This window comes from Salvelinus namaycush, chromosome 4, assembly GCF_016432855.1.
Source record: "Salvelinus namaycush isolate Seneca chromosome 4, SaNama_1.0, whole genome shotgun sequence".
NCBI lineage: Eukaryota > Metazoa > Chordata > Actinopteri > Salmoniformes > Salmonidae > Salvelinus > Salvelinus namaycush.
Window position 1 is genome coordinate 34,008,292 of NC_052310.1, and position 144,179 is coordinate 34,152,470.

Below are 144,179 nucleotides of genomic sequence, written 5' to 3' on the forward strand. Positions count from 1 at the left end.
GCCAATAGTGTGCAAAGCTGTCATCAATTCAAAGGGTGGCTACTTTGAAGAATCTAAAATATATTTTGATTTGTTTAACACTTTTTTGCTTACTACATGATCCATATGTGTTTTTTCATAGTTTTGATGTCTTCACTATTATTCTATAAAAATAGTCAAAATAATGAAAAACCCTTGAATGAGTAGGTGTTCTAAAACTTTTGACCGGTAGTGTGTGTGTGTGTGTATATATATACGGTCAAAAGTTTGGGGTCACTTAGAAATGTCCTTGTTTTCCACCTCAAACTTATATTTGTCTGTTCATAACACTTGTTTCCAATCTTCCTCTGTCCAGTGCCTATGTTATTTTGCCCATATTAATATTTTATTTTTATTGACCAGTCTGAGATATGGCTTTTTCTTTGCAACTCTGCCTAGAAGACCAGCATCCCGGAGTCACCTCTTCGTTGTTGACGTTGAGACTGGTGTTATGCGGGTAATATTTAATGAAGCTGCCAGTTGAGGACTTGTGAGGCGTCTGTTTCTCAAACTAGACACTCTAATGTACTTATCTTCTTGCTCAGTTGTGCACCAGGGCGAGTTCCAGGAGAAATTTCTTTGTTTCTGGCCACTTTGAGCCTGTAATCAAACCCACAAATGCTGATGCTCCAGATACTCAACTAGTCTAAAGAAGGCCAGTTTAATTGCTTCTCTAATTAGAACAACAGTTTTCAGCTGTGCTAACATAATTGCAAAAGGGTTTTCTAATGATCAATTAGCCTTTTAAAATGATAAACTTGGATTAGCTAACACAACGTCCCATTGGAACACAGGAGTGATGGTTGCTGATAATGGGCCTCTGTACTCTGATCAATTTTATGTTATTTTAATGGGCAATATTTTTTTGCTTTTCTTTAAAAAAAAAGGACATTTGTAAGTGACCACAAATTGGCTCCAATTAAGCGCCGTCCACAGGGTATGGCATGGCGTTGCAAAATGGAGTGATAGACTTCCTTCTTCAAGATCCCTTTTACCTTGTACAAATCTCCCACTTTACCACATCCAAAGCACCCCCAGACCATCACATTGCTTCCACCATGCTTGACAGATGGCGTCAAGCACTCCTCCAGCATCTTTTTATTTTTTCTTGGTCTCACTAATGTTCTTCTTTGTGATCCGAACACCTCAAACTTAGATTAATTGTCAATTACACTTTTTCCAATCTTCCTCTGTCCAGTGTCTGTGTTATTTTGCCCACCTTAAGCTTTTCTTTTCATTGGCCAGTCTGAGATATGGCTTTTTCTTCTTTGCCTTAGACCACTGCGCCACACGGGAAGCCCGCAAATTAATTTTTAACAAGGCACACTTGTTAATTGAAATATATTCCAGGTGACTACCTCTGGAAACTGGTTGAGAGAATGCTAAGAGTGTGCAAAGCTGTCATCAAGGCAAAGGGTGGCTACTTTGAAGAATCTCAAATCAAAAATATATTTTGATTCGTTTAACACTTTTTTTGGTTAATACATGATTCCATGTGTTATTTCATAGTTTTCATGTCTTTACGATTATTCTACAATGTAGAAAATAGTAAGAGTAAAGAAAAACCCTTGAATGAGTAGGTGTTCTAAAACGTTTGACCGGTAGTGTATATATAGTCAATTATAACGTTACTTTATCAACATTGACCGACGATACATTTGTAACTGTAGCCACCATCTGAGCTGAATACATTATAGCCACGACGTATGAAGGATACATATGTAACAGTATAACTTTAAACCGTCCCCTCGCCGCTAACTAGCTAGCCATTTCACATCCGTTACACATACAAACAGAACTTTGAGGTTCCTGACTGAAATGACAGTCGCCTCACTGTCAGGCTGGAACCCTTTGAATCTTGAGACACACTGGCAACTTTTACGCAACATTGACCGTGCTATTTATTTCGAGAAACTTCCAGCCCCATCTCCCACACGTCACCGTGCGGAATCTTTAAAGGGTCCGTTGACTGAATAAAATGGCAAGGTATAAAGGATCAAGGAGTTTGAGCAGCATGAACACACAGTCACCAATGGTAGATATGGTCAATAATAACGATCCTCTACCGCCAGGATGGGAAATAAAAATTGACCCACAGACAGGATGGCATTTTTTTGTGGATCACATTAATCGCACAACAAGCTGGAATGACCCAAGACACGATTTCAAAAAGGTAGGCTCATGGATGTGTAGTAACATGATGTGTACCGTGGGAGGGCTCGTGTGATATATATTCAAAGTTGGAGTGAAATGTCATGTCTGCTTGACAGCATGGCAGACACAACACATAATCTCTCTAATATATGGCACGGTCCTCGATCAAGCACTTCAGTGGTTAATAATGATGGTCACCGCTTCTGATAGATGGTCACCGCTTCTGATACGCACTGGCTTCTATTATAGGGGAGATAGAGTGGGCATATTCTATTTATAGTAGGCTATGCTTCTATATATTTTTATTTACTTTAAAAACATGGGCTACAAATTGCCTCTGCTAAAACTTAATATACGCCAACGCAATGGAATGTTGTCTATTGTAGGCTCCAGCGCTCTCCCACATGCATTATAACGTAACTAACAATAGCAATAGCTGTTATAAACGGCTATGTTCTTGTGTTATGGTCTAAGCTGAGCAACGGCTGTTATAAAAGGCTATGATCTTGTGTTATGATCTAAGCTGGCAGGTTTGTTGATGACGCACTGCAGTCATATGTAAAGCTATGCCTTTGAGTGTTTGACCATTTCCATTATGTTTATTTAAAGCCTATTAGGCCAAGCAGACTCCAGACTGCATTTGTTCATATTTCTTACACTCTTAGAAAATAGGAGTTCCAAAAGTGTTATTTGTCTGTCCCCACATAGGATAACCCTTTTTGGTTCCAGGTAGAATTATTTTGGGTTCCATGTAGAAAAGGGTTGTGTGTAGGTGTTCAACATTGAACTCAAATGGGATCTACCTGGAATCAAAAGGGGTTCTTCAAAGGGTTCTTCTACCAGGACAGCCAAAGAACCCATTTAGGTTTTAAGATAGCACCTTTTTTTACTAAAACTTTTCCTTACAAGGGATTTGAAGATGTTCATCACCCACCCATATATAACAGCTCCAAGGAACCTACAATAGCCTACATTAAATTAACAAATCACTGAATTTGTTGATATGGTTTTATACCATTGAACTGTGCAGAAGTACTATGTGTCAACTTTAAATGTGGAAGGGTTGGAGGAGCAGACCCTAGGCTGCCAGTTGGCGTCTTGCCTTAGGAAGATCAACACTTTCTGCTGTCCGAAGTTAGTGTCACTTAGAATCTGCTGGAAAGACACAGCTGTCAGAGGATAAAATTGGTGCAATGCTGGCAGTGTACAGGGACCCTGCCAAAATGGCAGAGGGCAAAGGGTCGTTCAGAGCTATTGGCTGTGTCATAACTACTGTTGTTGTATCAAAAAAGTAAAGGAATGATGTAAAGAAAAGGTGGAATATACCCCACAGTACTCTTAAGTCATACTTAATTGTAATTCAATATTACCATGCAATATACAGCAATTTTGTTAATACATAGTCATGGCAGCTTGAGACTGTTCCAATACAGTGAGTCCAATGGGCCGACATAGTCTTGTGGACAAACTTTTGTCTTTGTCGTATCAAACTGTGTGGACGTATACTGAACAAATATATAAACGCAAGATGTAGTGTTGGTCCCATCTTTCATGAGCTGAAATAAAAGATCCCAGAAATGTTTCATACGCACGAAAATCTTATTTCTCTCAGATTTTGTGCACAAGTTTGTTTACATGCCTGTTAGTGAGCATTTCTCCTTTGCCAAGATAATCCATCCACCTGACAGCAGTGGCGTATCAAGAAGCGAATTAAACAGCATGATCATTACAAAGGTGCACCTTGTGCTGGGGACAATAAAAGACCATTCTAAAATGTGCAGTTTTGTCACACAACATAATGCCACAGATATCTCCAAGTTTTGAGCGTGCAATTGGCATGCCTCCAATGTCGTTTTTGAGAATTTGGCAGTACGTCCAACCGGCCTCACAAACGCAGACCACGTGTAACCAGCCCAGGACCTCCACCTCCGGCTTCTTCACCTGCGGGATCGTCTGAGACTAACCACCCAGACAGCTGATGAAACTGTGGGTTTGCACAACTGAAGAATTTCTGAACAAACTGTCAGAAACCGTCTTAGGGAAGCTCATCTGCGGGCTCGTCATACTCACCAGGGTGTTGACCTGACTGCAGTTTGGCATCGTAACCGACGTCAGCAGGCAAATGCTCACCTTCGATGACCACTGGCAAGCTGGAGAAGTGTTCTCTTCTAGGATTAATCACAGTTTCAACTGTACCGGGTAGATGGCAGATAGCGTGGATGGCGTCATGTGGCCGAGTGGTTTGCTGATGTCAACGTTGTGAACAGAGTGCCCCATGGTGGCAGTGGGGTTATGGTATGGGCAGGCATAAGCTACGGATAACGAACACAATTGCATTTTATCAATGGCAATTTGAATGCACAGCGATATCGTGACGAGATCCAGAGGCCCATTGTCGTGCCATTCATCTGCTGCCATCACCTTATGTTTCAGCATGATAATGCACGGCCCCATATCGCAAGGATTTGTACACAATTCCTGGAAATTGAAAATGTCCCAGTTCTTCCATGGCCTGCATACTCACCAGACATGTCACCACCCATTGAGTATGTTTGGGATGCTCTGGATTGACGTGTACGTCAGTGTGTTCCAGTTCCCGCCAATATCCAGCAACTTCGCACAGCCATTGAAGAGGAGTGGGACAACATTCCACAAGACACAATCAACAGCCTGATCAACCCTATGCGAAGGAGATGTGTCGCGCTGCATGAGGAAAATGATGGTCACACCAGATACTGACTGGTTTTCTGATCCACTCCCCTACTTTTTTTTAAAGGTATCTGTGACCAAATCCATAGATTAGGGCCTAATGAATTTATTTCAATTTGACTGATTTCCTTATATGAACTGTAAACTCTTTGAAATTGTTGCATGTTGCGTTCATATTTGTGTTCAGTGTACAGTATATAGACCTTTGCTCAGTGTGTTGCTCCCACTTGTCTAAGCCTAGGCTATTTGGCCCCGTCTACCAGTTGACTCTGGTGCTTTGTCATGCACTCCCCACACATACAGTTTGCTGTTTCAGCTCTGTCTGTAGAACATGTTTCAGTTTGGACAGTTTGTTTTTAGTTTGAGCCACACCTTGTAGAAGTATGCAAGCGAGCATAAGATAACAGCATAAGCATAAAAGACAACAGCATTAAGGTTGTAATTGTCTCAGCTTAATCAGTTAGATTTTGACCACTGTTCACAAAAATGTAGTTGATGAGCATTGTTTGTGGGCCTTACTGAATCTGGTATTGTTGGAATGTGGTATGCTCTCCTGAGGTATTTGGCTTGTGCTCTTGTGCTCTCCAGTTCTCAAGGCAACTTAAGTTACATTGTGACAATACACGTGTATAGCCTGAAGGCAATCAAATATTGGAGTATTCTTATATCACTCACAATATACTGTATTGTTAATTATATTCGCATGGTAAAACAAAACTGGTCATGTAGTGATACCACAGAGATACTGTTCCCTGTTGTCACAGTCAGGTGTCTCACTCTGACAGTTGACTGCTTAATTGGTTGGGTTGTCCTGGTGATCACCAAGACAGCATCATGGAGTTTTTTGTCTCCACTGTGAATTATTATCAACATGCATGTGAGGACATGAGACAACTATGATTTGTAATGTTTTATGATAGTAAACACTGCCTAGCAAACCAACCAATGCAGAGCCTACATACCCACATGTAGTGATGGCTTGCTTCTTCTGACAGGCACATACTTGGATAAGAACTATACTATAAGAAAAAAAGGTTCCAAAAGGGTTCTTTGGCTGTCCCCATAACATAACCCTTTTTGGTTCCAGGTAGAACCCATTTGGGTTTCATTTAGAAGAGAACCCTCTGTGGAAAGTGTTCTACATGGAATCCAAAATGGTTCTTCCTGGAACCAAAAATAGTTATTCAAAGGGTTTTCCTATGGGCACAGCCGAAGAACCCTTTTTGGTTCTAAATAGTACCTTTTTTTCCCCTAAGAGTGTAGTTTCCTCTTCCAAGTGGTCAGAGAAGTGATACTTTTGACATCTCCCAGGGATATTTCACAATGTACCGAATGCTTTTTGCCTATAGATACCAGAGCAGATTCCAGAGCAGACATATTTGTTTCAGCCTCTAGCAAATGGCTCTTTTCAATCAATCTCAATTTAATCTTAATAGCCTAATGGTCTTAGTTTGGAAAAAATAGCAAATCTTTCCGGGATGTTGGACATCATTACCTCTCATAGCAAACACATTTTATGATGGATTGGCAGTAATTGCTTGCCTCTGGGGCTAGGGTTTCACTCACATACTTATTTGCATGTCTTAGATGTGTATTAATTCAGACTTTTTTTCTTCTTCAGGTCAGCCAGCTGTCTCAAAATGGCCCCAGTGTGCCCCCAGAGCCGAGTCCTCAGGAGATGCAGAAGGCCTTCGTGAGAGACATGAAGCACCCCACCCTCCGTCATGGTTACATCCCAATCCCAGTCTGCCATGAAGGCGGAGACATCCGTCAGCAACAGCAACACCAATGTTTCCCGTACATCCAGCCGACTGCTCTGCAAAATGTACGAGCAGACGGACGGACACCCTCCCCCACCCCGACGCTCCACTGCAGGCCTAGATCTCCTTTGCAGGGTCCCTCCGAGAGCACTACCCCTGAGCCCTACATGTCCTGTTCGCCTAGTTCACAAGAACCTGAGGTGAGATTGATTTAGCTAATGAGATTACTACGCATTAACTCTTACCATTTGCTTTAATCATAGATTGATGTCATTGGAGGATTTTCAGAGAAAGTTGTAGTTACATGCAGGTGTTTGATGTCGGAATCAAACTAAACCTCTAGCTACTTCTAGAGCTACTTGTAATATTAAATATGCAATTGTACTTCCTCTGATTCATGCTAGACTTTCATTCCTTAGGGCCACCCCTTCCACCAGCCCCCACGACCCAGCAGCACAGGCCTCCAGGCAGGTTACATCCCCATCCCAGTGATCCACGAGAGGGCCGGAGGTCACCCACAACAGGCCCCTGTCAACTCCGCTCTCTACACCCAGCGCTTTCCGGCTTACTCAGAGCACCAGCCCTCCTTCCACCACCTACAACCAGAGGACTGGAGCGGTCATCATGGGCCCACGCCTTCTTCCCGGGACCGTGCCTCCCCCTCCCCGAGCGTGCTTCCCCAGCACCGTGAGACTGCCGCCATCCATATCCCTCCGCATATGAGGAGCCAGTCTCCCCTCAGTGCCCAGGTCATTACAGAGAGACCACAGGTACCGTTTTTCCATCATCGCTTCACCTATTGCCAGTCCAATAACAGTAGGATTCCTCTATATAAAAAGTATAATATACGTACATAGCCATAAATGCCAGAATAGCAAATTTGACATTATTCCTGATGAATAATTAGCAGGTTGACATTTATTGTCATGAATCTTGCCCAAGAGGTAGAACTGAGTGATTTCCGCAAGATAGGCCAGCTGCAACGTCAAAATTGTCTGTGTCGTAAACATTTAAGGTTAGGGTTAGCAGTGTGGTTAAGGTTAGGTATAAAATCAGTTGATATAACTTTGTAGCTGTGCTAGTTAGTGACCACTCTGCAGAGCTGCCTCCAGGTCAAGATTCATGACAATAAATGGCAACATGCAAATAATTCCTTCTTCCTTCCCCAGGTCCAGGTCCGCCATCACCATGTCCCACAGAGAGAATCACCCCACAGAATGGAGCAGGAGCAGGAGATCTCTCAGTATCCCCAAACAGTGCAGAGAGAGGCTGACACACATCAGCTTCAACAGCCACAGATGTCACAACAACCACAACAACAGCCACAGCAGCCACAACAATACCAACAACCACAACAATACCAACAACCACAACATCAACCACAACAGTACCAAAAGCCACAACAACCACAACAATACCAACAATCTGAACAGTACCAACAACCACAACAGCCACAACAGTATCAAAAGCCAGAAAAATACCAACAACCTGAACAGTACCAACAACAACCACAACCTCCACAACAACCACAGCCACAACCGCAGCCGAAACAGACAGCAAACATCACAGTCCAGATACCCCCGAAACCAGAAGCCCAGGAGCCAGTGGATGCTCCTGCTCCACAGGAGGTCCCGCCCACAAAAGCAGAAAACGAGTCCACCGCTCAGTGTCACCCAGGCTTGGCTAAAGTACAAAAGATAGTGAAGAGAGTGGCGAAACTGGAGCAAGAGGTGAAATGCTTTGATGGGAAGAAGAACGATAAGAGGTACTTGCTGCTGGAGGAGCTGTTGACCAAAGAGCTTTTGGCATTGGACTCAGTGGACCCAGAGGGGCGTGTGGATGTGCGACAGGCGCGACGTGACGGAGTCCGGAGGGTCCAGACCATACTGGATGCACTGGAGATGCTGGATGAGCGGCCATCGGAGCCAGCTAGTGAGTCCTCGATGGAGGGCGAGAGCCCGCCACAGAAAGGAGAGCAGCCAGGTACGATCAGCCAAGCGAATGTGGAGATGGCCAGGGAGATCTCATAATGACTGCTTTATTAGAGTGAAGAGATGAGAAACGTCATCAAATATGACGTGGAAATAGGCTGCTCCCAATGCTCCCTATACCCCCCTTTCTACGGCAGATATCACATATGAACTATAAGATGCATGATTGCTTAATTTCCAGTGTTGGTATTGTCTGGTATTCACCACATATGTGATGGTGGTATCTGAGTGCAACATGTATTCAATTATGTTTAGCCACTGTTGTTGCCTTTTGCCGTGCCAATGTCTTTTTGCAAGACCATTGTCGTGTTCAGTGTGTTAAAGACACATGCAGACTGGAGATGATCTAAGAGGCCTTTATCCATTTATATTGGAAAATACTATGAAAATAGCTTCTTTAAAAAATATTTTTTACATCTATGTTGTTGCCTTCGGACCATGTGACGTGGTTGTTGTAAAGTTGTTCAATACGTATTCAATAAGAGAACACTGGTTGGTATGTATAGAGTAGGCTACATCTCTCTATCTAAGTGGCTTCAGTGACTATTGTTAGAGATGTCTAATATTTCCCTCTTAGTTCTAATCCACTACTTCGAGAAACAATATTTACCTCAGATTCCATATGAAGAAATGGGATAAATGTTAGTGATTGTTAATGACTCAGTCAGAGAAAAGTATTTATTTTTGGGCCTCAGGTGACAAAGAGCCACTTGAGGGCAGAATCTTCCTTTTCTTCCTCTCAATTATTTTCCCCAAAATATGAGTTATTTAACACACACCCAACAAATTATATGGTTGATAGAGTTACTTTGGGTTTCATTAGTTTCAGCCTGTAGGTGCATTGCCTATTTTGGGGTCTTGGCACTTATTTCACCATTATAATATGTTTATATTTCATTTAGAATTATTAGGGAACTTGATATGTTACATTCAACAATTACATCCAGTCACCTTTGATTCAAGTAAGATTTTAAATTGGTAGAATGTTTTACAACATTTTTACATTTGTAATTTCACTTGTAATGTTATTTAAAGAAAGGAATTATTGATGAATTTAAGAATGCATTTAGAAATGTTGGATGTGAGCTGCATAACCTCATGAGATGTGAGACTATCACCATCAGCTGCTAATCAAGAATAACAATTCAAAGGGTCAATGTAAAAGTAGGCTTTGTTTATCACAGTTTGTGCATTGCAGGTTGTTGCAGTGTTGACAGCTTGGAGTCACGTTGGCATGGTTGCAAATAAAATGATTTATTTTGACGTTGTCTATAATTGAGTGATTTTACAGTAGGTTACATTATTGTGATATGTTGCCATCCTTGCTATCAAGTGGTTCTATATGGTTTACATAAATCTAAACCTCACCTTGTATCCTCACCATCACTTCACACCTTGACTCCATCATCTCTTATTTGAGACAAGCAAATGGTTTTCCTGGTAGATCCAGGAAAAAATTACACATTTTAGGAGAATGCACAGTCTTGATTAAGCACTCTTATTAACTTGGCATGGGGTGTTTATTTTTAGGTTTAATATATTCCATTCAATAATACATTCCATTCACCACCAAACTTGTGTTTTTTCACTAAGGGAGCATATAACTCTGCTGTAAGTGCCACCTGAAATAAATATCATAATGAACAGTGCTTAACTAGTACAATTTCAACATACAAACATAAGGGGGAAGTGAAAGTTTGATATGATCGACCTTTAACATTCATAACGAGCCTATCAACGTTGATAATAACTGGTAGCCTAAATGTGTAATTACCCAAATACCAGTATATCAATAAAACATTATTTGAATTGAATGTCAAATTTTGATGAGAGATGTGTCACACATTCAGACTCAATCAGCTCAAACAGCTGAGCATTTGAATACCTTCAATTTACTGTACGTTGGATTTTTCTCTAGCCTAGACGGAGCTCATATTGATTGAACAGTCCCAGAAAAGAGACGTCCACCAATCGGTGCACTGGGCAAGGTAAATCGAGTGCACCTGGTGGAGCTCGATATAGAATGAAGAGTAAGGTCACGTGTGATTGTTTTGTTTTGGAGCGTGAAATCCTGTGGAGGTGGTTGAGCAACACTGACTGGGCTGTGACTGGGGCAGAGATGGATGGAAAGGCAGGGGGTGAGGTGTTGAGGAGGACGAGATGGAGTGTAGTGGTGGAGTGGAAAAAGGTGGAGGTAGTGAGATTAAAGGTTAAGAAAAAGAGGAAGCCTGAGGCACATTTGCAGGTCTTGTCGGGAAGGGAGTAGTGATGAGGGAGGTTCGGTTTTCTGTGTTGTACTGTATGCATAATATGGAGAGTAAAGTAAGAGAGGTTGTGTCTGCTAAAGTTCTTTGTGATGGAAGTATCAATGCTAAACAATGCGCTCAAACTCAAGCAGATATGTAAACGTGTGGTTGATAGTATGTCGTCCCTAGTAGCGGTGCGTCCCATGTTTTTTCTCTCTCACAATACTCGATTTGAGTGGGTTGAGTCACTGATGTGATCTTCCTGTCCGATTTTGCGCCCCCTTGGGCTCGTGTGGTGGTGGAGGAGATCTTCGTGGGCTATACTCAGCCTTGTCTCAGGGAAGTGTGGTCTGTTGATATCCTCTAGTGCTGTTGATACTTTGAACGTCTTGAAGAACGTTCTGGCCTTAATGGCCATGTACTCTGATAATCTCCACCTGGGACAGCCAGAAGAGTACAGGCCACCCCTCAGAGCCTGGTTACTCTCTAGGTTTCTCTGCCTTTCTATGGAGTTTTTCCTAGCCACCGTGCTTCTACATCTGCATTGCTTGCTGTTTGGGGTTTTAGGCTGGGTTTCTGTGTAAGCACTTTGTGACATATACTGATGTAAAAAGGGCTATATAAATACATTTGGTTTGATTAGTAGCATGCTGGCTCAAACTGGACGTAGTGGGTGAAGGGAGTTATTACAGGGGTTCCAGAAATGGTTAACATGAAAGAAATAAAGGTCAACATGAAGGGAGGCTCTCTTATTGAGGCACAGCGCCTCCAGATGGGTAGAAGGTGAATAGGCTGTCAGTGCTACTAAACTTTGAGGATCTGGTACTGACAGAAAAAGTTAGGATTGGGTATATGAGTTACTATGTATGAGCTTATGTTCCAAAACCATTGCGTTGCTCTAACTGTAAAAGGTTTAGGCATGTGGCGGCGGTGCGTAAAGGCAAAAGGAGATGTGCGAAGTGTGGGGGAGAACATGCATATGGGGAATGTGGAGACGGGGTCCAGTTAGTGCTGTTACTCTGGGGGCGCCTATAGTGTGCCATATGGGGGTTGTGCATTGATGAAAAGACAGGTGGAAGTGCAGCAGGTGTGGAGTGGGCGTAAAATCTTGTATGCAGAAGCAGTGAAGGTAGTTCACGCAGAAACAAACGGGGCACCCAGTAGAGCAAGTATTCCAGGGCAGGTCGGGATGCAGGTTGGGCGTGATGTAGGAAGCAGAATGGGGGCGAATACAAGACTGGTAGTAGATATGAGGAAGGTTGTTACATTTGTGACCGCAGCAATCAATTGCACAGAAAAATTACAATCTAAGACTAAGAAGATACAGATCATAGTGGATCAGGCAGTGAAGTGTCTTGGGATCACAGGACTGACATGGGAAAATGTACAGAATGACCTCAATAAGATTGAGAATCAGTCCAGCCAGGAATCATGTATTGGTTAATTTTCATAATGGTGTTAATCATTCAATGGAATGTCTCAGCCTCCAGTATTTATGCTGCAGTAGTTTGTGTCGGGGGGCTAGGGTCAGTCTGTTATATCTGGAGTATTTCTCCTGTCTTATCCGGTGTCCTGTGTGAATTTAAGTATGCTCTCTCTAATTCTCTCTCTCTTTCTCTCTTTCTTTCTTTCTCTCGGAGGACCTGAGCCCTAGGACCATGTGTCACGGTTCATGAATCCACTGCCTCCCTCTCTCTCTCTCTTTCTCTTTCTCTTTCTCTTTTTCTCTCTCTCTCTCTCTCTCTCTCTCTCCCGTGTTTGTGTGGGCGTGGTTCCCAATCTCGGCCTGATTGTCTGCGCCAGCTGGAATCACTTATCTTCCCTTTATATGTTCTGTAACCAGTGTTTCTTGTTGTCAGATCATTGTTACTTCCCTGAGGTTGTGTCGTGTGTCTGGGCTCTTTCTCTCGGCGCCCTTGTGTGGATTATCTTCTGGGCTCCTTCCTACCCATCCGGACACATTCCCCTGGATTTCTCAGCACGCTATCATCGGTATATGCGCCCTAGTCCCTGGGTCGGATTCCGTCTGAGTACAGTCTGTCTGTCCTGTTGCTGCTGTAAACTGTATTTCATTAAACCATCGTTGCTTGCATCTTGCATCCGCCTCTGTGTTGTCACAGAATGATCTGACCTTACCATGGATGCAGCGAGTTCAACGAGTCTGACCGAATTCATTTCCCGCAGTATCACGAGAATGGATCAACAAGAGGAGAACATCTCCAGCACAGGTCGGGCAGTACAAGCCCTTGCGACGCAGGTATCCCAGCTGACCCAACAATTACAACATCTGAGGGGTCTCGCTGCGCCACCTACACCGGCAGTTCAACCCGCCCCGCCAGAGCCGGATTCCCAGCTAGAGCCACGGCTACCGACACCAGAGGGTTATTCAGGTGATCCTGACTATTGCAGAGCTTTTCTTACGAGATGTTCCATGCATTTCTCGTTGCAGCCACGGACCTTCAACCGTGAACAGTCTAAGGTAGCATTCGTACTCACACTGCTATCAGGCAAAGCGGCTCTTTGGGGAACGGCGGTGTGGGCGAACCAGGACCCATGCTGCACCTCTTTCCAGACACTCTCCGAGGAGATGAGAAGGGTCTTCGATCGGGCCGTGGCGGGTAGGGAGGCGGCCAGACTACTCGCTGACCTTCGCCAAGGAGACCGTTCAGTATCGGAATACTCCATCCAATTCCGCACTCTGGCCGCAGAGTGTCAGTGGAACGAGGAGGCGCAGTGGGACATGTTTCTGCATGGGCTGGAGGACCGGATCCAGAAGGAGATCTATGTTCTGGACCTTCCCAGGAGTTTAAATGGACTAGTGGAACTAGCCTTGAGGGTCGACGCTCGTCTGAGTCGTATTGGCCGCCGAGCATGCCCTAACAGACCGTATAACGACACGGAGGGCTGGCATGCCAGCGGCGGGAACACGGCCAGTTCAGCCTCCGCTCACGAACCCATGCAGCTGGGGAGAGCTCGCCTCTCCCGGGAAGAGAGGGAGAGGCGGAGATCCCAAGGACTCTGTCTCTACTGTGGTAGAGCGGGCCACTTTATCCACTTCTGCCCGGTAAAAGATCAGGCCCGGTAGTAAGTATGAGGCTACTATCGGGTGGTGTCACCACAGAGAAGACCTCATCATCTACTCTCCTCCCGGTAAGACTAAGATGGGCCACCCACACGCACGACACCCAAGCCTTACTGGACTCAGGAGCAGAGGGTAATTTTATGGACTTCAAGCTCGCTCACAAACTCCAGATTCCTATCACCTCACTCACGCACAAGATATCCGTCAACGCTCTCAATGGTCAAGAACTCCCCAACATTTCTCACACCACTGAACCTATCACACTCATCACTTCTGGCAATCACACTGAGACACTATCATTTCTACTCATGGACTCACCCCTTGCACCATTAGTTCTCGGCCACCCTTGGCTCACCCAACACAACCCCAGAGTTGACTGGGGTCATAACTCTATATCCATGTGGAGTAACAAGTGTCTTGAGTCCTGTTTAGTGTCTGCTTGTTCATCTGTGTCTGATTCTGTGTTTCTAGAGGAGGCAGTGGATTTGTCTAACGTGCCCGTTGAATACCTCGACCTGAAGGAGGTGTTCAGCAAGTCCCGTGCTGCTTCTCTTCCTCCGCATCGTCCCTATGACTGTGCAATAGAATTATTGCCAGGTGAGTCTCCGCCTAAAGGCAAGTTATATTCACTCTCTGTTCCTGAGAGGGAGGCTATGGAGAGATACATCTCTGATTCCCTGGCCTCTGGATTCATTCGTCCTTCCTCTTCTCCAGCGGGGGCGGGGTTCTTCTTTGTGGGGAAGAAGGACGAATCTCTGCGTCCTTGCATTGATTACCGTGGGTTGAATAACATCACAGTGAAGAATACCTATCCCTTACCGTTGATGTCCTCAGCCTTTGAAAGGTTACAGGGAGCATCCGTGTTCACTAAGTTGGATTTATGTAATGCATATCATTTGGTTCGCATAAGGAGGGGGGATGAATGGAAGACCGCGTTTAACACCCCCAGAGGGCACTTCGAATATTTGGTCATGCCTTTTGGGCTATCCAACTCCCCAGCGGTTTTCCAGGCACTCGTCAATGACGTGCTGAGAGATATGATTGATCAGTTCATATATGTTTACCTGGATGACATACTGATTTTTTCTTCTTCTCTCCAGGAACACGTTCAGCACGTCAGACGAGTGCTTCAGAGGTTGTTGGAGAATGGACTTTTTGTCAAGGCGGAGAAATGCATTTTTCATGCACAATCCGTTCCATTCCTAGGTTACATCGTCTCGACTGAAGGTATTCACATGGATCCTGACAAGGTTAAGGCTGTGGTGGATTGGCCAAGCCCAGATTCCCGTAAGGCCTTACAGAGGTTTCTGGGATTCGCCAATTTCTACCGGCGTTTCGTTCGCAACTTTAGCCAGATAGTCGCTTCTCTTACCGCCTTAACCTCCCCCAGAGTGACGTTCAGGTGGTCCGATACAGCCGAGGCTGCATTCGCCAAACTCAAGAGCCGCTTTGTTTCGGCCCCCATCCTCATAGCTCCCGATCCCTCGCGTCAGTTCGTGGTGGAGGTGGACGCTTCAGAGGTGGGGGTAGGTGCGGTACTTTCCCAACGTTCCTCTTCTGACGACAAGATGCACCCTTGCGCGTTCCTGTCCCATCGGTTATCACCTGCGGAACGCAACTACGACATTGGCAACAGAGAGTTGTTGGCAGTGAAGTTAGCACTGGAGGAGTGGCGCCATTGGTTAGAGGGTTCGGGGGTACCTTTTATAGTTTGGACCGATCACAAGAATTTGGAATATATCAGAACCGCCAAGCGACTCAACTCCAGGCAGGCGCGGTGGGCACTCTTTTTCGGACGTTTTGACTTCTCTCTCTCGTATCGCCCGGGTTCCAAGAATGTCAAACCCGATTCCCTTTCTCGCATTTTTGACCATTCCGAACGCCCATCCACTCCCGAGTGCATCCTACCCGGGACCCTAGTGGTTTCCACACTCACATGGGAGGTTGAATCGAGGGTCAAAACGGCCTTAGAAGGGGTTAAGCCTCCGCCCGGTTGCCCGCCTAATCGGTTGTTTGTGCCGGAGGGGTGTCGGTCCGATGTTATTCGGTGGGGGCATTGCTCCAACGTAGCGTGTCATCCAGGAGTCAGCCGCACTAGCTTTTTGGTTAAGCAACGCTTTTGGTGGCCACTGATGGCTCGTGACATTCACAGTTTTGTCTTGGCTTGCTCGGTTTGTGCCACTGGGAAGACTTCTAATCGACCTCCAGATGGGTTACTCCAACCGCTGTCGGTCCCTTCGAGACCCTGGTCCCACATCGCGCTAGATTTTGTTACCGCCCTCCCGCCCTCCCAGGGCAAGACGGTTGTTTTGACCGTGGTGGACCGGTTCTCGAAGGCGGCTCATTTTATTCCCTTGCCTAAATTACCATCTGCCAAGGAGACAGCGGTAACTGTCGTGGATCACGTCTTTCGCTTACATGGCCTGCCGATGGACGTAGTTTCTGACAGGGGGCCCCAATTTGTGTCCAAGTTTTGGCAAGAGTTTTGTAGGTTACTGGGAGCGAGTGTCAGTCTGTCTTCAGGGTTTCATCCCCAGAGCAACGGTCAAACGGAGAGGGCCAACCAAGATTTGGAGAGAGTGTTGCGATGTTTGGTTTCTAAGAATCCCTCTTCCTGGAGTCAACAACTCTCTATGGTTGAGTACGCTCACAATTCGTTGCCAGTGGCAGCCACGGGTCTCTCTCCGTTTGAGTGTAGTTTAGGTTACCAGCCACCTATCTTTCCCAGTACGGAGTCCGAGGTCACTGTTCCCTCCGCTCACGCTTTCATCCAGAGGTGCCGTCACGCATGGAGCAGAGCCCGTGAGACTCTTCTCCGGGTGGGGGCGCGCACCAAGGCTAAGGCCGATCGCCGCCGGTCGAAGCCTCCGGTATATGTCGTTGGCCAAGGAGTGTGGCTTTCTACTAAGAACATTCCACTCCGATCCGTTTCGAACAAGCTTGCCCCCAAATTTATCGGCCCGTTCAAAGTCACCAGGATCATTAGTCCGGTGGCGGTCCGGCTCAAGCTTCCTCCGGCGTATAGGAGAATTCATCCTACCTTTCATGTGTCTAAAATAAAACCTGTGTTTCAGGCACGCATTAACCCGCCGGTCCCGGTTCCCCCGCCGCCACGACTTGTTGATGGGGAACCCACCTTTTCTGTCAATCGTATTTTGGACTCTAGAAGGAGGGGACGCGGAATCCAGTACCTGGTGGACTGGGAGGGTTACGGTCCGGAGGAGAGAAGTTGGGTACCTGCTAGGGACATTCTGGATCACTCCCTTATCGATGATTTCAATCGACAGGTAAATTCGCCTGGGAACGCCAAGAGGCGTTCCTAGGGGGGGGGGGTATTGTCACGGTTCATGAATCCACTGCCTCCCTCTCTCTTTCTCTTTCTCTTTCTCTTTTTCTCTCTCTCTCTCTCTCTCTCTCTCTCTCCCGTGTTTGTGTGGGCGTGGTTCCCAATCTCGGCCTGATTGTCTGCGCCAGCTGGAATCACTTATCTTCCCTTTATATGTTCTGTAACCAGTGTTTCTTGTTGTCAGATCATTGTTACTTCCCTGAGGTTGTGTCGTGTGTCTGGGCTCTTTCTCTCGGCGCCCTTGTGTGGATTATCTTCTGGGCTCCTTCCTACCCATCCGGACACATTCCCCTGGATTTCTCAGCACGCTATCATCGGTATATGCGCCCTAGTCCCTGGGTCGGATTCCGTCTGAGTACAGTCTGTCTGTCCTGTTGCTGCTGTAAACTGTATTTCATTAAACCATCGTTGCTTGCATCTTGCATCCGCCTCTGTGTTGTCACACCATGCCTCAGGACCACCTGGCATGATGACTCCTTGCTGTCCCCAGTCCACCTGGCCGTGCTGCTGCTCCAGTTTCAAATGTTCTGCCTGTGGCTATGGAACTCTGACCTGTTCACCGGACGTGCTACCTGTCCCAGACCTGCTTTTTTCAACTCTCTAGAGACAGCAGGAGCGGTAGAGATACTCTCAGTGATCGGCTATGAAAAGCCAACTGACATTTACTCCTGAGGTGCTGACTTGTTGGTTGGGAAGGGGAATATGGTAATAGTGAACATTTACAACCTGTGTAAGAGACTAGAGTTGATGGCCCTTGGGAATGTAGAAGGTCAAGATAAGAGACAGCTAATGTGGTGTGGGGTTTTTAATGCTCATAATACGCTCTGTGGAGGGTTACGGACTGATGTAAATGGACAAGTGTTGGAGGAACTACTTGATGAGAAAAGGCTTGTGAGACTTAATGATAGCCGGGGAACCAGGATTGACCCAGTAACTGGAAATGAATCTGCTCTGGATCTTACTCTGATATCATGTTCAATGGCAGGCAGATGTAGTTGGGAGGATTTGGAGGAATCCACAGTGGTTAGTAATCACTATTCTATCATGTGTACTGTAGGAATGAGGGTGGAATATTCAGTAGGAAATGGATTGAGGAGATATTTGAGAAAGCAGAGAGGGGTCAGTTTCAGGAGTTAGTGAACAAGAGCTGTCTCAGGTTGATCTCAATTCAGATATAGAAACAGTCAATGATGAAGTAAGAGGAGCAGGGCAGGATATTCCTATGGGTACAGGGGGGACAAAGAGCAAGGCAGGTGATTCCTATGGGTACAGGGGGGACAAAGAGCAAGGCAGGTGATTCCTATGGGTACAGGGGGGACAAAGAGTAACGCAGTCCCCTGGTTGAGTGTGGAGAAGCTGTGAAGAGTAGGAACAGGGCATTCAGAATGATGAAAAGGTCCCATAATTACCAGCACCTGATTCAGTATAAACAAGCACAATCAGTAGTAAGGAGGATCATTAGGACAGCTAAGAGGGAGTGTTGGCGCCGGTTCTGTGGAAACATAAAAAGGACCACTCCTGTGGGAGAGGTATGGTAGATGATTAAGATGATGAGTGGGGTCAGACGAGATTGGGTTCTCCCTGTGCTGGAAAGTGGGGAGATTGTTGCAGTGAGAGATATGGAGAAGGCAGAGATGTTAGCCCAGGCATTTGTGAAGGTGCACAGCTCAAATAATCTGACAGAAGATGGTCAGCGTGAGAGAGAAAGGGTCAGAGAACATCCAGGGGTCCTGGATCAGATAAATCCTACGCAATATTCTCGTCTCCCTAAGGAAACGATATACATAATTAAATACTACATCCCCAGAATATTTCCCAGCAGTTCACTTAATCTTGTCTCTTCAACCCAATTACTCCCATATTTCTGGCATTGAAAAAGAACGTGTTCCATCGTCTCCATCTCCTCCCGACAATGATCACACCTCCCAGTCGGATGCTTCCTCACCAATTTCAATGTACTATTGAGTCTTGTGTATCCCAGTCTCAGCCTTGCGATTACACTTTCTTCCCTTCTCTCTCGGCCTGATGACCCTGCCCCCACCTTTTCCTGAATCTTACACGGGTGTTTTCCAAATTTGTTTTTATCCACTGTTTTATTTATCAACCCCTTGGCTTCTGCTTTACTGATTGACAACACCATCTCAACATTAGGATGTTTAAGAGCCTGCTTGGCTAGAACTTCCATCTTCTCATTACCCTCTACTCCCACAAATACCCCAATCTGTCTCACTATATACATTCACTGCAAAACCTCATACAATACATCCTGTCTGCTCCGAGACACAAATTCATTTAAGCTCATCACTGCTGCACAGGAGTCAGAGCAGATGACTACCCTGTCTGGTTTCACCTCCTCCACCCACTCTGCAGCCAATAGTATGGCCACCAACTCCATTGTGTAAACATATAAAATGATCCGTTGCTCTTTTTGTCAAAGCCACCTTAAACTCAGGAACACTAAAAGCTGCACCTGTCCTCCCCTGATCTATTTGTGAATACATTCAAAACAGCATAGAATTGTGTCCTTAAATGTTCACTTACAACTGAATCTACTCCTTCCTCAACAGCTCTTACCCGCTCAGGCAACCCTAGATATATCACTGGCTGAGGGAGAAACCAAGGTGGGATAGCAGGAAGAACAACAGAGGGGCTAAACTCCCTCCACAAACAACCCCATCTATCTCGCCATGCCATTGCCTATCTACCCAAAACTTGTATTCAGATTTCGTTCGTGTTTCCAGCACTCTAGGAGTACCTTTTTTCGTAGGATGTGCAACCTTATGTCCTTTTAGATTTACCCAATATGTCATGGTTAGCTGTTGTTGTCTTGTTTTGCACACTTTGTACAAAATAATAAAATGCAGTACTACAGGATATTTCTTAACGTAGCTATTTATTAGCTAGCTATAACTGGCATGTTCACGTATCGCCAACCAGGATCAAACTGACCATGACCTAACCATTTGGGTGGTCTTAACCAATCATAGCACAGTATGATATGGCGGTAAAATGCATCCAATTGTAATTCAGTATGTTTACACATATGAATATGACAGTTGTCTTCTTAATGTTAACGGCATCTCTCCCAACTCTACCTGCATTGCTGCCACCGGGGAGCTCCTGAGTGCTCCACAACATATTCTTAGGGCTTGGGCATAGATTACATCTTGCTTTTTAAAATATGTCTGAGCTGCTGATCCATATGCTACACTTCCATTATCCAGTGATGACCTTAACATTTAACACCATTCTATCTGCCCCCCCACTCCATTCCTGACAGGAGACGCATCACATTCAATATTTTCTTTCCTTTGACAACTACTCTGTTAATATGCTCTGCCCATGTCATTCAAGTCTCATTCAAGCATTCAATGTATCCCCCACTATCTCTCTGATCCAGGACTCCATGTCTTTGGTCCACACTCCAATCCAATTGGTGGCGGTAATGCACATTAAAGTTGGTTGCCAACCACGATTAAACATCCACCGAAGAAGTCACGTGTGATTGTTTCTGCAGGAAATCGACAGTCAGTCGGTCGGTCTTTCAACTGGAAATGAATAACCAGCTACATTTTCACACATTGAATAGGTGTCTTATTATGTCTACTTTTTGAACTAAGAAAGAAGATTTAAAATAAGCAAAGCAAACGTTAGCTAACTTGCCAGGGCAACGCCCTGTCAGTAACATTAACGTTTAGATAGTCGTGCTAGCTATAGCTAGCTAACCGGTTTGGACCACAGACATATTTACATGGTTTGACATACTGTACACCGATAAAATGGAGCTGTTTCAAGCCAAAGACCATTATATTCTCCAGAGTGGCGATCATGCTCTTTGGTGTAGCCGAATAGATGGGACCATGAACGCCAGACCTGGTATGCAAAATACATTTGTCATTTTTAAATTCAGTTTCTCATAGCCATCAATTAGCTAGCTAACGTTACATCAGTAAGCTCGGACAACAAACCCATAACTAAATGGCTAGCTACAATGACGTCAAGCCCATGGCATGAGTATTTCCTGTTGTCTTAGCTATGTGTTCATTATCCAAGCAAGTATTGTTTTACACGTTGACAATGACAACTATATAGGACGCTGTGGATCCAACAGCGCACCTTACTAAAATTCGAGAGCCATTCCATTTTTGGTTGCAATAATATAATTTCTTCCCAACTATTTAGCTATCTAAACAAACATCCTAATGTTAACTGCCAAGCTATTAAATGTGTATTATTACCATACTTTCATGTCCAGTGTGGCACTGCCCAGTTGACCTGATAGTGATATTTGAAATAAACAGACTGCGATGCTCGAGGGGCACAGTACAAATTATGTAGCAGGGTTCCATTCTAGCAATGAGCCAGAAAACAGACGATGACATTGCTCCATATGTTTACATGTTTAATTGTCTTTAAATTGTTTTGTATTTAACAAAAGTTATTAGGGTTCATAATTCCTGCATCCTCCATCCATTTTTCTTCTTACATGAGCTTGCTTTATTGGATTCCTTTGGCTACATGGTTAACTGTTCATTTCCTGAAATGCCACTCAAGCATCTGTTGTGGTTCCTTATTTCCTTAAACTGAATTCCACATATTTACAGACTAGTTACCGGCTCTCTGCTACAACACACTACCTTGCTTGACTTGTTCTGCTTTTTGGGAAACAAGCATACTTAGGCCAGATTGAGACAGATGGGTCCACCCCAAAGTACCAAATGTCATAATGACACCTGTCTCGATGAATGAGAGAAGATTTTAAATAGACAAGATGGCGGCATACACATTGTTGGATTACTTAATGGAGAACAAATAATTATAATAACAGAGCATTTTCTAAATTCAAACGCACCGCACCTTGTAAGTCCCAGTAATGGATACCAAAAATCTTTGGTTAAATCAAATTATCTGGTGTAACAATCTGTAGCTACCTTAGGCTAGATCGTTAGCTCCTGTCTGACCTGCACCCCAGTGTCTTGCCAAAACACCTCCCCCTTCTCTGTGACAGGGTGGCGAGCTAAGCCGGGACAATTCACGGCAAAGCCAGCAGCTGAGCCGATGAACCTTGCCTTTCTGTAGTAACCAAAAAGCTGTTGAGAGGGAGCAGCCACTGTATGGATGTAAATGACTACACTGTGGGCTAGCTGAGGTCACATGAGTGTGCAACCAGCCTGAACAGGTTTGGGTTGCACTGCTCTTCCATTATTTAATTGGAAAAGGGTTTCCATTCCTCATTGGGCTTGTTGACACTAGCACTGACAGGAATTTCCACATTATTTCACATTTCTGAACAAATCTATGGTTGAGTTTGTATCATGGACAAACAGAGAGATGTGTGTGTATATAGAGGCAGCCTCTATTTTCCACCTCCCTGCCCGGGCTCCAGCGCTGAGGTCGGTACAGAGTTTTCCGGCTCCGTGGAACAGGAAGGGTTATTGTCTCAGCTACCTAGATGTACTCCAATCTCCACCCTCTTTGTCACTCATTCATGACTCAACTCTTCAACTGCTTGACATACCCTTGATGTCTAGTTTTCTGTTATACAAAAGTTGTTTTAGTTATCAGCATCCGTTAGCTAGTTGTGATGTAGTAATTTGGCAGTGATGTAGTCATGCCTCAGTCATGTTACTACACAATTTTTTAAGAATGAAAACTGACATTAGCTAGGTTTCCATTCACTTGTTGAATAAAAAAGTGTAATGATGTCACATCCTGAAAAAGTTCCATGTGTTTTTTTCTCATTCTAAACTCTATCGATGATGGTTTTGCCATAAAAAGTGTTGCCAGAAACATTGTTTTTTGTACCTCTGCTTCAGTCAAATAAATTGTCATCATGTATTCTTTACATCCCTCAAACTCAACTCTGGACCTCAAACCAGTTACACTGTGTTTTTTCATTGTTCCCCTCTAATCGGGGACTGATTTAGACATGGGACACCAGGCGGGTGCAATTAATTATCAAGTAGAAAAGAACCAGCAGGCTCCGGACCTCGTAGGGTAAGAGTTGAATACTTCAGCTCTACATGTATTCTACCCAAGTGATAACACTTGTCTATTTGAACTGTGAGAAGAATCTCTTGATGCGTTAAGCACTGGATGCATTAAATACTTCTGAACTTGGTTGCAGACAGTAGTATCTAGCTACTGAGTGCATCATGTAATGCTCCATGATGATCCCTAACAGTATAATCAGAAACCCTCAGTCCAAACCTTGCATGGAAAGTGCAGCAAATGGTCCACAATGTAAATATTATTGGGATGGCATACAATCCATCAATTTGGTGCTCTGTTTGGAAAATAGGCTTATATGCATGTGCTGTTTATCATGAAATAACTTAATTTCTATTTTCTTAAATGTTTTTACTTTGTGTCCACTCCACAAGTCTTATTTTCTCTGATTTGTCTCTTCTCTCTTTTTATTACAGCAACAGACCTTCTGTTAGCTTGGAACCCAGTGTGTTTGGGCCTGGTTGAGGGTCTCATCGGGAAAATACAACTTCATACAGGTAAGTGAAATGGTGTAGGCCTTGTGCTACAAGTACTGACTTATTGGCTGACTGGAGAGGTACCATCGATCTTCAAAACAGCTGCAGTCTTCCTTACTGAGAAACACAACCGTGACTTTCTATCCAACTACAAACTCATCTCCAACCTCTCCTATCAAAAGTACAGGGGGAAGTGTTTGCAACCAGCTTCAATCGCATCTATCATCTAATCAGTTGTAAAATGTTTTCCAGTCTGGGTTCTGGCCTTTGCACAGCACCAAATAGGGATGGGCATGAGTACTCAAACAGACGTCAAAGCTCGATCTTTAACCAGAGATTAAAAAAATTAAAATCTGTATTCGCCAGAATGTGCTTTGTGACAACATTAATTTGCTTTGACTCTAGTATTCCATTTGTACATATAATTTGCGGGTCACCACAAAAAATAAGCCAAGCATCACATCGTTTTTCTCCCTAAATTCCCTTTCCCCTCCTTGTCTCATTCACGCAGTTGCGTTGCGACCGCTCCCTCCACACACGCAGTGCGCACACAAGGCAAACAAAGTCATATTAAAAGGTATCTAAATGATTGGATACACAAGCTAAATGACGACAGTTTATCACAAATCCAAAATGGACTGGTTGATTGAAGTAGGAAAATAAGTGTTCTAACAACGATCTGCAGTTTCAGAATAATTGCGTCCCATCTATTTTCTGCCTAAGCTACTTTGCAAACTGCTAGTGCCATTTAGAATTGGTTACCCTAGGCCACGGGTCATGTTTAACGCTGGATTCTGCATTTTTCACACCGAAAAGAAAATAACTATCTTGCTGCGTTTTGTGAACGCAGATCTAAAATGCTTCTTATTGTAAATTCTGCTCAGCTTCAGTCAGTGTTTGCTCCAAATCATGAATGTAAAAGATTTGTTTGTTGCACTTTTCCACTCAGATGAAATATATTTGCTCAGGTCATTGAATCACCAGACAGCGCTCTGACTGATGCGTAGGCTACTTTTCCCCCGGTACTTTCCTCCGGTAGCAAGTTAAAAGGCAAGATTAACTTAAAACAAAACATTAAGGAATGTAGCTACATTCTTTCCATGATCTACGTATGAAACAATATGATGGCAATTCTTAATTTTTGCCAAAAAATACCTTGCTTTTTCATTGTAAGCTAATGTAGTTGTGTGGCTGCTAGCCAAATAGCTTTGCAAGTCTGTTCAACTATTTTCTGCCGGATGTATTGCACTTATGTACACTACAAGGTCAAAAGTATGTGGACACCTGCTCGTTGAACATCCCATTACAAAATCATGGGCATTAATATGGAGTTGGTCCCACCTTTGCTGCTATAACAGCCTCCACTATTCTGGGAAGGCTTTTCACTAGATGTTGGAACATTGCTGCGGGGACTTTCTTCCATTCAGCCACAAGAGCATTAGTGAGGTCAGGCACTGGCTCGCAGTCGTTGTTCCAATTCATCCCAAAGGTGTTCAATGGGGTTGAGGTCAGGACTCTGAAGGCCAGTCAAGTTCTTCCACACCGATCTCGACAAACCATTTCTGTATGGGCCTCGTTCTGTGCACGGGGGTATTGTCATGCTGAAACAGGAAACGGCCTTCCCCAAACTGTTGCTACAAAGTTGGAAGCACAGAATCGTCTAGAACATCATTGTATGCTGTAGTGTTAAGATTGTCCTTCACTGTGTTAGGTTCTGAACAAACAGAGTAAAAACTCTAATGGATGACTAGAAAAATCTCAAACCAAGTTTATTCCCCCCATGGGTCATACAGCTGCAAAGACAAGGTATGATTACACAAGGATATATATTTATAACCTCCTGCTAGGCGGGGTCAACTCCGTACACTTCTAGACAGCCAATACATCTGTCGTTATGCAGGAACTTCATTGGTTTCTCTCACTGATGTAGTCATGGCCCTGCCTGATGCTAGACCCTTCATAGGCATGGAAGTGTATGCATTTGAGATAAGACTAGTAGGAGGGTCGTTGGGGTGGGTCCCTCTGGCCCACCTCCCAGAGGTTTCGAGCCAAAATCCTCCCTCCCTAGTTCCGCAGCTGGCCTGCCTTATCAGGAACTGAAACTAGACTGTTGCCCTCCTCCCTCCTTTGGAACATTGATATTCAACAAAAACACGTTTGAACAGAATATGAACTTTCTGCACTTCACCTCGTCTCACTCAGTAACTTTTCATACTTCAAGTTCATATCCACCCTTCATTGACCCCAACATACTTTCCTTATACATGTAAAGTAATCACTAACTTCTAGTATGATAACATGAATAAGTATATTTCAAGCTAGAATCCAACTGAAACTAAGGGGCCCAGCCCGAACCTATAAAAAACCGCTCCAGACCATTATTCCTCCACCACCAAACTTTACAGTTGGCACAATGCATTCGGGCCAGTAGCGTTTCCACTGCTCCACAGTCCAATGTCGGTGCGCTTTAAACCACTCCAGCCGATGCTTAGCATTGTGCATGGTTATCTTAGGCTTGTGTGCAGCTGCTCGGCCATGGAAACCCATTTCATTAAACTCCTGACGAACAATTCTTGTGCTGATGTTGCTTCCAGAGGCAGTTTTGAACTTGGTAGTAAGTGTTGCAACCAACGACAGAAGACTTTTACGCACTTCAGCACTCAGCGCTCCTGTTCTATGAGCTTGTGTGGTCTACCACTTCGCGGCTGAGCTGTTGTTGCCAGTGTTTGGAGGATACATTGGCACGGGTGTTAGGCCTGAGACGAACCGTGCCAATATATCCTCCAAACACCGGCTTCAAGGGCATTATCACTTTCATATAGCGGGTTACCAACATTTTCAAATAATGATTTACCTATTTTCCACAATATTTACATCCTTCCACAATATATAGTCCCTACAAATCTAGGGTTGCTACCCAGGCTGGCTGGTCGTTCATTCTATCGGTTCGGTTGCCAGTCGTTCAGTCTTTTTGTTCTGTATCTATGGACGTGACCCAGTTGTTCATTCTAAATGTTCCATTGCCATACTGGCTGGCAACATTCTTATCCTTTGCTTGCTAGCTAGCCAACTACGGCTAGCTTACAGTCACGTCAAAAAGTGCAGCCAGAATAACCGCAAAATAGCTGCATTTGCGTTTAAGCTATTTTCTAGTTACATTTAATTTGGATACATCCATAACAATAAGCTAATGATGCACGATTTCGCCTGGTATAGAATATGTGCTCTTGTCAGGACACTGTTGTTCAGAGCAGCTAGCCAACAACACAACTAACACAATCACTTCAAGCTGAAGCTGGAAAGACGGTAGACTAGCTGCACTTCGTTTAATTTTACCTGTTTTCTATTGATAATTTTTATGGATATATACAAAACTATGCTGATTCATGATTTGGACTGGCTGAGAAAAGCTGCCGCCTGCCTGTCTGTCTTGTACCAACTCCTGACATGTTCATTACTATGGCACAGCTGGAGATCGAACTTGAATGTTGAAACAATGTTGCAAATGTTAGAGACAGAAGGCAAGGTTTATACAAATCTCCACTGTTAAACTAAATGTTAGTCTGATGATGGGCTGATGAGACAGTGGATTGCGCAGTCAGATGGAACAGAGTAAATAGGCATTTTTAACGTCATAGATTCCAGCCGGTGGTAACTTGTGGAATTAACACCGGCTGGAATGCGCTTTTAACCAATCAGCATTCAGGATTAGACCCAGCCGTTGCATAATTCACAATAACAGCACTTGCAGAAATTTTACGGAGTGACGTGTTGCAAAGGTGGCATCCTTTGACAGTGCCACATCAAAAGTCACTGAGCTCTTCAGTAAGGCCATTCTACTGCCAATGTTTGTCTATGGAGATTGCATGGCTGTGTGCTCGATTTATACACCTGTCAGCAATGGATGTGCCTGAAATAGCCGAATCCACAAATTTGAAGGGGTGTCCACATTGTGTGTGTGTGTATATATAGTATATATTGGCCAAATACCACAAACCTCCTAGATGCCTTATTGCTATTATAGACTGGTTACCAACGTAAAAATACATGTTTATTCATGCCTGTGGTATACGGTCTGACATACCACGGCTTTCAGCGAATCCGCATTAAGGGCTCGAACCACACAGTTTTATAAATATATTTATACTCTGGACTCCTACATTTCTCAACCTAATATTTCTTAATTTCTTAATTCCATTATTTAACTTTTTAGATGTGTCTATAGTTAGATATTCCTGCACTGTTGGAGCTAGGAACATGCGCATTTCCCTACACCCACAACAACATCGCTAAATATGTGTATGCGACAAATAAAATGTTATTTCATTTTGATTTGACCTACATGACATCAGAGGGCCAACCAACATTTTGGTAAAGAATGCCGTGATGAGTATTAAAACTGTCGCCCGTAATAAAGCACAGTGCATTGATGATGAACTGCATCGAACGTCTTTAATGAAGTGGCAGCTGCATTCATATCGCCATAGTCTAGGACTGATAGGAACCTCGACTGAATAATCTGCTATTTAGTGAGAGGCAGGACCTATTTCTATAGAAGAAGCCAGTTTTTTTTATTCTCAGCTTCTTAACTAACCCATCAATATGCTTTTTAAAAGATGCCCAGATATTTGTAAGCAGGGACACTATCAATATTGACACCATCCAAAGTACGTATGTTTAAATCATCAGAGTTATGTTTATGTGAGACCAACATACAAGGTTTTACCTGCATTCAATACCAATTTGAGGTCAATAAAGTTTTTCTGTAATACAATGAAGGCAGATTGTAGTTAAGATAGAGCCTGGTCAACCGTGGGTGCAATAGCATACACTACAGTATCATCGGCATACAAGTGCAGGACTTTTTTTTTTCACAGTCAGTATTGTTAATGTAAAAAGTACAGGACCTAGAATTGACCCCTGTAGAACCTGATTTGACACTATCTGTAGATACACATTGAATTATGATAAGTAATGTTTAAACCAGTTACATGCAGCCTTAAAGGACAGCCTCTGAATTAGCAGTGAGTGATCAACAGTATTAAAGGTCTTTGAAATATGGTATTATTTATTTCCAAAACTTTGGTTTACTTTAATGTAGCCGTAAGCTAGTTGTTGATAGCAACTGGCTAACTCATGTAGCACTAATGTAACGTTAACAGGCTAGTTGGCTAGCAACCTTGCAAGTTGATTTATAACAATCAATTCATAAAGTATTTACTTGTAAGTTGGCTGAAAATGCTATTGACACCAGTAGTCATGAGTGCAAATGATTTGGTTTAATTTGAAGTTATACATTTTAAGTTATTTCTGTTGTAAGCTACATGATAGGGAATAGGCTGGCCTCCATATTACATCACCCCATGGAAAAACATTTTCCAATTGACTTCAGTTTTATGTAATAACTCAAAAGATAGATAAGTGAGGTGTTACTTTGCATTGGGACTTTTGATGCGTATACTAAAGCAATTCCATATGTTACATGTGGTTCAGTTTATGCCACCTACCCTTTTTAAATACAATACAGGTGAACACAATTAACCAATGAAATGTCTTGGGGGAGGTGATGAGCAATTAGTCACACTTGTGAGGTGTGGCCAGAGGTATGGTTGTTTCCAGGAGCATGGGGTAATGGAGTCTGATACGTTGGGCTGCACCATCTCCTGTGCCTTTTGTTTCTGTTGTGTTATTTGGTATGTTTTATATTCACATGGTTTATTTATGTAATTGGGTCAAAACCATGACAGTACTGAAAATATGAACTGATGAAAACATGCTTTAATTGATTAAATGTTTTGAAACTTTGTGTTGGTCTCTAAAGCTATGTTCACACTGCAGGCCTTAACGCTCAAATCAGTTTTGGAATACTGACTGTCTAAACAGTAAGTTACAAGTGACCAAATTGGATTTGTGTGTGTTCAGAAAGCAGTCATTTGCTGATATGGCTATAGTAACGGCGGGTGTGTGCGCAGTGGTGTAGACTGATTTGTGGTGCTCATGCTTCCTATCACTCAAAGTTATGTAGCAAGCTAAGGTGACAATGCCTGCCATGGAAATGTTCCTGTTGCTTTGAATGTTCAAAATCATAGTGTAAGAACACTTTTTTTAAACTCTCAAAGGATAACATGATCCAACTTTCAAAACAAGTCCTTTTTGGCTAGCTACAGCAGTCAACTAGTTAGCTAGGTTGCTGTTTAGCTTTCTAGCACGTTCACTAATTTGTTTGTAAACAATTAACAAGCTAGTTACCTACCACGTCTTGTCCAACTGTCTTTACACATCTATATGCACATAGTCTGGGTAGCCATTTGATTAGATGTTCAGGAGTCTTATGGCTTGGGGTAGAAGCTGTTTAGAAGCCTCTTGGACCTAGACTTGGTGCTCCGGTACAGCTTGCCGTGTGTGTAGCAGAGAGAACAGTCTATGACTAGGGTGTCTGGAGTCTTTGACATTTTTTGGGCCTTCCTCTGACACCGCATGGTATAGAGGTCCTGGATGGCAGGAAGCTTGGCCCCAGTGATGTACTGGGCTGTACGCACTACCCTCGGTAGTGCCTTGCGGTCGGAGGCTGAGCAGTTGCCATACTAGGCAGTGATGCAACCCGTCAGGATGCTCTCGACGGTGCAGCTGTAAAAAGTTTTGAGGGTCTGAGGACCCATGCCAAATCTTTTCAGTCTCCTGAGGGTTAATAGGTTTTGTCGTGCCCTCTTCACGACTGTCTTGGTGTGCTTGGACCATGTTAGTTTGTTGGTGATGTGGATGCCAAGGAACTTGAAGCTCTCAACCTGCTCCACTGCAGCCCCGTTGATGAGAATGGGGGCGTGCTCGGTCCTCCTTTTCCTGTAGTCCACAATCATCTCCTTTGTCTTGATCATGTTGACGAAGAGGTTGTTGTCCTTGCACCACACGGTCAGGTCTCTGACCTCCTCCCTATAGGCTGTCTTATCGTTGTCGGTGATTAGGCCTACCACTGTTGTCGTATGCAAACTTAATGATGGTGTTGAAGTCGTGCCTGGCTGTGCAGTCATGAGTGAACAGGGAGTAAAGGATGGGACTGAGCACGCACCTCTGAGGGGCCCCCGTGTTGAGGATCAGTGTGGCGGATGTGTTGTTAGCTACCCTTACCACCTGGGGGCGGCCTGTCAGGAAGTCCTGGATCCAGTTGCAGAGGGAGGTGTTTAGTCCCAGGGTTCTTAGCTTAGTGATGAGCTTTGAGGTCACTATGGTGTTGAAAGCAGAGCTGTAGTCAATGAATAATACATTGGTTTTACAAGAGAATTTGAATGCGTGAAATTTCAGTTCGCTTAGCCAGATGCTGTGTTTCACCACAGACAGACAGTGAGAGAGAGAAAAGGTGATTAAGTCACTAGGCTTGGGCAGTTTATGTACCATATATGGCCGTTTGGAAATGGCCATGGGATGGTTTTTCCAATACCATGTTAATATTTGTAGCTGCATTAAGTAAATACCTTAAGTCAACTTGTGCAATATGTTAGGAGATGAAGCAGATCGCGTTCTTCATTTCACCTGTTCCATTATTTTACATTGTGAAGCTCACCGTAGTTCCCCAGAACAGTTGAGCCAGTCACATGTTTGTTTGTTTGTTTGTAAATCGCACAACGAGAGAAAGCGAGAGCAGGTTGAGTTCAGCTGTGTATTGACTGGGGTCACGTTTTATATTGAAGGTCAAGTGTTTTTCTTCTGAGTTTCAGTTGTTCTTCTGAGTGATCAGGGACGGGCACGTGCAACTATAGTTTTCCTTCACGGAAAATACATTTAGTGCAACACATTAGGCAGAAAATAGCATTAGATGACAACAGAAGTGCAAGCTATTTGATTGGCAGCCACACAAGTAAATGTGTGGTTTTTTGCAAAATAGATCAGCCTGGTCTCAGAGCATTTTGTATTATTCTGTACGTAAATCCGGGACACTCCATTCAGTATGATATGTTACAAGTAATAAGAAATTTGTGGAGTGGTTGAAAAACTAGCTTTAATGACTCCAACCTATGTGTATGTAAACTTTCGACTTCAACTGTATGTATTAATTTGTAGATGGCCATCACCCATTTCGTATGATATGAATTACAATTCGTATTGTATGTTATGAATTTGCAAAAATTACAATATGTTACGAATTTGCAAAACGTATAATATGTTAAATTCTAGCTAGGTGACTAACGTTAGCTAGCTCGTTAAATGTTAGCTAGGCAAGGAGTTATGTTAAGGGAATGGTTAGCTAACATACTAAGTAGTTGCAAAGTAGCTAAAAAGTAGTAAGTAGTTCAAAAGTTGCTAAAGTTGTCCGTGATGAGATTCAAACTCGCAACCTTTGGGCTGCTAGACGTTCACGTTACACGCCCATCCATCCATCTCGACTTTCGTTTTTGCCTTAACTAACCGTCTGTCTTATGTAACCATACGAGTGTCTCGGATTTACATACAGAATAATATGAAATGCTCTGAGACCAGGTTGAAACGATGCATGGCTGTCATATTTCTAATGTTTATCATAGAAAGAATGTAGCTCCATTTCCTAATTTTTTGGTTAAGGTTAATCTTTCATTTTACCGGAGAGAAGTAGGTTGGCTACACTGAGAAAAGCACAGGAGAAAAGTAGCTACACATTAGTCAGAGCACTGTCTGCTGATAGAATATTTGTGTTTTTATCTTTTTTTTGCTTGAAAAACACTGAATTCTGTGTTAATGCAACCCCTAAGTTTAACTTGCTAGTTAACTAAGTGGCTCAGTTAATGACGGGGCATCATATTGTGTTAGCTTTCTGCCATGTTTGAAAAGTCAAAGCCCTTTGGATGAGTTATCTGTACAGTTGCCACTGCTATCTTCATTTTCTTGTTTTTTTCTCCTCTCCATACTCTGCCTGTTTGCTACTCCCCCATGTTCTCTGAGCAGGCCCGTTGCCCTAGCGACTTCACACAGACACAGCCTGTACGTACATATGCTGCTACAGAGCCAGTACTGTTTTTTCTTCAGATAAGCATGCCTCAAAACGTAATTATTTTGCACAATGTCTCTCGTTCACATTCGCTTGTAAATGTCCAAACTCACCAAAATTGACAATAGGTAGCTCCTACCTATATATGTATAACTTTATGATTTGGATTGCCTGTCATTGCAATTTGTTTATTTTAGTTTACGCTCGTTAGCATATTTAGCTAGCAGCCTCCATGGAAATTCGCTATTACTTGTGCTAATTTTGTTAGCATTCTGGTAATAAACGCCCAGTGGGCTTTTTTTTTGGGGGGGGGGGGGGGGGTTGGCGCACCCTTGTGTACTAAACCGGTAATACCGTAAATCCCTGTGAGAGAAGGATGATATGACAATATGAAAGTCTGGATACCGCCCATCCCTAGAAGTCGCACCTTATGGAATGTGTGGAATTCTGTGCCTGTGATGATGCACCCCTTACCCCTTCTTGTTGGCAGATCTTCCTCTGGGTCTCATACTGATCCGCCAAAAAGCGCTGGTTGGCCAGATGCCAGGTGACCACAAAGTCTACAAGATCACCAAGATAGCTGTCATTCCTCTGTCTGAGGAAGAGCCACTGGATCTGGAGCTGGAGGTGAGAGATTGTCTGTCTGTGAGGCACTTTTTATCTTTGAGGTTAATGGAGCTCTGAGCACTCAAGTAGTACTGGGCCTTTAAGTGTGAAAATGCAGCTGTAATCACATTAAAGTAGCCACTGATGTGCTATTGTCTCCTTTTTTAAAGCTGCAATATGTAGCTTTTTTGGCGACCCGACCAAATTCATATCGAAATGTCTTATAGATCTGTCATTCTCATTGAAAGAAACGGTAGATATGTTCTATGTGCACTATTTCTATGCTTCCTGTTCTTAAGTTTTGTTTTTACATCTTTTACCTTTGGTTATGTACACCAGCTTCAAACAGCTGAAAATACAATAGATGGTACAATGCTTCTCTACACTATACTTGGTTGTTTTGTCACAAACTCAAATTAGGCAAACTTAGAATTTTAGCAACCAGGAAATGGTGTAGAGATTTCTGCATAATGCATCTTTCTTTAATCTAGGATGCATTCATGATGAGATGAACACCATAGCTTGCCGCTATCATCTAGGCTAGCCTTAGTGTTTTTCAATTTTATGATTTCATTTCAATGTTTCTAGTAAGTATCTCAATTGCCCTGTTTTGATTGACACCTTGATGAGTCGCCACCAATGAATCACATTGTAAGATGAACATCCAAGGTACACTACATTAGTGTTATTTTTCTGCATTGCCAATGTTAATCAGAATTGTTTAATTAGAAACCGAAATAATGTGATTTTGCCAAATGATCTCAGAGGAATCGGGATTTTGCTTAGATGCCAGTCTTACAGGTGAGCCATGATGATGATACAGATGATACTGATCATGAGAAAGTAAGTGAAACATTTCCAGTAAACGGGATGTGTTGGATAATCATGTCTCTGGTATGTTTCTAGAACCTAGCCCTACATACTTTCCATGCCACAGAATTATTATTCCATCCCGTCTAGGTTAGGAATTCAGTATCCCTGTGAAGTTGTTTTAGAGTTTTCTGAACCACTTGTTTTGGATGTTTTTGACTGTTGGTAGCGAGTAGCTTTGAATTGATGTAATTAGCTAGCAATCACATTGAGACTGAACCAATTAACCCAAAGACACCATAGTGATTAGCTGTCAATCATAGACATGTCCACCAGTATGATCCCAATTGTCTATCATTCCCTGTAAATATATTTGGAAAACTTTAATCATTAACTAAATTAGGAGGAAGTCTTATAGAGTTGGGGTCAATTCAGAATGCTTTGGTATACTCAATTAGCCTAAGTTGATCTGAATGAAGGGTCATTTTTTAATTTTTAATTTAAACTTTATTTAACTAGGCAAGTCAGTTAAGAACAATTTTATTCAAATTCTGCCTTCAGATGGCTTATAAAAGTGAGCGTATTTCTCAGAGTTCATTTTTAAATTCCTGTTACACATCACTACAGGGGATGATGACGCTGGTATGTTAACAATGTACAATTTTGATAGAATGTGGAATAGAAAGTCTGTCCTTTTTCTTTTAGCTTTGTAAGAAGCATCACTTTGGGATCGACAAACCAGAGAAGCTTGCACCGTCTCCAGATGAGTCGAAGTACCTGATGAAAACTCTGAGTCAGATCAAGTCCAATGTTGGGGCTCCCACTAAGAAAAAGGTTATAGAATTTGTAGTTCTGTGCTCAGATATCCCATGTATTATCATCTTACATGACTCTTGTACATTTTTTAAATTGGTACATTTGCTTTTATTAATTGTTTTTTTTTCATTTAGAGTTTATTTGTTAGTTATTTTTCTATATTATTTTGACAATTTAATACCATCCCTGTCCATGTCCACCACCTAGTATTCCCCTGCCTTTCAGGTCAAGGAAAACAAAGAGAAGGAACGTCTCGAGAGGCGGCTGCTCGACGAGCTGTACAAGATATTCATGGACTCCGATTCCTTCTACTACAGCATGACTTATGACCTCACCAACACTGTGCAGCGGCAGGGAGACACAGAAAAGTCCAACTTACCCCAATGGAAACAGGTAAGTGGTTATTACTACACTCAAAGCACAAAGGTCGCATTTACTAAATCAGATGAGATGCCTGGTTTAAGTACAGTAGTATTTTACCACACATTTCCTGTCTTTTAAGATAAGTTTAACCAAGCTTAAATAATTAAAATAAAGTAATTGTGTTTGACTGATAAGTTATTTTCCTCTTCAAGGTGGATGACAGATTCTTCTGGAACAAACACATGGTCCAGGAGCTAATTGATCTGCAGGTAACTGATGTATTTCAAGACTTGTTTGACAGGAATGGATAGACTAGATATTAATTTGTGAATTGTCAGATACAGTGCATTCGGAAAGTATTCATACCCCTTCCCTTTTTCCACATTTTGTTACATTACAGCCTTATTTAAAAAATAATAATAATCCTCAACACAGGACTAGCTTCGGGATAATAACCCATAATGACAAGGCAAAAACAGGTTTTTAGAAATGTTGGCAAATTTATATATTTTTTAAACAGAAATACCTTATTTACATAAGTATTCAGACCCTTTGCTATGAGACTTGAAATTGAGCTTAGGTGCATCCTGTTCCCATTAATCATCCTTGAGATGTTTCTACAACTTGATTGGAGTCCACCTGTGGTAAATTTCATTGATTGGACATGATTTGGAATGGCACACACCTGTCCACATAAGGTCCCACAGTTGACAGTGCACGTCAGAGCAAAAACCAAACCATGAGGTCGAAGGAATTGTCCATAGAGCTCCGAGACAGGATAGTTTCGAGGCACAGATCTGGGGAAGGGTACCAAAAAATGTCTGCAGCATTGAAGGCCCCCAAGAACACAGTGGCCTCCACCATTCTTAAATGGAAGAAGTTTGACTCTTCTTAGAGCTGTTCGCCCGGCCAAACCGCAATCGGGGGAAAAGGGCCTTGGTAAGGGAGATGACCAAGAACCCGATGGTCACCGTGACAGAGCTCCAGAGATACCCTGTGGAGATGGGAGACCCTTCCAGAAGGACAACCATCTCTGCAGCACTCCACAAATCAGGCCTTTATTGTAGAGTGGCCCAACGGAAACAACTCCTCAGTAAAAGGCACATGACAACCCGCTTGGAGTTTGCCAAAAGGCAACTTAAGGACACTCAGACCATAAGAAACAAGATGTTCTGGTCTGATGAAACCAAGATTGAACTCTTTGGCCTGAATGCCAAGAGGCACGTCTGGAGGAAACCAGGCACCGCTCATCACCTGGCCAATACCATCCCTACGGTGAAGCGTGGTGGCAGCATCATGCTGTGGGCATGTTTTTCAGCGGCAGGGACTTTGATACTAGTCAGGATCAAGGAAAAGATGAATGGAGAAAAGTACAGAGAGATCCTTGATGAAAACCTGCTCCAGAGTGCTCAGGACCTCAGACGAAGGTTCACCTTCCAACAGGACAATGACCCTAAGCACACAGCCAAGGCAATGCAGGAGTGGCTTCGGGACAAGTCTCTGAATGTCCTTGACTGGCCCGGCCAGAGCCTGGACTTGAACCCGATCGAACATCTCTAGCGAGACCTGAAAATAGCTGTGCCGCGACACTCCCCATCCAATCTGACAGAGCTTGAGAGGATCTGCAGAGAAGAATGGGAGAAACTCCCGAAATACAGGTGTGCCAAGCTTGTAGCGTCATACCCAAGAAGACTTGAGTCTGTAATCGCTGCTCAAGGTGCTTTAACAAAGTACTGAGTAAACAGTCTGAATACTTATGTAAATGTAATATTTCTGTTTTTTTATTTTTAATAAATTATCAAAACATTTTAAACCAACTTTTTTGCTTTGTTGTTATGAGATATTGTGTGTAGATTGATGAGGGGAATTTAAAAAAAAATCTATTTTAGAGTAAGGCTGTAACGTAACAAAATTCAGAAAAATTATATTTTCCGAATGCACTATATAAGAGTACAGACGGTCATGGTGCACTGGTGTGACACTGAACGCTTCTGCAGAACCCTATCTGAACAATATGGAAATGTTCTAGCAAGGAAACACTTAGTGGCAGGTATTATTGGAGTGATTTGAACGGATAGCAATCATACTCCTTTTAATCTATGTTAAATATACAGTACCAGCCAAAGCACCTACTTAAGGTTTTTCTTTATTTTTACTATTTTCTACATTGTAGAATAATAATGAAGACATCAAAACTATGAAATAACACATGGAATCATGTAGGAACCCAAAAAGTGTTAAACAAATAAAAATATATTTTAGATTCTTCAAAGTAGCCACCCTTTGCCTTGATTACAGCTTTGCACTCTTGGCATTCTCTCAACCAGCTTCATGAGGAATGATTTTCCAACAGTCTTGAATGAGTTTCCACATATGCTGAGCATTTGGCTGCTTTTCCTTTACTCTGCGGTCCAACTCAACCCAAACCATCTGTTGGGTTGACTTCGGATGATTGTGGAGGCCAGGTCATCTGATGCAGCACTCATCACTATCCTTGGTCAAATAGCACTTACACAGCCTGGAGGTGTGTTTTGGGTCATTGTCCTGTTGAAAAACAAATGATAGTTTAGTCCCACTAAGCGCAAACGAGATGGGATGGTGTATAGCTGCAGAATGCTGTGGTATCCATGCTGGTTAAGTGTGCCTTGAATTCTAAATAAATCCCAGACCGTGTTACCAGCAAAGCACGCCCACACCATCACTCCTTCTTCATGCGTCACGGTGTGAACCACACATGCGGAGATCCTCTGTTCACCTACTCTGCATCTCACAAAGACACAATGGTTGAAACCAAAAGTCTCAAATTTGGAATCATCAGACCAAAGGACAGAATTCTTGGCCCAAGCAAGTTTCTCTTTGCTTATTGGAGCTGATCTTGCCATTATATGGACTTTGTCTTTTACCAAATAGGGCTATCTTCTGTAAACCACCCCTACCTTGTCACAACACAACTGATTGGCTCAAACACATTAAGGAAAGAAATTCCACAAATTAACTTTTAACAAGGCACACCTGTTCATTGAAATGCATTCCATACCTCATGAAGCTGGTTGAGATAATGCCAAGAGTGTTCAAAGCTGTCATCAAGGCAAAGGGTGGCTACATTGAAGAATCTCAAATATAAAATATATTTAGATTTGTATATCACTTTTTTTTTGGTTACTACATGATTCCATATGTGTTATTTCATAGTTTTGATATCTTCACTATTATTCTACAATGTAGAAAATAGTAAAAATAAAGAAAAACCCTTGAATGAGTAGGTGTGTCAACTTTTGACTGGTACTGTATACTGAACTACTGCATTCCATCTTTATACATCTCAAGTTAGCATCACTGTATAGAGTTGGAACCTTTCTTGTTGTGTTGCAGGTTCCAGAGGTGGACTTCTGGGTGACACCCATCATTCAGGGCTTTGTGCAGGTGCAGGAGCTGGTAGTGAATTACAACGAGAGCCCAGAGGAGGAGAAGAGCAGCCCCGATACGCCGCTCCAGGAGCTCACCTGCGTGGACGACATCCACCCGCGCTTCACCGTGGCCCTCATCTCCCGCCGCAGTCGCCACCGCGCAGGTACAGTGCAGAGGTCAAAGGTCATGGACACCCAGGCCAAATTGCTAGGGTCTATTTGCAACACTTTGATTAAGTCATAGTTAAATTCTGATGATTATTGGAGGGTGAATTTAATGATCATAGTTTTCTTCTCCCCAAAGGGATGCGGTACAAACGCAGAGGGGTAGACACAGATGGACACGTGGCTAACTTTGTGGAGACAGAGCAGCTGATACACGTGCACAACCACTCACTGTCTTTTGTGCAGAGCCGCGGTTCGGTGCCTGTCTTCTGGAGCCAAGCAGGCTACCGCTACAACCCCAGGCCTCGGCTGGAGAAAGGTCAGTGGGATATTTACAATCCAAAATACTGCTTTGTGAATAATGGGTGCATTCTTTTAAGCATGTCCAGTGCGCCGAATGTATTTTTATGATTAATGCAATGGGCTTAAATATGCATACTCCACCCACCCAGGGCACTGGGCAAGCTAAAATGAATATGACCCAATCATATACTTTTTCCCGTTGTTATAATCATCTTTTCAGGAGAAAAGGAGACCATTCCTTACTTTGCTGCTCACTTTGACGAACAGCTCAACCTTTACAAAAAGCAGGTGAGAATCGTATGCCAGACAGCATTGGCATTACTTTGATATCACTACCAAAGATTGAGTTTTCGTTTAACTTAGACTTATCTAAGTAAAGACTTATCATTATAGTAAAGTTGATGCAATTTGCAACTATGTTTTGACAGGTCATCATAAACTTAGTGGACCAAAGTGGGCGTGAGAAGATTATTGGCGACGCATATCTCAAACAAGTCCTTCTGTACAACAATCCAAACCTTACATACGTCTCTTTTGACTTCCATGAGCACTGGTAAGAAAATTGATACACAGAAACAATCAGCTCTTGACTGCACAGATCATTTAATACTGAACAAAAATATAAACACAACATGTAAAGTGTTGATCCCATGTTTCATGAGCTGAAATAAAAGATCCCAGACATTTTTCCATATGCACAAAAAGCTTATTTCTCTCAAATTTTGTGCACGAATGTGTTTACATCCGTGTTAGTGAGCTTTTATTCTTTGCCAAGATAATCCATCCACCTGACAGGTGTGGCATATCAAGAAGATGATTAAACAGCCTGATCATTACACAGGTGCACCACAGGTGCTGGGGACAATAAAAGGCCACTCTAAAATGTGCAGTTTTGTCACACAACATAATGGCACAGATGTCTCAAGTTTTGAGGGAGCGTGCAATATGCATGCGGACAGCAGGAATGTCTACCAGAGCGCTTGCCAGAATGGAATATTCATTTCTCTACGATAAGCCACCTCCGATGCCATTTTAGAGGATTTGGCAGTACGTCCAACCAGTCTCACAACCACGTGTAACCCCGCCAGCCCAGGACCTCTACTTCTGGCTTCTTCACCCGCGGGATCATCTGAGACCAGCCACCCGGATAACTGATGAAACTGAGGAGTATTTCTGTCTGTAATAAAGACCTTTTATGGGGAAAAACTCATTCTGGCTGGCTGGGCCTGGCCCCCAATGGGTGGGCCTATGTCCTCCCAGGTCCACCTATTGCTGTGCCCCTGTCCATTCATGTAAAATTCATAGGGCCTTATTAATTTATTTCAATTGTCTGATTTCCTTGTTTGAACTGTAACTCACAAAAATCTTTGAAATTGTTGCATTTTATGTTTTTGTTCAGTATAATAAGTAACTCTAATAAGAAAATAATAACCTAAAGTACAATTATTGTATTTATTTATTCTAGTATGAACTTCCCCTGTATTTTAATTGGTCTTTTGTCTTCTCAGTCGAGGTATGAAGTTTGAGAATGTGCAAACGCTGACAGATGCCATCTCTGATATTATCGCAGACATGAGATGGGGCTGGTAAGTGTGTGTGTGTGTGTGTGGTGCGTGTGGGAGTGTGTCATCGCCAACCTCAACAGACTTTTTTTAGGGCCAGTAAAAATCTTGAATGAATCAGTAATTGATCGCACATGTTGATCAGAAGCTCCATATCTACATGCAATGCATCACATAGTGAATGTTCCTCTGTCAGGGTGGACCAGGCAGGAGTCATCTGCCATCAGGAGGGCATTTTCCGGGTCAACTGCATGGACTGTCTGGACAGGACCAATGTAGTCCAGGCTGCCATAGCTCGTGCAGTAATGGAGGCACAGGTGAGATTCCCCCACTTCGAACATGTCAACTTAAAGCTGATGATGCAATGGTAGACATAGTAATGTGGTAATGGTTGGCATATTACATATGAAAAGGTAAAGAACAAAACATCAAATTTAAACTTTTTCAGTGGAATTCCACTGTAAGTGTAGTTTTCTGGCAAACGTTCGATGGTGACTGATGCCTAACTTTGTCTCTGCCTCCCTCAGCTGAAGAAACTGGGTGTGATGCCCCCTGAGCAGCCTCTGCCGCTCAAGTGCTACAGGATCTACCAGGTCATGTGGGCCAACAACGGCGACACCATCAGCAGACAGTACGCCGGCACAGCCGCCCTCAAGGTAAAATCATTAGCATGTGTAAAGTTTTAAGCTAATATTAGGTTTGCTATATTTGATTTGCATCTGCCAACAGTATACTGTCCTGTTACCCCACAGTTAGTAGGCCTCCACTGCAAATTGATCAAGTAATGAAACTAGAAATGAGGGAGGCAGGTAGCCTAGTGGTTAAGAGCATTGGGCCAGTAGCCAACAGTTGAAGTCAGAAGTTTACATATACCTTAGCCAAATACATTTAAACTCAATTTTTCACAATTCCTGACATCTAATCCCAGTAAAAATTCCCTGTCTTAGGTCAGTTAGGATCTCAACTTTATTTTAAGAATGTGAAATGTTAGAATAATAGTAGAATGATTTATTTCAGCTTTTATTTCTTTCATCACATTCCCAGTGGGTCAGAAGTTTACATACACTCAATTAGTATTTGGTAGCATTGGCTTTAAATTGTTAAACTTGGGTCAAACATTTTGGGTAGCATTCCACAAGCTTCCCACAATAAGTTGGGTGAATTTTGGCCCATTCCTCCTGACAGAGCTGGTGTAACTGAGTCAGGTTTGTAGGCCTCCTTGCTCGCACACGCTTTTTCAGTTCTGCCCACAAATGTTCTATAGGCTTGAGGTCAGGGCTTAGTGATGGCCACTCCAATATCTTGACATTGTTGCCCTCAAGCCATTTTGTCACAACTTTGGAAGTATGCTTGGGGTCATTGTCCATTTGGAAGACCCATTTGCGACCAAGCTTTAACTTCCTGACGGATGTCTTGAGACTTTGCTTCAATATATCCACATAATTTTCCTGCCTCATGATGCCATCTATTTCTCAGAACAAGAATAGACTGACAAGTTTCAGAAGAAAGTTCTTTGTTTCTGGCCATTTTGAGCCTGTAATCGAACCCATAAATGCTGATGCTCCAGATACTCAACTATTCTAAAGAAGGCCAGTTTTATTGCTTCTCTAATCAGGTCAACAGTTTTCAGCTGTGCTAACATAATTGCAAAAGGGGTTTCTAATGATCAATTAGCCTTTTAAAATGATACACTTGGATTAGCTAACACAATGTGCCATTGGAACACAGGAGTGATGGTTGCTGATAATGGGCCTCTGTACGCCTAGGTAGATAGTCCATAAAAAATCAGCCGTTTCCATAATAGTCATTTACAACATTAACAATGTCTACACCTTGTTTCTGATCAATTTGATGTTATTTTAATGGACAAAAAATGTGCTTTTCTTTCAAAAACAAGGACATTTCTAAGTGACCCCAAAGTTTTGAACGGTAGTGTATATATTAGGAAGTTGTTCCTAATGTTTTGTACACTCGGTGTATGTCAACTTGGAAACATCCAGGAAGAAAAGTACACCAGGAGGATGGAGAAAATAAAGAAGAGTTCTACAACTTTTCCCCCCACTTTCTTTTAGATTAGTGCAGGCTGTATCACAACCTGCCGTGATTGAAAGTCCCATAGGGCGACGCACAATTGGTCCAGGTTTGGCTGGTGTAGGCCGTCATTGTAAATAAGAATTTGTTCTTAACTGACTTGCCTAGTTAAATAAAGGTTAGATCAAAATTTTAAAAAGCCTCAACCATGGCATTACATTTGACATTTTTTGTAATCTAGCAGACTCTTATCCTGAGCGACTTAATTAGTGCAGTCATCTAGGAGCTAGGTAAGACAACCACATATCACAGTCAATTGGTTACAGATTTTCATGTGAATAGTCAAAAATCTGCATAAAAATGATATGTGCATCTTCCCACCAGCGATGTTTCCATCAAATTGTCTTGTTGCGGATAAATAGCTTTTGCGGTTAAATTCCCATGTACAGAATAAAACATAAGTAAAATGTTTTTCCAACAGATTTTCAACTCTGCTGATGTTTTGTTACAAAAAATTGCATTGTATAGCGATTGTGCCCACTCTGGTATTGGCAAGTGCGCTCTAGCGAGCAGCTCACATATATAGTGCGGGTATAGCCTACATGATGAGATTATTATGGACAAAAGAGGAATATTCTTTTTATTTGTCAAACGGCAACCAAGCATCGATGATCATGTCACCAGAATAAGACCCTCGATATTTATTGGAAAGGAGCATCAAGCTCATCACCTTGCATTTTCACCAGCCTGTAAAATTCATCATAACTTATTTCATCTGTAGCCTATAAATGTTATGCTTTCCTGAGTCATACTGGGAGGACCACACAATATAATAGCCATCATTACTTCGATATCATGGCATAATTAATTTTACAGACACATAAATATCCCTCCTTTTTCTAGCGTATATTGCAGGGTTCCTCAACTGGCGGCCCACGGGCCGAGTTTGGACCCCGGGGTAGGTTTTAATTGGCCCCCAAGTTTTCTGAGCAGCATTTTGTTATATATTAATTTTATTTGGAATTTATTGTTGTACATATGACTAAAAATACCAGGAAATCAGCTCCAAGTGATTGTAATTTAGGAAATCTGTCCCAATTATTCCCACGCATAAGAGAGATGTGACCGAATATAAATAATAATTTAATAATAATTGACTGGATTTATATAACGCTTTTCTAGCAACTGAGGTACTCAGAGTGCTGCACATAGGTGGGGGAAATTCACCTCATCCACCATCAATGTGTTGCACCCACCTCTGTGATGCATGGCAACAAATTTTGTGCCAGAATGCTCACCACACATCAGCTATCATGTGGAGAGGTGAGGAGTGATATGCCAATTAGGAATGAGGGGGATGATTAGGTGACAATGATGGAATGTGGTCAGGTTGGGAATTTAGCCATGATACAGGGGTGAATACCCCTAATCTTACAATTAAGTTCCATGGGATTTTGAATGACCACAGAGAGTCAGGACTGTTTTAACGTCCCATCTGAAAGACGGCACCCTACGCAGGGCAATGTCCCCAAATGTAATCAAGGTTTGAAATGATTGTTTTAGTCAAATATTACATCTGTTTAGGCTTCTTGCGGCCCCCGACTATCCGCTCAAGAAAAAAATTGGCCCATGGCTGAATCTAGTTGACATTTGGAAAGTTTACCGATCAAATTAGCTGTTTCCATCAGGCCTGATGTTACATTTTATTCGGCATGTACTTTATTCACATCAAAATGTTGGATGGAAACCTGGTTAGAGTAAATAAAACTTTTCCTCAATAAAGCCAATAACAGCAAAGTGTTTACACTACAGAGCCCTAAGCCAAGAAGAGTATAAAACCCTTTTCCTGCCTACTACTTTTGTGGAACGGATCAGACATTGACTGTGCAATATCTTGCTTGTTTTTGACATCCTCTGTCTGTAATCCCATATACAGGGAGACTTCACCAGAACGGGGGAGAGAAAACTGGCCGGGGTGATGAAAGATGGCGTGAACTCAGCCAACCGCTACTATCTGAACCGCTTCAGGGACGCATACAGACAAGCAGTCATTGGTAAGAAGTGACCTGTAATACTTTACTTAAAGCCTGCAGGTATGATGCAGTTATAATTAATCCTAAAATGTGTAATGAGCATGCATGATCCCCTTATGTGTTATTAATCATATCATAATGATCCTGACTAAATATCAATAGCCATTGTGAGTCAGGAAAAAAATATATATACACTATCGTTCAAAAGTTTGGGGTCTAAATTCTAATTTAGACCCCTAATTTAGACCCCTAAATTCTAATTCTAAATAAAATGAGACATTACCTTTTTCAAGGGCAGTCTCGCAAAAAGACGCATTCTTGCATTCTAACTACCCGCTATTCAAAGCGCTCTGAACAAATTAAGGGAATCGTTCACAAACATTGGCACATTATAAAATCCGATGATAGTCTCGGTAATGTGTTTTCGGACCTTCCCTTGGTCGTATTCTCGCGGTATTCCAATTGGTCTCTGAGAAATCTCAGAGACCAATTGGTACACTCTGATTTACCACCCCAAGATATTCCTGAACAACGTCTATTTGCGCCCCTACTAGATGGAAATTACAAGTGTAATGGCTGTTCTCAATGCAATGGCACTTATAAATGCAGATCCTTCAAAACACCCACAAACAGGGAAATCGATCCCAATCAAAGATGTTATCACGCGCTCCACTAAGGCAGTTATTTATCTTATAACTTGTCCTTGTGGTAAAAATTATGTGGGTAAAACAAAGCGCGAATTAAAAGTACTTATCTCAGAGCATCGTAGCACCATTACGTGCAAAAACTTGAATTACCCAGTTGCGGCCCACTTTTTGGAGGCAGGCCTCTCGATTTCGTCTCTTCGTTATATTGGCATCGAACATGTCACCCTCCCTAGGAGAGGGGGTGACCTTGATAATTTATTGTTAAAACGAGAGGCTGGCTGGATCTTTAACTTAAAGACCCTTGCTCCCTTCGGTCTCAACGTAGACTTTGATCTGAAGCCATTCTTGTGACTTTGCCATTGTAATTGTTTGTAAGCTTGTGTAGTCTAAAATGAATCTATGATCGTCTGCTATCCATTTGTTTTTTGTATGCTGTTCTTTGTATGTCATTTTAATATTTGAGAATTAACCAATAATATTAGGCCACTCTTGGCCATGATTACAGACACCTGTGCATCTTTTGACACTATATAAACGAGTCATCCCGCAGTGTTTGTGATTATACCCTGATGAAGACAGCTTGGCTGTCGAAACGTTGGTAATTACATTTTTGCATCTGAGCTCCTAGAGTGTGCGGCTCTCCTTTATTTTCAAGTTTTCTACTCCGCTAGCCAGTTTTATTGCTTCTTTAAATCAGGACAACAGTTTTCAGCTGTGCTAACATAATTGCAAAAGGGTTTTCTAATGATCGACTTGGATTAGCTAACAGAATGTGCCATTGGAACACAGGAGTGATGGTTGCTGATAATGGGCCTCTGTAGATTTCCGTAAAAGAAAAATCAGCCGTTTCCATCTACAATAGTCATTTACAACATTAACAATGTCTACACTGTATTTCTGATCAATTTGATGTTATTTGAAATGGACAAAAAAAAAGATTTTCTTTCAAAAACAAGGACATTTCTAAGTGACCCCAAACTTTTGAATGGTAGTGTGTGTGTTTATGCTTATAACAAGTTAAATAGCATTATACCTGCAGGCTCTAAGTAAAGTGTTATAAAAATGGATTCCACCCTCATTTGTTTAGTCTTAAAACCGTGACTCAATCGTTCTTCCCTCCCACCTCTCTCTAGACCTGATGATGGGCCATCCTGTGACAGAGGACCTGTACTCCATTTTCAGTAAGGAGAAGGAGCATGAGGAGAAAGAGCAGGAGAGCCAGAGAGTAACCCAGGAGCAGGTCAGCCTCCTGCTACAGACTTACATGCAGCTACTGCTGCCCGACGACGAGAAGTTCCATGGTGGCTGGGCCCTCATCGACTGTGACATGAGGTTGGTGCTGGAACCATTCACAAATCACAACTCTAAACTTAAAGGGGTAGTGCAGTCAAAAACATGATTTTGCTGTGTTTGGTATATATTTCCACACAATGATAATGCACTTATAATGTAAGAGCTATTTGAAAAGACTGCCTGTAATTTCAGCTTGTTTGGTTGGGTGGGATTTTTAAGTTAATAGACATATAACAAAGAGAGTTTGCACTCCTCTCTGTCAATAACAGCTCATTTTCAGGTTACACATCCCTCCAATTAGCTCCCACTCCAGTCCTAGCAAAGTTCTTGCTTGACAAATTGCATTTTGCTATTTTTGTTTCATTGACTGAATCCTTTCATGAGTTGGCTCTCATAGTGTTTGTTCTCCCAACACTGTTAACGTGCATCAATTAAATGCAGCTTTATTTATTTCCTCAGGGGAAATTAAGACGCACTTCAAAATCAACATCTTGAAAGTGTTTGTTCCTCAACAAATTGTTCATGTAGAAAGCTCATTGTCACGTATTTTTCTACTCATCAGCCTTATTGATGCAACCAGCAAAGACGTGGATGTTCTCCTGCTGTTGTCCAACAGTGCATATTACATTGCATAGTAAGTGCCTACATTTATTACAGAAGAGTCAATTACATGTTTTAGCTGTTCATTATATCATCGTTTTTTTGCTTTTGTTTTTACAGCTATGATGAGGAAGCTGACAAAGTCAATCAGTACCAGCGCCTCAACTTGGAGGGTTTGGAAAAGATTGAAATAGGTAAGTGTTTCCCCTTAAGAGAAATATAGCTCCACAAAGTGTAGACAGGGTCTAAATCAGTCCTTCACAGCTTCAATATTTATTTTACACTGTAAAGCTACTAAGCACACACTTTGGCCACGGTTTTCATTCATTGTACACAAATTCTGAATGATGCAAATAATGCCTTTGATTTACCACAAACATTTAAGTAATGCATCAATAAAGCTCACATGTCCTGTGTGTCCTTTTTTAGGCCCAGAACCTACTCTGTTCGGGAAGCCCAAATTCTGCTGTATGCGTCTACACTACAAGAATGAGGAGACAAGTGGGTATTTTCACACACTGAGGGCTGTCACAAGGAATCCTGAGGATGACGGTAAAGGTATGGGAAGATTATTTATTTCATCAAATCTGGTAGACTGGAAGCACACTGCCCGTATAGCCACAAAATTACTTGAATTCCTTGTCCTGACCTCCCATTGTGGGAATGATTAATTATATTTCAGACACGTTACAGTGCATAGCTGAGATGCTTTGCATAACAAAGCAATCCATGGGACTTGACATGCAGGTGATTGAAAAGAAACTGGAGAGGTGAGTTGGAATTCATTATCACTCTTTCTATATTATTTTCTCATAGTTACTGTATTTTACAATTATACTAGCCTGCCTATACTAGTCCTTTTACGGTTCTAGAACAAAATCTCATTGACATGGATATGCACTATGAATAGAAGCCCTGGATAAAATACTAGACTGTATATCGTCAATCCATTTGTTTCAGAAGGCACAGTAAACCTCACGAGGACATCATGGGCAGACACCCTGACCAGGTCCTTGGCAGCTCTGGTCTGGCTCAGGGAAAGAGCTTCCTCCTCAACAAGTTCTCCTCTCTCAACCAGAGGGTGAAGAAGTCCAATGTCAACATGGGCTCCTTCAAGGGGAGGCTGGGCAACACCTTCTCCACTAAGCCCGACGTGAACTTCCTGAAGCCCACCATTGGGATCACCCTCTGGAAGTCTGACAGCAGCTTGGAGACCTCAGAGGGGGCAAACACCGGCCCGGCTCTGAAGGACCTCTGTGACAACCACTCGGAGATGTCATCCGACTCAGATTCGTACAACTCGGATGAACACCTGCGCTCCGGCTCCTTGGAGAATGTGGACTACGTGCTGCCCAGCTGCGGCATCGTGGCATCAGCTCCGCGGCTAGGCAGCGTGGAGCTTAACATCAGAGTCACTGGCTGTGACAGTAAGCAGGGGGCTCCAGCTCTAACCGGTCCTGAAGACCAGTCTCCCGATGCTACCTCAGAGGGTGAGGAGGCCATCCTGATAGACTTTGGAACGCCCATTGATGCCTATTGCCACCAATTCATCCAAGATGCGCAGACCAAACCTGTGGAGGTATTCGGGGAGCAGATGACTGGTGGCATCCCCACACAGAACCCACATGTCCCTTCACATGCTAAAGGTCCCCTGGCCCCAGACGAGCAGCCAGGTTCAGATCAGAAGGTGCAGGCGAAGGAGCTCCAGCTCCCTCCCAGGCCATCCCAGCTAGATGTTACCTCCAGACCCAATCTCCTGACTGCCCAGAAGCTCAGCTCGGCAGCTTCTGGCAGCTCCCAGAGGAGCCTGGGCTCTCACATGGATGGCAGCCTGGGCCCCTTGCCCGCCGACGGTAACGGCAGTCGAGTAGTCTCCCCCTTTGCCAAGATCAAGAGCTCCATGGTGCAGGTGGCCAGCCTGACCCAGGCCGGACTTACCCAAGGCATCAACTTTGCCGTGGCAAAGGTGCAGAAAAGCCCAGAGCCAGAAATGGCCGGTCTCAATGAGACACAAGAGAACGAGCTGAAGGCAATGTTTACACAGTGCCAGACGAGGATCATACAGATCTAGCACTTCTAAAGTTGTAGCCTCTAAGCAGGTTTTTGTACAGTTAGTAGTATAGTATGTGACTTCCAGTACAGTAGCTAGCAGTAGCATAAGCTTGCACAAGAAGGGACCCACACTGACTTGACTAAGAACCCTGCTCTTCAATTCCCCTTGTAGTTGACCTGACCATGTTTACAGCCAGTGTTGTGTAGTATATAATACCCCAGCTCAATACACGGCGTACTTAATCCTAATGCAATTCCTTTCCGAAGCACGACCGCAAAGCATTATATTCTGCCCATATGAACTAATTTATTTTAGTCCATAGCCTAAAGAAAATGATTTAATGAAAAGCAGCAAAAAGACATTGTTTCACATTCTTTAATAAGACTCAAACAGAAAAAGGCAATAGCTACACCTCGCTTCAGTTTCCCACCCAAATACAGGGAAACTCTACATATTTCAATGTGTTGAGTGCGCAAGTGGGTCTGTGCTCTGTACGCAGCGTAGTACCTTCGTTGACGTGTTTTGCTCGACAAAGACGGAAGCATTCCTTTCAATTGATTTTCCAGCTACATTTGCATGTCAGGCTATTGTTAATAACTTAATTAGATAAGGTAGGTAATATCCAGTGCATGTTGAGAGATGAGCTCTGAATTGATTACTTTTGTAATTCCATAGGTGCAGTGCACCTATTGGCATTTGTGATATAGGCCTAGTTCATAGCTCTGTTTCAAAAACATTGGTAGAAGTGTCCGACCAAATGTCCCTATTGATTTTCAAAGGGCAGCTCAATGTTAGATATTAGACCTACCCTAGGCTAGTAAGAAAACAAACATACAACTCCTAGATAAATGGGGATCAGTAGCTCGGTTTCCATCCAATTGGTGACAGATTTTCATGCGAATACTCAAAAATCTGCATAAAAACAATATTCTCATTTTCCCACCAAATTGACTTGTTGTGGATAAAAATCTGTGCATGATAACGTAGTGCACATAATAATTACTTTTGCGGTTAAATTCCTATGTTCTGAATTTTTTTTTTTACAAGTAAATAGGTTTCCATCGCATTAAACTCTGTTTTGTCACAAAACAAATTGTTATACAGTGGGGTCAGAAATGGTTGACAACTTTAATGAAGATGAGCAATGACTGTATGAAATAATTCAAATATTGAGCTATATTGTATGCTCAAATTTTTGGGGGAAATTATATTAATACAATTGCTCAGAAAATACATTGTTTAACAAGTAATCTAAAAAAATCTAAAGAAGGTGGGGTTCAAAATTGGCTCCACTAAAGATTCTTATAAATAACATTTACATTTAAGTCATTTAGCAGACGCTCTTATCCAGAGCGACTTACAAGTACATACATTCAAACTTTTTTTTTTTGTACTAATAAAAAATAAAGTAGTCAAGTTTAGTATTTGTTCCCATATTATTAATGGTAAATAATGTATAGTGTTATTTTGGAGTCACTTTTGTAATTAAGAACAGAATATGTTTCTAAACACCACTTCTTGATACCATGATTACAGATAATCCTGAGTGAGTGAGAAAGTTTGACCTTCTAAGATCATACCCCCCCAACAAGTTTGAGTCACAAGCTTGATATTGTCATTGCGTGCTAGGAATATGGGACCAAATACAACACTTTTGACTACTCTATCTTTACGGATGACAATTTTGACCCCTAATTTTGAGCTTTTTTTTAATGACTTGTTAAACAAAATCTCGTTCTCTGAGAAATTGTATTCATATAAAATAATGATTTTTTCCCCCCCATAAAAATATAAAATAATAATTGCATTCAATAATAGCTCAGTATTTGAATTATACAGTCATTATTGCTCATCTTTATTAAGGGTGTCAATTTCGGACCCCACTGTAACCTATGTGCCCACACTGGTCTTTGCACGTGCTCTCTAGCCAAAAGCTTGCAGAGTGCGGGTAGGCTGCCTACATGATGTATTTCCTATTATGGACAAAAGAGCAAGATTATTTTTACTTGTCAAACGGCAGCCAAGCATCGATCGTCATGTCACCAGAATAAGACTCGATAGTTATTGGAAAACAGCATCAAACTCATCACCGTGCACTTTCTCCACCCTCATAACTTATTCCATCTGTAGCATAATACACTCCATGCTTTTCCGAGTCGTAGTGGGTGGACCACACATGTCATTGTGTGACTCCAAGTTCGATATGATGGTTATTCTATCAATATTTGCGTTTAATTAATTTTACTGACGCAAAAAGATCCCACCTTTTCTAGCGGATTCTGTCGTGAATAATTTTATTTTTCTATCCCACATGTACTTTACTCGCATAAAAAAGTTAGATGGAAACCTGGTTACTGTTGTCGAGTTTATTCCCCATCAATATAGGACATTTACCAACGTACAAGAACTCCGGTAAGAGTATACTGTTTGATATGTAAGTATTGTACTGTGTGTATATCTGTTCCCTAAGTTATAACCATTTCATTGACCAACATATATTTATGGACATATAACTATATCTCCGTACACTTTGGCTTTTGATCATGTTGATGCTAGAGTTAGATGCACTGCTGCTGAACATTTCCGAAGGGGTTTGAGCATACCCAATAGTCACTATTAACTGACAGCTTACCAAAATCATTTGTGAGATTCCGTAAGCATTGGTGGATTGATAGGATTTCATTGAATTTTCATACAAATGGTTGTACCTAATGTCTGCATTAGGTCTATGTAGCCCTAAGTCCGTCACGTTTGACAAATACTGTACAGTGGCATATAGAATATATGCAATGTGGTCCGTCCATAGCTTATTAAAAACACACTTCAATGCTTTATGCACTCCTGAATCTAAAGTGTAAGCCTTAAAAGGACATGAAAGTGGGAGATTGTATCAGGTATTTATGGCAAATCTACCTTTAGAGTTAAGTTTATTCCATCATGATGTTGCATAATTTGTTTGATCTTGGTACTGTATATTAGATCATGTTCAGGGTAATGTCAGCTTTATCTTGGGATATTCCATCCTCTGGCCTATGTTTTTAAATGGTGTTCAATGCTCTGGACATGAGCTCCATTGGTATGCTTTCAACTTTGTGGCAACAGTTTGGGGAAGGTCCATACAGAAATGGTTTGTCGAGATTGGTGTGGAAGAACTTGACTGGCCTGCAGAGCCCTGACCTCAACTCCATCAAACACCTTTGGGATGATTTGGAACGCCGACTGTGAGCCAGGCTTAATCGCCCAACATCAATCCCGACCTCACTAATGCTCTTGTGGCTGAATGGAAGCAAGTCCCCGCAGCAATGTTCCAACATCTAATGGAAAGCCTTCCCAGAAGAGTGGAGGCTGTTATAGCAACTCCATATTAATGCCCATGATTTTGGAATGAGATGTTCAATGAGCAGGTATCCACATTGGCCACGTCGTGTATAAACGCAACATGCAATAATTTCAATGAGTTAGTTGTTATAAGGAAATCAGTCCAATTGAAATAAATTCATTAGGCCCTAATCTATGGATTTCACATGACTGGGAATACAGATATGGATCAGAAAACCAAGAAATGGTTCTCTGTCCTCGGAATTGTGGGTGCCGAATGATTTCCTAGTAGCCTGCTGATATTGTCTGGCACTGCCAAAGCTTTAATATGACAGCTGTAATGCAATAGGAATATAAGGCTTTAAGCAGGGCTAAGGGTTGTATTTGATATTGTATTTAGGAATGCATGCGCTGCACTGGAGCAGTTAAATCGGAGCAGAAACCGTTCTTACCTGAATTAGGTACCGATTTGTAAAAACATGATTCTTTTAGTGTTAACACTCCTTCCATATGGAGTTTTAATGTTAGGAGTGGGTATAATCCTTACATTTACCAGATGGGAGTTTTTTTATTTTTTTATTTTTTACACCAAGTGCTTTTGAAACCACCTTTCATTTGTCATCAATGGTTGACGTCACTTGCCAGATATGTACCAGTAAGGATCCTGCCCATAGACGAAGTACAGTTCTGTTTCGATATCTCACAATGGGCGTTGTCTTAGGCAGATTCTCTAATGGAAAAACCAATCACAGCAGAGCTATTGAGCCTGCTGCCGCTGCTACGCAAAACCCCCAGCTACGCAGCAGGCTGTGAACCCACATTTCGGCTTTCCCAGAGGCCGACAGTGGGGGAAGCGGTCCGTCGCTGCGACTGCATCGAGGTCCCGCCCACCTGGAGGGAAGGAGGGGCGTCTGACCTAGGGGTACGTGCCCGGCGGTAGAGGCAGCCAACAGATCACTATGGGGCAGAGGCACATCTGTACTCCTAAAACCCTACCACTCGTGCAGCGGTGCACTTCTATGCATCTGCTCACAGGGACCACCACTGGTGAGCAAGAGTCATCTGACTTGTGAGCAACTCGCTGCAGGAAACTGGCGAGCATGTGCAGTCAATGCCCGCCCCATTCTCAGAAATCTGTTGAGGATCCGTGGATCCAGAAAGTACATGTTCTGTATGCTTACGCTCAATGTGCGGTCTCGCTCTGTGGAGGCGACGGGTTCATTTCAGTCAACCTGCAAGGCGCTTTTGATTTTTTTTTAAGGAGGGCACTTCTTCATATGTTTATTGGGGATAGAGACCGTAAGACAAAGATTGGAGAGCTGTTTGTACCGGATTCAAACCCACGGCAGCGGCCCTAACTGCTAGGCTGTCACAGGATGCTTATTTTCACATAAGTATTCTGCCGACACATAGGAGTTCTCAGTTTCGCCTTTCAAGGCAAAGCTTCTGAATACCTCGCTGTTCTCTTCGGGCTAGCGTTGGCTCCCCGAACGTTCAAGTGTGTAGAGGTGGCTCTAGCACCCCCAGAGGGGTTAAAAGTATCCTCTTACATAGACAATTACCTGCTTTGCTCCCCTACACAGAAGCAAACGGTACTAGACACGGCTTCTCTTGTATACCACTTCACCGAGCTAGGGTTCAACATCAACCAGAAAAAGAGCTGTTTGGTGCCCGCTCAGAGAATAGAATACCTAGGCGTCAAGCTGGATTCCCTCTTATCGGGCTACACTATTGGACGGCCACGCTCAAAACATGTCTCAGAGTGCTTGGGTTGATGGCGTCCACCTCAGTAGTACCACTAGGACTACTGAGAATGACACTTCCAGCGTTGGGTAAAAACTGTCCACGTCGGCACCTCAATCGAAAGATGAAGGTTTCCACGGACTCTCTCAGCTCTCCGTCACTGAAAGATCCCCTCGATCTTCGTTTCAGGCACTCCCTTTAGGGGTAGTGTCAACAAGGAAGGAGGTGACGACAGATGCATCAGTCAAAGGATGGGGCGCAGTTCATGAGGGAAGAGCAATAAACAGACTGCGGTCTCCACAGCTCCGCCAAGCTCGTATAAATTACCTCAAACTGCTGAGTGTTTCATTTGAAATGGTCACATCCTGGTCAGAACAGACAATATTACTGGTGACATACATCAACCACCAGGATGGCACTTGCTCTCTGCGCTTACACAGACTGCCAAGAGTATTCTGTGGAGCAGTGCACATCTCTCATTACGTGTGATTGATGTACTGAATGTGGGAGCAGACTTGTTGTCCAGGGGGAATCCCAGATCTGGGAGATTTACCGTAGATCGCTTCGCAGAAAGACACACACCCTCCGTTGTCCCTTGGCCAAGAGTGTTGCACTATGCTTGATCCTCCCCTCTTTGAACAGAGTGAGGGAACAACGCTTATCCCTCATCATGATTGCCCCTCGACGGCCATGAAAGCTCTGGGTAGCAGAGCTCGCTTTACGACGAGCCCTGGCAGCTACCATTACGCAAGGGATCTACTGACCCAAGCGAACAGTGAGATTTTCCACCCTTACCCGGAAACCATGATCCTCACTGTATGGGAACAAGTGGTGCGTATTTGAGAAGTGGTGTGACCAGACAAACAGAATTCCTTACCAATGCTCTGTATCCAAGGTTTTATGCTTCTAGCAGGATTTTAGACAGAGGGAAGGCATTCTCCACTGAGGTTTATTTAGCCGTTATCTCTGCCTGTCATATAGGCTTCAAACAGTAGGGAAACGCCCTCTTATGTTTTATGAAGAGAGTGCGTCGTTTACGCCTTCTCCAAGCCTTTAACTCAGTCTTGGTACTTTTCTATTGTGCTTGAGGCAATTTCCCAGCAGCTGCTGGAAAGTGTGCAGATGAAATATCTGCCCTAGCATAGGGCAAAACGAGTGAGTGAGCTGCATGCACTGTCAGTTCAACATTCATGCCTACAGTTTGCCCGGGGGTTATCCAAGGTAACACTGTAACCCAACCCTGCTTTCATGCCTAAGGTCAGCGGCAATTACAATTGTCTAGTCTTGGAGTTTATGGTTTTCCACCCGCCGCCCTTCACTTCTATGGAAGAAGAGCATCTCCACCGTTTGTGTCCTGTACAAGCTTTGCACATCTATTCTGAACAAAAATACAAAACGCAACATGCAAACATTTTTGAGTTAAAGTTCATAAGGAAATCAGTCAATTTAAAGAAGTTAACTAGGCCCTAATCTATGGATTTTACATGACTGTGCAGGGGCGCAGCCATTGGTGGGCCTGGGAGGGCATAGACCTCATGCTGTTTAATCAGCTTCTTGATATGCCACACCTGTCAGGTGGATGGATTATCTTGGCTAAGGAGAAATGCTCACTAACCGGGATGTAAACAAATTTGTGTACAATTTTAAATGAATAAGCTTTTAGTGTGTATTGAATATTTCTGGGATCTTTTATTTCAGCTCATGAAACCAACACTTTATATGTTGCATTTATATTTTTGTTCAGAACGAGAGCATGGTAAGAGTGACCAACTCTCCATCTCCTAGGTGCCCCCCCTGCAAGAGGGCCCCGCTCTTGTCAACGGCTATCCCATTGGATAGTGGAGGCTATTATAGTAGTAAGGGTTTGCAGCCCCATGAGGGCTTGAAGGCTCATTCCACTAGCTCTTGGGCACTGTTTAAGGGCATTTATTTGCAATACTGCACGTTGGGCCACCCCTCATACGTTTGAGGTTTTAATAGCTGGATGTTTCTGCTCCTTCGTTGGTGCATACTGTCCTCCGTGTTGGTGCCTCAGGGGTGATATTGTTGGGACTAGTCTGGCTTCGGAGAGCAAGTGGGCGCTATGAGGGTATTCTATATCCCCATTGTGAGAAAGTGAAGTGATATATTTGAAATAGAACTTGGGGTTACTTGCATAACCCGGGTTCTATGATAATGAGTGAGATATCTCACTGCATTTCCCTGCTCACAAGGAAGAGCGGCAGGCGTGAGAATGACCAGAGACGGAGCGAGTGGCATCTTATGAAGAGAGAGGCTCTCCTCATTCGCCACTCGACCCGTCTGTCTCCAGCAGAGGCTGTGATTGGTTCTTTCGTTAGAGCAGGGTTTTACAAACTTGATCCTGGGGCATTCTCAGGGTGCACGTTTTGGTTTTGTCCTAGCTCTACACAACTGATTCAAATAGTCAAAGCTTGATGATGGGTTGGTCATTTGAATCAGCTGTGTAGTGCTAAGGCAAAAACCAAAACGTGCACCCAGGTGGGGCCCCAGGACCAAGCTTGGGGAAACCCTGCATTAGAGAATCTGCCTGTGCGAATACCAATTGTGAGACATCTCACTCATTATCATAGAACCGGGATTACGAAGTTACATTTACGTCATTGTGAGTGACTAGACTAAACACGATTGCACTGCATTTAAACACATTTTCCAGCGATAATCCCATGTCTGAATGTCTGTGGTTGTACTTCACCTCTCTTAAACAACTGACTTGTCATTTTTTTATGTTGTACTCAAATTTGATTGAATATTAAAATATATTTCTTATTTCTACCGTATAAATTATTTTTCCTGGGTCTATGAAAAATACTATCTACACACAAAGAATTTCCGTAAATTAAAGATGACAATTATTTTACATGTCCAACTGTTCATCTGTTTAATGAGTTGAAGCATGAACATTTTCACCCAGCTCTTTTAAATTATATTGGTTATATATTTGGGACCAAATCCATAGTGGCCCTTATCTCACCCCGCCTCTAGTCATTCTCATGCATGCCTCTCTTCTTTGGAAATATACCCTGAACAAAAATATAAACGCTACATGCAATAAATTAAGTAATTTAGTTCAGTTACCTTTGCTATCACCCCGTAGCACTCACTTGTCATCATGAATGCTTTGAGAGGCAAGTTAAGGATCATATCACCTCTAGCTTACCTGACACCCTAGACCCACTTCACATTTGCTTACCCCCCTAATAGAACCACAGACAATGCAATTGCCATCACTCTGTCCTACCCCATCTGGACAAGAGGAATACCTATGTAAGAATGCTGTTCATTAACTATAGCTCAGCATTCAACACCATAGTACCCTCCAAGCTCATCATTAAGCTCGGGGCCCTTGGTCTGAACCCCTTCCTGTGCAACTGGGTTCTGGACTCCTGACGGGCCGTCCCCAGGTAGTGAAGGTAGGAAACAACAGCTCCACTTCACTGATCCTCAACACAGGGGCCCCACAAACGTGCGTGCTCAGCCCCTTCCTGTTCACCCATGCAACTCACATATCAAGTTTGCAGACGACAACAGTAGTAGGCCTGATTACCATCAATGACGAGCCAGCCTACAGGGAGGGGGTGAGGGCCCTGGGAGAGTGGTGCCAGGTAAATAACCTCTCACTCAACGTCAACAAAACAAAGGAGCTTATCGTGAACTTCAGGAAACAGCAGAGGGAGCACACCCCTATCCACATCAACGGGAACGCAGAAAGCTTCAAGTTCCTCTGCATACACATCACTGACGATCTGAATTGGTCTACACAGACAGTGTGGTGAAGAGGTCAGGAGGCTGAAGAAATTTGGCTTGGCCCCTAAAACTGTTAGATGCTCAATTGATAGCATCCTGTATCATCGCTTGGTACGGCAACAGCACCGCCCGCAGGGCTCTCCAGAGGGTGGTGCGGTCTGCCCAACGCATCACCGGGGGCAAACTACTTGTCCTCCAGGACACCTACAGCACCCAATATCACAGGAAGGCCAAAAAGATCAAGGACAACAACCCTCTCCACAGCCTGTTCACCCCGCTATCATCCAGAAGGCGAGGTCAGTACAGGTGAATCAAAGCTGGGACCGAGAGACTGAAAAACAGCTTCTATCTCATGGCCATCAGACTTAAATAGACATCACTAGCCATCTTCCACCCGGTTACTCAACCCTGCACCTTAGAGGCTGCTACCCTATATACATAGACTTGGAATCACTGGCCACTTTAATGGAACACTAGTCACTTTAATAATGTTTAAATACTGCTTTAGTCATCTCATAAGTATACACTACATTTTAGTCAATGCCACTCTGACATTGCTCAATCTAATATTTATATATTTCTTAATTCCATTCTTTTACTTTTAGATTTGTGTGTATTGGGAATTGTTAGATACTACTGCACTGTTGGAGCTAGGAACACAAGCATTTCACTACACACACATACTTATCAGATGGTATTGCGGATGTGGCCAATAAAATTTGATTTGACGCCTTTGTCTGTCCTCACCGGCAGCAGGGATCTGCCCTCTGACGTGATGAGCACGTTAATATTGCAGGGGAATTCCATCTTGTGGTAGTTGAAGTCAATCAACCTTCTGCCAGGAGATCAGGTTCCCCAGAGCCGGGATGTTCCGCACACCTACAACAGGACACATTTCTATGAACATATTACGACAACACAAGGCTATTCAATGGATTAAATGACATTGCACTACTGCAATTGGTATACTAAATTAATGAATATACCATGGCTGTTGCACAAAAAGCTAGAGACACTTCTGTGGGTATCTTAAACTAGTTCCCAGTCCATACAGTACATCTTTCAGCATGCCCAGAAACAACCCTTCTCCCTACCCCCCACTTGGAGATATAAGCGAATAAGACAGCTATAAGCAATGTCTAGAATTCTACCCAGCCTATCAGAGAGCAAGGTGGAGCAATTACCCCAATGTGCACATCTATCAAATACTCTCTCTGATCTACACAAGTGTCTTAGGCTAGAGGTTGTTTCTGGGCAGGGCCTCGTCCCTGGGCCTAGTGGCTCAGGGTCAAACTCTGGCCCTAGTTGCTCCTCAATGTTCCCTGTGGTTCCCAGAACCCCCTCCTGTTACCTGAGGTGTCCAGTTGACCCTGCTCCACCTGCATCTCATCCAGGAAGAGGGCGGTGTTCCTGGCCAGCTGCAAGGCTCCACTCACCAGCTGGTTAGCCACGGAGTCCTGCTTGGGCACCAGATGCAGGCTGTTCAATGTGTGGAGGCTCATACTGAGATGGTAAGACTAGCAGAGAGAAGAAAAAAACAGTAACCAGTTACTTTAACATACTTTGATAAACTGTCTGTACAATTAAGTCTTGTGATGTATGTTGTGCAACACAATTAAACCGTCAAACTTCAAAGCCACTCCACTCAGATTTGGAACACCCAATGTTACTCTCAAGCCCATGAATCCCTAATCCATACGCACATAAAGCTTATTTCTCAAAGTTTTTGCACAAATTTGTTTACATCCCTGTTAGTGAGCATTTCAAGAAGCTGATTAAACACTTATCATTACACAGGTGCCCCTTGTGCTGAAGACAATAAAAGGCCACTTTAAAATGTGTTGTGTGACAAAACTACACAATGCAACAGATGTATCAAGTTTTGAGGGAGTGCATAATTTGCATGCTAACTGCAGGAATGTCTACCATAAGCTGCCTCCTTTTAGAGAATTTGGCAGTACATCCAACCGGCCTCACAACCACAGACCACGTGTAACCGCACCAGCCCAGGACATCCATATCCAGCTTCTTCAACAGCGGGATCGTTTGAGGGGTGTGCTGAGGAGTATTTCTGTCTGTAATAAAAGCCTTTTTTGGGGGAAAAACTCATTGACTGCACCCCTGCCCAATCACGTGAAATCCATAGATTAGGGCCTAATGAACTCATTTCAATTGACTGATTTCCTTACATGAACTCAGTAAAATCTTTCAAATTGTTGCGTTTATATTTTTGTTCAGCATAGATATCTACAAAGTATGCATTCTTTCAGTATTGTCAGAAACAAATCTAATACTGACCTTAAGTGGAGGGCAAAATGAATTTAGTCATGACAATGAAGAAACTGTACTGCAGGCCAGAGTTGCAAATGTGTTCTATTCAATTTATCTCAATTACTAAAGTGGCACCCACATATGCTGTTAACGCTCAATTCAAATATCAAATAAGTCAACTCAGTTTTGATTTGATATGGAGCATGATACAATATATTAAACACACACAAGGCACCAGCAGTTGGATGATCTGATAAGAGTCGCTCTGTGTATGAGTTGAGCAGACAGCCACTGAATTTACCCAGAGGTAGGACATCTGGTGTATGTATACCTGTGATGAGAGACCCACACAATCACTATCAGGAACCATCATTTTTTTCTAAATTGGGATTCTTTCGTTCGACTCGAGAGAGATCAGGTGCGCTGCACTCTTCTTTTTAAATGTTTTTATGGAGAGGAGCAGTGTGGCACGAAGAGAGAAAGTAGCTAAACCGACCAGTGTTTCCAACTAATTTTCAGGGTAAGTTGCTAGAGGCAGGTTGATTTGTTGCTAAATGACGTTGTCATGTCATTGCGTGATAACGTAAAACTGGGTCATTACGTAGAATTCACAATAACGTTACTCAAATTGACTGGCCATCTCGGTAAAAAATATGATTTGACATTTGTTCAGGTACAGACTCCCACTTTTTTCTGTACAATTTTGATTGATGTTGTAAGTTCTGTTCAAGATCAAATATTCGTGACCAACTATACTGCTCAAAAAAAATAAAGGGAACACTTAAACAACACAATGTAACTCCAAGTCAATCACACTTCTGTGAAATCAAACTGTCCACTTAGGAAGCAACACTGATTGACAATACATTTCACATGCTGTTGTGCAAATGGAATAGACAACAGGTAGAAATTATAGGCAATTAGCAAGACACCCCCAATAAAGGAGTGGTTCTGCAGGTGGTGACCACAGACCACTTCTCAGTTCCAATGCTTCCTGGCTGATGTTTTGGTCACTTTTGAATGCTGGCGGTGCTTTCACTCTAGTGGTAGCATGAGACGGAGTCTACAACCCACACAAGCGGCTCAGGTAGTGCAGCTCATCCAGGATGGCACATCAATGCGAGCTGTGGCAAGAAGGTTTGCTGTGTCTGTCAGCGTAGTGTCCAGAGCATGGAGGCGCTACCAGGAGACAGGCCAGTACATCAGGAGACGTGGAGGAGGCCGTAGGAGGGCAACAACCCAGCAGCAGGACCGCTTCCTCCACCTTTGTGCAAGGAGGAGTAGGAGGAGCACTGCCAGAGCCCTGCAAAATGACCCCCAGCAGGCCACAAATGTGCATGTGTCTGCTCAAACGGTCAGAAACAGACTCCATGAGGGTGGTATGAGGGCCCGACGTCCACAGGTGGGGGTTGTGCTTACAGCCCAACACCGTGCAGGACGTTTGGCATTTGCCAGAGAACACCAAGATTGGCAAATTCGCCACTGGCGCCCTGTGCTTTTCACATATGAAAGCAGGTTCACACTGAGCACATGTGACAGACGTGACAGAGTCTGGAGGCGCCATGGAGAACGTTCTGCTGCCTGCAACATCCTCCAGCATGACCGGTTTGGCGGTGGGTCAGTCATGGTGTGGGGTGGCATTTCTTTGGGGGGGGCGCACAGCCCTCCATGTGCTTGCCAGAGGTAGCCTGACTGCCATTAGGTACCGAGATGAGATCCTCAGACCCCTTGTGAGACCATATGCTGGTGCGGTTGGCCCTGGGTTCCTCCTAATGCAAGACAATGCTAGACCTCATGTGGCTGGAGTGTGTCAGCAGTTCCTGCAAGAGGAAGGCATTGATGCTATGGACTGGCCCGCCCGTTCCCCAGACCTGAATCCAATTGAGCACATCTGGGACATCATGTCTCGCTCCATCCACCAACGCCACGTTGCACCACAGACTGTCCAGGAGTTGGCGGATGCTTTAGTCCAGGTCTGGGAGATCCCTCAGGAGACCATCCGCCACCTCATCAGGAGCATGCCCAGGCGTTGTAGGGAGGTCATACAGGCACGTGGAGGCCACACACACTACTGAGCCTAATTTTGACTTGTTTTAAGGACATTACATCAAAGTTGGATCAGCCTGTAGTGTGGTTTTCCACTTTAATTTTGAGTGTGACTCCAAATCCAGACCTCCATGGGTTGATAAATTTGATTTCCATTGATAATTTGTGTGATTTTGTTGTCAGCACATTCAACTATGTAAAGAAAAAAGTATTTAATAAGAATATTTCATTCATTCAGATCTAGGATGTGTTATTATAGTGTTCCCTTTATTTTTTTGAGCAGTGTATATTCATTGGGTTTGGCTCGTCGAACCCGTACTACTGTAACTGCAGTCATTCAACAATGATTTGCAATTTACTGAAATTGCTGCTGGCCTGCTGGTGACGTCACTCACAATGCACTTTTGCCGTCAGGCACGTGTTGTGACAGTGTGTAACAGCAGCCCAGCCTCACATTCAATTCGCGCATATATGTACAAAATGTATTGCAGCAGATTTCGTGCGTTTTTTGTGCATTTTTGGGGTGGTTCAATTCGTTTGAAAATACACGAATTTCTGTGCTACTTAATTCGTGCGAAAATACACTAATTTCTGTGCTACTTAATTCGTGCGAAAAGACACGAATTTAACCAGTAGGCGACACACAAGCCGTTGCAACAACCATAGACGCGATCGCCTGTATTATTTATTTTACGTTATGAATATATAGATATTTTGTCTTTTTTTAACCATTTAACCATAAGAGGTTATATATATATATATATTGTCTTTATTTAATCCCTATTAAAACATTGTGGTTTTATGCCTATATGTACTGTTTTCGATTTTTCTGAACAGACTTTTCAGGATAGAATGAATGTAAGCAATGCATGATGGTTAATGGTGTTTTATTCGGTTGTAGTTCCATGTATTTCTTAAAAAATAAACGTGTAAACCATTTTTATTGAACAGAATGTAACTGAAAATACAATGGCAGCCTTGCCATTGTCCATCAATAACAAAACATTTTTTTTTCGTATAACATTTGGGGAAACGTATGCAGTCATTGTAGTCTTACATTTTGTTGGCCAACCAAAATTACCAAAACGTTAACCCGTAATAAGGCTAGGGTGGCTGAGTGTAAATACATGGCTCTGAGTGTAAGCACCTTTTCACTAGAAACGTTCTTGTGTTCAAATTACCGTCAGTGCGAAATAGCTAGAAAGCTTTCGTATTTCCACTTGGCTGCACCTACGGTTACGATAACGATAAATCAAGTGCAATACCTGCGTCGACCTGTGTCGAGCAGCAAAACACCGGAAAGCTTCTAGCCTACCGGAAAGTTACAAGAAGAACAAGAATAGTTACCTCATCCGGCCATGTGACACTCTGGATGCCCCCTAAAAGCAATTTCAACCGTTTTGAAAAATGACGCCTGGTAACCCCAAAAAAATACCAGGTGCATGAAAAGTTTGGACTTAGAATATTTTTTGAAAACCTCCATAAATCACTCAGGCCATTGACTCGAGAAGAAAAAACAGAATATTTTTTGAAAACCTCCATAAATCACTCAGGCCAGCACCCATTGATTTGGGGCGGTAGTATAGTGCTCCCAGAGCGGGTATGGAAGTCTGGATCCCCCCTAAAAGCATTTAAGGCTCTGTGTGTCTTTAAGCACCATACTTTTTCACTCCATCCTTGCTGTGTGTGTGTGTGTGTGTGTGTGTGTGTGTGTGTGTGTGTGTGTGTGTGTGTGTGTGAGAGAGAGAGCTTTTCTTTGACATCTGTTTAGCGAAATTACTGATTTACAGTTCATGAGGGTTGACCGATTCACACATTTAAAGTTTTGGAAAGATCTGACTTTTTTAAACCTTCGAAACAGCACCTATGACCCCATTTTAAGGCACTTCCGGTTGGCACAGGAAGCTATAAGTAAATACATATCCTGATCGGGGTATGCTTTTACAGAATCCTGAGTTTTAAGTCTATACATTAAGAACTGACTGATTTACACAGGGTTGAATGCACTATATATCACAAACTGCTGGTTGGGTATGGCAAAACACTTTTAGGGTGATTTTATCACTTCCGGTTGCTCCAGGAAGCTTAGAATCAACACAGGTAGACCTCATAGTGGCTTGATGGATTGTCATTGAAGACAGGTTCATAAGACATTCATAACCCACATAGGCTTCAGGTTGAATTTAGGGGTGCAGGCAATGTGTTCCTATGGGGTGAGATGTCATTGTAAACTGTTTGATGTAAACACCTTCTTTTAACTGTTAAGGGTTAATGCCACACGGTCAATGTTAGGCTTGCACAGAGACCTTAGGAACGTTCCTGAGGTCAAATTGTGCTTCTAAACCTTAACAGTTCTCTCTCTGTCTCCCAAAAGCAAAAGACTTGAAATGTAGGTCAAGGGTCATCTTCTTGTCACTGTCGCTGCGCTCAGACCGAGCAAGCTACGGTCAAGCGGGGCATCTCGTTGAACTCGGCACGGCTATGGTGATGTCATTTTTGGTGGTGATTTCAGAATGCTATTTTGGTGGTTTTTCACTGTTGAAACATATTGCAAATGCACAAAAGTCAACTAGCAAGTCAGTGTCCATCAGCCAATTAGATATTTTCAGACACCAAACTGATACCATCTGACTCCAAACTCACTTTTTCCAACTCGTTTAGAAGCCAACTATCACATATTTCAGAGCAGGCCCAAAATTCACAGCGCCTTCCATTTAAACCATAATAAAACAAATAATACTTAGTTATGTTCTAGCTGCGGGTCCAGTTTTCACATTATGTTTAGCCCTATGTGAGGCGACCTCGAATCCCAAGTTTCGGCTCGATAGGTCATTCGGTGCCCGAGCAAAACCTTAATTGGTGCTGAAATTCCACTTTTTTCCATGCCTTGCTACGGGGTCCTTGAATGAGCTATCGGACAGAAATGTCGGGGTCCGTCTCTATGGGCCGAGCCGGTTTCAATGCACCTAGTCTTGCAACTCTGGGACTTTTCTAAATGTCACCATTTTGTAATGCTCAAAATGAATTGAAGTCAATGCAAATGCACCGAGGCTTTTTATCGGTCCGAGAACCTTCTAGAGCCACATAACTCACCGTGCTTAATCGACCTGAGCTCTAGAACAGGTTTGTAAAGTTTCAGAACTCTAGGTCTGACGGTTCTTTAAAAGTTCAAACAAAAGTAACTATTGCAGGCACTGTCTGCCTCTAAGCCCCTCAGTGTGTCACTCCATCCTTTCTGTGTGGGTGTGTAAATTTTTCCTTGAAATCTGATGGGATGAATGACTGATTTACAGTTCATGAGGGTTGCCTATTCACATATATTAAGTTTTGGAAAGATTTGACTTTAACCCTTCGAAACAGCCCTTTTGACACCAATTATGGCACTTCCGGTTGGCACAGGAAGCTGAAAGTAAACACATATCCTCATTGGAGTGGGCTTTTACAGAATCCTGAGTTTTAAGTCTATAAGTTAAGAACTCACTGATTTACATAGGGTTGAATGCACTATTTCTCTCAAACTGCAGGTTGGGTATGGCAAACACTTTTAGGGTGATTTAACCACTTCCGGTTGCTCCAGGAAGCTTAGAATCGACACAGGTAGACCTCATAGTGGCCTGATGGATTGTCATCGAAGACAGGTTCATAAGGCATTATTAACCCACATAGGCTTCAGGTTGAATTTAAGGGAGCAGGCAATGTATTCCTATGGGGAGACATGTCATTGTAAACTGTTTGATGTAAACACCTTCTTTTAACTATTAAGGGTTAATGCCACACGGTCAATGTTAGGCTTGCACAGATCGGGAGGACCTTAGGAACGTTCCTGAGGTCAAATTGTGCTTCTAACCTTAACGGTTCTCTCTCTGTCTCCCAAAAGCAAAAAAATATGAAATTGAGGTCAAAGGGTCATTTGGGTCCTTCTTCTTGTCCCTGTCGCTGCACTCAGACCGAGCTAGCTACGGTCAAGCGGGGCATCTCGTTGAACTCGGCACGGCCTGGAGATAATGGCAATGCCATTGCAGGCTTTGTGTGTCTTTAAGTACCGTACTTTTTCACTCCATCCTTTTATCCCCTTTTCTTCGTGGTATCCAATCGCTAGTAATTACTATCTTGTCTCATCGCTACAACTCCCGTATGGGCTCAGGAGAGACGAAGGTCGAAAGCCACGCGTCCTCCGAAGCACAACCCAACCAACCCGCACTGCTTCTTAACACAGCGCGCCTCCAACCCGGAAGCCAGCCGCACCAATGTGTCGGAGGAAACACCGTGCACATGGCCCCCTTGGCTAGCGCGCACTGCCCCCGGCCCGCCACAGGAGTCGCTGGAGCGCGATGAGACAAGGATATCCCTACCGGCCAAACCCTCCCTAACCCGGACGACGCTAGGCCAACGGACCTCCCGGTCGCGGCCGGCTGCGGCAGAGCCTGGGCGCGAACCCAGAGACTCTGGTGGCGCAGCTAGCACTGCGATGCAGTGGCAGAGCTTCGAGACCCACTTAAAAAATGTTTGTCTGAACACACTGCAACTGGATCTGTAACTTTTTTTTTTTTTAACTCCTTTTTGTGAACATGACCAATTTGTCAATGTACGATTTCTCTTAAATTACGATAGATAAATGGCTGGTTCTTTTTTTCCTGACACCGTATGCTTATGTACTTTGACGTGAAGCGGTCAAATTAGCACCCTACTTTACGTTTTTGACCTTTAATCTCAGAAAAATGGCCATAACTCAAAAAGCGTTGAGGCCTCGACGCCATCTTGTTCGGGGCCAACTGTCCATTACGTCTTCGAAATATTTTCCGTTTAGGAGAAAAGGCCACATGCATTTGCAATGTGCTTGTGCATTTGCAATATTATTTATTTTCCCTCTGGTGGGAATTTCCTAGACTGCGGAAAAATGACCAAAATGTGTTATTTTTATAAAACGGAAACCGAACGTCCGAGAGATTTAGTTTGATGACTTCCTGAAAGATCTCTCCCCCGCTCACGGCCCGACGCCGTCCGCGAATTTTAGAAACGTTGCAGGACGTCTAGTAAGGGACCTTACATTTGCAATGTGGCGTTTCTCACTAACCATATGGCGAGTGCTAAAATGTTCCCTTAAGGTATGGAAAGGCCTTGGAAAGGCCATAAGTGTAAGCCAACATAATTCATTATTTTACATTAACATGTAATACATGCATTATGAAGAAAATGGTGTAATTTAGGCTCCACGAAATATGAAATGGGTTATGAAGAAAATCGTGTATGGTTGCCTACATGACAAAAAGGCGTTCTGATTACAAGTGCACCAGTATCCAAAGTATTAAGCGAAATCAAGCACAGAAAACAGCATTGGCATTAATAAAACAATATTTCCCACGAATTAAGTCGCAGGTAAATGTGCGTCTTTTCTCAAATTCTGTTCAGCAAGTCTAAAACAGTACATATAGGCATACAACGACACATTTTAAAACATGGTTAAACAAAGACAACATTTCTGTATATTCATGACGTTGAATTAGCCATTAAGAAGAACAAAAATGAAATATAAATTATCGCGTCTATATGGTTGTTGCAAAGGCTTGTGTCGCCTACTGGTTAAATTCGTGTCTTTTCGCACGAATTAAGTAGCACAGAAATTCGTGTATTTTCGCACGAATTAAGTAGCACAGAAATTCGTGTATTTTCGCACGAATTGAACCACCCCAAAAATGCACAAAAACGCACGAAATCTGCTGAAATACATTTTGTACATATATGCGCGAATTGAATGTGAGACTGTGTTGGTAACAGAGAAAATCGTTTTTGTGTCATTTAGAGGAAAAGTGCGTGCATTTTAGCGTTTGAGTCACTTTTCAAAAGTTGCTAAAAATTCCAAATACATTTTTAAAAGTAGCTAAATTTGTTGCTAGGTGCTGTTTCAAAAAAAAGTTGCCAGGGTAGTCTGAAAAATTGCTAAATTGGCATCACTGAATCCGACTCGCGCTAGACAAACTTTTTGCTACCATCGGTCATCTATAACCATGTTTCCATCCAGTTTTTATAAGTAAAGTCTGCTTGATGCTCCTTTCTAATATCGAGGGTCTTATTCTGGTGATATGATTGATGCTTAACAAATACAAATATTATCCATAATAATCTCAAATAGACTAGTCTACCCGCAGTTTACCAATAATGTATCTGCGAGCTGTTGGCTAGAGCACACTAGCCAAGACCAGAGTAGGCACATTTGCCCTTTAAATTAACCGTTTTTGTGACAAAACTAGTAGAGTTGAAATGCGATGGAAACACATTGAACTTTTATTCCTTACATGAAAACGTACACGAAAAAGTTAGCCTGCTAGCTGGAGTAGCCAGGCTAATTTGCTGCGCTCCCCGTCCTTGTCTACAACAACCCTGTTCATACGAAACACCGGTTGATCATTGTAGCCTACTACAAGTATTAGGCTACGGGTACGTATTTCTAGGGGCGAACTCATAACGGTCTAATGTAATGGTTTATCCTTGTCGGCTTTGTAGCAAAAAATATTTTATTTTCTCAAAAACGAACACTCTTGCAAGTAATTGAATACTAACTTCCATTCACATATTCAAATAACCATGCCCATCCCTAGTGGGGGTACTCACTATACGCTACAGATATGTGTAACCGATGTGAACTGGCTAGCTAGGTAGCGGTGGTGCGCGCTAGCAGCCTTTCAGTCGGTGACGTCACTTGCTCTGAGACTTGAAGTAGTTGTTCCCCTTGCTCTGCAAGGGCCGCGTCTTTTGTGGAGCGATGGGTAACGATTGTTGTGTGTGCAGAGGGTCCCTGGTTCGCGCCCAGGGCAAGGGGACGGACTAAAGTTAAACTGTTACATATGGAGTAATAAAGTGCATTCAGAAAGTTGTGGGCTCTGTTCCTCTGGAGTCGCCATACTCTGTGCGGTCTAGCAGCAACGACGGGAGCTTTGTGTGGGTTGATGGAGAGAATCCCAAAGACCTCCAGGGTGACGTTCAATGTGAAGCTGTCCAAGCCCTCATAGACCGGTCAACAGAGCAGTTGGTGAGTGCCAGAGTGGGATCTTTGGAATCACTTTAATATTCTGACACAGAAATAGGCTAGTCCTTTGATACAGTTTAGTTACAGAACACAGGCAAGGCAGCAAAATATATAATCCTTGGAAACAAACAAACACTTGACAGTATGGGCCTAAATTCACACAGGATTTTATTTATATATATATATATATATTTTTAGGGGGTAGATCAGCTTTAATATTGCGGATAGATTGTTGCTTCCATCAATGTAATTGTCAGCATAATTTCCAATCCCTCATATTTTGGGGGGAAAATATATTTATTTTTTGTGGGGGGGGGGATTGTGTGTGTATACACACACACACACACACACACACACACACACACACTCGGGGGGAATATATACATATTTTGGGGGGGGAATTCTCTCTTTAGGGGGGATACATATACACACACAAACTCAGCAAAAAAAAGAAACGGCCCTTTTTCAGAACCCTGTCTTTCAAAGATATTTGGATTTTTACAAATTAACTTCACAGATCTTCATTGTAAAGGGTTTAAACACTGTATCCCATGCTTGTTCAATGAACCATAAACAATTAATGAACATGCACCTGTGAAACGGTCGTTAAGACACTAACAGCTTACAGAGAAAATAAATTAAGGTCACAGTTCTGAAAACTTAGGACACTAAAGAGGCCTTTCTACTGACTCTGAAAAACACCAGAAGAAAGTTGCCCAGGGTCCCTGCTCATCTGCGTGAACGTGCCTTAGGCATGCTGCAAGGAGGCATGAGGACTGCAGATGTGGCCAGGACAATAAATTGCAATGTCCGTACTGTGAAACTCCTAACACAGAACCCAAACCGGCTGTGCTCGTGCGCCATCATGCATACATTTATTTTTGTCTCCCCACACCAAATGCAATCACGACACGCAGATTAAAATATCAAAACAAACTTAACCAATTATATTAATTTGGGGACAGGTCGAAAAGCATTAAACATTTATGGCAATTTAGCTTGCACTTGCTAGCCAATTTGTCCTATTTAGCTAGCTTGCTGTTGCTAGCTAATTTGTCCTGGGATATAAACATTGAGTTGTTATTTTACCTGAAATGCACAAGGTCCTCTACTCCGCCAATTAATCCACACATAAAAACGGCCAACCGAATCATTTCTAGTCATCTCTCTTCCTTCCAGGCTTTTTCTTCTCGACTTTATATTGTGATTGCCAACTTTCATAAATTAGGTGCATTACCGCCACTGACCTCGTTCGTCTTTCAGTCACCCACGTGGGTATAACCAATGAGGAGATGGCGCGTGGGTACCTGCTCCTATAAACCAATGAGAAGGTGGGAGAGGCAGGACTTGCAGCGCGATCTGCGTCAGAAATAGAACTGATTTCAATTTTAGCCCCTGATTTCAATTTTAGACCTCGCAGACGCTCGTGAGCAGTGTGGGTGCAATAATTGAACATATATTTCAAAATGTATTTTGCAACGCTCGCGTCGCGGTGTAGTCAGCCTGTAAGACAGCGTTACAGGGAGACAGGACGGACAGCTGATCGTCCTCGCAGTGGCAGACCACGTGTAACAACACTAGCACAAGATCGGTACATCCGAACATCACACCTGCGGGACAGGTACAGGATGGCAACAACAACTGCCCGAGTTACACCAGGAACGCACAATCCCTCCATCAGTGCTCAGACTGTCCGCAATAGGCTGAGAGAGGCTGGACTGAGGGCTTGTAGGCCTGTTGTAAGGCAGGTCCTCACCAGACATCATGGCAACAACGTCGCCTATGGGCACAAACCCACTGTCGCTGGACCAGACAGAACTGGCAAAAAGTGCCCTTCACTGACGAGTCGCGGTTTTGTCTCACCAGGGGTGATGGTCGGATTCGCTTTTATCGTCAAAGGAATGAGCGTTACACCGAGGCCTGTACTCTGGAGCGGGATCAATTTGGAGGTGGAGGGTACGTCATGGTCTGGGGCGGTGTGTCACAGCATCATCGGACTGAGCTTGTTGTCATTGCAGGCAATCTCAATGCTGTGCGTTACAGGGAAGACATCCTCCTCCCTCATGTGGTACCCTTCCTGCAGGCTCATCCTGACATGACCCCCCAGCATGACAATGCCACCAGCCATACTGCTTGTTCTGTGCTTGGTTTCCTGCAAGACAGGAATGTCAGTGTTCTGCCATGGCCAGCGAAGAGCCCGGATCTCAATCCCATTGAGCACGTCTGGGACCTGTTGAATAGGAGGGTGAGGGCTAGGGCCATTCTCCCCAGAAATGTCCGGGAACTTGCAGGTGCCTTGGTGGAAGAGTGGGGTAACATCTCACAGCAAGAACTGGCAAATCTGGTGCAGTCCATGAGGAGGAGATGCACTGCAGTACGTAATGCAGCTAGTGGCCACACCAGATACTGACTGTTACTTTTGATTTTGACTCCCCCTTTGTTCAGGGACACATTATTCCATTTCTGTTAGGTCACATGTCTGTGGAAATTGTTCAGTTTATGTCTCGGTTGTTGAATCCTGTTATGTTCATACAAATATTTACACATGTTAAGTTTGCTGAAAATAAACGCAGTTGACAGTGAGAGGACGTTTCTTTTTTTGCTGAGTTTACTTTCAACAATTACAGTAAATTGACTATGCACTTTCAACAAGTACATTGACAATGTACCATCTACAAAACAAGAACTAAAACTGATTATTTACACAGGGCTAGGTGAAATACATTTATTTTAAACGTAATTTCTCTGTCTCCTCAGAAGATGCCCACGCAGGCAAATGTCTACACAGATAACACAGACGGCAGGCTTCAGTGTAATATAGTGCATTCCACAGCTACTGTACCATTGGAATGGAAGAGTGAGAGGTCTTACATTGGCCTTGGGTGAGGGGTCAACAGTCTCATACACTCCCATGTAGAACTCTGGATCAAAAATGTCTTGGACCAAACAACGGAATTTCACAAGGCTGTGGTGCTTCAAGTAGTGTAGGGGAACATCATTTAACAAAGGAACCCGAAATTAAAACAAACACACAGAAAACATGTACAAAGGAAGGGTGTGCTGGACTCTATTTATTTAGGTGTTTAGTGTGCTGCTAGTTCACATTGACCAATGTTAATCAAATGAGAATAAATTGCATTCTTCAGTGACATTTCAACTGTCCATACCCAGCTATAAGCCACATTTTCTTTCAGCTGCTCTTTGAAGTATTCCAACACTTTTGCTTCCCATTCTGGGTTAGAGTTGCTCTGGGTTGCAGGACAGAGGGTCGGGTCAGAGAAACCACATCCTCATTATGCATGCTGATCAGGAGAAAGTCACATGGCTGTTATGGTTGTAAAGAGGAGATGTAAACAATGTGTATTGACCAATCATGAGCAACAACAGCAACTATCACAATACAGAGAATTACCACTAAATATGAATTAACTCTCAATTAACCAGTGTTTATTGAAACATGACTAAAGCAATTCCACGTAAGCAAACTCAGTAACTCATTCCAGTCTGATACGTTTGTTTACTCTGATAAGCCTTATTGGTCTGTTTACCTAGAAAATCAGCTTTTTTCAAACGCCTAGCTAGCTTAGCTAGCTTTGCACTCACTAGCTAGCCTCTGCGGGATCGTTGTTCCTCAACCTGGACGGTTGTTGCTAACGTGTGCTAATGAGACTAGAATGAAGTTGTATACAACAGCCAACTTTCCAGGATATATCTAATAGGACATGTCTAATATGGGCATAAAGCTTAAGTTCTTGTTTCTCTAACTGCAGTGTCCAATTAACAGTAGCTATTACAGTGAAAAAAATAGCATACTATTGTTTGAGGAGAGTGCACAACAACAAAAAAAATGGTTTGATACATTCACCTCTGAAGGTAAATAATGTACTTACATTCAGTAATCTTGCTCTGATTTGTCATCCTGAGGGTCCCAGAGATAAAAAAAAATGTAGCATAATTTTGTTTGATGAAATCCATTTGTATGTTCAAATGTAAGAACCGGGGTCTACAGTTTGACCCCACTGCGGTCTCTGGCTCCACACCCACCCCACCATCTAGATGTGTGAAAGTGAGTGTACAAGCTAATGATCCATCATGCATGTCATTCCTGGGAGTGTGTAAACTTTTTTTTAAATCACCATAGCATTTTTGTATGTTCTCTATAGTTACGTACTTGTATCAACTGACCAATTCGGCACATTTGGGCAAACTCCTGAGAGATTAGATACAAAATATTGTGCAGTAATTGTAATTCTAAATTACACCTAGACTCATATCTTAAAGTATGGCCTTTCTCTTGCATTTCAAAGATGGAACAACATTTTTTATAGAAAACGCATGTTTTTTTTTAGTTTGTTTTCTTTTACCAGATCTAATGTGTTATATTCTCCTACATTAATTTCACCTTTCCACAAACATCCAAGTGTTTCCTTTCAAATGGTATTGTGAGGATCTGTGTTTATTGCACTATAACCCAATTCTATATCACATGTGATATAATATTAGCAACTGTTGGCCTGGGTGTCTGTGTGTGTGTGCTGAAAGTAACATTTTGCCCCAGATTGTGTGCTGAGAAGCTGTGGTTAACCTTGAGCGAGAACAGTATGCTTTCTATGCAGGTGCAAATAGCTCAAACAATGTTACAGAACTGTCTGACCTCAGTCTCCAGGGTGTGGGAGCGTAATCTACACAGCAACAGCGCCGGACACCAAGGAGCGCCAAGAGGCTGGGACCAGCCTGAGCGCCGGCGATAGGCTGAGCAAGTTTAAACCACGCTCAGCCTCTACTGTGATAGCCCAACAGACGGGTTGGAACTGTCTATCACAGTATAAGAACAGCTGTTTACGTACATCCTGCCAGTTCCCTGTTCTACCCTGCGAGGTGTTACAGTGAACCCGTATATATGAAAATTGCATTTACCATTTATCGCTTGAGTTTAATAAAAATACTTAAAGTATATTCGGTGACTCTGAATCACATTTTGTCCTGATACCAGATTTGAATTGACGCAAATCCCTTATAGTATCAAGAATATACATATCCTTGCTTCAGGTTCAGAACTACAGGTAGTTAGATTTGGGTATGTCATTTTAGGCGAAATAAAAAAAAAAAAATTGTTTTAAAGGGTCCAATCCTTAGAAGCTAGCTAACATTAGTTAGCTGTTGAGGTGGCTAGCTAACTAGCTAAATTCCCGAACCAACATATTCTCGTTAGCACCACTCCACAGCATTTGTTTGCTTACCAAACATCCCTTTGACAACGCTCAAGGGGTTGTTTATCCAATCATGAGACGAAGGCATTGTTTACCAGTAAATCCTTTGGAGGGCTGATGAAACAAAGTACAGAAAATATAAATAATTATTCCTCAATAACTTTATCCCTCGACTCGCTCTCTCCTGGCCCTCTCCTGGCCCGGGTTATACCTCACTGGTTCACAGTGGCGGGAAAACTGCGTCACTAGATATTAGACCATTTTTGGGATATTTTCGAGAATATATTTAATATTATTGCATTTTAAATAAGTATTCTGTTAATAATGTTGGCTGTCGACTGGAGAGTAAAGTCAATCAGAAACATTGTGATAACCTTTAAAAAAAAATATATATATATACAGTACCTCAGCCACAGCAGTAGATGGCAGCACTGAATCTTACTCATATATTTATTCCCGTACCCGGTCCTTCAAGACGGCAAAGAACTTGCGGAGATTCAGCACCTACTTAACGAGGAACGCTTGACCACGTAGTTGTACTGTTTTTGGCTTGAGTTTATCACTTGTATAACAGATCAGGGAATTTGTGCAAACGCCAGCACTGAGAACTACGTCTGACATCCGGGTTGTGAAATGATGCTGCTCCGGCAGTAAAATAAGCTTTGCTACGTGTAATTTGGGGTGAAAATGGCTGATAGGAAAACCAATAATGTGCCGAAATCCAGCGCAAATTTACTGTTTTCTGCGGCACCGGAGTTCAACTTCAATTTACCTGTCATACCTGTCAGTCAGGCCAGTGGTCCAGCGGTGTTATCAGGAGGTAAGATAACGCCAAACCAGGCACAGCAGGGCCCCTAGGAATGCAATGACTAACATGACAGCTAGCTAGCCAACTAACTATTAGTTAGTTAGCTGTCAACTAGCCCTTGATCATGCGTGACTCTCAGTTACATTACTCATAAGCGTCATTGGACAAAGGCGTCTTTTGAAGGAATGGTTTAAGATCCCCGACGCTCGGTCTGAACATGCATCGCTGGCGGTACAGTTTTGGAACCTTATCTTTCAAATAAGCGACAAATAATTTAAAAAACCAAAAGGGTAAATTGATACACACCTTGATATGGTTAGTGTTCCCACACGGCCATATCTCCATGTTTACACCGCTTGTTTACGGAAAAAGAGGAGACCACCTGTGCTAATTAGCTATTTAGCATGTTCTGAACACCTGTGTGTAACCTTAACCCTGGTGTAGCGTAAGTGTCGTTTCGTTGGATGGAGGCGCCCATAGCAGTATTGATCTGTGCAAAACTGGTACAGTAAGTGTATATTTTTTATTTTAAGGATTCTTTCTCGCTGATTATTGACGTTTCGAAACGTTCAAATACAGCGTGGGGATTGTAGTTCACATGACGTGAGACAAAGGAATCTGTAACATTGGGGAAAGTAGTGGTTAATTGTAGGGGTGCCCATGGGGCTGGGGATCAGACATGCCCTGTGCGAGAGAGGCAGGTTGAGGTTTCCAGGGTTAGAGTAGTGCAGAAGTTGTCATATGCTGAAGCAGTGAAGAAAGTAGATGGGTCAAGGGGGAGGGATCCTGAGAGGAGTGGTGTGAATAGTAGATATGTACCACTACAGAGGGATAGGCCAACAAGTGATGTTTCAGTTTCAGTTTCAGATTTTTTGCATTTATAGCAATGATTATCAACTGTACTTGCAGAGATGGTACCTAAGTTGTAGAAAATAGAGGATGTGGTGGCAGCTTCAGAGAGGTATTTCGGTGTGTGAGACTTGACATCAGAAGACTTACAGGGTGTGTTAAGTGGTGGTGTTCCATCCTTTCAGGTTGTAGACCTGAGGTAGGACTAAATAGATGTAAATAGTGGTTATTTTATTATTATATAAATGAGTGTAGTGTTAGATGGTAGGGTATTTGCTTGAGAGAAAAAAAAGTACAAGGGAGTTGTACTCCAGTCTAGTAGGTGGCGGTAATGCAACATTTATTGGATGCCAACTGCCGTTAAACCTCATCGAAGAAGTAGTAGTTCACATGAGGCAGTAGTGGGCTGCGAAGCTGGCTGAGAACTGTTGGTAGAATGCCGCCTAGAGTTTGAGAGCTAGCTGTCCACAAGCCCATAACATATTTTAAACTTGTGAATAAATCTCTGCAATGTATTAGATATCAGGACATTTCTTTGGGAATTGTTTTAATAGCTTGGTAAATAAGTAGAATATAACAGTTGCTACAGCTTAGCTGAGGATCGTTTAGCTCTCAAAGGAGAGATTGTTTTCATCTCTACATGTATTTGTGAAATGTATTGACATGTTGAATGATAATAATTTATTACATTTCTATAGCACTTTTTGTAGAATCTCAAAGTGCTTCAAGAGCAAAAAAAACTAAAAAGCAATATGTCATGACGGGTCAACCAGTAGTGGCCAAATCTTTGAAAGCTGCATCCTTCGAAGATGGAGAGGGTCTGTTCATGGCTTGAACTGAGGCATAGAGAGGCAGCCTTTAGGTACTATGCCCCCAGCATCTGGAATAGCCTACCAGAAAAACCTGAAGGGAGCTGAAACTGGACTTATTTAAAAGAGATCTTAAAACACACCTTTTTAGCTTTCTTTCCATAGGTTGCTTTTTAGTCATTCAGTTTATTGTTATTCTTTAGTTTTGTATCCTCTAATGCTTGTTGTGTAGTAAATGTTCATAGTTTTTTTTCCTAGTTTTTTTTTCTTCTGTGAAGCGCATTGCATTCCATGTCTGAAATGTGATGTAGAAATAAAGCTTGATTTTAGTGGAGAGAGCTGGACAGAGGATGGTAGATGATGATGGAGTCTGCTGATGATCTTGTAGAGGGGAAGTCTGGGAACCAGCCTAAGTCTTACATTTACTGGACTTCTCTTCCACTCTGTGTAGCACCACTTGGGTGATGCCTCAGCAGCTCTGGGCGCCAGAAAGGTCACCACACAAAGTTCAGAATAATAGTCAGTCGTCCTCTCTACAAGTCCTCTCACTCAGCAACGCTGTATTCCTCTATCTCCCATTCTCACGCTTTATGCCACTACTCAAATTATGTTCTCAAAAGATCAGGTGAAACAAAAAAGATGGTACTGTGTCCAGATAAATTTTTCAAACAAAAGCTAGCTAGCCAAGCCAAAAAGTATTAACCTGTCAGTCAATCTGCAGATCCGTGGCTCAAAAACGCCAGATATATGCAATAAAAACAAAACGTTATCAAAAAAACAAAAAATATACACATTTACAGGAGCTCTGTGCACCGAGCTGTTTGTTTAAACTACTAGCACACAGCTCAGACACTCATGCATACCACACAAGACATGCAACCAGTGGTATCTTCACAGTTCCCAAGTCCAGAAAAGACAATGGGAGGCGCACAGTACTACATGAAACTCTATTCCACATCAAGTAACTAACTCATGCAAGTCGCAAAATCAGATTTAAAAAACATATAAAGGTACACCTTATGGAACAGTGGTGACTGTGAAGACCCTTACAAAAATGTACCATGGTAGTACAAAGATTATTTTTTGGTGTCACTACCATGGCAGGAAAATACCATGGTATTTACACCAGTACCATGGTATTTACCTGCTAAAAAAATCATGCCACTTAAAAAAAAATGTACTAGCTACCATGGTACCCAAATTAACCATGGTAGTACAAAGAAAAAAATACCATGGTTTTGTATTAGCAGCATGTAGTAAAACATGTAAGCATGGTAGTTGTTTACATTGTATGATGAGGGCCTGTGTCCCACTGTTTTTCGGGTAAAGTGACCAAAAGCATAGTAATTTATGGTACTCAATAATGCAACGTTGACTACTTGCTCTGCAATGTTAAAGTATAGGCCTAGTACCCTCTTAAACCCCTTTAGTTCAAACTGAAAAACCACAACACACATGATGTAGTGCACCCTCTTAAACCTTGGGACCTGGATAGGGTAGGGTGAGAAGAATGGAGTCTGAAACATTGAAGATTTAAAATTAGTTGGTTTATCTGGTGCATCTTTCTTCAATACAGTTTTCAGTTGTCTCTCTCTCTCATTCAACTGACTTGGCAAATCTTCTACAATTTCTAAATAGCCAACATACAAAAAAAAAACTTTGTAAACGATCTTCCACCAAATTTCACAGTGGGTGCGAGACACTGTGGCTTGTAGGCCTCTCCAGGTCTCGCACCCACTGTGAAATTTGGCGGAGGATCGGTGATGATCTGGGGGTGCTTCAGCAAGGGCGGGAATCGGGCAGATTTGTCTTTGTGAAGGACGCATGAATCAAGCCACGTACAAGGTTGTCCTGGAAGAAATCTTGCTTCCTTCTGCTCTGACAATGTTCCCCAACTCTGAGGATTGTTTTTTCCACCAGGACAATGCTCCATGCCACACAGCCAGGTCAATCAAGGTGTGGATGGAGGACCACCAGATCAAGACAAGCCATCAAACAAAGCTGAGCTGATTGAATTTCTGCGCCAGGAGTGGCATAGTCACCCAACATCAATGGAAAAGACTGGCATGCCAAGACACATGAAAGCTGTGATTGAAAATCAGGGTTATTCCACCAAATATTGATTTCTGAACTCTTCCTAAGTTAAAACATCAGTATTGTGTTGTTTAAAAATGAATATGAACTTATTTTCTTTGCATTTTTCGAGGTCTGACAACACTATCTTTTTTGTTATTTTGACCAGTTGTCATTTTCTGCAAATAAATGCTCTAAATTACAATATTTTTATTTGGTAGAAATGTTGGCAGTAGTTTTATAGAATAAAACAGAAATATTAATTTTACCCTAACACATACCTATAAATAGTAAAACCAGAGAAACTGATAATTTTGCAGTGGTCTCTTAATTTTTCCAGAGCTGTGTGTATATATAAGTATTGAGTTATGGTGACTCAATGTTGGTGCTAGCAAATCGTGAGACCAGTTATCAAAACGCCTCGATAGAAGATAATTTAGTTCAGCGTTCCTCAGCTATCTACAGCAGTGTCAGGTCAACATAACTGTCGTATCAACAGAACCCTTGTTTGTATGTAGTTAGTTAGTCAGTTGAGTTTCTCAAAGGGTGGATTCACATTGGATTGTTGACATTGCGCACATTTAGAATGAATGTACTGCTCAAATCTACTGCAGTAACTCAGTTGCTCAAATTTTCTGATTTTCCAAGATGATACTGCAGATGTCGGAGAAGAAGACAGCTTTCTTGGCCAGGCCTCTGGAAATGCCCCAGCACCATCCACGTTTAGCTACTTCTCCAGTCCCGTGAACAGTGGTGACCCATTTGCCTCCATCGGTCATCAGCCGGCATGTCCACCACCAGCGTCACTCTCAGTATCCCTCGCGACATCGGGACCAACTTCTGTTCCCGGTGTTGCTAGCATGGCCCCAACACCCCCTGTCCCACTAATCAACTCCAACCCTGCTGTGCCACAGCCATTTGGCACTGGTGTTCATCTGAAACCCATGGGAAGCTACACTCCTCCCCCTAGCACAGTGACCCCACCCCCTCCACAAGCCCCCGATCAGAGTTATAATCCGTACCGTCACACACCCCTCAGCAGCAGAACCAAACCCTATATGCCAGCTCCAGAGGTCCAGTCGCTATTCCATCCACCGCCACAGCAAAATCCGTACACTGTGGGCTCTCCAGCTCCAACATTCCAATCGGCACCCTCCACATTCACAAAGGTAAACAACAACTCCACTTTGATAGAGTGTTAGCATTCACTGTTTTATCTTGCTATTTATTGCCTGACAATCAGGCTAATATATATATATGTCTTTACTCTCCCTTCAGCCCTCCCCCACACAGATTCAGGGGCCTCCCCCTATGGCCCAACACTCCGCCACGGCTGGAGCACTGGTCCCAGCCAATCAAATGATGCAATACAACGTGTACGAGGCTGTTCAGCCTCACTGGTTCTTCTGCAAACAAGTGGAGTCCAAGAGCGCCTGGCTTCCCTTCAGTATCCTGGACTCCATTCAGCTGGAGGAGATCTATAATTCAGGTGAGATGAAGGATCTGATTTCTACTACATTAGAGCCATTCATAGTATAGTTATCCAAGTTGACTCTGCATTGCTCTCTTGTTTATTTAGGCCTAGCAATTTGTTAAAGCTGTCTGGTTAAACAGTGCAGCGAGCATTTCAAAATGTTTTGAAACATTATCCGTTGCATGCACTTATAAACACGACCCTAATTTATGTACACTCACAGAAACCTGATCATCTCGTGAGTCTTATTTTTTGTTTTTCATAAAATTGTATGTTGTCAAGCATATGTCTTTTTACTGTTGTTTTATTTCTTTACTTACCTATTGTTCACCTAACACCTTTTTTGCACTATTGGTTAGAGCCTGTAAGTAAGCATTTCACTGTTGTATTCGGCGCACGTGACAAATAAACTTTGATTTGAACTCTTTTTGTCGTGAATCTTTTCCTGTCGCACTGCATTTTCTGGTACGTAAAGCAAATATCTGTGAGAAAAAGACAAAGACTAAAAAAAAATATTCTCCTCTAGTGCAACCGGACCCTGAGAACGTGATTGTGTGCACAGACGGAGGGCGCTACGATGTGCAGCTCTATGACCGCATACGAACAGCTATATTCTGGGAGGAGGAACCTACAGAGGTGCGGCGCTGCACCTGGTTCTACAAGGGAGACTCAGACAGCCGCTTCATCCCCTACTCAGAGGAGTTCAGCGAGAAGCTAGAGGTTTGTCGCATCGTAAAAAAAAAACAGGACCTTGTATTGACCAGGGTCATGTTCATTATGAAGGAAAATGGTCATAAAAAGGGATGTACTTCTGAAAACGCTTGTTTGTTTTCCATTGCAAAAGTTTTGCTATGTTTTACTACAGTGTGCCCTAATGAACAATAGCCAGGTTTTGTCTCACTGTTACCCAAATTATAATACAGCTGACCATGTGGTGTGTTGGGTTTTATCCCTGAGAGTGGACTGATAGGTGACTGTTATGTCTGAGCTTTGTTTGATTGGCTGTCTTCTCTATGTAGGGAGAATATAAGAAAGCTGTGTCAACCAATCAATGGCACCGTCGGCTGGAGTTCCCATCAGGGGAAACCATTGTCATGCACAATCCAAAGGTATGTTGGTAGGCCTTAATTTTACGGTGCAGAATTACCAAGTGTTTACTAAAATTACATGGTAACATGGTAATCACAAAGTAGTAACTTATTCATAACTTGTTTTGTTCTTTGGAATTCATTAAAACAAGCACCATTAGTTACCAATTGTGAACACTGATCAAGACCGTAAGGAAAAATAACATCATGGTTTTGAGTGGACTTTGTTTGCAGACCCAGACATGACTGTATTTCTAGTTTGTGAAAATGCCTTTTTATGTCTTTCAACAGGTGATAGTACAATTCCAGCCCTCCGACATGCCAGATGAGTGGGGTACGACCCAGGATGGACAGACCAGACCCAGGGTGGTCAAGAGGGGCATCGATGATGACCATGACGAAGTTCCCGATGGGGAGCTCCCTCAGGTGGATCACTTGGTGTTCATGGTGCATGGCATCGGTCCAGTCTGTGACCTGAGGTTCAGGAGCATGGTGGAGTGTGGTATGTGTGATTTCTCCATATAGCCTCTATATTTCCCAGAGCTATAATAATATTGTATTATGGATGTGCTTGTTTATGTCCTGAATGGTATATGTCATGGTATGTTCTTCCTGTTATGTTGTTGTTTACTATGCCCAGCAATAATTAATAGCGTTTATTGAATGTCATTGTGTTGAATATCCATTTAGTACTCCATACTACCCCAGATAGAGTATTACAAATGTGTGTTCCTTATGTTCACAGTGGATGACTTCCGGAGTGTATCGCTGAAGCTGCTGCAGAGTCACTTTAAGAAGGCGCAGGACGAGCATGTCATCAGCCGAGTGGAGTTCCTTCCTGTTCAGTGGCACACGGCCCTGCATGGGGATGCCACAGGGGTGGACAAGTGAGGAGACACTAATGGAATTTGAGGACGTTCATACACTTGGGAATAGGGCCTGTTCTTTGTGGGATAGGGAAATTATATTGTAAAACAAAACATCTGTGCTGACCGGAGTGGCAAGCTTGTACAAATGGCTGTGTCACAAAATGTTACTAGCTGTCAAAACCTTGCTAATGCTTCCTTTGTCCTCATTTCCTCAATTTCTCTCAAAGTTCATTGACGGAAGAGGTCCAAGGGAGGGACCTTAGATCCTCTCCTCCAATGTGCCTTGAGAGGAATTGAGGAAACAAGGATATAGGAAGCAAGGATTTGATGTCTAGTAAAGTTTTCAGACAGGCTAATCTCTCTGACTCAATCAATTTCCTACTGTTGTTTTAGGAGGATAAAGAAGATCACCCTGCCCAGCACAGGTCGTCTGCGTCACTTCACTAACGAGACCCTCCTAGATGTGCTGTTCTACAACAGCCCCACCTACTGCCAGACCATCATGGACACAGTCGCCCTGGAGATTAACAGGATCTATGCCCTGTTCTTGCAGCGGAACCCAGACTTCACAGGAGACATTTCAGTATCCGGACATAGTTTAGGTACAAACACCAAGGGACACTTTTCCAGACCCAGATAAAGCCTAGTCCTGGATTAAAAACCTTTGTGTTTTTTAGGCCAGGACTAGGCTTATGCTGTGTTTAGGGGGACGCAAAACCCGTCATACCAGTCGACATAGCGGGACAAGAAAGAGGGTGACGGCAAAAGCAAGCTAGCACAATGGTATGCATTGCTATGGGGATTTCAGTAAGCGATCAGTGCAAATCAACATCCGGTAGAAAACAACGGTACAGCAGATGACAAAAGTTGAAAGATTTGAACTCTGACGGCAAGTCCCATCTACCGTGGCGGCTGACGGAATTTACCATTGTGCCTTCATTGAAAACAATGACATCCGGTTTGCCGTCTGCCTCATACCATCTAAACGCAGCATTAATCTGGGTCCGGGAAAGCATCCCCAAGTGTTCATACTTTTAGCTTAATCATGTGAGAAAGATTTGGACAAACCTGTCTCTCTGAATGTTTGTTTGCAGGTTCTCTCATACTTTTCGACTTGCTGTCAAACCAGAAGAATGGCTTACCTTTGCAAACCATGCCAACTGCTAATGGGGGCCACCCTGCAGACACCAAACAGGTAGTGGGTCCATAACTATCCAACTATTGTTTATTTCATTATTTAGGTGACAGAGAGTGTAACAATAGTAGTATAACCTAAAGTTTCCCACTTCTCCTTAAAGCAGGTGGCTTCCCCTGCTGTTGCTACTTCACATGCTGCTGTGGAGGAGGAGCCTAAAGAGGAAGGGGAGGAGTTTGTCGATCTTTCTTCTGCTTTGGAACATCTGGGCCTGTCTGAGTACCAGAGCACTTTAGAACAGGAGAAGATTGACCTTGAATCTTTTGTAAGAACCATCCTTGCTTGTCATGAACCCATACAGTTATTGATATTTACTTTCAATACTTATCACACTATTAAAGAGACATTACACTCTAAAATAAAACATTTGACAGATGTTTTCAGATCTCAAAAGTCTAGGTGAGTCACGCCATTGGTTGTGTAGATCCAGCTTTATGCCTAAATCAATCATGATTCCTACCCCAAATGAATGGAAAATATTATTTACTATGCTTTTCATTTTTGATTGTGGCTATATTGATATAGCTGGATCTACAAAACAAATTGGTATGGGCTTATCTGAACAGAACAACATATGAGGTCTGAAAATAACTGACTTTTGAGTGAAATGTCCCAGGAACTGAAATTAAATGATTCAATTATATATTGCAATGACTCCCTAGACCATATCATAGAGTCAGTGGTTGCAATCTAATTTCCTCTCTCCTATATTCTGTTAGCTTATGTGCACAGTTGAGGACCTGAAAGAGATGAGCATTCCATTGGGGCCAAGGAAGAAAATAGCCAAGTTTGTCAAAGAAAGAGCAATTAAGCAGGTGATCATTTAATTGTCTTTTTCGCTCAGACACCAGGGCTGTGTTCAATAGGAAGAAAATGTTTTGAAACGGGGCGGTGCTACCTGAACTTAGAATACAAAGTTCTGTTTTCTATTGCTAAATGTTTCGCTACAGTGTGCCCTACTGAACAACGATCCAGTGATGGTTAAAACGGTGACAACTAAACATAATCGTGTGTTCATGTGCCTTCAATCTTCGGACTCCTTTTGTCAGGTAGCACAAGAGAAGAAGGCAGCAGAAGTTAAAGTGGCCAGTCAAGAGGTTGTCCCTGCCCAATCAAGCGAGCCCCTCCCAGGGCCAGGCACCACGAAGCTTCCTGTTGGCGGGACTTACTCCTCTGTCCATGTCGATTACAACTACTTTGATGTTGGCACTGGACAGGTAAACCTAAACCTCTGTCAGGATTCAATCAGATCAGCGGTGTCGAAGGTGTAACTGCGTTAGAGCTGTCAAATCCTCAAGCGGCTCCTGGTTTTACGTATTGCAGACATTGCCATTGGATGCACCAAGATGCATTTGTAGAAATCCCATGCAGCCGCGTTACACGTTCGAACACTGGAATGTGTAATGTAATCTACACCTCGATTAGGCTAATATAAATCGCTTTAATTTAATGATCAGTGTTATTATTTCTATATAGCCTACACTTTCTCGTTCTGAACTTCTAACGCGGGTGGGATATAAGGACAGGTGTGGTTTTGTAACAGTGACCACAAGAGAAGCTGCTCACCGATTTGACAGCTCTAACGCAGTTACACCTCCGACACGCCTAAACAAAAGCTAATGCAGGTTACCGTTGATCAGAATCCTGACCTAATGATGTTAGTCTACAGCCTTTCTGTTATGTCATGCATAAGCATACATTTTCATTAGGACACATCTTTTTCCCTCAAAGCATTACATTTTTTATTTAACCCTTATTTATCCAGGAAGTCCCATTGAGATCAGAAGACCTCTTTCCCAAGGGATACCTGGCCATGAAAAGATTATGTGGTGTGTGTGGCTCTAAAGTACACTGAACAAAATTATGAACGCAACATGATAAGTGTTTCATGAGCTAAAATAAAAGATCCCAGAAATTTTCCATACCCACAAAAATAGAATTTTCTCAAATTTTGTGCATACATTTGTTTACATCCCTGTTAGTGAGTGTTTCTCCTTTGCCAAGATAATCCATCCACCTGACCCATGTGACATATCAAGAAGCTGATTAAACAGCATGATCATTACATTGAGGGAGGGTGCAATTGGCATGCTAACTGCAGGAATGTCCACCAGAGCTGTTGCCAGATATTTTAATGTTCATTTCTCTACCATAAGCTGCCTCCAACGTTGTTTTAGAGAATTTGGCAGTATGGCCAATCGGCCTCACAACCGCAGACCACGTGTAACCACAACAGCCCAGGACCTCCGCATCTGGCTTCTTCACCGGCAGGATCGTCTGAGACCAGCCACCCGGACAGCTGATGAAACTGAGGACGTCATGTGGGCGAGCGGTTTGCTGATGTCAACATTGTGGCGGTGGGGTTATGATATGGGCAGGCATAAGCTACGGACAACGAACACAATTGCATTTTATCGATGGCAATTTAAATGCACAGCAATACCATGACGAGATCCTAAGTCCATTGTTGTGTCATTCATCCGCTGCCATCACCTCATGTTTCAGCATGGTAATGGAAAGGGGGGATACGTAGTCAGTTGTACAACTGAATGCCTTCAACTGAAATGTCTTCTGCATTTAGCTCTGAATCAGAGAGGTGCGGGGGCCTGCCTTAATCGACATCCACGTCTTCGGCGCCCAGGGAACAGTAGGTTAACTGCCTTGATCAGGGGCAGAACGACAGATTTTTACCTTGTCAGCTCGGGGAATCGATCCAACAACCTGAAAGCTGAAAATGTCCCAGTTCTTCCATGGTCAGCATACTCACCAGACAGACTCCCCCTCACCAGACACCCACCAATATCCTGCAACTTCGCACAGCCATTGAAGAAGAGTGGGACAACATTGCACAGGCCACAATCAACAGCCTGATCAACTCTATGCGAAGGAGATGTTGCTCTGCATGAGGCAAACGGTGGTCACACCAGATACTGACTGGTTTTCTGATCGCCCCTACTTTTTTTTAAGGTATCTGTGACCAAGAAATGCATATCTGTATTCATAGTCATGTAAAATCCATAGATTAGGGCCTAATTCATTTATTTACATTTATTGATTTCCTTATATGAACTAACTCAGTAGAATCTTTGAAATTGTTGGATGTCTGTTTTATATTGTTCAGTGTAGTTATCTAAAAGCACTGTCTTGTCTGGTGTTGGTGTTCTGCTCCATAGGTGTCTGTTGTGTACCACACTCTGGACTTTGAACCGGTGAATTTCTTTGCCCTGGGATCTCCCATAGGGATGTTCCTCACAGTGCGAGGGCTGAAGAAGATCGAGGAAAACTACCAGCTACCCACCTGCAAGGGATTCTTCAACATTTACCATCCGGTTAGCCAATCTTTCCCAGATATATCTTTCCTGGAGTATGGGTGTGCATGCAGATGACATACTGTATGTGATGACATACACTGTCAGCTATAAAGCACTTTGACAACTGTTTACATACAAATGACTTCATAAATGCATTTGATTGAGCTGTGACATGGTTAATGCCAATGTGTTTCATTAAAGTAGACCAGGGTAGCAAATACTGTACATTCATTCATATGCAAGGGTGTAATCAAATTGTTGTTGTTTTTTGTTCTAAATGTTAAAATTTTTGCTTGCTCTTTCTGGTTTGTTTTAGCTGGACCCAGTTGCTTACAGGATTGAGCCCATGATCTTGCCAGACTTGGACTTGAAACCTGTTCTGATTCCACATCACAAAGGGAGGAAGAGGCTGCATCTTGGTATGGAACTACTGGCTATTTTATCCTCAGATTTCTTTTCTATTTCTTACCCTACCATTGTCAACCATTGGTAATTTGTTTTAGGATAATGACTGTGAGGGGTTTACATGATGGATTGTTTGTGTATGGCAGAGCTGAAGGAGAGTCTGTCCCGCATGGGTTCGGACCTCAAGCACGGCTTCATCAGCTCCGTGAGGAGTGCCTGGCAGACCCTCAACGACTTTGCCCGCGCTCACACCTCCAACGCCCAGCTGGCGGCCGAGCTCGCCATGGTGGCCAATCAGATCAAGGAGGAGGAGGAGAAGCATGCACACAGCGATGGTGAGCATAAGGGCACAGTGATTAAATAAGTAATGAAATATTGGTATTTTGGTTTATTTGTATGGGGGGAGGGTGTTAACTTGTAAAAACTTTGGTTAGTTGCAGAACACAGGATAGTGGAGAGTCCTGAGCTGCTGAGAGAAGAGGAGGCCCAGATGAAAATAGGAATGCTGAACGGGGGGAACCGCATCGACTATGTCCTACAGGAGAAGCCCATCGAGAGCTTCAACGAATACCTTTTCGCCCTGCAGAGTCACCTGTGCTACTGGTATGAATATCGGTTCTGGCACTTTTACATTAAGGTGGAAATGGTGACTGTGCACTGTTGAATACTTTTAATGTGGGCCTTGGCTGGATCAGCCACTCATATCATTCTGCCTCTTGGGCGCTCCACACGAGGTTATACTTGTGTGTGGTTGTTTGTAGCTTCAGCATGATTAAAATTTAGCCATATGATGTTTTATTCTCAATAACCACTAATGCCGATTTTGAGTCTACTGCTTAAGAGTTTTGAATCTGAGGCTGAAACCCACTCTATGGCTTGGATTGTTTGTCTTCTCTACACAGCTGATCTATTTTAAGTTGATGTATTCTGTTTGACAAATAATTCAGTTTGTAGTCATTCATATTTATTTGTGCCTTTCTTTTTGCAGGGAGTCTGAAGACACAGCCCTACTACTCCTAAAAGAGATTTACATGACCATGGGGATATACCCAGAACAGATTCTACACTGATGCAATAGATTGGTAGCCTGGTGGAACCAGCCTGGTTGCTACATTTTCCATTCTCTTTCACTGCGCGTAAGTTAAATGGAATGGTGAAAACAGCTATCAGGCTGGTTCCACCAGGTTGATTAGAGTGAATAATAAACCTTTCTAAAACCCTCATAATGTTTATCTCCCCATCAGGTTTGGCCATGTAAATGTTTTTAATTTTATATATGCTTCTTTGTTAATATTCATTTTCCTTTATTGTATAGTCTCATAGTCTATTGTATGAAGATGAATACGCTTGTAATATACCATTTGTCTTAAATTAACTAGATCAAGTTAGTGGATTCCAAAACCACTTGTTTGAAATTACATTTGTATAGCCTAACTTCTAGAAATCGTGAGGTTTGCATGGAGTTTGCTTGCTGAACACTATGGAATCACCAAATGTAACATTTACAAGAGAAATCACATAACTGCAAATTAAATATTTACCTCAGGTTTATTTAGTTTAAAAATAGTTGTAAAATAAACCATTTTACTTTCACATTATTTGACTTATTTTCAGTCTTCAGTGCTTTTTATGTTGTATTTTTATTGCTGATTGTTAGAAACCTTTTTATTAAATTGCACAAGTAGACTTCCACCTATCCTCCTTAAATCTGGGTAGAAATAGAAGACAGCTTTTACTTTCTGCTTCAAAAACGTCCATTACCTTAGTGTGCTTAAATATACAAAAGTTGGTGTAACTACTTTGGTGATGAGCGATTTAACCGGTTATTAAACAACTAATTGACAGACGTCATTTCAATTACATGAATCTATATATATATATTTTTTTTTTGGTGAGCCCAACTCGCTGTTTCTCTAGAGAGAAATCAAATCATTCACGAGAGAAGTTAAGTGGAGAACTATATGGGACACTGGGCTGAAGGGAGTTGTAGTTTTCATTAAGCAAATATTCAACATAGTTCAGCGCACAAACGTGATAATTAACAGCAATGACCATAATCCACTGTGCCTGTTCTTTTCCGGCTCGGACAGAGATGGATACACTTATGCCTGCTATGTTCGTTTAGATACACACCGACCGCATAAGCCACCGGGTGAGAGAAATGTACACAACACGATGGGAACGAGGGATAGAGACGGTTCGTGAAAGTATGCGTTATCTACTTTGAAAAACTAGCAAAATTATTGCCCGACAGCAACGTTACAGTATGGGGAGAATAGAGAACTCTTATTTTTGGCTTTGTAATATGCATTAAAATGAAAATAATTTGTCATTATTTAAAAAATATTGAAATCGAAAAACGTGAATATTTTTTAATCGAACTAAAACCGAACCGACCTCAAAAAGCACAAATCAGGCAGCACTAAACTACTTGAATGGATTGGAGTGAAAAGAGGGCCAGTTGTGTTATTCAGTCAGTGAAGGTTTTCAGGAAAATTTTGAGCTCCGAGGCTTTCAAGAACCAAAAGACTGGAAACCAATTTTTTATATAGAGAGAGCAATGTTTTAATGAGAAAATATGCTTTAAAAAAAATTGTAAATCTGTCATGAGGACTCTTGTGATACAAAAAAAGTTACTGTGTAACCTGGGATGCATTCAGTTCGCTTCAACGTTTGCTACATTGCGTGACGGTTTGTACTGAATTACACGATTCCCCAGCCTTTGACAGACGTTTGCTCCCGTTTGGTGGATGTGACCTGGTCAATGTGTGTGACAATCTAAAATCGCAAACTCGTGCAGCACACCATATACCATATATACAACTCTCCTTCCGTGGCCTCCAACTGCTCTTAAATACAAGTAAAACTAAATGCATGCTCTTCAACCGATCGCTACCTGCCTGCCCGTCCAGCATCACTACTCTGGACGGTTCTGACTTAGAATACGTGGACAACTACAAATGCCTAGGTGTCTGGTTAGACTGTAAACTCTCCTTCCAGACTCACATCAAACATCTCCAATCCAAAGTTAAATCTAGAATTGGCTTCCTATTTCCCAACAAAGCAACCTTCACTCATGCTGCCAAACATACCCTCGTAAAACTGACCATCTTACCGATCCTCGACTTCGGCGATGCCATTTACAAAATAGCCTCCAACACCCTACTCAACAAATTAGATGCAGTCTATCACAGTGCCATCCATTTTGTCACCAAAGCCCCATATACTACCCACCACTGTGACCTGTACGCTCTCGTTGGCTGGCCCTCGCCTCATACTCGTCACCAAACACACTGGCTCCAGGTCATCTACAAGACCCTGCTAGGTAAAGACCCGCCTTCACTGGTCACCATAGCTGCACCCACCCGTAGCATGCGTTCCAGCAGGTATATCTCACTTGTCACCCCCAAAGCCAATTCCTCCTTTGGCCGCCTCTCCTTCCAGTTCTCTGCTGCCAATGACTGGAACAAACTACAAAAATCTCTGAAACTGGAAACACTTATCTCCCTCACTAGCTTTAAGCACCAGCTGTCAGAGCAGCTCATAGATCACTGCACCTGTACATAGCCCATCTATAAATAGCCCAAACAACTACCTCTTCCCCTACTGTATTTATTTATTTTGCTCCTTTGCACCCCAGTATTTGTACTTTGCACTCATCTACTGTCAAATCTACCATTCCAGTGTTTTAATTGCTATATTGTATTTACTTCGCCACCATGGCCTATTTATTGCCTTTACCTCCCTTATCTCACCTCATTTGCTCACATTGTATAGACTTATTTTTCTACTGTATTATTGACTGTATGTTTGTTTTACTCCATGTGTAACTCTGTTATGTGTCGAACTGCTTTGCTTTATCTTGGCCAGGTCGCAGTTGTAAATGAGAACTTGTTCTCAACTTGTCTACCTGGTTAAATAGGTGATATTAAATAAAAATATGAAACTGCCCTTTGGGCCAGCATAATCACAACAGTTTCCAATCGTCATTCAATAAAGTACGATTGCAACCCTGTTACCTGCTATCCATTTGAAATCACAAAAATAAGTCAAACATTTTGCTTGTTCTACATATATATATATATATACACTGCTCAAAAAAATAAAGGGAACACTTAAACAACACAATGTAACTCCAAGTCAATCACACTTCTGTGAAATCAAACTGTCCACTTAGGAAGCAACACTGATTGACAATAAATTTCACATGCTGTTGTGTAAATGGAATAGACAAAAGGTGGAAATTATAGGCAATTAGCAAGACACCCCCAATAACGGAATGGTTCTGCAGGTGGTGACCACAGACCACTTCTCAGTTCCTATGCTTCCTGGCTGATGTTTTGGTCACTTTTGAATGCTGGCAGTGCTTTCACTCTAGTGGTAGCATGAGACGGAGTCTACAACCCACACAAGTGGCTCAGGTAGTGCAGTTCATCCAGGATGGCACATCAATGTGAGCTGTGGCAAAAAGGTTTGCTGTGTCTGTCAGCGTAGTGTCCAGAGCATGGAGGCGCTACCAGGAGACAGGCCAGTACATCAGGAGACGTGGAGGAGGCCGTAGGAGGGCAACAACCCAGCAGCAGGACCGCTATCTCCGCCTTAGTGCAAGGAGGTGCACTGCCAGAGCCCTGCAAAATGACCTCCAGCAGGCCACAAATGTGCATGTGTCTGCTCAAACGGTCAGAAACAGACTCCATGAGGGTGGTATGAGGGCCCGACGTCCACAGGTGGGGGTTGTGCTTACAGCCCAACACTGTGCAGGACGTTTGGCATTTGCCAGAGAACACCAAGATTGGCAAATTCGCTACTGGCGCCCTGTGCTCTTCACAGATGAAAGCAGGTTCACACTGAGCACATGAGCACATGTGACAGACGTGACAGAGTCTGGAGACGCCGTGGAGAACGTTCTGCTGCCTGCAACATCCTCCAGCATGACCGGTTTGGCGGTGGGTGAGTCATGGTGTGGGGTGGCATTTCTTTGTGGGGCCGCACAGCCCTCCATGTGCTCGCCAGAGGTAGCCTGACTGCCATTAGGTACCGAGATGAGATCCTCAGACCCGTTGTGAGACCATATGCTGACACATGCACATTTGTGGCCTGCTGGAGGTCATTTTGCAGGGCTCTGGCAGTGCACCTCCTTGCACAAAGGCGGAGGTAGCGGTCCTGCTGCTGGGTTGTTGCCCTCCTACGGCCTCCTCCACGTCTCCTGATGTACTGGCCTGTCTCCTGGTAGCGCCTCCATGCTCTGGACACTACGCTGACAGACACAGCAAACCTTTTTGCCACAGCTCGCATTGATGTGCCATCCTGGATGAACTGCACTACCTGAGCCACTTGTGTGGGTTGTAGACTCCGTCTCATGCTACCACTAGAGTGAAAGCACTGCCAGCATTCAAAAGTGACCAAAACATCAGCCAGGAAGCATAGGAACTGAGAAGTGGTCTGTGGTCACCACCTGCAGAACCATTCCTTTATTGGGGGTGTCTTGCTAATTGCCTATAATTTCCACCTTTTGTCTATTCCATTTGCACAACAGCATGTGAAATGTATTGTCAATCAGTGTTGCTTCCTAAGTGGACAGTTTGATTTCACAGAAGTGTGATTGACTTGGAGTTACATTGTGTTTAAGTGTTCCCTTTATTTTTTTGAGCAGTGTATAAAAGCCTAAGCTACCATTTTATATTTTTTTTACACTGGAATGGGTAGTTCATGTTATTTTCTTTTTATTAATAAAGATTAGACCATTTCAAAACATACAAGTATGGCAATATGAATGGCTGCAAACATCTTCATAACTGTATCAATAGCCTCAGGAGGAATATTTAGTATGCTACATTACCAAAAGTATGTGGACACCTGCTCGTCAAACATCTCATTCCAAAGTCATGGACAGTAATATGGAGTTGGCCCCCCCCCTTCGCTGCTATAACAGCCACCACTCTTCTGGCAAGGCTTTCCACTAGATGTTGGTACATTGCTGCAGGGACTTTCTTCCATTCAGCCACGAGCATTGTCATGCTAAAACAGGAAAGGGCCTTCCCCAAACTGTTGCCACAAAGTTGGAAGCACAGAATCGTCTAGAATGTAATTGTATGTTGTAGCGTTAAGATTTCCCTTCATTGGAACTAAGGGGCCTAGCCCACACCAATGAAATACAGCACCAGACCTCTATTCCTCCACCAAACTTTACAGTTGGTACTATGCAACGGGGCAGGTAGCGTTCTCCTGGCATCCAACAAACCCAGTTTTGTCTACTCCAGAGTCCAATGGTGACAAGCTTTACATCACTCCAGCCGACGCTTGGCATTGCGAATGGTGATCTTAGGCTTGTGTGTGGCTGCTCGGCCATGGAAACCCATTTCATAAAGCTCCCGACGAACAGTTCTTGTGCTGACGTTGCTTCCAAAGGCAGTTTGGAACTCGGTAGAGTGGATTTCTTTTTTACATGCTTCAGCACTCGGCGGTCCCGTTCTGTGAGTTTGTGTGGCCTACCACTTTGCGGCTGAGCCGTTGTTGATCCTAGACGTTGCCACTTCACAATAACATCACTTACAGTTGACCGGGGCAGCTCTAGCAGGGTAGAAATTTGACGAACTGACTCGCTGGAAAGGTGGCATCCTATGACGGTGCTATTTTGAAAGTCACTGAGCTCTTCATTAAGGCCCTTCTACTGTCTGTGGAGATTGCATGGCTGTGTGCTCGATTTTATACACCTGTCAGCAATGGGTGTGCCTGAAATAGCCAAATCCACTAATTTGAAGGGGTGTCCACTTACACTATATATATAAAAGTATCTTTAATATCCTCATCTCCAGTTAATAGGCACATATTCAGACAAGTATGACATCCCTGGCTGCAAAAAAATTATTATTTATACATTATTCCATTCAAGATTTAACTGGCAGAGTGGCTGCAAGGCTCAATTTAATGAAATAATACTGTGAATCATCCTCAGAGAATAAATCAAGAAATGTCAGAAGAATGACACTTGTGCAAATTATGAATGTGCTGCATGCTTTTTGCAAAGCTTTGTTTCAATTGCTTCTTCAATCCAGTCCGATCTGTAGAATTTGGTACATTTCCAAATAAACGCTGATAGGATAAACCTTCTTCAATGCTGATAAACACTGCCTCTGACTGATGGTTCCTTTGAACAAATCATATTCTAACATAAAAAGGTCCCTTTTTTTAATCACTGTACAACTTTAAACCAAGCTTAACATTACACAAATTAAACAATATGGCTATAGAGAGAACAGGTTACAGTAGCGATAAAAAAAAAATAACACGTCCATTGATTGCTTGACCTCACATGCAAGAACATTGCCTTGACTTGCTAATGATAGGTTATGCAAGTTTCCCCAGCTTCAAAGATGTACCATTAGCCTTTTTGTGTTGTTGACACAGGTAGTGCCATTCTCAGTCTCTTGAAATGTTTAAGTTGACACTTCACATTTACTAACATCCATAGGTGTCTAGCTGAGCTGTGAAATGTAACAGGATTTTGTGTAAACTGGTCTTCTATATAGTGCATTTTAATCATGTTAGTAACGACATGAGTGTACCTCAGCTCTTGTATTATTTTTTTTGCGAGGAGTTCTGATTTAGAGTACCCAAGATGGCCACCTAACGAAAAGGCATTCAGTTTTCAGTATTGCTCTGGGTCTTGTAGGCCTGCTTGCGGAGGTGATTCTCAATCTCCTCGCGGAACACCAGCATGCCCAGGTGGGAATGGGACGCCTCGTTCATGGCTTTGGACTGGATGCACATGCGATACTGTTCTGGGGTCAGCTCGTCTGCACACTGCTTCTCGTGCCACAGGTGGAAGAGGCCGGATACCGGCGTACGCATCACAATCAGGTCGCTCCGCAGGTACTTCCTGTACAAGTGGACATCTTCCACACCCCAACCTTTCACTTCCAGGTCAAAACCTCCTAGAAAATACAATTGAGGGGTAGAATATAACACAGTAAAAATATGTAACAAGCACGCATAACAATACTTATCAGTCAACACTGCTTACCTATATTGAGGAAGTCCGAGCGGTACTGACATGTCATTCCAAAGCCAAAATCTCTCCAGAATCCAGCATCTTTCTTGTGAATCTATACGGAAAGCACACTTGTCATTGGCGAGTTGACTAATGTCAACATTAAGTAACAATTAAATTTAAAAAATATAGACAGTACCAGTCAAAAGTTTGCACACACCTACTCATTCCAGAGTTTTTCTTTATTTGTACTATTTTATACATTGTAAAATACTAGTGAAGACATCAAAACTATGAAATAACACATATGGAATCATGTAGTAACTAAAAGTGTTAAACAAATGACAGCTTTGCATACTCTTGGCATTCTCTCAACCAGCTTCATGAGGTAGTCACCTGGAATGCTTTTCCAACCGTTTTAAAGGAGTTTCCACATATGCTGAACACTTGTTGGCTGGTTTTCCTTCACTCTGTGGTCCAACTCATCCCAATCCATCTCAATTGGGTTGAGGTCGGGTGACTGTGGAGGCCAGGTCATCTGATGCAGCACTCCATCATTCTCCTTCTTGCTCAAATAGCCCTTACACAGCTTGGAGGTGTGTTTTGGGTCATTGTCCTGTTGAAACACAAATGCTAGTTCCACTAAGCGCAAATCAGATGGGATGGCGTATCGCTGCAAAATGCTGTGGTAGCCATGCTGGTTAAGTGTGCTTTGAATTCTAAATAAATCACAGACAGTGTCACCAGCAAAGCACTCCCACACAATCACACCACCTCCTCCATGCATCACGTTGGGAACTACACATGCAGAGATCATCCGTTCACCTACTCTGTGTCTCACAAAGACACGGCGGTTGGAACCAAAAATCTAAAATTTGGACTCATCACACCAAAGTACAGATATCCACCGGTCTAATGTCCATTGGTTGTGGTTCTTGGCCCAAGCAAGTATCTTCTTATTGGTGTCCTTTAGTAGTGGTTTCTTTGCAGCAAAATCGACCATGAAGGCCTGATACAAAGTCTCCTGTGAACAGTTGATGTTGAGATGTGTCTGTTACTTGAACTCTGTGAAGCATTTATTTGGGCTGCAATCTGAGGTGCAGTTAATTTCAGATTTCGGAGGCTGGTAACTCTAATGAATTTATCCTCTACTGCAGAGGTAACTCTGGGTCTTCCTTTCCTGTGGCGTTCCTCATGAGAGCCAGTTTCATCATAGCGCTTGGTGGTTTTTGCGACTGCACTTGAAGAAACTTTCAAAGTTCTTGAAATTTTCCGGATTGAATGATCTTCATGTCTTAGAGTAATTATGGACTGTTTCTCTTCGCTTATTTGAGCTGTTCTTGCCATAATATGGACGGCCTTTTACCAAATAGGGCTACTTCTGTATACCACCTGTATATCACAACACAACTGATTGTCTCAAACGCATTAAGGAAAGAAATTCCACAAACAAACTTTTAACAAGGTACACCCGTTAATTGAAAAACATTCCAGGTGACTACCTCATGAATCTGGTTGAGAGAATTCAAACCGTGTGCAAAGCTGTCATCAAGGCAAAGGGTGGCTACTTTGAAGATACTCATAAAATATGTTTTGATTTGTTTACACTTTTTTGGTTACTACATGATTCCATATGTGTTATTTAATAGTTTTGATGTCTTCACTATTATTCCACAATGTAGAAAATAGTAAAAATAAGTAGGTGTGTCCAAACTTTTGACTGGTATTGTGTGTGTGTAAGTTTGGGGCCACTTAGAAATGTCTTTGTTTTGAAAGAAAAGCACATTCTGTCCATTGAAATAACATAAAATTGATCAGAAATACAGTGTAGACATTGCTAATGTTGTAAATTACTTTTGTAGCTGGAAACAGCTGATTTTTTATGGAATATCTACATAGGCGTACAGAGGCCCATTATCAGCAACCATCACTCCTGTGTTCCAATGGCACGTTGTGTTAGCTAATCCAAGTTTATCATTTTAAAAGGCTAATTGATCATTAGAAAACCCTTTTGCAATTATGTTAGCACAGCTGAAAACTGTTGTCCTGATTAAAGAAGCAATAAAACTGTCCTTTAGACTAGTTGAGTATCTGGAGCATAAGCATTTGTGCGTTCGATTACAGGCTCAAAATGGTTAGAAACAAAGATTTTCTTCTGAAAGTCTATTCTTGTTCTGAGAAATGAATGCTATTCCATGTGAAAACTTCCAACTTCAACTGTATATATAGTGGCTTGCGAAAGTATTCACCCCCTCTTGGCATTCTTCCTATTTTGTTGCCTTACAACTTGGAATTCAAATGGATTCTTTGGGGGTTTGTATCATTTGATTTACACAACATGTCTACCACTTTGAAGATGCAAAATATTTTTTTTACTGTGAAACAAACAAGAAATAAGACCCCCAAAAAAGCCAATAGCCCCCCCAAAAGCCAATACTTTGCAGAGCCACCTTTTGCAGCAATTACAGCTGCAAGTCTCTTGGGGTATGTCTCTCTATAAGCTTGGCACATCTAGCCACTGGGATTTTTGCCCACTCTGCTGGAAGCAATTTCCAAACGCCTGAGGGTACCACGTTCGTCTGTACAAACAATAGTGCACAAGTATAAACACCATGGGACCACGCAGCCGTCACACCGCTCAGAAAGGAGACGCGTTCTGTCTCCTAGAGATGAACATACTTTGGTGCGAAAAGTGCAAATCAATCCCAGAACAACAGCAAAGGACCTTGTTAAAATGCTGGACGAAACAGGTACAAAAGTATCTATATCCACAGTAAAACTAGTCCTATATCGACATAACCTGAAAGGCCGCTCAGCAAGGAAGAAGCCACTGCTCCAAAACGGCCATAAAAAAGCCAGACTACGGTTTGCAACTGCACATGGGGACAAAGATCGTACTTTTTGGAGAAATGTCCTCTGGTCTGATGAAACAAAAATAGAACTGTTTGGCCATAATGACCATCGTTATGTTTGGAGCAAAAAGGGGGAGGCTTGCAAGCCGAAGAACACCATCCCAACTGTGAAGCACGGGGTGGTAGCATCATGTTGTGGGGGTGCTTTGCTGCAGGAGGGACTGGTGCACTTCACAAAATAGATGGCATCATGAGGTAGGGAAATGATGTGGATATATTAAAGCAACAGCTCAAGACATCAATCAGGAAGTTAAAGCTTGGTCGCAAATGGGTCTTCCAAATGGACAATGACCCCAAGCATACTTCCAAAGTTGTGGCAAAATGGCTTAAGGACAACAAAATCAAGTTATTGGAGAGGCCATCACTAAGCCCTGACCTCAATCCTATAGACAATTTGAGGGAAGAACTGAAAAAGCGTGTGCGAGCAAGGAGGCCAACTAACCTGACTCAATTACATCAGCTCTGTCAGGAGGAATGGGCCAAAATTCACCCAATTTATTGTGGGAGGCTTGTGGAAGGCTACCCGACACATTTGACCCAAGTTAAACAATTTAAAGGCAATGCTACCAAATACTAATTGAGTGTATGTAAACTTCTGACCCACTGGGAATGTGATGAAAGAAATAAAGGCGGAAATAAATCATTCTCTCTATTATTATTCTGACATTTCACATTCTTAAAATAAAGTGGTGATCCTAACTGACCACTCAGATTAAATGTCAGGAATTGAGAAAAACTGAGTTTAAATGTATTTGGCTAAGGTGTATGTAAACTTCAGACTTCAACTGTACATACATACACTTTTTTCATGTATTTTTTCAGGTACTTACAAGTTGACTTTCAATGGGGGGAGCCAGCTCCAGATTTCCATAGACTATGGCAGGATTATACAAACTGAAAACCACCGGATAAAAGACTCTCTTGTCTACAAGAAGAAAACACAAAAAGGGATGAGTTTTACATATAGTATATTTTGGTACAAATTACATCCAAAATGCCCATAGTACACGTTTAGAAAAGAGTCAAACCACCTGCATTAAGTACTCATAATTAGAAATTAGGAAACATGAATGTGTAGGCTAATGTTTTGGTAGAAGGCACCTACTTGGAGCGGTGTGAAGACGGCAGGTGTTGAGATAGTCCAGTGTGAAGTAGATATCCACATCACAGAAGAACATCAATACGTCACCCTTCTTCCAGGTATGGGCACCGATGTCCAGACCCCTGCCTCTGGAAAACTCCTCGTCCACTGGGATAAGTGTGTAGTTGGAAAAGCTTGCCTCCCTAAAAACCAACAATGCCATTTAAATAGAGGTGTGGTTTGCACCCGAAACCCCCTTTTCTATAGAGCAAGGGGTAACATCAGTCAGTCACACTCAACCAAGCAACTCAAAACATTGGGTAGATTCCTTCCTTTAGATGTCTTGACTAGAAAATAACATAACATATGGACAAGTGAGAAATGTACAGCAGTAAAATCACAATTCCTTTCTTTCATATTAAAAGATAACAAACCTGGACATTTTTTCCAAATAAGACTTCACCTCTTGTAAGCCCTCTTGTCCAAAGTAGACCACCGTAAGATGCACTCGCCTATCGTGTTCTATGCAAACTTCCCTGCAAAAAAAAAAAACTGTTGCCACAATCTTCACAAATACTAGGCGTAGGCTGCATATTGCCCATTTCACGTGACTCACCACCACTAACCTGAAGTTGTGTAGGAAATGTGAGAATGCCTCTGTTCTGCCTGCCAACGGCACAATGATATTGATGATGATTCCAGTTGTTTCTACGGACGTGCTTCTGACTTTCATTAAAGGACCAAAAGGACGGAAAAGAGTGACATGGCGGAAGTTGTCAGAGTCCTCTTTTGCAAAGAAGAGCTCGTAGAGTGTGCCCTTGTCCCGTTCTGTTCTGTACAGCCCTGCCCACATAAAGGGGAAACATCAGTTTTGTCAAACATAGGGAACAAATATTGTTCAACTTTACTGGCTAGATTACATTTTTGCTGGCATGAAACAAGCAGATAGTAATCTGCATCAGGGGTTCCCATGCTGGCCCTCAGCCACTCCACATACACTGAGTGTACAAAACACTAGGAACACCTTCCTAATTTTGAGTTGCATCCCCCTTTGCCCTCAGAACAGCCTCAATCCATTGGGGGCATGGACACTACAAGGTGTCAAAAGCGTTCCATAGGGAAGCTGGCCCATGTTGACTCCAATGCTTCCCACAGTTGCTTCCCACAGCGTGAAGTTGGCTGGATGTCCTTTGGTTGGTGGATCATTCTTGATACACACGGGAAACTGTTGAGCTTGAAAATTCCAGCAGCGTTGCAGTTCTTGACACTCAAACTGGTGCGCCTGGCACCTACTACCATACCTTGTTCAAAGGCACTTACATTTTTTGTCCCCTGGATTCACCTGGTCAGTCTATCATAGAAAGAGCAGGTGTTCCTAATGTTTTGTACACAGCACTAGCTGTAGTGGCAGCACTAGCACATCTGATTTAATTGGTCAATTTATCATCAGGCCCATAATTAAATCAGCCATGCTGGTAGTGGAATAAATAATATGTGGAGTGGCTGGGGGGGCCCCCCGAGGATCAGGTTGAGAACCACTGTTATACATTTCCCCAGTATAGCGCTCTTACCCTCAGTAAAGTGGCTCTCGGTGTAGGTCTGCCTCTGCATGGGCACATCATCCTCCTGGCCATCCTCCTCGTCTGGGTTGTTTATGACGTCCAGGGCTGCCTCAATGACCTCCACCAGCTCATCCCTGCGGTCCTTCCGCACAGGCTTCTCCTCTGGGTGCCTGGTCAGCCCCATCTCCAGCTGATACACCTTACTAGAGGTGAAGCTCTCGAAGGGGACCAGGGCGTACTCGCTGGGCAGCCGTGCTCCCGTGTTCACCTCGGCTTTGTCGATCTGGGAGTGGAGGAATTCGAGAAGATCCCCAGGCTCCTGGTCCTTGGTTTCAACCAGCCCCTGGACCCCAGGACCTTCCTTTCTGTCCTGCAGGACCTTGAGTTTCTCACTCATCTCCTGGAGCTCTTGCTTGAGTTGGGCGATCTGCCGCTTGAGGCTGGCGGCGCGGCTTACGTGCCGCTCCTCCTGCTCTTGCAGCAGTGCCTGGTAGTACTCCTTTCCATGGGACTCCCCTCCCAGGCCAGGCAGGACCAGGCTAACATCAGCTGGGGGAGTGCACTCCAGCAGGTAAGCAAAGAGGAGGAGGACCAGCAACAGGAAGAGCCCCAGGAGCATCCAGCGCATCCGGCCCTGCAGCGGCAAGCTTCGCCTGGGCATCACACTCGCATGCGGTCTATGGGCGACAAGTCTGCATTCCCCTTCAACGTCAGGGAAATCTACTTTAAGATGTACAGAATTAGGCCCAATTCATATTCTAGGATTGTTAAAAAGTTCCCTTTAATTAACAAGTTATATTAGCAACTCAAGTTGGATGTTTGTTCGAGTGCAGCTATAAAAAGCTATTTTGTTCATTCATGTCACATCATTCAGATAAAGTCAGGAACACCTCGTGTGTCTTGTTTGATGGGGAGTGACATTGTGAGTGGAATCCATTTTCATTCCTCCCATCAGTGTGTATTTGGAACCTTTAGAAGAAAATTCAAATCAGTAATCAATATGCTGACAACAAATTATGTAAGAAAATAAATGCTGGTGCAATAAATGCAATGTTGACCTAGCTATGATTTCAAGAGGAACTTGAATTTCATGATATTTTACTAGGTTATACGAGGTAACTAGAATAGACTTTCCTCTGAACCACTTTCCCTCAATGTGATTTTTATTTAAGACTTGATCTCAGGGCTGTGTCATACAAAGCAGCAATGTCTACTACTATTCTGCTAGCAGGACTAACGATGACCTCACTTTCCTATGGTAACCTTCAAAATAAAAGCCTGCATTTCAAAACATTGCAAGGTGGAAAACTAATTCAAAAGATATTACATTTTAATCAATGACGATTTCTCTTGTGCTCATTAGCAAATGCACACAAAAAAATTGTTTACATGTCTATTTAAGACAACTATCTAAAAATACAGATTGCTATTTATTTTTTTACTTAACTAGGCAAGTCAGTTAAGAACTAATTCTTATTTACAATGACGGCCTACACCGGCCAAACCCGGACGACGCTGGGCCAATTGTGCACCGCCCTATGGGACTTCCAATCACGGCCAGTTGTGATACAGCCTGGATTCGAACCAGGGTGTCTGTAGTGACGCCTCTAGCACTGAGATGCAGTGCCTTAGACCGCTGCGCCACTCGGGAGCACAATTGTAATCGTTAAGGACTGGGGAGTTTTTCCAGGATAAAAAAGAAACGGAATGGAGTTAAGCACCGGTAAAATTGTTGAGGAAAACCTGGTTCAGTCTGCTTTCCACCAGACACTGGGAGATTAATTCACCTTTCAGCAGGACAATAACCTAAAACACAAGGCCAAATCTACACTGGAGTTGTTGTGTGGCCGAGTTACAGTTTTGTCTTAAATCTGCTTGAAAATATATGGCAAGACATGAAAATGGTTGTCTAGCAATGATCAACAACCATCTTGAAGAATTTTGGAAAAGAATAATGGAAAAATGTTGCGCAATTCAGGTGTGGAAAGCTCTTAAGAGACTTACCCAGAAAGACTCAAAGCTGTAATCGCTGCCAAAGTTGATTCTAACATACACTGCTCAAAAAATAAAAGGAACACTAAAATAACACATCCTAGATCTGAATGAATGAACTATTCTTATTAAATACTTTTGTCTTTACATAGTTGAATGTGCTGACAACAAAATCACAAAAATTATCAATGGAAATCAAATTTATCAACCCATGGAGGTCTGGATTTGGAGTCACACTAAAAATTAAAGTGGAAAACCACACTACAGGCTGATCCAACTTTGATGTAATGTCATTAAAACAAGTCAAAATGAGGCTCAGTAGTGTGTGTGGCCTCCACGTGCCTGTATGACCTCCCTACAACGCCTGGGCATGCTCCTGATGAGGTGGCGGATGGTCTCCTGAGGGATCTCCTCCCAGACCTGGACTAAAGCATCCGCCAACTCCTGGACAGTCTGTGGCGCAACGTGGCGTTGGTGGATGGAGCGAGACATGATGTCCCAGATGTGCTCAATTGGATTCAGGTCTGGGGAACGGGCGGGCCAGTCCATAGCATCAATGCCTTCCTCTTGCAGGAACTGCTGACACACTCCAGCCACATGAGGTCTAGCATTGTCTTGCATCAGGAGGAACCCAGGGCCAACCGCACCAGCATATGGTCTCACAAGGGGTCTGAGGATCTCATCTCGGTACCTAATGGCAGTCAGGCTACCTCTGGCGAGCCCATGGAGGGCTGTGCGGCCCCCCAAAGAAATGCCACCCCACACCATGACTGACCCAACGCCAAACCGGTCATGCTGGAGGATGTTGCTGGCAGCAGAACGTTCTCCACGGCGTCTCCAGACTGTCACGTGCTCAGTGTGAACCTGCTTTCATCTGTGAAGAGCACAGGGCGCCAGTGGCGAATTTGCCAATCTTGGTGTTCTCTGGCAAATGCCAAACGTCCTGCACGGTGTTGGGCTGTAAGCACAACCCCCACCTGTGGACGTCGGGCCCTCATACCACCCTCATGGAGTCTGTTTCTGACCGTTTGAGCAGACACATGCACATTTGTGGCCTGCTGGAGGCCATTTTGCAGGGCTCTGGCAGTGCTCCTCCTGCTCCTCCTTGCACAAAGGCGGAGGTAGCGGTCCTGCTGCTGGGTTGTTGCCCTCCTACGGCCTCCTCCACGTCTCCTGATGTACTGGCCTGTCTCCTGGTAGCGCCTCCATGCTCTGGACACTACGCTGACAGACACAGCAAACCTTCTTGCCACAGCTCGCATTGATGTGCCATCCTGGATGAGCTGCACTACCTGAGCCACTTGTGTGGGTTGTAGACTCCGTCTCATGCTACCACTAGAGTGAAAGCACCGCCAGCATTCAAAAGTGACCAAAACATCAGCCAGGAAGCATAGGAACTGAGAAGTGGTCTGTGGTCACCACCTGCAGAACCACTCCTTTATTGGGGGTGTCTTGCTAATTGCCTATAATTTCCACCTGTTGTCTATTCCATTTGCACAACAGCATGTGAAATTTATTGTCAATCAGTGTTGCTTCCTAAGTGGACAGTTTGATTTCACAGAAGTGTGATTGACTTGGAGTTACATTGTGTTGTTTAAGTGTTCCCTTTATTTTTCTGAGCAGTGTATATTGACTCTGGGTTGAATACCTATCTAATCATCATACCTATCTAAGTGTTTTGTTTTTCAGGATTTTGTTTTACAAGTGTTAGAATTTTTCCACTTTGACAGAGTATTTTGTATAGATTGTTGACAGAAAAGTAAAATTAAATCAATTTGTAACAACAAAATGTGGAAAAAGTCAAGGGGTGTGAATACTTTATAGTGTCATTTCATGAGGGCACTAAATAATACAGAGTATTGCTGACCTTTTACTACACTCATTCCATAGGCCACAACACAAATCACTGTATATTAAATACATATTGGCTTATAGTGAAAAATCTATTATTTGTGCCGATGTAAAAGTGGGGTTGGGTACTCAGTAGGGTCTGTACAATCTATATAAGGTGTAATTTCATGAGGCACTGAATAATACGGAGTGTTGCTGGCCTTTTACTACAACCATTTGATAGACAAAGCAAACCACTGTATTTGAACTATATATTGGCTTACATAAAAATTCAAATAAAGATATATTATTTGCGCTGATGTAAAAGTGGTGTTGGGAGTACTTTTTTAGCTTACCCTGTTCACTTCCAGTGTGTAATAAAATGCCTTTCCATGCTACCGACTTCCATGCACACTTGCCTTGGCCTAACTGAGGTGCCAAGTACTGATTATAAGTAGGTGATTAGTTGAGAAGCCAACTGCTTCAAAGACACAATGAAAACAATGATGGGCTGGCATACCCTTTAACAACCTAGATTAACCTAATGGTGATGAGCCAGCTGCATCTTGGCTTTATACATTTAAAATCAGCCCAAGGCCAGCCTTAACATGTGCCAAAAATTGCATCAGGACAATTGCTTGGCCTGACAAATAAATAGTTTGCCTCTAGGGCTTAGGTTCTGGACTGAAAGTCACAGGAATCTGTGTTTTGTTTTTTGGCAATTGTGTGAACATTTTATTTGTCTCCTCATAAAATATGTGCTCACTGAGAAATGCCTAAACTCATGGATCATACAGCCCATGTCTCCCAATTGTCATTTGTGAGAAAACACAAGTTATTATTACTTTGCCTTTGTCTTATTAGAAGTCCTGTCTTATTTTAAGCAACAATCATAAGTAGAAACACTTGTTTCAGTAAAAAGCTGAGGGATGGTGCTGGAGAAATGTACCACTCTCAAATTCATAGACAGAGCTATGGATGCAATGACTGACCATCCATGATATCAAAGTTAGTTTTAACCATGTTTTGCGGCTACAGTTGAAGTCGGAAGTTTACATACACCTTAGCCAAATACTTAAAATATTTGAGTATAAATGTATCTCACATTGTTCTGGTAATTCTCACATAGAAACTTCATCGGGAGGAAGGATGTTTGACATGCTTTTTACATTTCTATCTCAATTTTTGAGAAGATGAAAGTGGACATTTTAGGCTCTTTTTAGACCTAAACGCACCTCCTGTAAGACCCTATCTGTGAACTGTGTAAGATTTAGATTCATGGAATAAGTCCAAACAGTTTGTGATATCAGGTAATTCACTTGGAGAAGGTCTCACCACACCCAATGATGGTGAGGAATAAAGTTTGGTGTGACAGGAACTACCAAAGCAATTAACATACAAATAGAACATGCTAATGATCAGAATTGTTCTTCAGGTTAGGGCATAGATCAAACAGGTAGACCTAATGCTGGACCCTGAGTTAGGAACATGGCTACACTGCAGCCAAAGATTTCGATAACTAACCCAAGATAGACCACAGCCTGTCTTTTCCAATGGGAACAAGTGAGTCATAGTGGACAGAACAAGGAATGAGGTGGGCAGAGCCAAGCACGAGCCAGCGAGATCCTACTGGCCCGTTCTAACCGACATTTACATATTTCCGTTAGGGATTGCCTACTCTGAAGTGCACTTGTGCAATAACTCAATTCGCCTTTGCGCTCCTTCTGAACAATGAAAAAATAAAATACTTTGGCAAAGAGTAAAGTCTACAAACTTTGTCCACTCCGTACGTAACATATTCTAGTTTTGGGAAAAGAGAACTTTATTGAGATCAAATGTTTCATTGATGAAAATTTGTATAATGTTGGCCACTGGGCTTCCTCTCACTACCGTATATGGTAGTGAGTGGAAACCCGACGCTTCACCTTTATACATCCGGGGAAATATCTGTCTCATTGTTCTATCTGTTCTGCTGTAGCAGCACTCCGTATTATTCAGTGCCCCATGAAATGACATCATATATAGACTCTACAGACCCTACTGAGTACTCTCAACCCACATTTACATCGGCACGAATAATAGTTTTTTCACTATAAGCCAATATGTATTTCTTATACAGTGAATTGCAGTGAATGGAGTGGGTGGAGTAATGAGTCACCAGCACTCTGTATTAAACCCGTTGTCCAGCACAATAGACCAATTTAAGTTTCGTAGACTATTGAGTAATTCCAATGACATATATTTGTATTTTATTAAAAGTGTATTTACATATAGCCTACTACACAATAGCTTTCAACATATCAGTATTGGTGTAAACTTTCTAAAGAAATGTTGATATGAATATTACAATATTAAAAGTACGTCAAATTATCCATTTCTTTTTTCAAAGGTGGTTGCAATGCTATGAAAAACAGTTGTACCGCACTGGAGTGCCAAAAAAGATCTACATTCCCAAAGGATGTCTTTGTAGTGGGCCTATTATTTTGAAAGATAATTCCGCGATCCTGCTGCCAGGAAAACGGTAATGCAATGTCTGCTTATGTAACTGCTACCTCTAGGAAAATAGCTAGCTAACAAGCTACAACGTTAGCCGAGCCTATATGAGCTTGTGGCTAGATAGATAACAACCAAACTACAAAGGGAACCAGAGTTGGCTAGCTGGGAAGCTAGCTAACACCTAGATACGTGTAAACAACGGCTTGATTTGAGCTGGTACAGTGTTGTTTAGCTAGTTAGCTAGCTATATAACAACAAATATTTGCGTCGAACAGTAAATAATATTTTTAGCAAATACTTACCCATATAGTCAGACCTCCTTTCAAGGATTAAAACGCAGTAACATCAAAAGGGATGCTAAACAACGCCACAGAGGAAAGTGGACTGATCGAAAAACTATACTTCCGGGCGGCCAAGGCGTTTTTGTAGCTACTTCTAAATAAAAGTTCATACATTTGCAGATAGCAATAGGCGAAATCTTTATAAAATTCAATGAAGTTTTAAACACAAGTGAAAGACGTATGACACAGCCAGCAATGAACAAAAGACAACTCAAGTTAATCAATCAATTATTAAAGTTAATTAAAAGTATAATAAATGCAAGTGCATTTAAAGGGGCGGCAGGTAGCCTAGTGGTTAGAGAGTTGGGCCAGTACCCTGAACAAACCCACCAGGCCATCATTGTAAATAATAATCTGTTCTTAACTGGCTTGCCTAGTTAAATAAAGGATAAATACAACTCAAATTGTGCCTTATTTCCCATCCAGGCTGCTTTTAACATCTGAAAATACATCTGACAAACTTTGATTTGAGTGATAACTTAAGAATAAATAAGGAAACGTATTTTTCACTCAGTTGGCAGTGGCACATGATGCCTTTATGTACAGTTGAAGTTGGAAGTTTACATACACTCGTTTTTCAACCACTACACACATTTCTTGTTAACAAACTATAGTTTAGTTTTTGAAAGTTGGTTAGGACATCTACTTTGTGCATGACACAAGTAATTTTTTCAACAATTGTTTACAGACAGATTATTTTATTTATAATTCACTGTTTCACAATTCCAGTGGGTCAGAAGTTTCAATACACTAAGTTGACTGTGCCTTTAAACAGGTTGGAAAATTCCAGAAAATTATGTCATGGCTTTAGAAGCTTCTGATAAATGATGTCAATTAGCCTGAGTCAATTAGAGGTATACCTGTGGATGTATTTCAAGGCCTACCTTCAAACTCAGTGCCTCTTTGCTTGATATTATGGGAAAATCAAAAGAAATCAGCCAAGACCTCAAAAAAATTGTAAACCTCCACATGTCTGGTTCATCCTTGGGAGCAATTTCCAAATGCCTGAAGGTACCACGTTCATCTGTACAAACAATAGTACGCAAGTATAAACACCATGGGACCACGCAGCCGTCACACCGCTCAGGAAGGAGACGCGTTCTGTCTCCTAGAGATGAATGTTCTTTGGTGCGAAAAGTGCAAATCAATCCCAGAACAACAGCAACGGACCTTGTGAAGATGCTGGAGGAACCGGGTACAAAAGTATCTATATCCACAGTAAAACAAGTCCTGTATCGACATAACCTGAAATGCCGCTCAGCAAGGAAGAAGCCACTGCTCCAAAGCCGCCATAAAAAAGCTAGACTACGGTTTGCAACTGCACATGGGGACAAAGATCGTACTTTTTAGAGAAATGTCCTCTGGTCTGATGAAACAAAAATAGAACTGTTTGGCAATAATGACCATTGTTATGTTTGTAGGAAAAAGGGGGATTCTTGCAAGCCGAAGAACACCATCCCAACAGTGAAGCACGGGGGTGGCAGCATCATGTTGTGGGGGTGCTTTGCTGCAGGAGGGACTGGTGCACTTCACAAAATAGATGGCATCATGAGGTAGGGAAATGATGTGGATATATTAAAGCAACAGCTCAAGACATCAGTCAGGAAGTTAAAGCTTGGTCGCAAATGGGTCTTCCAAATGGACAATGACCCCAAGCATACTTCCAAAGTTGTGGCAAAATGGCTTAAGGACAACAAAGTGAAGGTATTGGAGTGGCCATCACAAAGCCCTGACCTCAATCCTATAGAAAACTTGTGGGCAGAACTGAAAAAGCGTGTGCGAGTAAGGAGGCCAACAAACATGACTCAGTTACATCAGCTCTGTCAGGAGGAATGGGCCAAAATTCACCCAACTTATTGTGGGAGGCTTGTGGCTGATTTATTTTGATTTTCCCATGATGTCAAGCAAAGAGGCACTGAGTTTGAAAGTAGGCCTTGAAATACATCCACAGGTACACCTCCAATTGACCCAAATGATGTCAATTAGCCTATCAGAAGCTTCTAAAGCCATGACATCATTTTCTGGAATTTCCCAAGCTGTTTTAAAGGCACAGTCAACTTAGTGTGTGTAAACTTCTGACCCACTGGAATTGTGATACAGGGAATTATAAGTGAAATAATCTGTCTGAAAACAATTGTTGGAAAAATGACTTGTGTCAACGCACAAAGTAGATGTCCTAACCAACTTGCCAAAACTATAGTTTGTTAACAAGAAATTTGTGGAGTGGTTGAAAAACAAGTTTTAATGACTCCATCCTAAGTGTATGTGAACTTCCGACTTCAACTGTATCTACCTCAAATACCTCAAACCCCTGCACAGTGATCTTGTACTGGCATTGGTACTCCCTTTATATGGCTTAATTCTTGTGTATTTTCTTCCTCTTGGGTTACTATTTTGATTTTTCAAATGTGTAAATCTGCGTAGTTGAAGTAATTATTTGACAGTAACATCTACACCTGTTGTATTCAGTGCATGTGACAAATACAATAATCTCTTGGAAGGCATGAAAGGTGCTATTGTTGGCCTCACAACAATAGCCTGTCTAGGAAGTAGACATGGAAAGTTGAGGTTCAGGTTAGACTTCCCTCCCTGCCCTCCTCCAATGACAACTACATTAAACCGATCTTAAAGAGTAACATACACACACAAAATATTTTTTATTAAATAACAAGGTAATCTAATTCTGCCAAGCATATGTTACTGAAAAAGGTCATGATCTACCTGTTAGAAATAAAGAAGGTTAATTTACAATGTGCTTCCATTATTTATAACATTATTACAGCTGATGAGAGAAGGGGAGGCTGTCAAATATAAATAGACTGCACATATTTGAACTTTTTATTGATTGCAACATAATCATGTAATAACAACATAACAATTAATAACGTTCATTTGTTTTCAAAATCATAGATAATTGTTGCACAAAGATTGCCATTACGAGGAATCAAATGGCAAACTCCAGTTTTGACATTCCCACATTTTATATTTTATAGTCTCACGTCCTAACGACACAGTAGCACTCACTTTTGATACTTTTGGTGTAAAAGAAAGAACGTCTTCAACTAAACGTGGTTCTCTTATTTTTCTTTGGCAAGTATACTTGGAAACGTTAAAGGGGAAAGACAAAAGCAGCTTTTACATTTCAAAGAACATGATCCTATCAAGTAGAAACGTTGCAGCTTTTCTGGATGAACTCAGTGTCCACTCTTTGCCCACCTTAACCTCACAGGTCTACGATATAGGACAGGTGATGGTACAGAACTCCCCTTTAATTCATTGGCTGGAAACAAGATCTTCACAGTCGCATACTACTAATTAGAGGCTATCGTAGAAGCAGCACAGGCACTTGAAAGACATTAACATTGACATACAACCTGGTATACGGTCATGCAATGATACTTGACCAACATGACCTTGAGGTAATGATTAACATACCGAAGAGCTGCTTGAAGCATGGTTTATGAAATTCCAGCCATTTTGCAGCAAATATACTTTTTAAATCCCCCAGTTTTAACTTGGAATACTCGTGCAGCAGAAATAAAAGGGAACCAACTTTAGATTGTATATGTACAGTTTTTATATAAATATACACATCTACCCAATTAGGAATCTTTATTTTCTACAATAGTTTTTGCTTTTAACTATCAAGCTTGTCCACAATTTTTGCAGGTGAAGGCAAAGCCATCCAGTTTGCATAAACACTATCATTGGCATATCTTGTAAAGACTGGGTTAGTGGCATCAAGTCTGTTGAGCAGTACCGGGCTCTTCTCAGGCCAGTTCGGGTATGACATGCCTAAAAATGAGAACATATCATTTTTCTGCACTGAGTAAAGAAAAAGTAGAGTGTAGACAGTAAGGCTCTCAAAAAGAAACTCATTTTTTTTCCTTTACATTTTTGACAGAAGTGAATTATAGACTGATGTTTGACTATGACATAAGAACATGATACTGATAACATGATGATCAATTTAGAATTCTATGAAGAAATCACTTCACAGACAATAATGATGTCCATAGTTCCTGTACAGTTTAACTGAGAAAATGTACTGGATTGATTAAATATGATTCAAAGAAAAAGAACACAACAATTAGTGGTACATTATTGATAATTTATGTATGTCATGATCTCTAAATGTTTTCCTTGGCTCATGCACCATTGATAATTGTTTTCTCAATATAAAGCAGATACAATAATTGCATCACTGTAACAGGATACATGGACACCAAGTTAGTCATGGTAACTATGTCACTGGCAGCCATCTTATTGCTAAATACTTTTATGAACTATCAACTGGAAGTGCTTAGGATCAGTGGGATTTGTTTGGGAATTTGTTATGAAATACTTTTAGAAAGTATTGTTAATCTATGTTACCCAAGAGTTTAATTCAAAAGCCTTACTGTTTCTCTATTCAGCATTGTAGAAACAATCTATATGCTTAATAGGTAGCCTATATACACACAAACAATTCAGATAACTTAAAACAGTTTGGAATCCAAACGAAATAGATAATGATTGATTCAGCAAGGACCTGTTTCAAATGTCAAACTGTTTTTGAATAGTATTTTCCAAATTAATACAAACAATGTGGAATGTTGGAATGTGTTTTGAATGTTTATGTCATCCAAAATGTATGAGTGTCCTAATAATCATATACATATGTGGGAATGGATGTGGATTACAATATGTCATATAAGGGAGTGTTATTATAGAAATGTTTACTATTTACAGATGTGTCATTACTTTGGTCAGGTTTCATGTACATCAGAAGCAGGTCCAAATAGTAATCATCAGACACAAGATGATCTTTTTCCACTGACTCTCATTTTCTAAGAAATGGGAGACTTTTTCAGGAAGCATGCCTAGATCACAGTCACACACGGTCTACAGGAAGCCAATCACAACATGTCAAAAAAAAGAGTTTGTGTATCCTGTCTCTAAAATCGAGTAAATGCATGGGAAATTCTACCATAAAGCTTGTTTTCAATCCATGTGGAGGGAATGGTTCGTGGGAGAGGGGCGTTATTACAATCCACTAGGGGTGTGTCCTCTTCGGAGAGGGCGTCGTCGTACAGCAAGGCGTCGGCTGGCGTGGATGCCGCCAGGTCCAGGTAATCCTGACAACAGGAGAGGAACACCTAATATGGCTAATCACTAACATCAGGAACGTGGCTCATAATGCTAATACATTCATATCCTACCATGCAGCTAAGACCTAACATAACCTCATAGTTAGGATCGTAGGTCCAATGACAGACACTTGATAGGAAACAGAAAATATTTGAGAAATATATTTCCTACTTGTGTGTGAGATAAAAAGTACTAAAAGTACTCTGTTTCAAATCCTAAACATATCCTTCACATTTTTGCACTGTATTTGGCATCCTCAACATTACAGTATATTTGGCCTCTTTACCTCAACACAAGACTAACTGCTATCTATTGTAATTATAACTTTTGCACATGTTGCCCAGGGCCATATTTTGGGGGTGTTCACCAGATATTGGTTAAACTTATTGTTGGACGTAAGACTAATCTTGTGCTGTTTACTCCATTTATAACAGTGTGCTGTGTATGTACTGTAACTACCAGTGAACAGTGTAATGACCACTTTAGACGGAGAAAGAGTGTTGGTTGTTTTGCTTGATCCTACCCGGTTTTTCACCATCATCTTCTCCAGTTCTTTACTGATGTCTGCGAATATGGGCCTTTTGTCTGACTCCTGTTTCCAGCATCGAAGCATCAGATTATACCTGCAGAAACACATTCATACACCACCTTATGGTCAGAAGGAAAAAAACAACTAAAGGGGTGGTTTACCTACAATTTAGAATATATAATTATAATAAACTAATGGGATGGTTTACCGACAATTTACAATTGATCATTATAATAAACGAATGGGATGGCTCGCCTACAATTTACAATAGATCCCTACAACATCAGAATGAATAGGGGTGGATTTTCTGCTGGTAGGTCAAGTCATGGATGTCATTACCATCAGCGTGTAATAGAGTAACAGTGAGTTTTACTGTGGGTACAATGAAGCTGGGTTAAAGTAAAGTGGCAATCGTACATTTCTTCAGTGCAGTTCTCTGGTTTCTCCATCCTGTAGCCAGTCTTGAGGAGGTTAAAGAGGCGTTCAGGGGCGATGCCTGGGTATGGGTTTCCGCCCAGTGTCACAATCTCCCACAACAGCACACCAAAGGACCAGCTGGCAGGAGACAGAAGAACACCACATTAACAGCACCACCTAATGCATGGATGAAATTGTGATTCTGATGTTTGCTGTATGGTTTATCCAAGTGAAATTGAGTAGGTAGGTTTTTGATCATGCAAACATTGTTGGTTATGGATATGGACATATGTATGACAGATGTTTTAAGTTGATTGTGAAAGGTACTCACACGTCACTTTGTGTTGTGTAAATATGATCAAACAAGGACTCTATTGCCATCCATTTCACTGGGATTCGACCCTGAAAAGAGGAGACAAAAAAGAAGAGAATTGTCACGCCCTGGCCTTAGTATTCTTTGTTTTCTTTATGTTTTTTAGTTAGGTCAGGGTGTGACATGGGGAAGGTATGTGTTTTTGTATTGTCTAGGGGTTTTGTATGGTAAAGGGGTCAGTGTCTTGTCTAGGTGTTTGTATGTCTATGGCTGCCTAGATTGGTTCTCAATTAGAGGCAGCTGTGGTTCATTGTCTCTGATTGAGAGCCATATTTAAGGCAGTCATAGGCATTGGGGTTTTGTGGGTAATTGTCTATGTTGAACGTTTGTTGCTTGTCATTGCACTTACGTCATTTAGCTTCACGGTCGTTTGTTGTTTTGTTTAGTTTGTATTCAGTGTTCGTTTCGTGTTTTTCCTTTCTCTAAATAAAAGAGAATGTATTTTGCACACGCTGCGCCTTGGTCCTCTCTCTCACCCATAGACGATCGTGACAGAATTACCCACCAGAATCGGACCAAGCGGCGTGTCAAGCGGCAACAGGAGCAATACACACAGGATTTATGGCAAAGGGAGCAGGATCTGGGCTACACTACGTGGGAGGAGATCGACAGGTGGGCGATCGACCCAGGGCGAGTGCCGGAGCCCGCCTGGGATTCTCTGGCGCAGTGCGAGGAGGGATACCGGCGAATGGAGGCAGCACGAAGACGCGGTAGGAAGCCTGTGAGTCAGCCCAAGAAATTTCTTGGGGGGGGGGGGGGCTAAAAGGGAGTGTGGCGAAGTCAGGTAGGAGACCTGCTCATACTCCCTGTACTCACCGTGGAGAGCGAGAGTACGGGCAGACACCGTGTTACGCAGTAGAGCGCATGGTGTCTCCTGTACGTGTTCATAGCCCGGTGCGGGTTATTCCACCTCCCCGCACTGGCAGGGCTAGATTGAGGATTGAGCCGGATGTCATGAAGCCGGCCCAACGCATCTGGCCACCAGTGCGTCTCCTCGGGCCGGCTTACATGGCACCAGCCTTACGCATGGTGTCCCCGGTTCGCCTACATAGCCCGGTGCGGGTTATTCCCCCTCCCCGCACTGGTCGGGCGACGGGGAGCATACAACCAGGTAAGGTTGGGCAGGCTCAGTGCTCAAGGGAGCCAGTACACCTGCACGGTCCGGTATTTCCGGCGCCACCTCCCCGCCCAAACCCAGTACCACCAGTGCCTACACCACGCACCAGGTTTCCTGTGCGTCTCCAGAGCCCTGTTCCTCCACGCACTAGCCCTATGGTGCGTGTCTCCAGCCCAGTACCACCAGTGCCTACACCACGCACTAAGCCTCCTGTGTGTCTCCAGAGTCCTGTACGCACTGTTCCTTCTCCCCGTACTCGCCCTGATGTGCGTGCCCTCAGCCCGGTACCACCAGTGCCGGTACCACGCATCAGGCCTATAGTACGCCTTGAGAGTCCAGTGTGCCCTGTTGCTGCTCCCCGCACTAGCCTGAAGGTGCGTGTCTTTAGCCCGGTACCTCCAGTTCCGGCACCACGCACCAGGCCTACAGTGCGTCTCAGCTGGCCAGAGTCTGCCGTCTGCCCAGCAGCGCCTGAACTGCCCGTCTGCCCAGCGGCGCCTGAACTGCCCGTCTGCCCAGCGGCGCCTGAACTGCCCGTCTGCCCAGCGGCGCCTGAACTGCCCGTCTGCCCAGCGGCGCCTGAACTGCCCGTCTGCCCAGCGGCGCCTGAACTGCCCGTCTGCCCAGCGGCGCCTGGTCTGCCCAGCGGCGCCTGAACTGCCCGTCTGCCCAGCGGCGCCTGAACTGCCCGTCTGCCCAGCGGCGCCTGAACTGCCCGTCTGCCCAGCGGCGCCTGAACTGCCCGTCTGCCCAGCGGCGCCTGAACTGCCCGTCTGCCCAGCGGCGCCTGAACTGCCCGTCTGCCCAACGGCGCCTGAACTGCCCGTCTGCCCAACGGCGCCTGAACTGCCCGTCTGCCCAACGGCGTCTGAACTGCCCGTCTGCCATGAGCCTTCAAAGCCGCCCGTCTGTACTGAGCCTGCAAAGCCGCCGTCTGCCATGAGCCTTCAGAGCCGTCCGCCAGACAGGAGCCGCTAGAGCCGTCCGCCAGACAGGAGCCGCTAGAGCCGTCCGCCAGACAGGAGCCGCTAGAGCCGTCCGCCAGACAGGAGCCGCTAGAGCCGTCCGCCAGACAGGATCAGCCAGAGCCGTCCGCCAGCCATGAGCAGCCAGAGCCGTCCGCCAGCCATGAGCAGCCAGAGCCGTCCGCCAGCCATGAGCAGCCAGAGCCGTCCGCCAGCCATGAGCAGCCAGAGCCGTCCGCCAGCCATGAGCAGCCAGAGCCGTCCGCCAGCCATGAGCAGCCAGATCCGTCCGCCAGCCATGAGCAGCCAGATCCGTCCGCCAGCCATGAGCAGCCAGATCCGTCCGCCAGCCATGAGCAGCCAGATCCGTCCGCCAGCCAGGATCAGCCAGAGCCGTCCGCCAGCCATGACCAGCCAGAGCCGTCCGCCAGCCATGACCAGCCAGAGCCGTCCGCCAGCCATGACCAGCCAGAGCCGTCCGCCAGCCATGACCAGCCAGAGCCGTCCGCCAGCCATGACCAGCCAGAGCCGTCCGCCAGCCATGACCAGCCAGAGCCGTCAGCCAGCCATGACCAGCCAGAGCCGTCAGCCAGCCATGACCAGCCAGAGCCGTCAGCCAGCCATGACCAGCCAGAGCCGTCAGCCAGCCATGACCAGCCAGAGCCGTCAGCCAGCCATGACCAGCCGGAGCTGCCGTCCCTCAGTCCGGAGCTGCCGTCCCTCAGTCCGGAGCTGCAGTCCCTCAGTCCGGAGCTGCAGTCCCTCAGTCCGGAGCTGCAGTCCCTCAGTCCGGAGCTGCCGTCCCTCAGTCCGGAGCTGCCGTCCCTCAGTCCGGAGCTGCCGTCCCTCAGTCCGGAGCTGCCGTCCCTCAGTCCGGAGCTGCCGTCCCTCAGTCCGGAGCTGCCGTCCCTCAGTCCGGAGCTACCCATCCGCCCGGTGGCGCCCTCTGGGATGGTCTTCAGTCCGGGACTTGCTACAAGGGTCGCCGCTCCAGAGGCGCTACCAAAGCGGGTATTGACAATGGTGGAGTGGGGGCCACGTCCCGCACCCGAGCCGCCGCCATAATAAGGCCCACCCCGAACCCTCCCCTTCAATGTCAGGTTGTGCGGTCGGAGTCCGCACCTTTGGGGGGGGGGGGGGGGGGGTACTGTCTCGCCCTGGCCTTAGTATTCTTTGTTTTCTTTATGTTTTTTAGTTAGGTCAGGGTGTGACATGGGGAAGGTATGTGTTTTTGTATTGTCTAGGGGTTTTGTATGGTAAAGGGGTCAGTGTCTTGTCTAGGTGTTTGTATGTCTATGGCTGCCTAGATTGGTTCTCAATTAGAGGCAGCTGTGGTTCATTGTCTCTGATTGAGAGCCATATTTAAGGCAGTCATAGGCATTGGGGTTTTGTGGGTAATTGTCTATGTTGAACGTTTGTTGCTTGTCATTGCACTTACGTCATTTAGCTTCACGGTCGTTTGTTGTTTTGTTTAGTTTGTATTCAGTGTTTGTTTCGTGTTTTTCCTTTCTCTAAATAAAAGAGAATGTATTTTGCACACGCTGCGCCTTGGTCCTCTCTCTCACCCATAGACGATCGTGACAAGAATAGAAATTGTGATGTCAGTTCTGTTAAAGAAATGTATGGCCACACTTTATCTGGATAGTCTGTATTATCCAACTGTAGATGTTCATACTATCAACAAACTATATGTTGATATGTAACTGCTTTCTAAGGGTTCGGGTTAGGTCTTGAATAAGGGTTAGGATAAGGGTTAAGGTAAGGGTTGGAGATAGTTAGTTGAAATGTCACTGATAGTCTGTAGAGCAGGGTTTCCCAAATTATTTTGGTCCTTGACCCCATTTTGATATCCAAAAATGGTTGCTACCCCATCATGTAAAACAAAGTGATCAACAGACAATGTTTAACAGAAACCACTCAGTTTATTACAACCACATCTAGTGGCTACCGGAGGTTACTGACGTAACCCCGGTTCTATGAACCAACTGCGATTTTTAAAAATGAATTTAAAAAAATATTTTCACATTTTAAAATGTGTTTCTCTCGCGACCCCATTTTCAAATTATGCGACCCCTAGTTTGGGAAACACTGCTGTTGAGCATCTACAGATCGACTATCCAAATAAAGTGTTACCAAAATTCTAATAATTGAGACAATTTCGAAAACAATATAATTGAGAGATTTTTTTAAATTTTTTATAATTGTGTATTTGACGTTTGGGATCCCTACCTTGCTCCTCTTCACATAAGAGTCTTCCTCATACACGTCCCGGGACAAACCAAAGTCTGAAATCTTCATCTTACGCCCCTCTGCAACTAGGACATTTCTTGCAGCGAGGTCCCTGTGAACAAGCTATTGGAAGACATTAGTCAATACAAGCTTCTTACAGCCACTCAAGCTCAGCTCCTTTCTTTACAAAACACTGAGTCACATTGAACTTGAGCTAAGTTTAGCATGGAATTCTAACTTCCAGTTCAGTCACATTTTCAATGAGTCATGCATTGATGTCAATTGGAGACTAATTGAACATTTGACTTAAGTGGAAGTGAGGATACGCCCAAATAGCGAATATTTTGAAGGTAATTGCTATACAGGCACCTTCATTTCAGCCAGGTACTGCATACCCCTGGAGATCTGCCAGGCGAAAGAGATCAGGTCGCCCATGGTGAGTGCCCTCTCATCTGGGTTCTCCAGGTAGCTCGAGTTGCGGTTGGCATCGTTGCCCGACATGTAGCTGGGTCCTACTTTTCGGCTCTCACGCAGGAAGTTGCGCAGTGACCCAAATTTGGCATATTCTACAATCAGGTACATTGGACCTAGATGGAGAGACACACCACTTTAGAACACACACTTGGGCCTACAGTGTCTGGCTGTTTTGAATGAAAGATGCATCAGAAATATACCAGGTATAACACCGGAAGGTTAAGCATTGCAAGGACATCATGTTTTCATTAATAACTGGGTCCACAATTTATTGTACAACAACTTCATGATGACTTTGAGTATAATTTCATCAGACTTGGCCTCCGAGGCATTGCTACCATAAAGGACGTGATCTGAAGGCAATATTTTCATGTCACACACATCTCCATTGGTGAAGGTACAGTTACTCAGCAACATTGATACCCTCCTATGGTGGGTTAGGGTTAGTAGAGAGTTAGTTGAAATGTTACTGATATTCTGTAGATAGTCTGTAGAGCAGGGGTTCCCAATCTTTTTTAGTCTGTGACCCCAGAGTGGCTCAGAGTGGATGGGTAAAAAGCCTTACCATCCTGGCTGCAAGCTCCGAACATCTTGATGACGTGTGGATGGTTGACTTGCTTCAGTAAGGTGAATTCGGACAGGAGGTCACGCAGTTCACTATGTGATGCATGGTCTGTTCCAAATTAAAAGAGGGAATTATGAAATACTTTCATAAACTACTTCACCTTATATCGATCATGGTCTGGCCAAAAGTCACATCATAAATATGGCTCTTCTACTGTATATTCAGTATACACACACCTAGGGACTGACTCACTGCATGAAAATAATTGTTCCTATTGTTTGCTCTAGTCTTACCTTTAAGCATTTTCACAGCCACTGTGGTGTAGCCAGCCTTTCCTTTCAGCCGGAATGCAGTCGCCTTGACAACCTTCCCAAATTCCCCTTCCCCTAAGGTTTTACCAAGCACCAGGTTTTTGCGTGGAAATTCCCATTTGGGATCCTCCTGTTAAAGCAATTAAGCAACACTTTAAAAAACATAAAGTTGCTGGGAATTTGGGGAAAGTTTCAGGAATTTGGCAAACGTCGTATTAGCTAAAGGCCTTACAGGTATTTTGAAGGTGTCAATGGCCACTTGGTTCTCCATAGAGTCCAACGAGCCACGGCGCACATTGTTAGCAGAGTAGCTGATGGGGTAGGACTGTGCGGGCCGCCGGAAGGTCATTTCAGCTGAGGCGATGGGGGGCTTGGGGGAGTTCTTGTGGTAGCGATGGATGAAGTAGGAGGACAGGAGGATGGAGACGATGAAGGAGAGCAGCACGGCGGTGGCAATGATGGTTTTGCAGACGTCGTCACACATGGCCTCTGGATCAGACAGGGTAGAAGGGGTCAGGGGTCAAAAAGAGACAACATGTAAAGCATCCTTAGACAACAAAGGGCAAACTGTAATTTCACCTTTGATTGACATATCATATCTTGAAATATCTCTTGGAATGCTGTTTCATTACCTACGTATATGGGGGGTATTATGGGTCAATACGGAAACAACTCACCCTCTATATCATCCTTCTCACAGAAGCATTTTTCAGAGTAGCAGTAGCAGGTTCCATAGCCAGCTCTAATGCCAGACATGATGCCCTTCTCATGACCTCCGATAATGGGTTCAACTGAGAGACAAACACATGCAAATTTCTTGAATTCAACAATACAAAAGTTTGACAATGAAAAAAACAAACACTTGAAATACTGTCAGAAGAATTAGGAAAGTATTGAAACACACGTTTTCAAGAAAGTAGATAAATATAAATGAGCGAATGATTGAGACATTTCTTACTTGTGCAATCCTGAGGACATATTGACGCATCTTTGCTTTCGACTGCATCACAAAAGCCATCAGGGCATGTGCGGAGGTCAGGGGAGCAGGTGGAATAGGTTTCTGATATTCCTGAAAGATAGAGGACAAATATTATAGTCAGTTAAAATAAAAATTGTTAATTGATAGAAGAAACCAACAATATATGGATAGCATAATTTCCTGTGCCCATCAAATACCCCTAATTATGTACAGTGTGGATACCTTTTTCAGAGCCCTGTCTCCATTGGCACCTCCCTGTGGTAGCCCCTAGGCCTCTGATGTTCTCACAGTCCCCATGCTGTCTCCCCTCTGCACAGGAGAGGAACCAATGGTTCTCTATATCCTGTTTGTCAACTACACAACATAAACACAAAGTTCATGAAGACAACACACATGTTCACTGTATCCTTCACTATGACGCAATTGTCAAGCAAGGTCATCTTGGCTCTCTCTAATTCTCTCCTTCTCTCTTTCTTTCTCTCTCTCGGAGGACCTGAGCCCTAGGACCATACGTCAGGACTACCGGGCATGATGACTCCTTGCTGTCCCCAGTCCACCTGGCCTTGCTGCTATTCCAGTTTCAACTGTTCTGCCTGCGGTTATGGAACCCCTACCTGTCCCAGACCTGCTGTTTTCAACTCTTAATGATCGGCTATGAAAAGCCAACTGACATTTATTCCTGATTATTATTTTGACCATGCTTGTCACTTATGAACATTTTGAACATCTTGGCCATGTTCTGTTATAATCTCCACCCGGCACAGCCAGAAGAGGACTGGCCACCCCTCATAGCCTGGTTCCTCTCTAGGTTTCTTCCTAGGTTTTGGCCTTTCTAGGGAGTTTTTCCTAGCCACCGTGCTTCTACACCTGCATTGCTTGCTGTTTGGGGTTTTAGGCTGGGTTTCTGTACAGCACTTCGAGATATTAGCTGATGTACGAAGGGCTATATAAAATAAACTTGATTTGATTTGATTTGATTTGAAGGTCATACCAGTCTCAGACTTGAAAAAAGCTATGGATAAGGCTAACATAATTTGACATGTCTTTACTACACTGCTACTTTTTCATAATTCTAGAGAAGTACACAACAAAAGGTCTCATATTATGAGGAATGAGCCTTGAAAAAGGGGCAACACTACGACATCCATATCAGGAGGTCAGACAGAACTGACGACTTCCAAATATGGATGCCATATTACTCATTCATTGGTAATCTCTGTGGCCAAATCAGCACCAGTCTTGAGTATTGCTGGGAAAGTACTTACTATCTCAGGAGTGTACTTACTATTGCTATCGAGCACAATGAGGATCTGAGTGCTAGCCTGCAGCTGATTCTGCTGCTCTTGAGCAATGACCACGTACTGCAGGTCCTGGCACTCTGGCCTGCGGAGAGCCTCTGTGTCGTTCACATACAGCACCCCCGCCATGTCCTTGAGGCTCTGTGCGATGCTAATCGCCGTGAAGCATGGCTGTATGTCGCCGGACACATTTTTGTCTGTCTTGTCTGTTACCGCTAGCCGGTATATGACATTGATGCCCCGGAACTTCAGGCAGTTGTCCACACAGATTCTACCAACCTAAAATGAGAAGGAACATTGATCATACGGGGGGGGGGGGGGGGAGTTCATGCTGAGCTAAAAACAGTTGTCTGCATCATAAGCATTTTATTAGCAGTATCCCTGTTCTCATGCAAAGAGGGCTGCATGTGAACAATAGGTACCTGGGCGTAGACGTTAGCTCTACGTGTTGTGGTGAAGAGGTATGTCACATTGGTGAAGCGGATGGGGACAGGTAAGATGGTGATATTGTAGTGCAGCATCACAGTTCCCTCTGGACCGGGATATGTGGTGTCATTGACCAGGTAATCCAGCTGGAGGGTCCTATTCTCGGTTACAGACAAATGCTTCTTTAGTGCAAGCCCTAGATACAGCACAAAGGGGGGGGGGGGGGGGGGGTGTTGTTTATTTAATGAATCGATCAAAAGATTTTGTGAAAGTTTGTCACTTTAAGGGCTTGTCTCCTGGACACTTATTAAACATTGTCGTAGACTGAAAACCGACCAGGCTTAATCTGTGTCCGGAAAACCAGCCCTAAGAGTGATTGTGTAACTGGACAACTCACAGAACTCATGAACAGTGCCTCGGACGTTGCCAAAAATGGCCTTCTCTTCTTTGAAAGAGTGTTCTATGGTGAACATTTCATTTATCCATGAGTCATTGGTCATCATATATCCGACAAATCTGTTCTGACTCTGGTTTACGGGATAACTGGGTGTTATGTCTCTATCATAGACAAACAAATTGCCAAAATAACTTCCCTGAAAAACAACAACAGTGGTATCAATTATACATTTTATAGTAATGTATTGATATACAGTATGGTAGTAAAGTAAAGCAAAGTAAAGTTAAATAAAGTCACCTCCATGCGATCAAACTCAAGCACCACATCCTCTGTGTCTGTTTCATTGACATAAGGTGCATTGTCGTCTTCGTCGTAGACGTTGATATGTAGTGTAACAAAGAACTTGTCTATCATTGTGTCAGTCTGCACTGTGCAGACCAGCACGGGACTGTACGTCTCTCTCTCCTCGCGGTCCAAAGGAGCGGTCACTATCAACTCAGTGGTGTTGTCATTTATAGCAAATGGGGCTGGAACATCTAGAGGCAAAAGGAACACAAAGAGAGGATGTAAACAACATACCATGTTAATCTCATGTTGCCAGACTTTGTAGTCTCATATTCACTGAGCTACTGGAGCAGCAATGAAAAAGATAATTGAAAATAGAAACATTTCTGCAAGAGTAAGAACATGGGACCTGCCAAGGTTAGTAGGGACCTGCCAAGAGTCTGATGTTTCTCATAATATCAAGCACAGACACAGTGTGGGTGGATGGAGTGTAGCATGACTAACCTGATTCCACACTGTAGGAGATGGTGTAGTTGGGGCAGACATTTAACCTGGTGAGCTGTCTGAGCTGGCGGATGGCCCCGGGGAACCTGTTCTCCTTAATGTGGGAGTTCAGGTCCTTGTCAGGGAAGCACAGATTCTCCAGCTCTGGTCTGGTCTGGCCACACGGTGGCACTGTGTCATTGATGAAGGTCAGTCTGACCCGTACGGTAGGGAGGCCATGGAGGAAACTCTTCACGGGTCTGGTCGCCGCCTTGACAGTCAGCGGCAGTATCCAAAACTTATCTGATCAGCAAGAGAACCAAAGCAGAAACAAAGGCCCCCATTTTAATCTCCCACAGTGCATTTTGTTCTTGATGACTGGGCATTTTCTGGGCTATTATGCAATTACATTACTGTCCTGATTCTGAAAGCAGATCCCTGAACATGACGTATTACTGTGAACATTATTGGTATGCACAAAGCGTGCAAGCTGAGCAACTTAAATAATTTCCCCACACACATTTTATAATATTAAATATACCTGTATATTGGAAACATATTGGAGTGTTGTGTTCAATGGACAATTGAAAATTGGTATATGCAAAGTAAATGGACTGCACAGTCAACTTCATAAAATATCCTATAAACAATGGGGAAAGAATACATATGCGCAACCTTCTGTCTCTATTTAACTCACATCGAGAGTCAAAGTCACTCCACTCCAGGGTCTTATTCATGGAGAGTATCCCTGTGGTCTCATCCAGGTGGAACCACGGGGCATAGGTTGGAGGCTTCAGGGGGGTGCTCCACCACAGGTAGAAGTGGGGTTGTTGAGAGTCGCTCTCCACCATGGCGTGAACCTGAAGCACGGGTGTGCCTGCATACTGCCCAACGTACACAGTCTCCTTGTACAGATTCTGGGGGAAGTAGAGCCCAACTGACCCTGCGAAAAGAAAGAAATACCATGTGTTAGGAATAGAGGTAGCTCGAGCTTAGGCGCACAGGCAGACAGTACACTTCCACATCTCATCTCTAGAGGGCAGCAGCAACTGGGACAGATGCTGAGAGTGCATGTAATGCTCGATGAGGTCTTCCTGCGTTTGTTTGAATATCTTTTTGTTTTGGCATGACCCTTTTGTTCATTTTTGTAAATATCATTAATTTTGTCACCAACAATTGAACATTTATAAACTGGTGTATCGATTGCAGAGAAAAACAAATAAGCAGTGTTGGCAAAAACAGACAGGGATATTTTTCTAAATTGTTTTTTATCTTGTTTAGGGGGTAGATCAGCTTTAATATTGCAGATAGATTGTGGTTTCTATTAATGTAATTGTCGGGATCATTTCCAATCCCCCATATATTTTGGGGGGTAAATATACAGTACGAGTCAAAAGTTTGGACACACCTACTCATTCAAGGGTTTTTCTTAATGTTTTACTATTTTCTACATTGAAGAATAATAGTGAAGACATCAAAACTATGAAATAACACATATGGAATCATGTACTAACCAAAAAAGTGTTAAACAAATATATTTTATATTTGAGATTCTTGAAAGTAACCACCTTGTTGATAGCTTTGCACACTCTTGGCATTCTCTCAACCAGCTTCACGAGGAATTATTTTCCAACAGTCTTGAAGGAGTTCCCACATATGCTGAGCACTTGTTGGCTGCTTTTCCTTCACTCTGAGGTCCAACTCATCCAAAACCATCTCAATTGGGTTGAGGTCGGGTGATTGTGGAGGCCAGGTCATTTGATGCAGCACCCCATCACTCTCCTTCTTGGTCAAATAGCCCTTACACAGCCTGGGGATGTGTTTTGGGTCATTGTCCTGTTGAAAAATGTATTATAGTCCCACTAAGCACAAACCAGATAGGATGGGGTATCGCTGCAGAATGCTGTGGTATCCATGCTGGTTAAATGTGCTTTAAATTCTAAATAAATCACAGACAGTGTCACCAGCTGTCACCACCCCCACACCATCACACCTCCTCCTCCATGCTTCACGGTGGGAACCACACATGCGGAGATCATCCATTCACCTACTCTGCGTCTCACAAAGACACAGAGGTTGGAACCAAAATTCTCAAATGTAATGTCCATTGGTCGTGTTTCTTGGCCCCAGCAAGTCTCTTATTTATATTGGTGTCCTTTAGTAGTGTTTTCTTTGCAGCAATTCGACCATAAAGGCCTGATTTACACAGTCTCCTCTGAACAGTTGATGTTGAGATGTGTCTATTACTTGAACTCTGTGAAGCATTTATTTGGACTGCAATCTGAGGCTGGTAACTCTCTAATGAACTTATCCTCTGCAGCAGAAGTAATTCTGGGTCTTCCTTTCCTGTGGCGGTCCTCATGAGAGCCAGTTACATCATAGCACTTGATGGTTTTTGCGATTGCACTTGAAGAAACTTTCAAAGTTCTTGACATTTTCTGGATTGACTGACCTTCATGTCTTAAAGTAATGATGTTCTGTCATTTCTCTTTGCTTATTTGAGCTGTTCTTGGCTCAAACGCATTAAGCAGGAAAGAAATTCCACAAATTAACAAGGCACACATGTTCATTGAAATGCATTCCAGGTGACTACCTCATGAAGCTGGTTGATAGAATGCCAACTGTGTGCCAAGCTGTCATCAAGGCACTGGATGGCTAATTTGCAGAATCGAAAAATATAATGTTTAATACTTAATACTTTTTTGGTTCCTACATGAGGGTCTCTACTGTGATTTTTGCTTATTCAGCCTGAAAAGTTCACTTATGATTGGCGATTGGCACACCTGTTAATTGAAATGCATTCCAGGTGACTACCTCATGAAGCTGGTTGAAAGAATGCCAAGAGAATCTCAAATATAAAATATATTTTGATTTGTTTAACATTTGTTTTTAGTTACTACATGATTCCATTTCTGTTATTTCATAGTTTTGATATCTTCGCTGTTATTCTTCAAGGTAGAAAATAGTAAAAATAAAGAAAAACCCTTGAATTAGTAGGCGTGTCCAAACTTTTGACTGGTACTGTACATACAGTGGGGAGAACAAGTATTTGATACACTGCCGAGTTTGCAGGTTTTCCTACTTACAAAGCATGTAGAGGTCTGTAATTTTTATCATAGGTACACTTCAACTGTGAGAGACAGAATCTAAAACAAAAATCCAGAAAATCACATTGTATGATTTTTAAGTAATTAATTTGCATTTTATTGCATGACATAAGTATTTGATCACCTACCAACCAGTAAGAATTCCGGCTCTCACAGACCTGTTAGTTTTTCTTTAAGAAGCCCTCCTGTTCTCCACTCATTACCTGTATTAACTGCACCTGTTTGAACTCGTTACCTGTATAAAAGACATCTGTCCACACACTCAATCAAACAGACTCCAACCTCTCCACAATGGCCAAGACCAGAGAGCTGTGTAAGGACGTCAGGGATAAAATTGTAGACCTGCACAAGGCTGGGATGGGCTACAGGACAATAGGCAAGCAGCTTGGTGAGAAGGCAACAAATGTTGGCGCAATTATTAGAAAATGGAAGAAGTTCAAGATGACGGTCAATCACCCTCGGTCTGGGGCTCCATGCAAGATCTCACCTCGTGGGGCATCAATGATCATGAGGAAGGTGAGGGATCAGCCCAGAACTACACGGCAGGACCTGGTCAATGACCTGAAGAGAGCTGGGACCACAGTCTCAAAGAAAACCATTAGTAACACACTACGCCGTCATGGATTAAAATCCTGCAGCGCACGCAAGGTCCCCCTGCTCAAGCCAGCGCATGTCCAGGCCCGTCTGAAGTTTGCCAATGACCATCTGGATGATTCAGAGGAGGAATGGGAGAAGGTCATGTGGTCTGATGAGACAAAAATATAGCTTTTTGGTCTAAACTCCACTCGCCGTGTTTGGAGGAATTAGAAGGATGAGTACAACCCCAAGAACACCACCCCAACCGTGAAGCATGGAGGTGGAAACATCATTCTTTGGGGATGCTTTTCTGCAAAGGGGACAGGACGACTGCACCGTATTGAGGGGAGGATGGATGGGGCCATGTATCGCGAGATCTTGGCCAACAACCTCCTTCCCTCAGTAAGAGCATTGACGATGGGTCGTGGCTTGGTCTTCCAGCATGACAACGACCCGAAACACACAGCCAGGGCAACTAAGGAGTGGCTCCGTAAGAAGCATCTCAAGGTCCTGGAGTGGCCTAGCCAGTCTCCAGACCTGAACCCAATAGAAAATCTTTGGAGGGAGCTGAAAGTCCGTATTGCCCAGCGACAGCCCTGAAACCTGAAGGATCTGGAGAAGGTCTGTATGGAGGAGTGGGCCAAAATCCCTGCTGCAGTGTGTGCAAACCTGGTCAAGAACTACAGGAAACGTATGATCTCTATAATTGCAAACAAAGGTTTCTGTACCAAATATTAAGTTCTGCTTTTCTGATGTATCAAATACTTATGTCATGCAATAAAATGCAAATTAATTACTTAAAAATCATACAATGTGATTCTCTGGATTTTTGTTTTAGATTCCGTCTCTCACAGTTGAAGTGTACCTATGATAAAAATTACAGACCTCTACATGCTTTGTAAGTAGGAAAACACTGCCGATTTTGCAGGTATCAAATACTTGTTCTCCCCACTGTATATATATTATTTTAAACAACTGGACAACAACACTTAGGCTTCTACTTCCAGTTTATACATACTACATACATTTTACGGAAACAGTATATTTTACATTAGTTATGTTTTGTTTGTTTTTAGTCCCATCCTTCAGCTACCCTTAACCCATCTCATCTATCTCTGAAGACCATCCAGTTTTGATGGTCTTTTTTATTCTCATAGTTTCTACAGATTGTAAATGAAAGATACATTTTCCTTCTAAGAGTATTATTGCTTGATTGACTAAGACTTTTCAAATCACCCAGCAGTGCTATTTGCAGAGTTAGCTCCAGGTAAATGTTGCAATTCTTCAGCAATTCCTGAACCTGCAACCAAAAACATGCTACATATGGACCGTACCAAAACAAATTATCTAATGATTCTGTCTCTTCGCAGCAAAATCTGCAGAGCTGGGATGGTTGTATCCCCCATATATGTAACATTCTACTGGTTGCAAGAATTTTGTATAATAATTTACATAGAAAAATTCTATGTTTTGAATCCGGTGTCGTTTCGTGTAAACCATGTGCCATGGAATCGGTACATTGAAAATCTCTTCCCAACTATTTTGCAATCTGTATTGCACGACAGACAATTTTTTTGTTCTTAAATTAAACTGGTATACTTTTTTATTTATCATGATTTTCTTTTACCTATTCCGGTCTTTAATGCAGGGCCAACAGACAAGTTCCTTACTTTCTCTCACTTCCACTTGCCTCTTCCATTTTTGCGGTTATGCTGCAATTAGTTGGTTGTAATTTTGGATAGCGCATACATTTGCATGTATTTTTGTAAACTGCATGTGTGACATAATTCCACCAGTCCTATTTATGATATGATTTACAAAGATTATACCATTTTTATATATTTTTTCTCCAACAATAATGTTTTTTTTATTACCAATTAGTATATTTATATTTTAAAATGATCTAGATCCTCTATGAGGTTGTGGAGGGATCCAAGTTGTGGATTTAAAAGAAAGCATGTATCATCAGCATACAATGACACCTTTGTTTTTAAGCCCTGGATTTCTATCCCCTTGATTTTATTGTTGGATCTGATTTTAATAGCTAGCATTTCGCCATAATAAATAGGTATGCCGATAGTGGACAACCTTGTTTTACTCCTCTTGACAGTTTAATACTTTGTGAGAAATGATTTACTATTTTACACCTAGGGTTATTTTACATAACTTTAACCCATTGTATAAGAGATTCTCCATTAATATATAAATTGCAGTCGTACTTTATCAAAAGGCTTTTCAAAGTCAACTGTGAATACCAGGCCTGGTTTCCCAGATTTTTCAGTGTTCTAGGGATATTCTTTGTCAGTGGCAGCCAAGACCTGTAACTTAACAGTTTTTGTACAATCCAAGAGCCAATAGATATATTTATCAGGACAGTGTTTCGCTTTGAAGTATAAATACCGTGACCCCTGATGTCATATGCTCAATGTAATAGGCTATTTCTCACTTTCCTGATACTAACATACCATGATAAACATATTCTGAATGTAGCCTTTAAACCTACCATGTCAGTGAATTTTGCAATGCTGTGACATTTTCTTTAACTGCCTAATTTGAGGGTGTGCCTGCACATAAAGCATTATCAACTATCAGACATCTCCTCCCTGATAGGCCTATTAAATTATGCCACTATACATGTCAAATGAAAATAACATCCATGTATTTAAGCTACCTATACAATACATATATTTTATTGGCATATCTTTTATTCCTACGTCAATGGAAATTGAAAAGAGGGTCTCAAATGTCACCCACGCAGCTTGTCTAATGAATTTCTCACATGGTCAATAAGGATGTGGTTTCCGTTTCTCCTTGGTTTCACCTTGGGAAGGTTAATTACAGGGACTAACATGATACTGTGAAGAAATGAGTCATAAATCATTACCTGCCAGCCGGGAGAGGGGGTTAGGGCCAATGTTGGCTAATCTATAAAGCGCAATAGCAGGCTATGCATATTTTACAGAAAAATGGAGATGTGAGTGTTCGGCCTGTAATTATATCCCCTGTTGTGTTCCTGTCCCACGTTGGTGGGGGTGGCCATTTAGGGAACGCACTAATGTCATTAGCAGACAGCGAAACTAGATTTTTCTATTTCTGTTGGTGCAGTTGAGGCCTTGGTTCTGGTTTCAGACATTAATTTAATTTCACTGTGTTTGGATGACAGGAGGTCAGATTGATAGATAAAATGTTGCCAGTCTTCCTGAAGGATGGAGATACAGTCAGCCAAGCTACAACCCTCTTTATTAAAAGTCTTGCTGAAACAAAAACAAACAGCAGTGCTAGTGGTCCACTTGTCTGAAAAATCTTGGCCAAATTCTGCCCAAAAGCATTTTCATATTGCATTTTAATATTGGCCTGGATATCCCTTCATACAATTCTGCTATAGGGCTAGATTTCACTCCACATCTCAAAGTTTAGTGGGGAACATTATCCAACACAAAGATCAATTCAAATAAAAGCCATTCATAACATTTGATGTGCTTGAAAAAGGTAGAACCCACAATATTTGGACATGAATTTGGACATGAATTCGGTCATGGATTAAGAAAGTGAAGAGGTTCCAGTTTTTGCAAAGCAACATAATCATAAAGTATATTCTTCAAATATCAAGTAGTGAGAAAACAAGTACCACTGATCATATCATTCAGGTGGACAGCATAGTAAGACATGTGACATGTCATCCTGCAGCATCCAGCATCCAAATCCAAGCAGCATCCAATAACCATCAGAGGGAGACATTTCCCTTTTTCAGATCCAACAACTAAATTAGTCACCCTGCCCTGAAATCCAAGGCAATAAGGAACATGATAACTGTGTAGATAACACTGCAAAACAAAGTGCTCGAACACAAAGTTCTGATCCTAAATGTTTGAGCGATGTTTACACAAAGGAACAACATCATCGTGAAACCAGAATTCAGTAGTGAGGGCTGACTGTGGCTCGAGGCTGGCCATGGTGGTTGAACCATATGCTGGCTACTCAATTGGTTTATATCAGTCAAAATTCGATTTATTTCCAGGATGGAAGCCAACAGAAAAGTAAGCAGTTTATATCAAAGCTAATTAATTGAATGCATCAAGCACACTTCGCAGCAAATAGGTTTCTTTGTTCAGTGATACCATGACAGTTTTCTACTGGAGTGACTCGGGACCCCTAAATGCTACACTGTGATGATCAAAAACCCAGAGAAATTCAATGTTAGCCACTCCAGCAGATGTGCTCACTGCTTTGACCTCTCATAACCACGACAAGGATTAGGACTGCAAACGCAGAGATGCAATAGGGACATATTGATTCCAGCTCAAAGGCATAGCTAGGACTTATGACCAGAAGGTCTGACTTTTAGAAAACAACACTTTGGTCTCATAACCCCCAGAAACTGGTGGGTGCTATACATTTGTGTTGGATGGGGTGAGTTACCCCATGTAATGCACGGAACTAAACACCTTATAAAATACACCATAAATGTAAAGCATTATGCATTATCAATTAGAAATTCCTCAGAATTGTTTTTTTCCTTCATTTCCATCCATTCCTTAAAGGTTTTTAAGAACACTACAATTGCACTATCATTATGGTAATCTTTTTCTTTATATTGACTTCATAACCATGACATGCTATGGGTATGAATGAATTGGTTCTCTTGTCTCCTCCTTTAATCGAAGCCTAGACAAAGACAATAATCCATTGCAGGACATAAACAAAAAACTGTAAACATGTCTGCATGCTCAGATCACCAGTGACAGATAAGAAAGATGCTTAGGATTGGACCAGTCTGACATACAGACAGACTGGGGACGTTCAGGACAAAGACAGAAACTCAATTATCTAACGACGCACATCGCCAGAGAGATTTACCATCTATGAGCTCATTTGCTAAACTAGAGAAAGAGCCCCAGCCCCAACAGTTCTCTGTTTACTAATCTGCCTGAGGAGTGAGGACAAAACTGAACAGGAGGCGAGCACAGGGAGGCTTGGGGGGGCCCATCTATCTACCACCCAGAGCTCCACGTTGAAAATTCTCCACAAACTCTGTGCAGATGATGAGATCTGACCCGGGGGCTAGCCTCTGCAATAGACGCAGACCAGGGTTCAAACAGTATTTTAAGCATTTGCTTGAGCCAGCCTGGAATTCTAGATTGGAGGGGTTTGCAGTTTTTAGACTATTCTATTGGTTCCATTGCGCCAGGCAAGCTCAATGAAGCACAGCTAAAGTATTTGAAAGATTTAAAATACTATTTGAATCCAGGTCTGAAGATATGTGGGTCTAGCAGGGTCTTGAGTCTGGGCAATACGTTCGTTGTATGACAGTGACAAGAGCAAAGCCCATGCCCTTTCTACCAAGGTCAACATTAATTCATAAATCTGTACCCGGGAAATTACCCATTGGAAAGTCAAGCATCTGGCAGCGGGCCAATCAATAGCAATACTAATCAAAATGCTCATTGCTTTAACTAATGAGCTACAGAAAAGCCTAGCATTGCATGTGGAACAGATGTCCCACGAAGACAAAAAGACAGATCTCGGCACCAGTGTAACAGATGCGATCGTACCTCGTAACTATCTTATGTTGTGTTTTTAAAGAAAGGAATGCCCAGCCAGCGATCCCAGTTGATTGTTGTTTATTCTGACGACAGACACAAGAAAGCACATTAGAGTTGCAGGACAAGTGGCACAGCGGTCTAAGGCACTGCATCTTAGTGCTAGAAGCATCACTACAGACCCTGATTCGCCTCCAGGCTGTATCACAACCAGCCATGATTGGGAGTCCCGTAGGGCGGCGCACAATTGGCCCAGTGTTGTCCGGGTTAGAGTTTGGCCGGGGTAAATAAGAATTTGTTCTTAACTGACTTGCCTAGTTAAATAAAATAAAAACAGTACATTGATGGCTGTAGATTCGTGATTTGTCGTTTGCATAGAATTATCAGACTGAGCATTTTGTAATCAAACATAACACTGACAAAAATAGTACAAAATACAATAAATATACTGTATGTACCTGACGATTGACAGAAGGAAGCACATTAGATGTGCAGGACAACAGTATGTTGATGGCTGTAGATTCGTCATTAGTCTGTTAGCATGGAAATAACTAACCCAGTTAGGCAGTGGGCTCCTGAGTGGCGCAGCGGTCTAAGGCACTGCATCTCAGTTTAAGAGGTGTCACTACAGTACCTGGTTCAAATCCAAGCTGTATCACATCTGGCTGTCATTGGAAGTCTTATAGGGCAGGGCACAATTGGGCCCGCGTCGACCGGGTTTGGCTGGGGTCGGCCGTTATTGCAAATAAGAATTTGCCTGGTTACATTTAAAAAAATCCTACTATGGAATCAACCACTGCTTACACAGTAGGAATATGGTGCGATTTGGACAAAAGTTGGATTCAGATGTTTATTTGATAGTGAGAGACACATTTTACTTTATGTCCAGTAAGTAGCGTTCCTAGAGATTATACATATGACAGGAAACTATTTTGGGGTGTTATAGGGTTATTTTCCGTCGCCACCCACCAGAACGATGCACAACTCAGGGTGTCCAACCAATACACAGACTCCCGAATCAATGTTGTGTCCCAAAGCTAACAGGTACCATACACATAGCCTACTATAGATATATATATATATATATACACATCAAATATACATACTGAACTCGTACACATTGTAAATATGAAAATAGAAAATAGTATTTCAGAACGTGACCTACCGCTTGCATAGAAATATCAGACTGGCAAAAATTGACGTTCGCGATCTCCCCCTATCTGCAAGCATTACCAATGGCATAACATATGTAAATTCAACCAACCAATAGGAATACATAAGCATTGAATACATTTAGTGGCAAATGGAAACATAACCAACCCTGTTACATGTGTACACAGTCATTTTCAACCACATAAAATAGGGCTCTTTGCCTCATACTATATACAATATACAATATACTGTATATTTTTGTCCAAACCAAAACTACAACTGTGGAATCTGAAAGTCTGTTATAATAGAGTCATATGGATCATAATCATCATGCACACAGATGTGTATAACCCATCATTCCATGCAGAGTAAGCATGGAAATCAACAATGATAGAATATAAATCAAATTCAAAGTTCAAATGAATCTGTCATAAAGACTCCGAAAGCTGTCGTGATCACTCTGTTTCCAAATATAAAAGAGCAATGAGAATAATTACTAAGGACTATGCAAGATCCAATTAAGTAAAAGGCTGAAAATCATGCAATAACTTAATTGATTAATGTTATAATGGATTATAATGTTTTTGGTTTCCATTGTCAATATACATAATTGTTTCATCATACTGTGGAGTCCAGCTTGTTGTATTTTGATGAAATAACCATTCATCAAAACAGTTTTAATTTCAGATGGAGTACAGTACTTCTTTTTGGGTCCCCAAAAATGTTTCAGTGTAAATCAAAAGTAATGAACAATGATAATATTTTACTTTATATGATTTGAGACAGCAATGCCACTGAACATGAAAAAACCCACTAATAAGCTAAATCTCACTATTAAGCAACATACTATTGATAAGGATAGGCCTACCTCAAACTGAGAAACAATTCAAGAACCATAACAATGTAAAATGATCATTTCATACACATGAGAACGAGCATTACACAGACACGGTGATGTTTTTGGTTCCATGAGTGTTTTGGGTTCAAGTTACTGCATATTGGATTGAATTTGAGACCGAATTTGTTTGGTCCATGGAGCTAATTAATTAATTAATATTCATCCATTACAAGCAGTATAACCACATCAGAATGAGGCAGTGTGTCCAGTAAGCACAGATTCATGATTTCTGTAGACCGAATATGCAAAGATGCTATTGTGTTCGGGAACTGCTTTCTGTGGCCTCTTTCTGTGACGGCTTTGCAATTTAATAAGAAATTGAGTTAGTAAGGGGTAAGGGGATATTTTACTTGTTTAGCCAATTTCTTTGCTTGACGCACATAGATAAACTACATGCAGGTAGATTAACTTGTATCGTAACATAATAACCAATTATCCTCATAACGTAGCCCAATTAGCCTCAAAGACTACAAGAACCGAAATGCAATGTTCCATGTTCATAAGTCATCAATAAATCTAATATAACGTCTCCTTAGGGATTAGCTAGCCTCGCTGCAACTACAAATCCAGTTGAAGAATTCCTCTGGGAATGACTAGGACATTAGAAAGGTAAACAGAGGACACGTCATGCAGCAGAACATCTATTGTGATGTCTTCATCATCATCAGACCACTTACGTGAAATGTCCAGACACAGTATCACCACCGTGGCTGTTGAAAAGCCAGTTTCAAAAATATACTGTTATGCTATTATGCTGTTATTACATATAATAACCTTATGTTACAGTAACCTGCAGGTTTTTTCCGTCTGTGGAGTTTTTCCAGGCCAATGTGCCTCTGCTTCTGCTTGCTCTTTGGGGCGTAGGCCGGGTTACTGTATGAGCACTTTGTGACAACAGCTGATGTAAAATAGGGCTTTGTAAATTCATTTTATTGACTGAGTACGAAAAAAAGTATGAAAATGTATGCACTCACTACTGTAAGTCGCTCTGGATGAGAGTGTCTGCTGAATGACTAAAATAAAAAAAATAAGAATGTTTTATTGATTACCTGTATAGTAGCCTCCACATTGTCTGTGTTCAACATCATAAGCAATGACTGCTCTGCCTCCGTTTGGCATTTTCTCACAATTTACAACCTCTCAAGATTCATGCTTGCTTGGTCACAGCAACAGCAACTTCCTTATCGATGGGTCACTGATTTTGACAACCAGGCTATTAAATACCTGTTAATATGTAATATTAAGTGGTGTGTTGTATTTTAAAATAACAGTCATTTGAAATTCTATGGGGCAAATATATTGCTAAATATTTACATGTCAAAATATATGTCAATGTGTTCCATACTATTGTTAAGAAAATGCCTTACATGCAGGCTTGCCTTGCATATTCAATCGAGTTGGCATGCTATCTATGTCATTTATGTAATCATAATGCCCCTGAACATAAAGAGAGGATCCATAATTTCATCAAACAAACACAAAATCTTATTAGTCCAAAGGGTCAAAATGCCACTGCCAAAGACGTCCCAATGCCGAGCCACTCCTACATCCATCTCTACCCTGGCTTGTCAAAGAGATAGTGAGAAAGAGGCTTAATACGAACCCAGCTTAGTCTTTGTAGTGTTCATTGTTGTAAATGATTGGTTAAACACAGCACGCATCACCGACCAGAGGAAAATAACTTGTCAAGACCCATGTGGGGAAAAAAGAGCACTAAATGCCCCGAGGACACAATTTCAATCAATGTCTTCTTGTCCTTCCACCAAAGCAAATTAGATTGTGCCCATGCATGGGTTGGAAATGTGACCCTTAACTCTCTGAAGGATCAGGGACAGTGCCAGAGCAGGGTAAGGTAGTTGTAGCATCCATGCAGTACAGTAGAGTACCTTAAACATACATAGACACTGGGCTTGGTCTCTCATAATGTAGATATATGGCAATAAACCCAATTAAGTATAATCCAATGAGTACCTCTGTCTTCGAGAGAGAAGCACATTTAAATCATCATGGTGTTTTTGGGTGACCAATTCTATGACTTTACCCATTACAAAAACAGTTCACCGTATATAATATCAATACAGTAAATATGATGAGGATGATCACATCTTAAAGCTGGAGTCTATAGAAAGAAAAGGCTGCGGTTCCGAAAGTAATACTTTTTTTTAAACAAGCACCATTCTCCATTCATCATTGAAAGTTGCCGGAGTAGCCTGTTCTCTGGGCAGCCGAACAATTAGAGCAGAGACTGTGCTTAAAGTAGACAATCCCGCACATTTGCAGAAGCTTCAGATTTTTTGCTATCGGGGAAGAGACTTCCAGAGAATTCGGAACCACAGCCACCCCTTAAAAATGATGTATGCTTATTAACAATTCCTATAGTCAAACCCAAAATGTCAATAGAACATCAAATTTAGGTAATCTCTAAATTGTGTGTTGCCGCCATGTGCAAATATTATGAAATAACAGTGTTAACACTGAGATTGAGGACAGTGTATCAACTCCTATGACACATGCGACCTACTGCCTATGGGCAAAGTCGTTACTGACCCAAGAGTAGAGCACAGCTGAGCTTTCGTCTCAAACTCGTTTGTTGATGTGGCGAACTGACATTGAACGTTTTGTGTTTTTCTCCTAGTGTACGTACAGTAGTGTAGATTTTCACCAAAGAAAAATACACATAAACCAAGCTATGACTGGAATAAAAAGAAAGGGGGTGACACTCCAGCAAATAACTTCATGTTTTTCCAATTATACTAAAAGAAAACAGCAAGAGTGAAACATTTAGAACATTTATGTCTGCATAAGGAACCCAAGACACAAGCTTAACTAAATCATATAATGTAATAAGGGCCTAAATCAAATAGTGTCATGTATCAAATTAGATTTATTGGTCTGGTCCTTCTCAAAAGTGGTGGATGCTGATGAAAATGCTGGCGCTAATGCAAGGAGGAGGGTCTGGTTAAGCAGCTGCTAACAAAACTTCCTGTGGGAGGTGGAGGGAGCTGATCACTACCACTTGGGTTAGGGTTTCAAGGGTCAGAGGTCATCACAGGGCGACAGATAGGGTAATACCTTCAGAACAGCAGATCCACAGATTGATGCTTTTCTACCTTAGTTGTCCATGCTGCTGTTGTGTTCATGTATTGCTTTCACATGTGCTCACATCCTGGACTTCCAGATGGTCAGACCACAGGCTGTGAGGATTGGCAACAAAACCTACTCCACACTGACTCTTAACACAGGGCCCCCCCAGGGGTATGTCCTCAGCGCTCTGCTGTACTCCCTGTTCACCCACGACAGCGTGGCTTTGCACTACACCAGCTCCATCATCAAGTTTGCAGACGACACCACAGTTGTAGGCCTGATAACCAACAACAACGAGTCATCCTATAGGGAGGAAGTATGTGAACTGGCATTGTGGTGCCAGGGCAACAACCTCTCCCTCAACGTCAGCAAAACAAATGAGTTGATTGTTGACTTCAGGAAGCAGTCGAGGGAACATGCCTCGATCCACATCAATGGGACTTCAGTTGAGAGAGTCAGCAGTTTAAGTTCCTCGGGTCCACATCACTGAGGACTTGACATGGACCAACAACACCACCACTCTTTTCATGAGGGCGCAACAGTGTCTCTACTACCTAAGGCGGCTGAATAAATCCTCTCCAAATACTACCGCTGCACCATCGAGAGCGTCCTGACTGGTTGCATCACGGCCTGGTATGGGAATTGCACTGTCCACAACTGCAAGACCCTCCAGCGGGTGGTGAAGACGGCCCAGTACATCACTGGGACCGTGCTCCCACCCATCCAGGACATCTACTCAAAACGGTGCCTGAGGAAGGCCCGCAGCATCATCAAGGAACCCACACAACCCAGCCACGAGCTGTTGACTCCCTTACCGTCAGGCAGACGGTGTTGTCCTGTGTGGCTCAGTTGGTAGAGCATGGCGCTTGCAATGCTAGGGTTATGGGTTTGAGTCCCACGGGCAACTAGTACAAACAAAATATGAAAATGTATGCACTCACTACTGTAAGCCACTCTGTATAAGAGCATCGGTAAATGACTAAAATGTTATGAGGTCTGATACCAACAGTGACAGTTGTTAAGCAAAATTTTACTCCTGAACTTATTTAGCCTTGCCATAACAAAGGGGCTGAATACTTATTGACTCAACTACTTATTGACTTTTAATTAATTTGTAGAAATGTTGAAGAACGTAATTCCACTTTGACATTATGGGGTATTGTGTGTAGGCCAGTGACAAACAAATATAAATGTGATCCATTTTAAATTCAGGCTGTAACATAACAATATGTGGTAAAAGTCAAAGGGTGTGAAAACCTTCTGAAGGCACTGCATACATTCATGCTACTCACACATCACAACTGCTGCTACCAGACTCTTATTGAGAGAGAAAGAGAGAGAGAGAGAGAGAGAGAGAGAGAGAGAGAGAGAGAGAGAGAGAGAGAGAGAGAGAGAGAGAGAGAGAGAGAGAGAGAGAGAGAGAGAGAGAGAGAGAGAGAGAGAGAGAGAGAGAGAGAGAGACAAAAAGAGGTCTTTGGACATGTTTTGGCAGTGGTAACCTTTTCACTGAAAAGGGTCAACTGAGGTGTCGCACCTGAACCTAAAGCCTTGATCCTGCAACTCTTTGGTCATACAGGCTACCTTCAGTTCCCAGAGAATTGTTGTCAAATTATCCTCCTGAGACACTTTACATAAGTGTTTGGGGTGAAAGTAAAACATAAAAAATACATATTGATAATTTATTGTAAGTGCAAAATTGTCCTCTGTAGTGGTCATTCGGACGTTAATAGGAAAACAATTACATTACAGTCAATGAGTACAGTAAGACATTTCTTGATAAGTTCTTATTTAATGTGAAAAAAGTATTACACAGTCCTGACAACTCACTTAACTATTCCTGAGATATTCACTTACTAGAAACGATATGAATATCAAACTCACAAAAATGATAATTAACAATTACACACACTTCTTTTCAAATGACCCTAAAATTTTCATCAATTTAAATAAATTAATAATCATTTAAGATAAAGTTGTCAAGGTCACACCCCCACATGTGATATCATTGAAAAGCCCAGAATGTCCTCTCAAAGGGACAACAGGATTTAATACACTGGCTTGCATGGCCTCAGAGATATTGACCACTAGGACAAAAATTTATATCTGGGTCTCAGTGGGATATGGAAAGGGTTGGGGCAATTCTCCAGATCACTACACTTCCTGGCTTTCATTAAAGATGAAGCTCCAACATTCTCAATTTTGCTGATCTTGGTAACTTGAACTTGAAAACATCTGAAATTATATCTGGGTATATCATATTTCCCATAGTATAGGAGCTGTTTGTTCAGGAAATACAGTACATTTTTAAATTGAGAAGAATAACACATTTAATAGGCTTTCTGGTAGCTAAGTGTACACAAGAGAGAGAACACAGTAATGCTAGCAAACTAGTCAGTTGATCTGAATCATATATTATATGACCACAACCATGTCAGAACTGGACTGCCTGATAAATCAAATAGTGTTGATCTTTCGGCAACCTGGACATTGACTGCTTTCCTGACGCATATGGAAATATACAAATATCAGATACATATGAACAAAGAAAAAAATTATTCTGCCAGTGACTGAATAGAAATACTATTTTAGCCTTCTTCAAACCACGTAACTTGTGTAAAAAATTTTTTTTCCGAACAGGCTTCCCCTGTGTGCACAAACTCTCCAACCAGCCACCATTTCAACACACTGATAGCCATTACAGGAGCACTGATCACCAGTTTCCTTTGTTTGATTTAATAAGCTGGAAACATGCATGTAGATTAGCAGTAATTGGTTACTTGGGGCGGCCATATTGTCCAAGGTATCATTACAAAAATAAGAACATAACTGTTAAATGTCAAAATATTCAACTCTTCAATGGCTCTTGATTTAAAGCTGCAATATGTAACTTTTTGGGCGACCCGACCAAATTCACATAGAAATGTGAGTTATAGCTCTGTCATTCTCATTGAATGACAGAGGTATAACTCATCTTTTACCACTCTGCCTTTTACTTTCGATTTTGTACAACAGCTTCAAACAGCTGAAAATACAATATTTTTGGTTATTGAAAAGATATTACACAGTGGTTTAGAAGGTACAATGATTTTCTATACATTGGTTGTTTTGTCACATAATCTAAAATTAGGCAAACTATAAGAAATGTAGCTAACAGGAAAGGGCAGAGCGATTTCTACATATTGCACCTTTAAAGCAGAGTCGCTGTACAGATTCATTGATCAAAAGAAGGTATATAAATATATTCATTTTCAATTAAAGCTATTGTTATTGCTGTGGCTAGTTAATTGTTGAATTTTCTTTATTTCATTATGATCTGAAATAGTTGCTATCTGCATTTGAAAGATAACTTTCTACCTGTATAAAATGTCATCTACTTTACAAGTTGGATAAAGGCCTATTTCAGGGGTTACATTACAAATAACGACAGTCAAACTCAGTCAAAAGACATTGTAGTTCCATCTCTCCACTGTTTGCCAAGTTACAGTCATGCTCTCTTAAGGGCCTCACCTCACCTTATTGTTGTGACCACCAGAGGCATATCCTAGCCATTGACCAACCATACATGTTCAAGAAAAACCCCATCATGAAAAAATATATTTTGCTGCCCTGTCTTCAGTTTGGGTTTTAGGCATAATTTGCTATTAGAATGGTGGGATTCAGTTGTTTAACTGGCTATATTCTCTATTCGGAAAACAAACATGTACTGTTTACCCAGAGACGGGAGCACTTGCCGCACACCTGCCGTCAGACCTGCACGGGCTTTTGTTCTGACAGCCTGGCAATGTCTAGAATCCAACCAATGCGCGCGGATCATTGGATGGTGTTTTCAGCGCCTCTGTAATTAGGACTAGGGCCTACAAAATAACTGATAAATGACTCTCGAAATCTAGGGTAGGCCTACTCAACTTGATAAACAACACATCATTACATAGGCCTAAAACACGTGGGGACGTTGGTTCAAAACAATGGAGTCTATAGGGCCATTTCTGTTACAATCTGCACATTTTTATGACACTCCAATCGGTCATATACGCCACTTATCGTTACTCCAGGCCCTCAAAACCATTTGGGCGTGGTTTATTGCGAGTTTACTTCACAGATATCCCCTGCGGATTGAAAACAATAAAAAGGCAGAGTGGTAAATTACGTAAAGAGCGTTACTAGATGCCGACTGCTGCCACCATGAAAAATAACCAAAGAACATTTACACAACTATGACAACTTAAAGTATTTAATTAATTATCGTACTCAACTCTCCAAAGGGAGATATCGTAGCACATGTATTCCTTTATCTCAAAAGTGAATTAAATAGAGCTAAAACTGGTTATCCTGTCTCATATTGCTGATATCCCATCGCCCCTTCCATTTTATGTGCTCTAAATTATTAGAAATAGATTTTTCATTCAATCAAAAGGCCTACTTCTACACAATGGTCTTCCTTTGAACTACCATTCCGTTTAGAGACCTGGCCACACACTGCGATTTACAAAACCTTGAGCCATAGACTATAAATATAGTCTGGTTGGGGAGAGTGTTAGTACAGTTGGGCAGTGGGATTGTGAATGGGATTATACTATTATGATATACAGCTGTATGCATTATACTCACAGAGACCATGTACCATGCCATGCATATCACGATCTAAAGGACAATGTATGTATACTGTATGCCAGCAGTATTTCTATAGAATTTTATAACAATTTACTGTTATAAATAGGCTACTTACTGACTGAACTCCATTCAAATCGCCAAACGAACCAAATTGAATATTCGTTTTAGTCCATAAATATGCTATCTGAATTTGCTTTGAGTATTAAGTCATAGGACCTCACAACTTTGTAATGTTTTAGGAACTAGCGTACTGTATTTGAATTAGCAGAAAGAGATTTTGAATTGGGATTTTGAATTTTGTTCACATTTAGTCGAATTGCCATTCGTCACATACATTTCAGTAGGACTAATGTCATCTGGACTATTAACTCAAAAAGATGCCATGAGAATTGATGCTGAGCAGAGGACAAACAATGATAGGCTACACCCCACCTAGAACAGGTTTGTTTCAGTCCCTATAGTTAAACTTTCATCCTCAAAAACGCGTTTACGCACGGTTATTCATTAACTACACAGCGACAATAACGTTTCGTTTGACTACATACATTTCCATCTGATTTCACCTGGAAATACAATAAATCCACATATTCTGTAAAGTGAAACTCATTTTAGTAATAACAAAGGTGTAAACTACATGTTGCTACATGCAAACTAGGCTATGTTAATCATTCAGATAGGGTTATTTAGATAGATGTCAACTTTATTTCCAGAAAACCATGAAATGCGATAGAGGCTAATTGAGGTTGACCCTTACCTTCACACAACAGCAGGAGGACCAAAACGATGTTTCCCAGAGAGAAACCACACGTTGGCCCCATAATCGCCAATCATAAGTGAAAGTTTCAGGATGAATAAGCAAAAATCACACGTAGAGACCTTATGGATAAACCAGATTAAAGAATCAGTTTTCCCGCACGCAGCTCCCTCCGGGCAAACAATGAAGTCCTCACTCACTGACGGCGTCCCTGTCCCATTGATAGGCTGGTCTCTGCAGCTTTTGCTGCTTGCCGGCTGTAGCAGGGGGAGGTTCAAATCAAGCTAATATGCTGCGATGTATTTTCCTGTCCAGCCAGAGCAGCATAAACCAATACCATCTCCGGCATAGGCGAAATTGTCACCGGGGTGGGGGGATATATATGAATATATATATATATATTCAGTACCAGTCAAAAGTTTGAACACACCTACTCTTTCAAGGGTTTTTCTTTCTTTGTACTATTTTCTACATTGTAGAATAATAGTGAAGACATCAAAACTATGAAATAACACATAGGCTAATTGAGGTTGACCCTTACCTTCACACAACAGCAGGAGGACCAGAACGATGTTTACCAG

At 42.6% G+C, this 144,179-nt stretch overlaps 6 protein-coding genes across 9 annotated transcripts; 4 read left to right on the forward strand and 2 right to left on the reverse strand.

Annotated features, from left to right (window-relative positions):
- The first annotated feature begins 1,991 nt into the window (after positions 1-1,991).
- Positions 1,992-9,895, forward strand: LOC120046455 (BAG family molecular chaperone regulator 3-like). Its single transcript, XM_038991710.1, has 4 exons — positions 1,992-2,191; positions 6,503-6,841; positions 7,061-7,411; positions 7,811-9,895. Exons 1-4 carry the CDS (start codon positions 1,997-1,999, stop codon positions 8,669-8,671), a joined length of 1,746 nt encoding a protein of 581 aa, XP_038847638.1. The 5' UTR covers positions 1,992-1,996; the 3' UTR covers positions 8,672-9,895.
- Positions 9,896-20,301: 10,406 nt separating this feature from the next.
- On the forward strand, positions 20,302-39,383 carry LOC120045843 (phosphatidylinositide phosphatase SAC2-like). Its single transcript, XM_038990777.1, has 9 exons — positions 20,302-21,182; positions 23,732-23,812; positions 33,238-33,374; positions 34,869-34,997; positions 35,205-35,372; positions 35,555-35,611; positions 38,715-38,913; positions 39,054-39,233; positions 39,367-39,383. Exons 1-9 carry the CDS (start codon positions 21,086-21,088, stop codon positions 39,381-39,383), a joined length of 1,065 nt encoding a protein of 354 aa, XP_038846705.1. The 5' UTR covers positions 20,302-21,085.
- A 1,333-nt stretch (positions 39,384-40,716) lies between these two features.
- LOC120046456 (phosphatidylinositide phosphatase SAC2-like) lies at positions 40,717-51,787 on the forward strand. Its single transcript, XM_038991711.1, has 10 exons — positions 40,717-40,803; positions 40,976-41,096; positions 41,307-41,435; positions 44,747-44,864; positions 46,624-46,822; positions 47,346-47,417; positions 47,504-47,577; positions 47,813-47,941; positions 48,066-48,153; positions 48,344-51,787. Exons 1-10 carry the CDS (start codon positions 40,733-40,735, stop codon positions 49,452-49,454), a joined length of 2,112 nt encoding a protein of 703 aa, XP_038847639.1. The 5' UTR covers positions 40,717-40,732; the 3' UTR covers positions 49,455-51,787.
- A 23,534-nt stretch (positions 51,788-75,321) lies between these two features.
- On the forward strand, positions 75,322-89,297 carry LOC120046457 (SEC23-interacting protein-like). 2 transcript variants are annotated; one of them, XM_038991713.1, is made up of 17 exons: positions 75,322-75,633; positions 80,001-80,521; positions 80,631-80,841; positions 81,353-81,546; positions 81,846-81,935; positions 82,206-82,416; positions 82,660-82,801; positions 83,177-83,385; positions 83,878-83,978; positions 84,085-84,243; positions 84,698-84,793; positions 85,028-85,195; positions 87,152-87,307; positions 87,606-87,708; positions 87,841-88,029; positions 88,129-88,297; positions 88,683-89,297. In XM_038991713.1, exons 1-17 carry the CDS (start codon positions 75,501-75,503, stop codon positions 88,762-88,764), a joined length of 2,934 nt encoding a protein of 977 aa, XP_038847641.1. In that variant the 5' UTR covers positions 75,322-75,500; the 3' UTR covers positions 88,765-89,297. The 2 variants fall into 2 exon arrangements, with proteins under 2 accessions (XP_038847641.1, XP_038847640.1); XM_038991712.1 differs by having other exon boundaries at positions 75,323-75,633; positions 84,082-84,243.
- A 5,251-nt stretch (positions 89,298-94,548) lies between these two features.
- LOC120046459 (chondroitin sulfate N-acetylgalactosaminyltransferase 2-like) lies at positions 94,549-107,965 on the reverse strand. 3 transcript variants are annotated; one of them, XM_038991714.1, is made up of 9 exons: positions 107,860-107,965; positions 102,130-102,208; positions 101,249-101,959; positions 100,304-100,520; positions 100,112-100,213; positions 99,702-99,880; positions 99,427-99,521; positions 95,718-95,799; positions 94,549-95,628 (listed from the first exon to the last, which is right to left on the reverse strand). In XM_038991714.1, the coding sequence occupies exons 2-9, from the start codon at positions 102,158-102,160 to the stop codon at positions 95,336-95,338; spliced, it is 1,710 nt and encodes a 569-aa protein (XP_038847642.1). In that variant the 5' UTR covers positions 102,161-102,208; positions 107,860-107,965; the 3' UTR covers positions 94,549-95,335. The 3 variants fall into 3 exon arrangements, with proteins under 3 accessions (XP_038847642.1, XP_038847644.1, XP_038847643.1); XM_038991716.1 differs by having other exon boundaries at positions 101,249-102,208; XM_038991715.1 differs by lacking the exon at positions 102,130-102,208 and having other exon boundaries at positions 107,860-107,932.
- Positions 107,966-111,535: 3,570 nt separating this feature from the next.
- LOC120045844 (proto-oncogene tyrosine-protein kinase receptor Ret-like) lies at positions 111,536-139,094 on the reverse strand. The gene is made up of 21 exons (XM_038990778.1): positions 139,049-139,094; positions 124,556-124,819; positions 124,340-124,379; positions 123,898-124,136; positions 123,406-123,644; positions 123,109-123,304; positions 122,708-122,907; positions 122,273-122,564; positions 121,210-121,341; positions 120,967-121,077; positions 120,686-120,799; positions 120,241-120,497; positions 119,991-120,138; positions 119,698-119,805; positions 119,028-119,245; positions 118,659-118,781; positions 114,306-114,376; positions 113,975-114,112; positions 113,552-113,651; positions 112,868-113,015; positions 111,536-111,693 (listed from the first exon to the last, which is right to left on the reverse strand). Exons 1-21 carry the CDS (start codon positions 139,092-139,094, stop codon positions 111,536-111,538), a joined length of 3,342 nt encoding a protein of 1,113 aa, XP_038846706.1.
- Between the last annotated feature and the right edge of the window lie 5,085 nt (positions 139,095-144,179).

What these genes read in the sequence shown, in the direction of transcription:
- LOC120046455 (XM_038991710.1), top strand. Translation starts at nt 1,997, where the DNA reads ATGGCAAGGTATAAAGGATCAAGGAGTTTGAGCAGCATGAACACACAG. An exon ending in CAAGACACGATTTCAAAAAG is followed by an intron (nt 2,192 to 6,502) that starts GTAGGCTCATGG and finishes TTTCTTCTTCAG; the next exon opens with GTCAGCCAGCTGTCTCAAAA. An exon ending in CTAGTTCACAAGAACCTGAG is followed by an intron (nt 6,842 to 7,060) that starts GTGAGATTGATT and finishes TTCATTCCTTAG; the next exon opens with GGCCACCCCTTCCACCAGCC.
- LOC120045843 (XM_038990777.1), top strand. Translation starts at nt 21,086, where the DNA reads ATGGAGCTGTTTCAAGCCAAAGACCATTATATTCTCCAGAGTGGCGAT. An exon ending in GACCATGAACGCCAGACCTG is followed by an intron (nt 21,183 to 23,731) that starts GTATGCAAAATA and finishes TTTTTATTACAG; the next exon opens with CAACAGACCTTCTGTTAGCT. An exon ending in AGGAGCTAATTGATCTGCAG is followed by an intron (nt 35,612 to 38,714) that starts GTAACTGATGTA and finishes GTTGTGTTGCAG; the next exon opens with GTTCCAGAGGTGGACTTCTG.
- LOC120046456 (XM_038991711.1), top strand. Translation starts at nt 40,733, where the DNA reads ATGAAGTTTGAGAATGTGCAAACGCTGACAGATGCCATCTCTGATATT. An exon ending in GCAGACATGAGATGGGGCTG is followed by an intron (nt 40,804 to 40,975) that starts GTAAGTGTGTGT and finishes TTCCTCTGTCAG; the next exon opens with GGTGGACCAGGCAGGAGTCA. An exon ending in ATACAGACAAGCAGTCATTG is followed by an intron (nt 44,865 to 46,623) that starts GTAAGAAGTGAC and finishes ACCTCTCTCTAG; the next exon opens with ACCTGATGATGGGCCATCCT.
- LOC120046457 (XM_038991712.1), top strand. Translation starts at nt 75,501, where the DNA reads ATGGCTGATAGGAAAACCAATAATGTGCCGAAATCCAGCGCAAATTTA. An exon ending in TTGATGTTGGCACTGGACAG is followed by an intron (nt 85,196 to 87,151) that starts GTAAACCTAAAC and finishes TCTGCTCCATAG; the next exon opens with GTGTCTGTTGTGTACCACAC. An exon ending in GAGGAAGAGGCTGCATCTTG is followed by an intron (nt 87,709 to 87,840) that starts GTATGGAACTAC and finishes TGTGTATGGCAG; the next exon opens with AGCTGAAGGAGAGTCTGTCC.
- LOC120046459 (XM_038991714.1), bottom strand. Translation starts at nt 102,160, where the DNA reads ATGTCACTCCCCATCAAACAAGACACACGAG. An exon ending in TATTTGGAAAAAATGTCCAG is followed by an intron (nt 99,881 to 100,111) that starts GTTTGTTATCTT and finishes GTTGGTTTTTAG; the next exon opens with GGAGGCAAGCTTTTCCAACT. An exon ending in CTCGGACTTCCTCAATATAG is followed by an intron (nt 95,629 to 95,717) that starts GTAAGCAGTGTT and finishes TGTATTTTCTAG; the next exon opens with GAGGTTTTGACCTGGAAGTG.
- LOC120045844 (XM_038990778.1), bottom strand. Translation starts at nt 139,094, where the DNA reads ATGCTCTACCAACTGAGCCACACAGGACAACACCGTCTGCCTGACG. An exon ending in TTGAGTTTGATCGCATGGAG is followed by an intron (nt 123,305 to 123,405) that starts GTGACTTTATTT and finishes GTTGTTTTTCAG; the next exon opens with GGAAGTTATTTTGGCAATTT. An exon ending in AGGCACTGTTCATGAGTTCT is followed by an intron (nt 122,908 to 123,108) that starts GTGAGTTGTCCA and finishes TGCTGTATCTAG; the next exon opens with GGCTTGCACTAAAGAAGCAT.